The 144,179-nt window shown below is 46.7% G+C and overlaps 3 protein-coding genes across 11 annotated transcripts in view; 1 reads left to right on the top strand and 2 right to left on the bottom strand.

Annotated features, from left to right (window-relative positions):
* wdr17 (WD repeat domain 17) overlaps positions 1 to 2,211 on the top strand; it is a 233,209-nt gene extending 230,998 nt beyond the window's left edge. For all 5 annotated transcript variants that reach the window (XM_038805765.1, XM_038805764.1, XM_038805766.1 and 2 more), the window contains one exon: positions 1,283 to 2,211. In XM_038805765.1, the coding sequence (XP_038661693.1) occupies positions 1,283 to 1,402 (120 nt within the window). In that variant the 3' untranslated portion in view covers positions 1,403 to 2,211. The remainder of the gene's footprint in view (positions 1 to 1,282) is intronic.
* A 26,616-nt stretch (positions 2,212 to 28,827) lies between these two features.
* Positions 28,828 to 41,821, bottom strand: spata4 (spermatogenesis associated 4). 2 transcript variants are annotated; one of them, XM_038805760.1, is made up of 6 exons: positions 41,275 to 41,786; positions 38,395 to 38,524; positions 33,897 to 34,015; positions 32,931 to 33,151; positions 30,719 to 30,832; positions 28,828 to 29,193 (listed from the first exon to the last, which is right to left on the bottom strand). In XM_038805760.1, exons 1-6 carry the CDS (start codon positions 41,655 to 41,657, stop codon positions 29,069 to 29,071), a joined length of 1,092 nt encoding a protein of 363 aa, XP_038661688.1. In that variant the 5' UTR covers positions 41,658 to 41,786; the 3' UTR covers positions 28,828 to 29,068. The 2 variants fall into 2 exon arrangements, with proteins under 2 accessions (XP_038661688.1, XP_038661690.1); XM_038805762.1 differs by lacking the exon at positions 30,719 to 30,832 and having other exon boundaries at positions 41,275 to 41,821.
* Positions 41,822 to 54,487: 12,666 nt separating this feature from the next.
* On the bottom strand, positions 54,488 to 132,850 carry asb5b (ankyrin repeat and SOCS box containing 5b). Of its 4 annotated transcripts, none has more exons than XM_038805757.1 (7): positions 132,591 to 132,850; positions 92,329 to 92,408; positions 81,614 to 81,721; positions 79,144 to 79,294; positions 71,547 to 71,681; positions 63,367 to 63,558; positions 54,488 to 54,584 (listed from the first exon to the last, which is right to left on the bottom strand). In XM_038805757.1, exons 1-7 carry the CDS (start codon positions 132,781 to 132,783, stop codon positions 54,511 to 54,513), a joined length of 933 nt encoding a protein of 310 aa, XP_038661685.1. In that variant the 5' UTR covers positions 132,784 to 132,850; the 3' UTR covers positions 54,488 to 54,510. The 4 variants fall into 4 exon arrangements, with proteins under 4 accessions (XP_038661685.1, XP_038661684.1, XP_038661686.1 ...); XM_038805756.1 differs by lacking the exon at positions 54,488 to 54,584 and adding an exon at positions 56,915 to 59,130; XM_038805758.1 differs by lacking the exons at positions 54,488 to 54,584; positions 132,591 to 132,850 and adding exons at positions 56,915 to 59,130; positions 120,020 to 120,594.
* Positions 132,851 to 144,179: the final 11,329 nt, after the last annotated feature.

Here is a 144,179-nt window from a genome sequence, read left to right as displayed (position 1 = left end):
ATGGCGTTTTGGCTCCAAGTACGGTCCTTGTATCCTGGACTCATTGGCTCTGACATGCAATTCGCAGCATCTGCGAGATCGGATTTTCAACGCACGTGGGGCTGAAAACAAAGAGGCGGAAATGGTGGAACATGGAGCCTGGCATGAGACTGAAGCTCTCCAGCTTGGAACCAGACATCACCTCGTCAAAAGCAGCTCCATTCATCCCGTTACCTCTGAGGAAGTAACGGACGGGGGTAGCACGAGTAGCCTTTTGTCCCACCTAAGGGATCCACCGCCAAAAAATATTTGAGAACCACTGCCCCAATGCAGCTGGTTAAGGAATTTTGTGGCAACACATGGAAGTGTATAGAAAAACTCCACACCAGAAATTCACTACATTAGGCCTGGAATTCTCCGGCTGTTGGGATTCTCTTTTCCCGTTGGCCGTGCACCCCCGCCCGTGGGGTTCCCGGCCGCGTGGCTGCCTTCAAAGAGAGCTCCCATTGAGAAGCGGGAAGAGAGAATCCTGTCACCCAGTGAACGGCGTGCTGGCGAGAAATACTCGGCATGGGGACCGGAGAATCCAGCCCTAAACAACTATTGTACAGCCAGAATAATTAATCACTTTTGTACAGTTCAGCTTCTTGCATTTAACATTCATTTAAAATGGCATACGGTTGGGTACGGTCAATACAATGGGGGTGTCCTCTGTAAACTATCTCACTGGACTGCCGTTGAGGGTTAAGAATTCATCCGATAAGTATGGTCATGATGTACGTGACGTGCCCCACATCACAACAGACAAAATCCAGACTTTGCACTGAGTTAATTTTACCGTGACGTGCAATTTTGATGCCTCAAAAGATACCTTCATTCGCCTAAGGGAATTGATCCAATTCTGAAAGCGTTTGCAAATGATTTATCATCGGGAGTCAGCTACATAAAAGATGCATGGTGATTGCTGCCACCAAGCCCAGAAAGCCAACCAGAGAAGCCGTAAGACTCACTTGCAAATACAATATTCAATAGTTTAATCAGGCATTAACGGTCAATATGTGAACATTGCTAACAGCTGTTGGTCAGCCGGTCAATGTTTAATGCTAAAACAATATCATTCAGATTTTATAAGGTAAATTTTGAAAGGTTATAATCATGTCCTACTTGGCAATATGCTACAAAATGAGAAAGACAGATTTATTCATATAGTAGACCATTCAAGCCTATGGGCATTGTAAAATGAAGCAGGATTGCTGAATTATGGTTCGTCTTTTAATCATTTTTATTTTGATTATGCTTTCAGGGACCCGTGTATTTCCTGGAGGATGGAAAGTCAGTGATCTCTCTGAACGATGCATTAATGTGGGCAAAGGTCAACCCATTTTCCCCCTTAGGAACAGGAATACGCCTGAATCCGTTCTGATAGGAACTTTATTACAAAGAACATTACGTTTTTTAGTACTTTTATATTGGTGGCTGTTGCTGAGGTTGGTGGTGTGCTGACTTTCGAGCATCAAGACTGGGGTATGGCATCACACGATTACACTGTACGTTCTTCAGTGCATTAGATACAATTGCACAATGATGAGGAATACTTTCCCCTCCCCCGGCACACACACACACACACCGCTTGACCGGTTTTCCGAAGTTCAGTGTTAGATACTGTACACGTAGGCCTGCTGGCAGAATAAATTCTCCCTGACGCCAGGAAAGGATATTTCTTTTAGATACCAAAGCGGAGAGGGGTTGTGGTCCCCATAGTAATGAGGAGCTCGACGTGCCTCATCTCACAGCCAGCAGTCGCTAGGTTTAGCACTTTGTACGTTTTATCACCTCTGGCAATTTTGACGCCTCGGAATGTTTCTTCCCCTGCCCAAGGGAATGATCCGATGCAGAAATAAAAATGTTTGCAAATAATTTATCATCCAGCATAAATAAATTATGCATGGTGATTGCTGACAAAAGTTCACAAAGTAACCCAGAGAAACACTTAAGACTCACTTGCAGATACGCTATCTGGTAGTAATCTCAGCTATTACCATGGATGCTAGTTACAGCTACTGGCCGGTCAGTCAATGATAGAAGCTAAAATGGTAGAATAATTGTATCACTTAGATTTTGAAAGATTATTTATGATCATGTGTTACTTAGCACTACACCGCATGCATCAAAATGAAAAAAAACTTTATTAATATAATGGACTTTTTAAAAAGTATGAGCGTTGTAAATGTTGTTCGAATTATGGCAAATGAATTAAACTACAGAAAGTGGAACACATTTTTATTTAAAATACCAGATCAGCCCATTGCCAAATACCTCTTTAATCTTTAAGTTTACATCTGTAGATTTATTTTTTTAAAGCCACTGCAAAGGGCAGGTAATGCAGGGGAAGTAACTGCACAGCTGCCTCGAGGTGAAGTACAGTGATTTTGGAGTTCTATCACAGTGATTCTCTTTATGAAGACCTGAACTGACTGTGTCTCCTGGTAGGATATTGTTTGTCTTTTAACAGTTAGTTAAGTGCATTATGGAAGCTGTGCCTTAATGTAGGTGAGATACAACCAATTCCTTCCTTTAAATTTCAGGGTTTTGTTCCCCGCAGGGTTGCATTTGCTCTTCCCTCCAATTCTGTGTAAATGTTACTGACATAAGACCTCAAAATTGAATGGCACCCTAATTGATGAATGATTGAAGGAAATGCAGTGCACTTTTTTCATGCAAGGGGTATTCCATGATGTTCCAGACATGCATGCCCATCATCCTCTTCTATTGAAAGGAAGTAAGGGATGGAAATTCACAAGCACCTCCCTTTTGAGCACCACTTCACTGGGAGTGCTGGATCACGGAGTCACCTCGTTGGTTCACTCTCATTTTGTCTACAAATCAGCTGGGAAATTACGCTGTGGGTACTGATACATTGCTGAAAAGTGAGGTACGTTATGAAACTTTCCAACTTGCATTCATCAGGACAAATTCAAGAATGCCAAACTTCAAACGCTCACAACAATTCAAACTAACAGGACAGAAGAGGTGATGATTGGTTGACAAGTTGACTCTGATTGCCTGAGGCATTGCCATGACAAAAGCAATGGGAAACTATAGCCTTCACAGGCTTCTGGGCAATTCCAAAAATGCAGAAGGTTTGCACATATTCCTTATGTTGGCAAAAAAATGGGTCACGGCGTGTGAATGTATGTTGTTTCTAGCAAGCATGAATGAGCCATGTTACAAGCTCGACTGATTATCTTGAATTAGTTGTTAGTGTAGCTATTAGCTCATTCGGGATTGTTCAACAAGTGCTGCCCAATTCCAGAATCACATCTAGCAGACACATTTAGTTTTAGGTTTTGCATGCACAGCCTGGTTGAGCGCCGTCTGTACTATGCCTATTAGGAATAACCCTGAGTGTGCTAATAGCTACCCTAACAACCAATTTAATAAATTCACTTGAGCTCATAATGAGACCACGGATGCTAGAAATGCAAAACATTGCCTCTCTTTTCAGCAATATTTAAGTGACTTTTTGGGTACTAATATGTACGCATGTTTATGGCACTCATCTAAAATTACTCTCCCACTGTTACTTATCCAGCATTTTGATTTTCCGTTTTTTTTTTCCCCTTTGGGGAATAATTGGAAGGATTGGCAGGCTGATTATCAACCTGTTTCAAACTGCATCACATGTGATCCTTTTGTGGTCAACACGTCCTGGAGTGGGACTTGAACCCAGCGTTTCGGCCTAGAAACAGGGGCCCTACCTACAGGACCGCATGACCTCCTCTCTCCGCAGTGGGCTAGACCGCTGGTTTGTGATGCAGAACAAGGCCAGCAGCGTGGGTTCAATTCCCGTACCAGCTGAGAATTCTGAATTCTCCCTCAGTGTACCCGAACAGGCACTGGAATGTGGCAACTAGGCGCTTTTCACAGTAACTTCATTGCGGCGTGAATGTAAGTCTACTTGTGACAATAAAAAGATGATTATTATTTATTTATTAATGAGATAGAGGCCCAAAGGGGCCGAGGGGGACACGTTTGCAAACCATTAAAAGTAGCAACCTACGGGCAGCACGGTGGCGCAGTGGTAGGACTGCAGTCTCACGAAGTCTCAGGTTCAATCCCGGCTCTGGGTCACTGACCGTGTGGAGTTTGCACATTCTCCCCGTGTTTGCGTGGGTTTCGCCCCCTCAACCCAAAGATGTGCAGGGTAGGTGGATTAAAGACGCTAAATTGCCCCTTAATTGGAAAAAATGAATTGGGCACTCTAGATTTTTTTTTAAAGGAGCAATCTAAGCAACCAAGCCCCCATAAAAAAATGCAAACAAAGCACTGAGATTAATTTCTGGAGGAACAGAATTGTGAAAAGCAGCGAACTCATGTCAAACTTCTACACTTGCTTAACTTGCATCGAGAGCACTGAGTCCATTTCTCGTCTCCATTTAACAAAAGGGAATGTAAAGTATTTCTGGTATGAGATTGAAGACGGGTTACAGGACTGAGACCAGAACTAAGAGACTACTAAAAGGAAAGATTCTGCAGACAGGTGCTCTTTACTACAGAAATGGCTGCGGGAGGACCAAATAGAGGTCTTTAAAATCATGAAAGAGGTTGGATAGGAAAGACATATGTTCCTACTCGTGGGAAGTCCATTTGCCATCACATGGAGTCATTGAAGCAAATAGCATAGATGTCTTTCGGGGAAAGCTAGATTGATATATGAGGGACGAAGGGTAGAAGAATATTCTCATGGGGTTAGATGAAATATGGTGGTAGGAGGCTTAAGCAGTGGTTCAGACAGGGAGGCGGAGTGGTATTGTCACTGGACTAGTGATCCAGAGACCCAGAGTAATGATCTGGGGACCCAGGTTCAAATCCCACCATGGCACCTGGAATTGAAAGTCTAATGATAACCATGCTTGTCAATGGTTGTAAAAACACACCCAGTTCAGGAAACCTGCTGCCTTGTCTGGCCTACATGTGGCTCCAGACCCACATAAATGTGGTTGACTCTTAAATGGCCTAGCAAGCCACTCAGTTGTATCTTCCTCATCCTGCAAAATGAATTATAAAAGAACCAGTTGGGTCTGTTTCTGTGCTGTAAACACACAGTGGAATTGTAACCAGTTCAAAATTACTGCCCCAGTAACATATTAGGTAGAGGAATTTCAAGCAAAAAGATTCAGCAATCATCCACCAGTATCCCGTCTTGTTATTGCAGTAGCATGATTCGTTTAAACCTATGAGCAATTGATGAATTACACTTTTCATTCAAAGTGACAAATCAAACATTTTCCAGTGTTTCAGTCTAATTTGTGCAGCATGGTAGCCCAGTGGTTGGCACTGTTGCTTCACAGCTCCAGGGTACCAGGTTCGATTCCCGGCTTGGGTCACTGTCTGTGTGGAGTCTGCACGTTCTCCCCGTGTCTGCGTGGGTTTCTTCCGGGTGCTCCGGTTTCCTCCCACAATTCCCGAAAGATGTGCTTGTTAGGTGAATTGGACATTCGAATTCTCCCTCCGTGTACCCGAACAGACGCCGGAATGTGGCGACTAGGTGATTTTCACAGTAACTTCATTGCAGTGGAATGTAAACCTACTTGTGACACTAATAAGGATAATAATTATTATTATTGGAAGGTGGAGGGGGGTACATGTATAGAACAAGCAGGGAAGCTTTATATATTTTTTAACATCTCACATCAAGTGCAATATAAAGTCAGACGCCCAGACTAAAAGGTTTCTGAAATGTTCCCCCATCCCACCCCCTTTATATTTTTCCTTCATAGCGCAGAAATAAGGAGGGCAATGATCATTGGAGCGCCCCCTGTAGTCTGGTAGGGCCTGATTCTTAGAACCGCTGAGTTTCTTTACAGGAACACTCGATCTAGGTGACTCAAGATCAGATCGGGCACAGTTAACCAGCAGAGTTTTTAATTGACCGAGGTGACCTTTGAATGGGTTGACCAGAAAGAACCAAACATTCAGGAATCAGCGACGACCACACATATGGCCTTTAAAAGCCAAAAGTCTATAAATTGCGGGCTTTTGGTGTGAAGCAGAAATACTTCCAGTGAGATGATTTTTTAAAATTCATTCATGGAATGTGGGCATCACTGGTTAGGCCAGGATTTATTGCCCATCCCTAATTGCCCTTGTACTGAGTGGTGTGCGAGGCCATTCAGAGCACATTTAAGAACCAACTACACTGCTGTGGGTCTGGAGTCATCTGTCAGCCATACCAGGTAAGGACTGCAGATTTCCCTCCCGAAAGGACTTCAGTGAACCAAATGGGTTTTTATGACAATTGTCAGTGGTTTCATGGTTATCATTAAACTTTTAATTCCAGATTTTTATTGAATGCAAATGTCACTGCCTGCCATGGTGGGATTAGAACCCAGGTCCCCAGAGCATTACCCTGAGTCTTGACAATACCACTGTGTGGGAAATGCTCATCCTGCGTCCAGTCTCCTCCTCATTCTCTGCTAGTTATACAGATACTGCTGGAAACAGGGCTCCTTCATTTTAACTGGCCAGAGGAGAATCTTGTAGCCCCTTGGTTTACCGAGGATGCCTTTTCTTTTTTTAATTACTTTATCTGAGTTACAAAGCCAGGGCTCAGAGTGTGGACAGAGGCGAACCCCTAATCCAGTTCCTTGCCTGCTCCAAAAACCAATTCAAATTGAATCCAATTCATGGTCCCCATAAAGGAGACATACCAGATCTGAGCCAAAAGGCTCAATCTACACTTGATCTTAGCCAAAAGGCTGAGAAGCGATGAGGATGCCTTTTCTGTCCACATTAAAAAATTACCAATATCCAGGCCTGGCTTAAGAGGCCATGTTGAACAAAGAGACCATTGGGTTGGTCTAATAATGCGCCAAACCGGTTTCTTTTCTTCAATTCTTAGATTTTACTTCAAAAAGAAAGTACCTTAACCTTCAGTAAATAAATGCCAGTTGCTCCTGAACAAATGCATCACAGAATAGAATCCCTACAATTCCGAAGGAGGCCCAATTCCCCTTCCTATCCCTGTAAATCCCACCCAGGGACAATTTAGCATATCCAGTCCACCTAACTTGCACATCTTTGGACTGTAAGAGGTAACCGGAACATGAGGAATGTGCAAACTCCACACAGACAGTCACACGAGATCGGACTTGAACCCAGGTCCCTGGCGCTAGGAGGCAGCAGTGCTAACCACTGTGCCACCTTGTCGGCCCCAGTTACTTGAGTTTAGAAGAGTAATAGGCGACTAGATCAAAACTTTTACGATCCTGAGGGATACAAGGTGGCTGTGGAGAGGATGTTTCCTCTTGTCAGAGAATCTAGAACTAGGGAGCATTGAGGTCACTCATTTAAGATATTTTCTTAATAGTAGAGTAGAATTTTCTTCTCTAATAATAATATAATAATCGCTTATTGACACAAGTAGGCTTCAATGAAGTTACTGTGAAAAGCCACTCAGAGGATCATGAGGTTTTCATCAAAAGGTAGTGGAAACAGAGTCTTTGACTATTATTAAGGCAGAACTGGATAGGTTCTTCATTGAGAAGGGAGTGAAAGGTTATTGGGGCAGGCAGGAATATGGGGTTGAATTTACAGTCAAATCAGCCTGATCTTCTTGAATGGGGAGCAGGCTCAATGGGCCGAGGGGCCAGCTCCTGCTCCTAATTCATTGTACATTTATGTGATGGTGAATTTACTAATCTTAATGGAATATGTTTTGCAATTTTGGGTATGCTAACTTTGAAAGCTCATAGAAGCAACGGAGACAGATCAGAGAGGTTTGGCAAAAAGATGAGTCCAGGCGATAGGATTGCGATTTACAAGAGATGCTAACAATTTAAGTCGGAGACGTGAGGAGTGAGGGGGGAAATACCCATGTTATAAAATCCAAGAGGAAGATGTAGATGCACATACCTTGACATGGAGAACTGTGGAGGAAATGAGTAGGGTATAAAATAATTGTGGTCAATAGACTGTCATCTATATTAACACCTTTAGTAAAGAGCTGAAAGGAACATATGGGACTGGGAGTCATATGGTAAATGCAAATGGGGATGATCACATGCCTTTTAGAACATGGCTGGAAATATCACATATCACAGCAAGAAAGACAATCAATCAGAAATAGCAAATCAGGTTAGATTGATACTTCGGTGAGTTTTTTGTATCTATTTTTGAAAACCTTTCTCACGGTGGGGGGCTTAATCGATTAGATAGTGCCCACAATGAGGTGGATTGTATAGGCTTTGTGAAAGGAAAGTGGCTGGAAGCCACATGGGAGTTCTCATTCCCACTTCTTATCTCCTGTTATCGCATGAGCTCACACAGGACGAATGAGGAGAAGGTTAGGAGAGAAAAGCATCATCAGTCTTAACCAACGCCAAGTATGTCTCCGGCAGGATGATTCTTGCAGTAAGGGAAAAGAATATTGTAAGCAATCACACAAGGTTTTGAACTGAAAACAAGAAATTAAAAGACATTTATTATCTTTTGTCACCCTTTGCAGACGACCTGTCTCATCAACATGAATAATCTTATTCCTCCCATTTCATCATGCGTTGATGATTACTGGTCTAATTCTTCTCCAAGACAGTCTCTCACGTTACTTGTATGTGCAGACCTCTGCTTTGATAACAACACTGAGACTAAAGCTAAATCTGCTTGAAAGTATCCATATTTGTTTTTGCAAGTGTTGACAATCCCTTTTGAAATGAACAATCATCGTGTTGAAATGTCATTGTGTTAAGTTAATGTTACAGGATCGTGTTTTACTCCAAACTATGTAATGTCACACCAAATTGGTCTACTAAGTCCCAGTGATTGTTCCTCGAGTCTAAATGTCTTTGTATTAATGTGGTACTGTGCAGATAACCATTTGTGTTCTACCCGTTCCATTGAACAATGTATTTTATTCGGATTGTGTTGTATAATAAACTCATTTAAAACATCTCAACTGATTCATTAAATGGAAGAAATTCTCTCAAAAGAAATATATATATGATTTTTTAAAAAATCAATAAATTGAGAGGAAAAACCATAGCCGTAACATAAGCAGACTTACAAGAATGCATTGTGAATATTGAAGGCCAACGGTTTTAACGCATCTGCAAGACATTCTTTTGCTGTTGATGTTAACCTATTTAGTCCCCCAAGTATTTTTCTCCAGAGTAACATATCTTAGTTTGGGAGGACAATAGCTTTGGATTCCACTCAAAGCTCCAATGGGTCAGGCATACTACCTAATGGATAAATGGACCGGAATTTTACGGCCCCTCCCAACCGGTGGGATATTACGGTCCTGCCGCCGTAAAAGGTCATTCAAATGAGCCGCCGCATACATGGGGGGGGGCTGGACCAAAAGATGTAGGAGCAGAAGTAGGCCGTTTGGCCCATCCAGTCTGCTCTGTCATTCAATGAGATCATGACTAATCTGATGTGATAATCCACTACTCCACTTTCCCGCCTTATCCTCATACCGATTGATTTCCTTACTGATTATAAATTTATCTTAGCCTTGAACACGTTTTCCAACCCAGCATCCACAGCGCTCTGTGGTAAAAAATTCCACAGATTCTCTAGACTCTGAGGAAAAGAATTCCTCCTCATCTCAGTCTTAAATGGGTGACCCTTTACTTGGAGATTAATAATAATAATAATCGCTTATTGTCACAAGTAGGCTTCAATGAAGTTACTGTGAGAAGCCCCTCGTTCCCACATTCTTGCGCCCGTTCGGGGAAGCCGGTACGGGAAATGAACCCGCGCTGTTGGCCTTATTCTGCATGACAAGCCAGCTGTTTAGCCCACTGTGCTAAACCAGCCCCTGGTCTTAGCCCTCTGATCCCAGACTCGCCCAGAAGGGGGAAAAAACCTCTCGGCATCTAACCTGTCAGGCCCCCCCGAGAATCCTGTCTTTTTTTTAAAATAATTTTTATTCAAGTTTTCACAATTTTTTACCAACAAGAACAGAGAGAAATAAGAACAGTAACCACCCACCCCCCCCCCCCCCCCCCCCCCTCGTACACAAATAATAAGTTAACAGAAATAATTAACATGAAAGCAAACATACACGCCCAATAATGAAAAACAAACAAACCATCGCCCGCCCACAAACCCCAAACCCCCCCCCCCCCCCCGGGTTGCTGTTGCTGACCATCACCTAACGCTCCGCCAGGAAGTCTAGAAACGGTTGCCACTGCCGGAACAACCCTTGCACCGACCCCCTTAAGGCAAATTTGACCCTCTCCAGTTTGATACATCCAGCCTTATCGTTGACCCAGGATTCTACGCCCTTGGGCCTCGCATCCTTCCACTGTAGAAGAATCCTGCGCCGGGCTACCAGGGACGCAAAGACCAGAATGCCGGCCTCTTTCGCCTCCTGCACTCCCGGCTCCACTGCTACCCCAAATATTGCGAGCCCCCAGCCCGGCTCAACATTTGAACCAACCACCCTTGACAGCGTCTCCGCGACGCCCCTCCAAAAGCCCTCCAGCGCAGGACACGCCCAGAACATGTGGGTGTGGTTTGCTGGGCTCCCTGAACACTTGACACACCTGTGGTCTCTCCCAAAGAACCGGCTCAGCCTTGCCCCAGTCATGTGCACCCTATGCAGCACCTTAAATTGAATTAAGCTGAGCCTTGCGCAAGAGGAGCAGGAATTCACCCTCCCCAGGGCATCCGCCCACGTCCCCTCTTCGATCTCTCCTAACTCCTCCTCCCACTTACCGTTCAGCTCTTCCACCGAGGCCTCCTCCCCCTCCTGCATCGCTTGATAGGTTGCCGAAATCCTACCCTCTCCAACCCACGTCCCTGAGAGCACCCTGTCCTGAACCCTTCTTGACAGCAACAGTGGGAACACCGCCACCTGCCGCTTGACAAACGTCCTTACCTGCATGTATCTGAAGGTGTTCCCCGGGGGAGGCCAAACCTCCCCTCCAGCTCCCCCACGGTCGCAAACGTCCCATCTACAAATAGGTCCCCCATTCACCGAATACCTGCCCTGTGCCAGCTCAGAAACCCTCCATCCATTCTCCCTGGGACAAACAGGTGGTTCCCCCGTATCGGGGACCACACTGAAGCCCTCACCTCCCCACTATGCCACCTCCATTGCCCCCAAAGTTTGAGGGTGGCCGCCACCACTGGGCTCGTAATATACCTCGTTGGGGGAAGCGGTAGCAGCACTGTCACCAGCGCCTCCAGATTCGTGCCAACACAGGACGCCATCTCCAACCTCTTCCATGCTGCCCCCTCCCCCTCCATTACCCACCCACGTATCATCGCCACGTTGGCGGCCCAGTAGTACCCACAGAGGTTAGGCATTGCCAACCCCCCCCCCCCCCCCCCATCCCTGCCCCGCTCCTGGAACACCCTTCTCACCCTCGGGGTCTTCTGCGCCCACACAAACCCCATAACGCTCCTATTGACCCGCCTGGAAAAAGCCTTACGAATCAGGATAGGGAGGCACTGGAACAAGAACAAAAACCTCGGGAGCACCGTCATTTTGACTGACTGGACACTGCCCGCTAGGGAGAGTGGCAGCAAATCCCACCTCTTAAACTCCTCCTCCATCTGCTCCACCAGCCTCGTGAAGTTAAGCCTATGTAAGGCCCCCCAGCTCCTAGCTACCTGTACCCCCAGATGCCTAAAACTCCTCTCTGCCCTCTTCAGCGGGAGCTCACCAGTCCCCCTCTCCTGGTCCCCTGGGTGCACTACGAACAGCTCACTCTTCCCCACATTGAGCTTATACCCGGAAAATCCCCAAACTCCCTAAGGATCCTCATCACCTCTGGCATTCCCCCCACAGGGTCCGCCATGTACAACAGTAGGTCATCCGCATATAATGACAGCCCCCCCCCCCCCCCCCCCCCGCACTATCCCCCGCCAGTTCCTCGACTCCCTCAGTACCATGGCCAGGGGTTCAATCGCCAGTGCAAAGAGCAGGGGAGACAGGGGGCACCCCTGCCTCATCTCCTGGTGCAGTCGGAAATACTCTGACCTCCTTCCGTTCGTAGCCACACTCGCCACCGGGGCCTCGTATAGCAGCCTTACCCACCTAACGAACCCATCTCCAAACCCGAACCTTTTCAACACCTCCCGTAGGTATCCCCATTCCACGTTATCAAAGGCCTTCTCTGCATCCATCGCCGCCACTATCTCCACCTCCCTTCCGCTGTCGGCATCATTATAACATTTAAGAGCCTCCGTACATCTGCATTCAACTGTCTCCCTTTCACAAAACCCGTTTGATCCTCGTGTATGACCTGTGGCACGGTGTCCTCAATCCTCATGGCCAATATCTTTGCCAGCAACTTTGCATCTACATTTAGGAGTGAAATTGGCCTACATGACCCACACAGTAGGGGATCCTTATCCCGCTTCAGGATCAGGAAGATCAGCTCCCCAGACATCGTCGGGGGCAGAGCCCCCCCTTTCCTTGCCTCGTTGAAGGTCCTAACTAGCAGCAGGCCCAGCGGGTCTGAATACTTTTTGTAGAATTCAACCGGGAACCCGTCTGGCCCCGGTGCCTTCCCCGTCTGCATGTTCCCTATCGCTTTGACCAGTCCAACTGGTGCCCCCAACCCCTCCACCTGCTCCTCCTCCACTCTCGGAAACCTCAGTTTGTCTAGGAAGCGATCCATCCCTCCCTCCTTAACTGGGGGCTCTGACTGGTACGGTTCCTCGTAGAAGCTCCTAAAGACCCCGTTGATGCCCGCCGCGCTTCGTACCGTGCTCCCTCTTCCGTCCCTAACTCCCCCGATCTCCCTAGCTGCCTCCCGCTTCCGAAGCTGATGCGCCAGCATCCGACTCGCCTTTTCTCCATATTCATATACCACCCCCTGCGCCCTCCTCCACTGCGCCTCAGCTTTCCTGGTGGTCAATAAATCAAACTCAGCTTGGAGGCTACATCGCTTCCTCAGCAATCCCTCCTCCGGGGCCTCCGCGCACCTCCTGTCTACCCTCACCATCTCCCCCACCAACCTCTCCCTCTCTCTCCTCTACCCCTCCTTGTGTGCCCTAATGGAGATCAGCTCCCCTCTAACCACCACCTTCAGCGCCTCCCAGACCAACCCTACTTGCACCTCCCAATTATTATTAGTCTCCAGGTACCTCTCTATACACCTCCGGACCCGCCTGCTCGCCTCCTCATCAGCCAGCAACCCCACCTCTAGACGCTACATCGGACGTTGGTCCCTCTCCTCCCCCAACTCAAGGTCCACCCAATGTGGAGCGTGATCTGAAATGGCTATCGCCGAGTATTCCGTGTCCTCCACCCTCGGAATCAGCACCCTGCCCAAGACAAAAAAGTCAATCCAGGAGTAGGCTTTGTGGATATGGGAGGAGAACGAGAATTCCCTAACCCCCGGCCTCATAAATCTCCAGGGGTCCACCCCTCCCATCTGGTCCATGAACACCCTCAACACCTTGGCCGCCGCCGGCCTCCTACCCATCCTGGACCTGGAGCGATCAGGTGCAGGGTCCAGCACCGTATTGAAATCCCCTCATTATTAGACCCCCTGTCTCAAGATCTGGAATCCGGCCCAACATACGCCGCATGAAGCCCGCATCATCCCAATTTGGGGCGTATACATTGACCAGCACCACCCGCTCCCCTTGCAGCTTGCCACTTACCATCACATACCTGCCGCCACGGTCCGCCACCACGCTCGACGCCATGGACGATACTCTCTTCCCCACCAAAATCGCCACCCCCCCCCCCCCCCCCCCCCCCCCCGGTTTTTCGCATCTAAGACCGAATGGAACACTTGTCCTCCCCACCCCTTTCTCAACCTTACCTGATCCACCACCCTTAGGAGCGTCTCCTGGAGCATGGCCACATCCGCCCTCAGCCCCTTCAGATGCGCGAATACCCCGGGCCCGTTTGACCAGCCGGCCCATTCAGTCCCCTTACATTCCAGGTTATCAGCCGGATCGGGGGCTGTTCACCTGTTCACCTCCCCCCCCCCCCCCCCCTGCCGATCAGACGTAGCCCTTCCTAGACCAGCCATGTGCCCACGTCCCCCGCACGGCCTGTTACCCACAGCGGCAGCTCCCCATCTCAACCCCCTCTGTCAACTCCAGCTCCCATCTGGCCCTTTCAGCGGCAACCTGATACCCCCCCCCTTCTCCCCCCCCCACCATTCGCCCCTAGCTGCGTTGCTCCCCCCATTGTACTCCCGTGAGTCAGCTGACTACTGCTGACCTCGGCCACTCCCGCCACACCAATGACCCCCTCCCCCAGTGTAACACTGCCCCTCCCCTCCCTGCCCCCGAACAGGCTCACCTCCTTCCCCTTCCGGTCCCAACGCGGGAAAAAGCCCGCGTTTCCCACTCGGCCGGCCCCGCCTCCTCTGGCGCAGCTCCCTTTTCAGGCCCAATCTCACTAGTCCCATCCCAGGCCACCCTCCCCCCCCATGAGGCCCCATCAACCCCTACCGACCATCAACCCCCCAGGCTAAATGCCTACCCCCCCCCCTTCAAGCTCGCTGGGCTTGGGCTTCCTCGCCAGCACTCGGTGGCCCCCCTCCAGCTCCAAGGGCCCTTGGAAGGACCCCGCTCCCATCAGCAAATTCAACATGGTGACCACATAGGCCCCCATGTCCGATCCCTCCAGCCCCTCCGGGAGGCACAGGATCCGCAGATTCTTCCGCCTCGACCGGTTCTCTATCTCCTCGAACCTCGCTTGCCACTTCTTCCGGAGCTCCTCGTGCGCCTCCACCTTCACCGCCAGCCCTAGGATCTCATCCTCGTTCTCTGAGACCTTTTGCCGGACCTCCCGGATCGCCGCCCCTTGGGCCATCTGGGTCTCCAGGAGCTTGTCAAATGAGGAATTTAGCGGTTCCAGCAGCTCTGCCTTAAGCTCCCTCAAGCAGCGTTGGAGCAGCTCCTGCTGCTCCTGCTCCCACTGCGTCCACGCTGCCTGGTCCCCGCCTGCCGCCATCTTGGTCTTCCTCCCTCGCGCCTTTCTCTGCTCCAATGCTGCTTTTTTAATCGCCCCGCTCCTGGTCCAATCCATACACCAGCAGGGAAATGGTGCTGTTCCCTTTCCACACCGGGAAAAGTCAAACAAGCGCCGTAGCGGGCCCTAAAAAGAGCCCAAAAGTCATATGCTAGAGGCGGCTGCCGAACGTGCAACTTAGCTCCGCATAGCCGCAACAGAATCCTATGTGTCTTAATAAGGTCGCCTCTCATTCTTCTAAACTCCAATGACTACAGGCCCAATCTACTCAACTTCTCATAAGAAAGTCCTTCTGTACTGGGATCAGCCTAGTGAACCTTCTCTGAATTTTCTCCAATGTTAATATATATTTCTTTAGGTAAGAGGACAAAAGCTGTTCACAGTTTTTCAGCTGTGGTATAACTAGTGCCTTGTATAGTTTTAGCAAAACTTCCTTATTTTTATACTCCACTCCTTTGAAGTAAAGGCCAACATTCCATTTCTTTCCCAATTGCCTGCTGAACTTGGATGCTAGCTTTTTGTGATTTATGCACGCAGACCCCCAAATCTCTTTCTGCTGCAGCTTTCTGTGGCCTTTCTCCATTTAAATAATATTCAGCTCCTTTATTCTTCCTACCAAAGTGTATTACTTCACATTTACCTACATTATTTTCCATCTGTCACCGTTTGGCCCACTCACCTAACCTGTCTATATCCCTCTGTAGACTCTTTGCGTCATCCTCGCAACTTGCATCATCCCACAAATTTGACAATAATACATTTACTACCCGCATCTAAGTCATTAATACATATTTTGGCCCCAGCACTGATCTCTGTGGCACTCTAGAGGTTGCAGTGTTGCCATCCTGAAAATGCCCCTCTTATTCTAATGCTCTGTCTTCAATTATCATAGAATTTACAGTGCAGAAGGAGGCCATTCGGCCCACCGAGTCTGCACTGGCTCTTGGAAAGAGCACCCTACCCAAGGTCAACACCTCCACCCTATCCCCATAACCCAGTAACCCCACCCAACACTAAGGGCAATTTTGGACACTAAGGGCAATTTTATCATGGCCAATCTACTTAACCTGCACATCTTTGGACTGTGGGAGGAAACCGGAGCACCCGGAGGAAACCCACGCACACATGGGGAGGATGTGCAGACTCCGCACAGACAGTGACCCAAGCCGGAATCGAACCTGGGACCCTGGAGCTGTGAAGCAATTAGTTAGCCAATCATCTATCCATGCTAATATTCCATTGCCAACACCATGGGCTCTTATTGTTCTGACACCCTGGGCTAGGGCGTGGTCAATTCCAGCCCATCTTGACTCGGAGTTGCAACACAATTGAATTAACTAATAATTCTTAGAAAAAATACCTGAAATCTTTAGCCTTTGGCTGCCCAATAATTAGTCACCAGATTTGTAAATTTCAACACAAGTATTTTTTATTTATAACAAGAACTGTAATGAAATATTCAACAAATACAACTGGTTAACTATTATCTAATTCCTAATTTCCCCACTTTAACCTGCTGCCCACCATCTACACATAGACACAAGACAAACAAATGGAGGGGAAGAGAGGGGTGAATAATAATTAAAATGGAAAAAAAGAGCTCTTCAGATAGTTGTCTTTAGGACACTGTCCTTCAAACCAGGCTTTCAGGACACGATTTATGCTTTCCAGTATGTAATAGCTTTCACTGTAGATTCAGTCAGCTCTCTGCAGTTTCAGAAATACAACAACTCACAGCCTTTCTGAAGAGAGAGAGTTCTCCAGGTCTGAACTCTCCTTTCCTTAGGTCTCTGGAAATCATCTCACTCAGGCAGGATCCAATCGGCACCTGTTACCGAACAGAATACGACCTTTTGGCCATTTCATTGGCCGCCAACCAACCAATCGAACCGAGTCCCATCCCATCTCTCGAGTGCAGAGAAGTCTATGTTTTGTTGTCCGAAGCTAGGAGAATGTACTATGCTGTAATTTTTTTTGAATCCCTCATTCTCTCTGCAGCCTGATCTAAAGATACATGTTTCTTAAGCACCCATGGATGAAAAATGATAACAGTAAAAATAAAGAGAGGGTAAATAAGGAAATCAACAGGAAGGACCCCTACATTATTAAGTAGCTTTTTCTGTGGAACCTTATCAAACACTTTTGCAAATCCAAGTATATTACACTTACCAGTTCCCCTTTATCTATCCTGTTTGTTACCACCTCAAAGAGTAATAATAAATTTGTCACGCTTAATTCCCCCTTCATACAGCCATGCTGATTCTCCTTGATTATATTATGTATTTCTAAATGCTCTGCTATTACAACCTTTATAATGGACTCTAACATTTTCCCAATGATAGATGTCAAACTAACTATTTTTTGTTTCCCTCCCTTTTTAGAGTCAGCAGTTTGCAATCCTCTGGGACATTTCCCGAATTTAACGACTCTTGGATGATTATTACCAGTGCATCCACTATCTCTGTAGCTACTTCTTTTAATAACCTAGGTTGCAATCCATCGGGTCCAGGAGACTTATTGACCTTTGGCCTCATTAGTTTCCTTCGTACTTTTTCTCCAGTAAGAGTTATTTTATTTATTTCCTCCCGTTCCTTTTCCCCTTCATTATTTAGTATTTTTGGAATGCTATTCATGCCTTCTATCGTGAGGGCAGACGCAAAGTATTTATTAAGCTCCTCTGCCATTTCCTGGCTTCCCACTATTATATCCCTACTCTCATTCTCTAAGGGGCATCTGTTCACTTTGGCCTCTCTTCCTTTTTATATATCCAAAGAATCTCTTACTGTCCATTTTTATATCACTGACTAAGTTACCCTCACAGTTTATCTTTTTCTTTGGTCATTTTTTGGGGTTTTAAACACTTTCCCAATGCTCTGGCTTACCACTTACCTGTGTCACGTTATATGATTTTCCTTTCAGTTTGACACCATCATTAACTTTCATGGTTAACCATGGTTGATTTATCCTCTTCCTAGAATCCTTCTTCTTGAGAGTCCTGAACTATTTTCGTAAATGTCTGTCATTCTTGATCAACTGTCTTTTCTGCTAACCTTCTTTTCTAGTCCACTCCAGCCAGCACCGTATTCATTCCTTTGTAATTACCCTAATTGAAAAATGAAAATCGCTTATTGTCACGAGTGGGCTTCAAATGAAGTTACTGTGAAAAGCCAGCTAGTCGCCACATTCCAGCGCCTGTTCGGGTAGGCTGTTACGGGAATTTAATTTTTGTTTAGCACAGTTGTTTCTGACTCAGGTTTCTCACTCTCGAACTGAATGCTAAATTCTATCATGTTATGGTCACTGTTTCCTCAGGGATCTTTTATTCTGTGATTGTTTATAAAACCTGCCTCATTCAGCAGAGGGCAGCAGAGCAGAGCTACTGATCAGCTATTCTGGGGAAATTTGCATACGTGCAGTGCGGTCAGCCTAATTTGAAGGTGGTTTGTGGAGGGGCTGTTGTCAAGTGACAGTTGGGAAACGGGACCAGGGGCCTGTCGTGAAGGTGAGTGAGTGCCTTTAAATTTGCTTACCTTTCAGCAGGGTTTGAGGGAATATCAGGTAAGCTCTTCCTTTCTTTTTCTTTTTCTTGTTTTTTTTAAATCTAGAGGTGATGTCAGGGAAGGCAGTACAATGCTCCTCCTGCAGAATGTTTGAGGTGAGGGACGCCGTCAGTGTCCCTGCTGATTTCATCTGTGGGAAGTGCACCCAACTCCAGCTCCTCAAAAACCGTGTTAGGGACCTGGAGCTTGAGCTGGATGAACTTCGGATCATTCGGGAGGCAGAGGGGGTCATAGATAGGAGCTTCAGGGAAGTAGTTACACCAAAGACTGGAGATAGATGGGTAACTGTAAGAGGGACTGGGAAGAAGCAGTCAGTGCAGGGACCCCCTGCGGTCGTTCCCCTGAGTAACAAGTATACCGTTTTGGATACTTGTGGGGGGGGGACTTACCAGGGGTAAGCCATGGGGTACGGGCCTCTGGCACGGAGTCTATCCCTGTTGCTCATAAGGGAAGGGGGGAAAGGAGTAGAACATTAGTAATTGGGGACTCAATAGTCAGGGGCACAGATAGGAGATTTTGTGGGAGCGAGAGAGACTCACGTTTGGTATGTTGCCTCCCAGGTGCAAGGGTACGTGATGTTTCGGATCATGTTTTCCGGGTTCTTAAGGGGGAGGGGGAGCAGCCCCAAGTCGTAGTCCACATTGGCACTAACGACATAGGTAGGAAAGGGGACAAGGATGTCAGGCAGGCCTTTAGGGAGCTAGGATGGAAGCTCAGAGCGAGAACAAACAGAGTTGTTATCTCTGGGTTGTTGCCCGTGCCACGTGATAGTGAGATGAGGAATAGGGAGAGAGAGCAATTAAACACGTGGCTACAGGGATGGTGCAGGCGGGAGGGATTCAGATTTCTGGATAACTGGGGCTCTTTCTGGGGAAGGTGGGACCTCTATAGACAGGATGGTCTACATCTGAACCTGAGGGGCACCAATGTCCTGGGGGGGAGATTTGTTAGTGCTCTTTGGGGGGGTTTAAACTAATTCAGCAGGGGCATGGGAACCTGGATTGTAGTTTTGGGGTACAGGAGATTCAGAGTATAGAGGTCAGGAGCACAGATTTGACTTCGCAGGAGGGTGCCAGTGTTCAGGTAGGTGGTTTGAAGTGTGTCTACTTCAATGCCAGGAGTATACGAAATAAGGTAGGGGAACTGGCAGCATGGGTTGGTACCTGGGACTTCGACGTTGTGGCCATTTCAGAGACATGGATAGAGCAGGGACAGGAATGGTTGTTGCAGGTTCCGGGGTTTAGGTGTTTTAGTAAGCTCAGAGAAGGGGGCAAAAGAGGGGGAGGTGTGGCGCTGCTAGTCAAGGACAGTATTACGGTGGCGGAAAGGATGCTAGATGGGGACTCTTCTTCCGAGGTTGTATGGGCTGAGGTTAGAAACAGGAAAGGAGAGGTCACCCTGTTGGGAGTTTTCTATAGGCCACCTAATAGTTCTAGGGATGTAGAGGAAAGGATGGCGAAGATGATTCTGGAAAAGAGCGAAAGTAACAGGGTAGTTGTTATGGGAGACTAACTTTCCAAATATTGACTGGAAAAGATATAGTTCGAGTACATTAGATGGGTCGTTCTTTGTACAATGTGTGCAGGAGGGTTTCCTGACACAATATGTTGACAGGCCAACAAGAGGCGAGGCCACATTGGATTTGGTTTTGGGTAATGAACCAGGCCAGGTGTTAGATCTGGAGGTAGGTGAGCACTTTGGAAACAGTGACCACAATTCGGTGACCTTTACGTTAGTGATGGAAAGGGGTAAGTATACCCCGCAGGGCAAGAGTTATAGCTGGGGCAAGGGAAATTATGATGCCATTAGACATGACTTAGGATGTGTAGGTTGGAGAAGTAGGCTGCAAGGGTTGGGCACACTGGATATGTGGAGCTTGTTCAAGGAACAGCTATTGCATGTTCTTGATAAGTACGTACCAGTCAGGCAGGGAGGAAGGGGTCGAGCGAGGGAACCGTGGTTTACCAAAGAAGTGGAATCTCTTGTTAAGAGGAAGAAGGAGGCCTATGTGAAGATGAGGCGTGAAGTTTCAGTTGGGGCGCTTGATAGTTACAAAGAAGCGAGGAAGGATCTAAAGAGAGAGCTAAGACAAGCAAGGAGGGGACATGAGAAGTCTTTGGCAGGTAGGATCAAGGAAAACCCAAAAGCTTTCTATAGGTATGTCAGGAATAAAAGGATGACTAGGGTAAGAGTAGGGCCAGTCAAGGACAGTGGTGGTAAGTTGTGTGTGGAGGCTGAGGAGATAAGCGAGATACTAAATGAATACTTTTCGTCAGTATTCACTCAGGAAAAAGATAATGTTGTGGAGGAGAATGCTGAGACCCAGGCTATTAGAATAGATGGCATTGAGGTGCGTAGGGAAGAAGTGTTGGCAATTCTGGACAAGGTGAAAATAGATAAGTCCCCGGGGCCTGATGGGATTTATCCTAGGATTCTCTGGGAAGCCAGGGAAGAGATTGCTGAGCCTTTGGCTTTGATTTTTATGTCATCATTGGCTACAGGAATAGTGCCAGAGGACTGGAGGATCGCAAATGTGGTCCCTTTGTTCAAGAAGGGGAGTAGAGATAACCCTGGTAACTATAGGCCGGTGAGCCTCACGTCTGTTGTGGGTAAAGTCTTGGAGAGGATTATAAGAGACATGATTTATAATCATCTAGATAGGAATAATATGATTAGGGATAGTCAGCATGGTTTTGTGAAGGGTAGGTCATGCCTCACAAACCTTATCGAGTTCTTTGAGAAGGTGACTGAACAGGTAGACGAGGGTAGAGCAGTTGATGTGGTGTATATGGATTTCAGTAAAGCGTTTGATAAGGTTCCCCACGGTCGTCTATTGCAGAAAATACGGAGGCTGGGGATTGAGGGTGATTTAGAGATGTGGATCAGAAATTGGCTAGTTGAAAGAAGTCAGAGGGTGGTGGTTGATGGCAAATGTTCAGAATGGAGTTCAGTTACGAGTGGCGTACCACAAGGATCTGTTCTGGGGCCGTTGCTGTTTGTCATTTTTATAAATGACCTAGAGGAGGGCACAGAAGGTTGGGTGAGTAAATTTGCAGATGACACTAAAGTCAGTGGAGTTGTAGACAGTGTGGAAGGATGTTGCAGGTTACAGAGGGACATAGATAAGCTGCAGAGCTGGGCTGAGAGGTGGCAAATGGAGTTTAATGTAGAGAAGTGTGAGGTGATTCACTTTGGAAAGAATAACAGGAATGCAGAATATTTGGCTAATGGTAAAATTCTTAGCAGTGTGGATGAGCAGTGGGATCTCGGTGTCCATGTACATAGATCCCTGAAAGTTGCCACCCAGGTTGATAGGGTTGTGAAGAAGGCCTATGGTGTGTTGGCCTTTATTGGTAGAGGGATTGAGTTCCGGAGCCATGAGGTCATGTTGCAGCTGTACAAAACTCTGGGTCGGCCGCATTTGGAGTATTACGTACAGTTCTGGTCGCCTCATTATAGGAAGGACGTGGAAGCTTTGGAACGGGTGCAGAGGAGATTTACCAGGATGTTGCCTGGTATGGAGGGAAAATCTTATGAGGAAAGGCTGATGGACTTGAGGTTGTTTTCGTTAGAGAGAAGAAGGTTAAGAGGTGACTTAATAGAGGCATACAAAATGATCAGAGGGTTAGATAGGGTTGACAGTGAGAGCCTTCTCCCGAGGATGGAGGTGGCTAGCACGAGGGGACATAGCCATAAATTGAGGGGTAATAGATATAGGACAGACGTCAGAGGTAGGTTTTTTACGCAAAGAGTGGTGAGGCCGTGGAATGCCCTACCTGCAACAGTAATGAACTCGCCAACATTGAGGGCATTTAAAATTTTATTGGATAAGTATATGGATGATAATGGCATAGTGTAGGTTAGATGGCCTTTAGTTTTTGACTTCCCATGTCGGTGCAACATCGTGGGCCGAAGGGCCTGTACTGCGCTGTATCGTTCTATGTTCTATGTTCTATTCCACATCAACAGGTCGAAAATAGCTTAATCCCTGGTTGGATCCACAACATATTGTTCTAGGAAACTGTCCCGAATACATTCTATGAATTCTTTCTCATGGCTACCTCTGCCAATTTGATTTTCCCAATCCACATGAAGATTAAAGTCACCCATGATTAATATACTGCCTTTTTACATCCCCTCATCTCCTGATTTATTCTCCACCCTACAATATAGCTACTTTTAGGGTGCCTATTAGTTAGTCCGACCAACGTCTTCTTCCCCTTGGATATGGATTCTATATCTTCCAATCCAAAATCATTTCCTGCTATGGTACTTATTCCATCTTGTAACAAGAAAGCTACCCCATCACCCTTTCCTTCCTGTCTATCCTTATGAAGAGTCACATGCCCCTGAATATTTAGTTCCCAGATTTGACCTCCTTGTAACCACATCTCTGTAATGGCAATAAGATGATGCCTATTAACCTCAAGTGTATGCCGTTAATTCATTTATTTTTGTGCAGAATATTACGTGCATTTAAGTACAGAGCCATTTGTTTTGTAGTTTTCTCATTTTGTCCCCTTTAACCTTATTTGCTGTTTTTTTTTTAGATTTGTACACTCTCTCCCTTTCTGCCACACTCTATGTATCATTACCTCAATAGTTGCCTTGCAATGCCACCATATCCTTTTGCTCTACCAGCCTACAAATCCCGTCAACAGAACTGGCCATCCTTTTATTTAGTTTAAAGCCCTCTCTACTTCCCTAGTTATGAGGTTTGCAAGAACACTGGTCCCAGCACAGTTCAGATGTAAGTCGCCTCAAGGGCACAGTCCCAACTTTCCCCAGTACTGATACTAGTGCCCCATGAACCAAAACACATTTCTCCCACACCACTCTTTGAACAATCATAGAATTTACAGTGCAGAAGGAGGCCATTCGACCCATTGAGTCTGCACCGGCCATGTATTAAGCTCTCTAATTGTATGTACCCTATGCCAATTTGCATGTGGCTCAGAGATTATAATCTTGGAGGTTCTATTGTTTAATGTGCAGAGTGGCACGGTAACACAGTGGTTAGCACTGATGCTTCTCAGAGGCAGGGACCTGGGCTCAATATCCGGCTTGGGTCACTGCCTGTGCGGAGTCCGCATGTTCTCCCCATGTCTGCATGGATTTCCCCCAGTTCGGTTTCCTCCTACAAGTCCTAAAAGACGTGCTTGTTAAGAGAATTGGACATTCTGAATTTTCCCTCAGTGTACCCAAACAGGTGCCGGAGTGTGGCGACTAGGGGATTTTCGCAGTAACCTCATTGCAGTGTTAATGTGAGCCTAATAAAGACTTATTATTATGTATTGCCTCGCTCCTCATATTCGCTATGCAGAACGTCTTGCCTGGTTTTACTGATGTCGCCGGTATGTACATGGACCATGACAATGGTATCACCCCCTCTCACTGCAATTTCCTCTCCAACTCAGAGCACATTTCCCTAGCCTGGCACCGGCCAAGCAACCCAGTCATCGGAACTCTCGCTCTTTGTCTCAGATAGCAGTGTCAATCCCCCTCACTATACTGTCCCCTACTACCACTACATTCTTATGTGTTCCCCACACTTGAATGTCTTCCTGTACATACGGTGCCATGGCCAGTTATCTCATCCACCCTGCAGCCCCTACTCTCATCCAATGAGGTTGAAAGAACCTCAAACCTGTTGGTCTATTACAGAGGCTAACACTCCTGCCAGCTTGGCCTCCTTACCTGCCTCAGCTGCAGTCTTACCCTCCCATCCCTGATCACTTTCCAGACCAGAAGCTTCTATCCTAAGAGGTGTGACCGCTTCCTGGAACAGAGGAACCAGGTAACTCTCACCTTCCCTCACGTGTTTCCGTGTCCACAACTCTGCCTCCAGCTCAGTGACTTTGGGTCAAACCTCAAGCCATATATACTGCAGACGTGCTTGCCCTGGATAACACCAGTATCCATGAGCTCCCAATACATAACGTTTCTTTAAAATTTAGGGTACCCAATTATTTTTTTCCAATTAAGGGGCAATTTAGTGTGGCCAATCCACCTACCCTGCACATCTTTTGGGTTGTGGGGGTGATACCTACGCAGACACGGAGAGAACATGCAAACTCCACATGGACAGTGACCCGGGGCCGTAATTCGAACCCGGGTCCTCAGCGCCGTAGGCAGCAATGCTAACCACTGTGCCACCGTGCTGCCCACCTTGACACATAACTGTGCTGCTGTACGTATGAGCTTTAATTAATCACTTAATTATTTGAATGATTTATTTTCTTTTGGATATTTATTAATCTTATCACAAACTCCAATACTATTTTAAGACTTTTGAAAATGGACCTCCACCATTTACCAGATACTCACAACTTAATTGCTACTTCATATAGATAATTAACATTCACTTTTCAACAAATGTACCAACTAAATAGAATTTGCATCTATTAACATAGTATTAAGAATTAAGAAAAATTAAGGTTAAGAAAAAACAAAATAAAACATGGAGTTGATTAGAGGCAGATGTCTGGGGATATGATGAGGTGCATGCCAGAGTTCTACAAATTGCAACTGGCCTTCCCGAAAAGAGGCAACACGAAGGTCTCGTCAATCTCACTGGCTCACGGTGGCACAGTGGTTAGCATTGCTGCCTCACAGCTCCAGGGTCCCTGGTTCAATTCCAGCCTCGGGTGATTGTGTGGAGTTTGCACTTTTTGCCCATGTCCACGTGGTTTTCCTCCGGGTGCTCCAGTTTCCTCCAACAGTCCAGAGATGTGCAGGTTAGGTGGACTAGCGATGCTAAATTATCCCTGGGTGTCCAAAAAATGTTAGGTGGGGTTACTGGGTTATGGGGATAGGGTCGGGCCGTGGGCTCAAGTAAGGTGCTCGCTTCAAATGCCAGTGCAGACGCGATGGAACGAATGGCCTCCTTCTGCACTGTAAATTCTATGATTGTCACAAGCTTCCACCCCTAGTTTCTGCGTACCCTGGGCTAGATTCTCCACCGTCGGGATGCTCCGTTTTGCCGGCAGCCCGGGGGTTTCCTGACGACATGGGGTTCCCCCACAATAGGAAAGCCCATTGACCAGCTGGTGAAAGGGGGCATCCCACCGGCATGCTGAACCTGAAATCTGTCACGGTGGGACAGAGAATACCCCTTTCTCTACGCATGTTTGAAGAGTGGAGGAATAAGAAAACTCTCCTCAATGACACCATAAATATTCAGTGCAGTTCCAGACTCGGAGTAGGAGAGAGATTCCTGAGTTTGAGATGGGGTTCTGAATTTATTTTATGGAAACACTGTTTTTCTCTTTTCTCTGATAGTTTTAAGTATTTCAGGTTCTAAGGGTAACTCTGGATTTGCCATTTTTGTTGAAAACCAAGGCAGTTTGCCCAAAATTCTTCCCGGAGCAGTCAAAGTTGGAGGCGCTTATAAAAGTTTTTTTTAAAGCATTTCTAAGTTTTTAAAAGTCTTCACACCAGGATTGCTCTCGCTGCTCCTGCCATCAGTGGGTGATGCTGCAGCCAATGAACTCAGTACATTCACATCTCTTGGTGCAGTCAGCAGCAAGCACCACCACATTTTGCTTACTGCAAAATACAAGCCCAAGTCGCTCGAGATCTGATGCATAAAAACACACACCCAGTGAAAATAGGCATGGGTCTAGAGTAAATATTGTAATGAAACCAAAAGGGTTCCTCATATTTGTTTCTTTTTCACTCACCAGCTGAGAAATGGCAATTAAGATAGGTCATACCACACACGGCAGCGAGGAGAAAGGGCAACCAAGTGGCAAATGGGATTTAATACAGAGAAATGCAAGGTGATACATTTTGGCAGAAGGGATCGGGAGAGACAATGACGGACTTGGGTAGATCCCACGAGTCGCGATCACTGCCCGGAGGCCTGCGGGGAGTTTCACCCAGGATCCACCGATCACGTTGTGCTCTCACTCGATCGCAACGTGGCCACTGAATCGCGCCCAACATAAACTTAATGGGAATGTTCGAAAGAGTGTGCAGGGACCTGGGGAGTGCATGTGCATTGATTTGTGAAGGTGGCAAGACATACCGAGAAAGGGAAATAAAAGCAAAATATAGCAGATGCTGAAAATCTAAAGTAGAAGCTTCGGAGAGCTCTGCCGCCAGACCTGTTTTTTTTTCCCCAGCACTTTCTGTTTTTATACTGAGAAAGTAGTTAGCAAAGTATATGGGATTTTGGGCGACGTAGAGGCTTTGAGTGCACAAGCAGGGAAGTTATGCTGAGTTTTTCTAAAACACTGGCAAGGCCACAACTGGGTTATCAGAGCAAGGTGAAGGTTGTTTTGGGCAAAAATTATATTCTTATTCTAAGGACTCTGTTCCTCCTATGCATACACCACACACCCATTGGTTGGCTCCCCAGACACCCATTAGTTGCTTCTAAAGTACAATATTCATATGACTCCCTGTCACTATCCTGTGACCTTACTGGGATGCGTGCTGAATTGGATATGTCGATATTTTTCAAATTAATTTACAGTATGTGGGCGTCGCTGGTTCGGCCAGCATTTATTGCCCATCCCTAGTTTCCCTTCAGAAGGTAGTGGCGAGTTGCCTTCTTGAACTTCTGCAGCCCCTGAGGTGTAGGTACATCCATTGTGCTGTTAGGGAGGGAGTTCCAGGATTTTGCCCCAGCGACAGTGAAGGAACGCCGATACAGTTCCAAGTCAGGCTGGTGAGTCATTTGGAGGGGAACATCCAGACCAGGACAATATCCAGGCTTGAGCAGGCAAGTGGCAAGTTACATTCACATTCTGCATGGGCCCTTGGAAAGAGCACCCTACCCAAGCCCACACTTCCACACTATCCTCCTACCTTTTTTGGACACTAAGGCCAATTTAGCATAGCCAATCCACCTAACCTGCACATCTTTGAACTGGGAGGAAACTGGAGCACCCAGAGGAAATCCACGCAGACATGAGAACGTGCAGACTCCGCACAGACGTTACCTAAGCTGGGAATCAAACTTGGAACCCTGGAGCTGTGAAGCAACTGTGCTAACCACTGTTACCGTACTGCCTCAAGACTTTTCTCCGATTCCTACTGATTCTAGTTTAGCTAGGGCTCCTTGATGCCATACTCAGTCAAATGCTGTCTTGATGTCAAGGGCAGTCTCTTGCCCATCACCTCTGGCATTTAGCTCTTTTGTCCACGTTTGAACGATGGCAGTAATGAGGTCAGCTGAGTCACCCTGGTGGAACCCAAACTGAGCGCCCATGAGTAAGTTATTGCTAAGTGCCGCTTATTAGAACAATTATTTATTCCTTCCATCACTTTGCTGATGGAGGAGAGTCAACTAATAGGACTGTAATTGTCTGGGTTGCATGTGTCCTGTTTCTTGTGTACAGGGCACAGCTGGGCAGTTTTCCACATTGCTGGGTAGATCCCAATGGAACAGCTGCGCTAGGGGTGTGGCTCATTCTGGAGCTCAAGGCTTCAGTACTATTGTTGGAATATTGTCAGGGCCCCCAGCTTTTGCAGTATCCAGTGCCTTCAGCCGTTTCTTGATACCACATGGAGTTAATCGTACTGGCTGAAGACTGACATTTGTGATGCTGGACCTCCAGTAGAGACGGAGATGGATCATCCACTCAGTACTTCCGGCTGAAGATTGTTGCAAAAGCCTCAGCCTTGTCTTTTGCATATTTGTGCTGGGCTCCTCCATCATTGAGGATGGGGATATTTGTGACGCCTCCTCCTCCAGTGAGTTGTTCAATTGTCCACCACCATTCATGGCTGGATGTGGCAGGACTGCAGAATGCGTTTGTTGTGGAATTGCTTAGCTCTGTCTGTCAATTGCTGCTTATGCTATTTTACATACAAGTAGTCCTGTGTTGTAGCTTCACCAGGTTGACATCTCATTTTTCGGTATGCCTGGTGTTACTCCTGGCAAGCTCTCCTGCATTCTTCATTGAACCAGGGTTGGTCCCCTGACTTGGTGGTAAGGGTAGAGTGGAGGATATGTCAGGTCATGATGTTGCAGATTGTAGTTGAATACAATTCTACTGCTGCTGATGGTGCACAGCACCTCAGGGATGCCCAGTCTGGAGTTGCTAGATCTGTTTGAAGACTATCTCATTTCACGCAGTAGTAGTGCCACACAACACGATGGAGGGTATCCTCAATGTGAAGGTATTGGACGAGGATAGGATCGCGCTCCTATGTTCAAGTGGATGATTGATATACAATGTCTGCGTTCAAACATGAAAGTTGTCTTCTTGGATGGGGTACTGAAGGTGGATGGTGTATTGGCAGAGTACACAATCAAAACCCCAGCTGTTCAGTAGAGAGCAAAAGAACTTAAAAACATTTTTTAAAAGACTGTCAGACACCAGATGCTGTAAAGAGTTTTATTTATTCAAAAATAATAGTAAAAATCTAGCTTTAGCAAGCACTGAAATCACAGTAACATTGCCATGTCAGGCTTAGGTAAATTGGTGACATAATTTAATTGAGTAAAGTATAGTTAATGGTATTCCAGAGTAATATGCTCAACATAAATCTTTATTAAAAAACTGCAGTTTATTTTTATTACTGAACTGAACATTACCATCATTAACTCTATTTCAGACCCTCTTTACTGTCCAGAGTTGCACCTTTGATGGTTTGCAGATAATGAATGTGAATCTCTAACCACCTGTTTTACATTGATCTCCTTGAAGTGCACATTGCTCTTACTCCTGATTTCTGAGGCGGTGGATTCTGAAACAGGAGGGAATAAAATAAATAATCTTTTTTACAATCTTAATTATTGTCACAAGTAGGCTTACACCGCAGTGAAGTTACTGTGAAAATCCCCTAATTGCCACACTCCGGCGCCTGTTTGGGTACACTGAGGGAGAATTCAGAATGTCCAATTCACCTAACAGCACGTCTTTCGGGACATGTGGGAGGAAACCGGAGCACCCGGAGGAAACCAACGCAGAGAACGTGCAGACTCCACACAGACAGTGACCCAAGCGGGAATCGAACCTGGGACCCTGGCACTGTGAAGCTACGGTGCTAACCACTGTGCTACCATGCCACCACAGAAAGAGAATAGAAAAAATAATGGGGCACCCCCAAATAATAACACACCCGTTACTAAATAGCTGTAGTTGGATTTAAAGGTTAAGAATATAGATCACGGGCAGCACGGTGGCGCAGTGGGTTAGCCCTGCTGCCTCACAGCGCCGAGGTCCCAGGTTCGATCCCGGCTCTGGGTCACTGTCCGTGTGGAGTTTGTGCATTCTCCCCGTGTTTCCGTGGGTTTCACCCCCACAACCCAAAGATGTGCAGGCTACGTGGATTGAAGATGCTAAATTGCCCCTTAATTGGAAAAAATTAATTGGGTACACTAAATTTTTTTAAAAAAAATTATTACAAAAAAATATAGATCACTAACTCTTAATGCTAAGAGGGCAAGCACACACGTTTAACACTTTGGCAGGAAATACATTTTAAACTACAGGGGATAGATTTCCTTCATTGAGGCAGAGTTATAAGAAATGTGTCCAATTGAAAATCACATACAAACATTCTGTTTTATGCCAAGTTGCAGAATCTTCTCTAAACCTCAAGGGTATAACTTTGCCTGATTCAGAATTCCCTTCAATAAAACAGTACTAGCCTGAAGAAAGTCTGGAAGGAGGTGATGAGTGAAACAAAGGAAAGATGAATCAGAGGTGTTCAGAGAGTAACAGGGCACAAATACCATAGCGATGATACATATATCACTGATTCCAGCCAAGAAACCATACCTTAATAGGTGCCAGAATAAACCTACGGAATATTCTGCAAATTGGTACCTGACGTAACAGGTAAATCAATGGGAAGGCAGAAACTGTTAGGATTGCTTTGAATGGCCCTCTAAAGTCAAACAGGCTGCCAACGCCAACACTCTCAGTTCACTCGGGAATAATAGAAATACCAGGGAGCGGAGCCTGGTGGCTCACTGCCTGTGTGGAGTCTGCACGTTCTCCCCGTGTCTGCGTGGGTTTCCTCTGGGTGCTCCGGTTTCCTCCCACAGTCCAAAGATGTGCAGGTTAGGTGGATTGGACATGATAAATTGCCCTTAGCCCAGCTAAAGACCATGGCTTCAGAACAAACAGGGAAAAAAATTGAGGGAATCAAGGGGTCTATTTAAAATAACGCAAAATACCAAAAGAATGAGGGAAAAGGTTTTAGTGTCGTAAGAAAGCATTGAAAGATTTTGTGAGATTGAAACAGAAGGAGAGTTTGACCTTACTTGATTCAGTTGACTCTGTTCTTTTACTGTCAGGGTACAAGCACTCGTACTGGTATTGAGGGAGTGGAAGTCTTGTTGCTCGCTCTCCCAGGGTGGGTTTCAAATTATAACGCTCTTTTTAAAAAATAGGTGATACTTCCAATCAATAAAGCTTTATACTAAACATTTGTAAACCGCGTTATCAAACATTGAGAAATACTACTTAAAATCTTTGCCATTTTTGGGAGAAAAACCTCAAACAAAAGGAATTTAAGGTAACGTTCTCCAAAAGAAATCTTGGCTGAATTAACCATCTGTTCTTCCAAATCAAAAATCAAGCGACGCTTTTTAAATTCGGTAGGGTTTGTTTAGTGTAAAGTAGCATGTGTTTAGAAAAAGAGAAAAATAATCTCAACATTCCTCCGGAGCCTGGATTCTATGACATTGACACATAGGAATGTGCAGGACGAGAACTAATAAAAACTGCAGGTCATCTGTCAGGTTGCAGGATGGAGAAAATGATTACTGTTGTGACATCTCAAGTGTGTAGCTGATGATACTGTTTGAAAATGAGATCCAGTGAAACATCTACAATGCAGTAAAGTAACTGTGCTGTATATATTAGGGTATGTATGGCAAGGCCCTATACTACAGGTACGGGGGTAATCCCTGCCTGCTGGCTCCGCCCAGTAGGCGGAGTATAAATATGTGGGCTCCTCGTACAGCAGCCATTTCGCCAGCTGCTGTAGGAGGCCACACATCTTAGTGTAATAAAGCCTCAGTTGTATTCAACTCTCGTCTTTGTGCAATTGATCGTGCATCAATAACCAGTGTACTGACCCACTGGGTCACAATGACCAACTTATCAGTATGTCAGCACACAGGAAACCTCGATGTTCTCACATTGGCCCTGATTTTAACAAGAGATGGGATCAGACCATGTGAGGAGCCTGTGCAAGGAACTCAGTGATGTGTCAAGGCTTGGAAAGGTTTAAAGTCCTGGGTTTAACCTCCGAATCTTGACCAAACCAGGACAGACTTTATGAAAAAATATTTGCCGATTTATTTTATCATTAAAAACCATCCATAAGTGGCATTAAACTAAATCACTTGCGTTTGACATCATTGTTCAAGCATAAAAAGACAGCCTACAATTTTTACTTAACGCAGTATGCTTCAAACAGGGTCAGAACCCATACTGAGCATTTGCATTCTTCAAAGATTAGAACTCTACCGTCTGCTAGTGATTAATTAATTGGCGTTGATCCAGTAATTCTAAATGAGTAAATTCTCTGCTAAAGTAGCATTCAAAGCAATTGCATGTGATTGTTATAAACATTCTTCTGCTAATGTAAGGTTTCTAAAGCTTGCATTTTTGGCACTTACATATTTAATTGCAAACCATATCTTCCTATCTTGGTTTTAATGATGGACATGTTGGTAGTAAGAGATAAACAATATACAAGTTAGCAACTTGACCTGTGACTTCATTTTGACTGAACGTAATTAAATCAGTTTGACATACAGAAGATTGCAAAATAACTTCAGTCGAGATCAATTACTGAATTAAGATAGAAAGAGTTGGAAATGTTGGTAATATGAGCAGGTTTCTAAATTTCCAAGGGATCATACTCTGAAAATTTCTCCCTAAACCTAACCATCACTCTCTCCTCCTTTAAGCTGCTCCTCAGAACCAAACTGTGATATCTCCTTTTTTGGCTCTACATCTATTTTTGTTTGGTAATGCTCCTGCAATTGCATTTTTGGACATTTCATGACTTTAAAGGCGCTATATAAATGCAAGTTTTCATTGTTACGTATCAGGAAAGAGGCTCGGTTCTGTCTACGGGTGTCTGCCAAAAATGTTAACGTTTCTTTTCCCCTTTGAGGTGATGAGCTGACTGGCCTCCTGCACCATACACCTTTCCACATTTTAACACTGGTGCACCGATTTATTTTGAATACTTTCTGCGCTAACTAATAACTTCTCACTGGCAACTTAGGGCAAACTGAACGATGCATCGTAGGCAATCTAAACCAAATCAAGATTAACTCATGTTGTATTGCAATATTTTAAACAAGTTAGAATAGATACTGATAGGATAGAAAGCTATTAAGATGTAAACTCTATGGAAATTACATTCTGTTATTTATTAATTATTACATATTGGACTACTTTCCACTTAAAATATTTTGAATTAATTTAATCGGATATATTTGGGTGTTTACTCACTTGGATGTTCCAGTCTTGCGAGTTGCCTTTGTCGCACATGCATGTTGATGATAGCCAGAGCTTTCTGGTTGATTGTATAGATATCAGGATCTTCCAACAGCTCAGTTAATCTCAGGTTGGTTCGAATAGCATTGGTGGCAGTTGCCCTGGCAATCAAAGGCAACTTTAACTGGTAACCATCGTCCATAAAGTTCATTTCATCATCAAGGATGAGTTTTGCTCTAAACGTAAATGGAATTATGTCGTTAGGACATGGTGAGATAACAGGAAAGTGAAGAAGTGTTTTTTTGGGCCTTTTCATAGCCTTACCCTTATCAATCAATGTTGGAAGTAGGAAAATTACATTTTCCTCATAAGCACGATTTTAAATTCAAACTCACCTTCTGTTCCTCTTTCACCATTTGGGATAGGTGTGAAAAGTATTCTGAGGATTGGCCATGCTAAATTGTACTTGGTGTCCTAAAAGGTTAGGTGGGGTCACTGGGTTACGAAGCTAGGGTAGAGGTGTGGGTTTAAGTAGGGTGTTCTTCACAAGGGCCGGTGCAGACTCGATGGACCGAATGGCCTCCTTCTGCACTGTAAATTCTATGATTCTATGATCGCTGCAACTGCGTCAAACATGTACAACATCAAGTCAGTCACTGGAAAGGGGCAAGAGTAAAAACCCTGCATAACTCTCTCTCTCTACTAGCCCAATTTTCTCAGCAGAGAATAGAGATTGAGCCTGAGCCCTCCTGTTCCCATTTTCACAACAAGCTAGCTATACTTACCCAATATACCCCAAATATTACCCAACCTGCACTTTAATGAATAACAATGCACTCCAGCCTGCAGACATTTTGCATTCAGCCAGTGCTATCACGGGCTGAGTAATTAGCAACAACATTTCTCACACTCGAGCATCCCCAGTGAAATGCCAGCATGCCTTTAGTACGTTATAATATCATATAGAATGAAAATACTTACTGCCTATTTGTCAGCAAGGTGTATATGTGTTGTATCAGATACTCTGCCCCCCCAGGCTTGGAATGCATTGTAGCATAAATTAATTCCTTGGGAATATTCACCTTTCTCCTGAAAAAAAACTTGGAAGAAAAAGTACAGTGAAACTAATTAATTGTCAAGAACATGTGCTGCCAAAAGCCACACAACGGTTGAGGTTTGATCCGGACAAATGTGAGGTAATGCATTTTTAAAGGTTCGTCTCTTCAATCTAAGGTTGTGCCTTCTGGTTCTAGTTTTTCCTACAAGTGGAATCATCCTCCCCACGTCCACGCTATCCAGGCCTCGCAGTATCCTGTAAGTTTCAATAAGATCCCCCTTCATCCTTCTAAACTCCAATGAGTACAGAGACAGAGTCCTCAACTGCTCCTGATATGACAAGCTCTTCATTCTAGGGATCATTCTTGTGAACCTCCTCTGGACCCTTTCCAAGACCAGCACATCCTTCCTTAGATACGGGGCCCAAAACTGCTCACAATACTACAAATGGGGTCTGACCAGAGCCTTATACAGCCTCAGAAGTACATCCCTGCCCTCTCGACATGAATGTTAACATTTTATATGCCTTTATAACTGCTGACTGAACCTGGACATTAAGGTTAAGAGAATCTTGAACTAGGTCTCCCAAGTCCCTTTGTGCTTCTGATTTCCTGAGCCTTTTCCCATTTAGAAAATAGTCTATGCCTCCATTCTTCCTACCAAAGTGCATAACCTCACACTATTCCACATTGTATTCCATCTATCACTTATTTGCCCATTCTCCAAATGGTATTTCTGCAGCCCCCCTGCTACCTGTCCCTCTACATATTTTTGTATCATCTGCAAACTTAGCAACAGTGCCTTCAGTTCCTTCTTCCAAATCATTAATGTATATTGTGAAAAGTTGTGGCCCCAGCACGGACGCCTGAGGCACACCACTAGTCACCGGCTGCCATTCTGAAAAAGACCCCTTTATCCCCCCTCTTACCTTCTACTAGTCAGCCAATCCTCTATCCTTGCCACGATCTCACCCTTAATACCATGGGCTCTTAACTTATGTCACAGCCTCTTAAAGCGGCACCTTGTCAAAGACCTTTTGAAATCGAAATAAATCAAGTCCATTGTTCTCCTCTGTCTAACTTCCTTGTTACCTCCTCAAAGAAATCTTAACAGATTTGTCAGACATGTCCTCCCCTTGACAAAGCCATGCTGACTCAGTCATATTTTATCATGCACTTCCAAGTACTCAGCAATCTCATCTTTAATAATGGACTGTAAAATCTTAATGGACTAATGACTGAAGTCAGGCTAACAGGCTTATAATTCCCCGCCTTCTGCCTCCCTTCATTCTTAAACATTAGCCATTTTCCAGTCCTCTGGGATCCTCCCTGCCTTCAGTGATATAGAGATGTGCAAGGCAAAACCCACAGAGGATAGTGGGTGCCTGGAACTTGCTGCCGGAGGTAGTGGAAGCAGGTACGATAGTGATGTCTAAGGAGCGTCTTGACAAATACATGAATAGGCTGGGAATAAAGGGATACGGATCTCAGAGGCGTAGAAGGTTTTAAGTTAGACAGGCAGCATGGTCGGCGCAGGCTTGGAGGGCCAAAGGGCCTGTTCCTGTGCTGTACTTTTCTTTGTTCTTTGTTCCAGGTGTCTAAGAGGCTGAGGTCTAAGGAGTCAATTACATTGTGATCTGTAATACTTAATTAATGCTGTTCCCCTATGAAAAGAGTTTTTCTTTGGAATTGAGGAACAGCTGTAGGGATGCATCATTATTTTGTCACCTATGATATGCTTGTGATTCCTTCAAGTGCTCATCCAATTTCCTTTTGAAATCATTGATTGTTTCCTCTTCCACTACGTTTGTGGGTAGCAGGTTCCAGGTCATTATCACTCGCTAAGTAAAACAATTCTTCTTCACATTCCCCCTCATCTTCCCCCAATATCTTCACTCCATGCCCCCTAGTCCTTGTACGATGTGCAAATGAAAATAGTTTTTCCTTGGCTACCTTATTCAAACTTGTCATAATCTTGGCTACTTCTATCAAATCTACCCTCATTTTCTGATCCTCCAAGGAGAATGAGCCCAATGTCTCCAGCCTAACCTTGTAACTAAAATCTACCATTCCTGGAACCATTCTGGTAAATCTCTTTTGTACTGACTTAAGGACTCCCAAGTTCTTCCGAAGGTGTGGTGACCAGAATTGGATGTAATACTCTAGTTGGGGCCTAAAAAGAGGTTTATATAGGTTCAGCATAACTTTTGTACTCAGTGCTTCGAGGTCCAAGATCACATATGCTTTACGAACTACTTTCTCAATATGTCTGGCCATAACATTGACTGCACACACACCGTCTGGTCCCTCTGCTCCTGCACATTGTTTAAAACGACATCATTGTGTTTATATTGCTCTCCCCATCATTTCTGTCAAAATTCATGACCTCACACTTGTCTGTATTAAATTCCGCCTACCCATTCTGCTCGCCCACCCATGTCCTTTTGCTCAAAATATGTATAATTCTCGCTATTTGTCAGTCCTCCAGATTTGGTATAATTAGCAAATTTTGAAATTTGACTCCTTACTTCAAGATCCAAATTGTTTCCGAATAACAAAAAAAGCAGTTGTCCTCACACTGATCCTTGGGGAACACCGCTCTCCAGCCTGAGAAATAACCATCTGCTACCATGCTCTCTGTCCTTTAGCCATTTTTCAATCCAAATGTACACTCGCCGCTTATTCCACGAGCCACAATTTTATTAACTATCTTTTTAAGTGGAACCTAATCAAGTGCTTTCTTAAAAGTCCACATGGACAACATCCAACACGTTCCCTTTATCAACCTTCTGTTTACTTCATTAAAAAATTCAGTTATGTTAGTCGAGAAATGAATTTTAACAATAATCTTTATTATTGTCACAAGTAGGCTTACATTAACACTGCAATGAAGTTACTGTGAAAATCTCCTCGTTGCCACACTTCAACACCTGTTGAGGGAGAATTCAGAATGTCCAAATTATCTAACAAGCTCGTCTTTCGGGACTTTGTGGGAGGAAACAGAGCACCCGGCCGAAACCCATGTAGACACGGGGAGAACGTGCAGACTCTGACCCGTTTGCCGGCTGCCGTTGGAATGCTCCTGCTGTCTTGCCTCAGTAGTATGGCCTCATTCTATCAGAGTAGCGTGCTTTCTCCAAACACTTTATACATATATTACTCTTAACGTTTGGATGTAAAAGGATCTATTTTTGCAGACATGTCTAAATTATGTTATTTCAAAGTAAAAACTGCCTGTCACTGCATTTCTGTAGTAAATACAGGATAAAACAGCCTCGCTGCTTGGAGGTTACATTCATAAAAGATTAACAAAGGCTGTTTACGGACAAAGAACAAGCCTGTTAAAAAAAAGGTCCTGCTTAAAGGGTCTGGACTTTAAAACTGTAAAGATTTCACTTGCAGGTGTCTCTAAATAATGAACACTGATTGTAGCCTGCACCTGAAAAAATCTTTTGTATTAAGTGGTTCTTTTTATTTATTTATTATTTTATGGGATATAGGCGTCGACTGCTAGGCCAGCATTTATTGCCCATCCCTAACTGTCCTTGAAACGATTGGTTTGCGAGGCCATTTCAGAGGTCATTTAAGAGTCAACTACATTTCTGTGGGTCCGGAGTAACATGCAGGCCAGAGCAAATAAGAATGGCAGATTTCCTACCCAAAAGGGACATTAATGAACCGGGTGGGTGTTTATGACAATCAGCAATGGTTTCCTGGTCATCATTAGGCTTTTCATTCTAGATTTTTATTGTACAGTCATAGAGTTTTACAGAAAATTTCACCACCTTCCATGAGAAATGACCCCGGGTCTCCAGGTGACTAGTCCAGTGACAATTCAGAGTTCCTGACGGCGTGGGACACGTGTGGTCTCATCCGTCAGAAACTCGGCCTGTCGGCTGCAGACTGAATCCAGCGCCGCCAGTCAGGGGAAGGCCGATCCGCAGGCTGGGGAGTGGACTATTTCGCCGCCCCGATCCACGAGCGGTCTCCGCCATGTAGCACGGTGCGCGACCGCTGTCTTGTGCATGTGCGGCCACTGACCCAGCAGTTCTCTTGGAGCGTATCGGCAGCTAGCAGGTCCTCTATGCTGCCGTCCTGCTAGCCCCAAGCAAAACCGGGAATCGGTGGCCATTTTGTGCCAGCTTTTCTGGTGTAAAACACCACCATTCCCACACCGGTGTGGGGACATAGCCCCAGAATCAGAAGATTACAGGCCCAGTTCTCTGTATCTCAACTCAGACGCAACTGTTGTTGCTGTGACCAGGTTTATGGGGTTGATCCAAGTGCTAACCAGAGTAGATAGTGCAAATATATTACACACCCCCTGCATTAACTCTACAAAAGGAATTCAATGTACACACAGGCGGCATTGCTTAACTTGATGCAAAGTCACTCAAAACAATCTCTCTAGAGCGTGTACTCACGTGCTCGAGTTGTGACCAGTTCTTCAGCTTGGAAGGGAATGAGCCTCCATTATTGAAAACTTTAATGTCAACATCTTGAGGATAGTACCAGGAGAAGATTTCAGCCACAAGATAACCATTACAAAAGGCTCTGTGAAATACAACAGACAAGACAATTTCTGGCAGAGCAATGAAGAACATTATTTTCTTACATGTTCCCTATTCCATATTTATAACAGGCTCTCAGTTGCTGTGCTTATCAGCATGTGCCTTTCTGCGCATTCGCCTGTTGGACAGACAACTCCAGAGTGCAGGTGCGGAATATTCCAGCCTCTATGCATTGGAGCCATGACAAACAACAAAAATATATTCACTGAATGAAATGTTTTATAAAGTTGTCAGTGTTGATTCCATACATGAAGAAGATGACAAGATCTATACCCTCCAGTAATTCAGTCTAACTCCTGTGTGCATGGCCACTATACAAATGTGGATCCAAGGAAGGGTCAGTTATAATGTCGCGACAAAAGTTGAATCCAAAACAAGGACTTTGTCATGGAAAAAGCTTGGTAGTTAGAAAGCAGTTAGGGAAATGATAGATGCTAAAATTAGAACCGACAGATTTCAAGGAAATGGTGTGTTAATTCATTGAATAATATTGAGTCCATCAGGTGTAAACTTGCCTTTCAACTCCAGAAGCAATAGTATGACTATAAAAAAGTCACAAAGCCAGACTCTTGTAAATTTGTATATACACTCCCAGGTCTGCTTTTACGCAATTTTTCTCTAGAGTGAAAAGTTGTCAGGCAGTAACCAGTGGGGTACCACAGGGGTCGGTGCTGGGACCCCAGCTATTCACAACATATATTAATGATTTGGATGAGGGAACAAAATGTAACATCTCAAAGTTTGCAGATGATACAAAATTAGGTGGGAAGATGAATTATGACGAGGATGCAGGGATCCTACAGCAAGACCTGGACAGGTTGGGCGAGTGGGCAAACCAATGGCAGATGCAGTATAATTTGGATAAGTGTGAGGTTTTTCATTTTGGAAGCAAAAACAGGAAGGCAGATTACTACCTGAATGGTTGTAAATTGGGAGAGGGGAGTATGCAGCGGGATCTTGGTGCCCTTGTGCACCATTCGCTGAAGGTAAGCATGCAGGTGCAACCGGTGGTAAAGAAGGCTAATGGTATGTTGGCCTTCATTGCAAGAGGTTGCAAGTATAGAAGCAGGGATGTGTTGCTGCAATTGTACAGGGCCTTGGTGAGGCCACACTTGGAGTATTGTGTGCAGTTTTGGTCTCCTTATCTGAGGAAGGATGTTCTTGCTCTCGAGGGAGTGCACGAAAGTTTACCAGACTGATTACAGGGATGGCGGGACTGTCATATGAGGAGAGATTGACTAGGTTGGGATTGTTCTCTCGGGAGTTCAGAAGAATGAGGGGGGATCTCATAGAGAGTTATCAAATTCTAACAGGACTAGACAGGGTAGATGCAGGGAAGATGTTACCAATGATAGGTGTGTCCAGAACCAGGGGTCACAATCTGAGGATTCAGGTTAAACCATTACCACAGGAGGTAGTTGATGCTAAAACTTTGAATATATTCAAAAGGCGGCTGGATATAGCACTTGGGGAGAATGGGATCAAAGGCTATGGGGAGAAAATAGGATTAGGCTATTGAGTTGGATGATCAGCCATGATTGTCATAAATGGTGGAGCAGGCTCGAAGAGCCAAAAGGCCTCCTCCTGCTCCTATCTTCTATGTATTTATATATCTATGAAAAGTTTAATTATGTTCAAGTTTTTGGTGACAGAACAACTGGAATTTTGGTACTTAAAGAAATCATGTCGCCATAAAGATATTCATTTGACTGTAAATATTTATCAAGTTATATTAAAGTACTGAGTAGGAAAAAAAATAGTTCCCAATAGTTCACACTCTAGCCCGACACAATCTCTGATAAAAATCACTTTGAAAAGTGTCAACATTTACCTGGAGTACCTGGTATATCTAAGGGTAGTGTTGTGACTGATAGTTAAACAATAAATATGTCACGGTAACATCTATCCCCTGTACATTTACAACATTCTCCTAAATCTCGTAATGACATGCTCCCCCTCGATAGTTACCCCATTCTTTCCCCTCCATAGTTACCTCTCTTGTTACCTCCTATAGTTGTCCAACTTTCTTTCCTCTATAGTTACGCCCTTTTCCCCCTCCATAGCTACCCCTCACACACACCAGCCGGTGCAGACTTGAGGGCCAAATGGCTTCCTTCTGCACTGTAAATTCTGTGATCTATGACCCCTCCATAGCTACCCCTCACACCCCTCCACAGATTCCCTGGCACTCTCTTCCAACTTCTTCCATCGGGCAGGAGATACAAAAGTCTGAGAACACGCACGAACAGACTCAAAAACAGCTTCTTCCCCGCTGTTACCAGACTCCTAAACAACCCTCTTATGGACTGACCTCCTCAGCACCACACCCCTGTCTGCTTCACCTGATGCCAGCGTTTACATAGTTACATTGTGTACCTTGTGTTACCTTTTATGTATGTTACTTTTATTTTAACGTACTTAATGATCTGTTGAGCTGCTCGCAGAAAAATACTTTTGACTATCTCGGTAAACATGACAATAAACAAAATCCAATTATCCCTCTCTGTAGTTACCCTCCTCTAAAGTTATGCCCCTCTCAACCCCATTAGCTACCCTTCTCCGCTCTATTGTTATCTCCTTTCTCCCCTTCTATAGTTACCCCCTCTCGCCCTCTGTAGTTACCCCTCTCCCACTTTCCTTTGCCTCCCTCTATAGTTACCCCCTCTTTCCCCATCTCTGTTCCCTATTCACTACCAACCCCCTCCTCCCCCAGCCTCTCTGACCCGCACTCACGTCTTGACATTTTTGAAGGGGAACCTCAGGTCCAGGCTCTGCAGCCACTTGATGACCTCCCGGGCGAGTCCGGCTCTGGCCGGGACGGGGGAGAAGGCGGTGTGTCTTTCGGCGGCGGGCCGGGGTGCGGGGGCCCGGGTGGGGGGCCTGGATCCGCCCGGCGGCGGAAGAATCCAGCACCGAGATTCACCGGGGGAGAGTGGGGGAACACGCAGCATCTCCAGACGGGAGAGCAGGGCGCCCGAGTTGGCAATCTCCATGGTGACAGGGGTGGGAGGAGGGGCCTGGCCAGCCCGGGGGTGGGAGGCTGGCGTCTTCGGGACCACCGGAGGAAGGGGCCTCGTCTCCCCTTGGAGACAGGGGGCGGGGTCTAATGTCCCCATGGCGACAGGGGGCGGTTCCCGAGGTCTCCGGGGCGGGTGGCGGCTCCTTGGGACAAAGGGTGGCCTTGTGTCTCCATGGCAACAGGGGGCGGGACCTGATGTCTCCTGGGGCAGTGGGCGGAGCCTTATGTCACCTTGGCGACAGGGGGCGGGCCATGGTGTCTCCTCAGATCAGAGGGCGGAGCCATCTGTCACCATAGCGACAGGGGGCTAACCATGGGGGTCTCCCCAGGACAGAGGGTGGAGCCTTGCATCACCATGGCGACGGGGGGCGGGTCCTGGTGTCATCTCGGGACAGAGGGCGGAGCCTTGCGTCTCCGTGACGACAGGGGACGGGTCGTGGTGTCTCCTTGGGACAGAGGGCGGAGCCTTGCGGCGATGACGTCAGTGTCTTTTGATTGACAGTTGTGGGTATCAAAGGGGGAAGTCACTGAGGGGTGGGAAGCCCATTGAATTTTACAGCGCAGAAAGAGTCCCTGCAGCCCATTCTGTCTGTGTCGGCCATCAAACACCTATCCTAATCCCATTTCCTAGCACTTGGTTCATAGCCTTGTATTCCATGGTGTTTCAAGTGCTTATCTGAATGCTTAATAACTGTGAGGGTTCCCGCCTCTACCACCCTTTCACGAAGTGAGTTCCAGATTCCCACCACCCTCGGTGAAAAATCTGTGACTCAAATCCCTTCTAAATCTCATGCCCCATTAACTTAAATCTATTCCCCCTGGTTATCGACCCCTCTATTAGGGGAAAAATGTCTTCCTATCTGCTCTTATCTACGTCCTTCATAATTTTGTACACCTCAACTGGGTCCCCCCTCAGCCTTCTCTGTTCTAAGGAGCACAACCCCAGCTTAAGTCTAGGCGACATCCTGGTGAATCTCCTATGCCCACTCTCTAGTGCAATCACATCCCTACTATATTGTGGTAACCAAAACTGCACACAGTACTCTAGCTGTGGCCTAACATGTGTTTTGTACAACTCCATCATAACCTCTCTGCTCTTAAACTCTATACCTTGTCTAATAAAGGATCATTCCAGGATTTAAGTAGGGACCTGTGTGGCAACTGGCAGTCGTCAGCTCACAGCTGCATTCGGAAGATGGCAGATGCTCTGTATGCCTGGGCACCCGACTACATCATCTTCCACCTGGGCCAGTCCCAGCAAGATGCCCGAGCTACAGAATTCACCGTCATCGCCGGGATACCGCAGGTCGACGGGGGGGACATTGATTGCACACATGGTGCCCTGTGAACATCGGGGCATATCAGGTCGCCACCCTAGCTGTGATAGCCTGGGTGCCATGCAATACCAGCCCCATCTCTTGCACCTGAAGATAATTCAGGATGTGGTGTCTGAAAGGCTGATTGGAGTCCTCCAATCAGCCTTTCAGACACCACATCCTGAATTTCATATCTCTGACTTATCATCTCCAGCAGCTCTGGGAGTTCCTGCCTCCACCTGATGTGCATCAACAGCTGCATGGCAGTCATCGGATAGTGACCCAGAGGCCCATCCTCTAATGTCGCCCAATGAGTTGGGTGTCTCTGCGCTGGTGGAACGTGCGGGTGATAGCTGTGACGCATCGCCCGTGTTCTCCTTGGAGCTCTCTTCTGAGGTGGGCTCCTGGGTGGTGGTTGAGTGGGGGGCGGGGGGGGGGGGGGGGGAGCAGTAACCCAGGATGGTCCAGCCTCATCAGATGGTGATCTTGTACTGCAGTGGATTGTATGGGGTCAGTGAAAGGGAAGAATAATTGGCTGGGACATCAACAACTTAATTGAGACAGGTCATCTGGATGAAGGTGCATCTCCACTCCTCTGGCGCAGGCCAACCTCGCTGTCAGTCACTGCTCGCTCCTTGGGCAACCCCGTGATCTCCAGAAACTTTTCCTCATCGAGGGTGAGGACTCGCAACTCTGGAATTCTGCCCCCCTCGCCCATCTTTTCCTCTCCTTATTATTTTATTTATTTTATGAATTTAGACTACCCAGTTCTTTTTTCTCCAATTAAGGGGCAATTTAGAACATATAGAACATAGAACATAGAACAGTACAGCACAGAACAGGCCCTTCGGCCCCCAATGTTGTGCTGAGCCATGATCACCCTACTCAAACCCACGTATCCACCCTATACCCGTAACCCAACAACCCCCCCCCCCCCCTTAACCTTACTTTTTATTAGGACACTACGGGCAATTTAACATGGCCAATCCACCTAACCCGCACATCTTTGGACTGTGGGAGGAAACCGGAGCAGCCGGAGGAAACCCACGCACACAGGGGGAGGACGTGCAGACTCCACACAGACAGAGACCCAGCTGGGAATCGAACCTGGGACCCTGGAGCTGTGAAGCATTTATGCTAACCACCATGCTACCCTGCTGCCCCCATTTAGCATGGCCAATCCACCTAACTTGCAAGCCTTTGGGTTGTGGGGGTGAGAGCCATGCAGACCAGGGAGAATGTGCAAACTCCACACGGACTCCTGTCCTTCTATGGGTTATCTTCTCCTGCAGGGACTAAGGGAGAACATTGTGAGCCGCACGCTTGATGGGTCGGGGGGCACAGCAGGTGGCTTGTGTGGGCACTGTGCCGAGACACTAAGGGTAATGGTGGTTACCAGGGGAGTTCTGAGCAACAAGCTTGGAGGTTGGATGTTGGGAGGGTGTGAGGTGCCAGCCAGTGGATTGGATGGGGGGGGGGGGGGGGGGGCAAGGGAGTAGTGGGGGGGAGGGGGTTGAGAATTGAAGGGACTGACACCAGGAGGAGAGAGGTGGCAACTTGCCCTTGCAGCTCTGTCAAGGTCGTTTGCCTTTTTCCTACATTGGGCGCCTGTCCTCCTGGTCATGCTGCCCGCACTCACTGATGTTGCCACCGCCTCCCAGGCGGCACTTGTCACTGTGCTGCTGGGTCTCTTACATTCCTGTTGGTACAAAGTGCTCCGACTCTCCTCTGTGGCATCCAGAAGCATGGCCAGGTCGACATCCACAAATTGAGGAGCAGATCTCCGTGCTGCCATTATCCCGGATAGTGCAGAGGGACCATTTAAATGATACTCGCCCGTGGTAGCTGCGAACAGCTGAGCTCCGAGTTGGGCGAATCAAACACCTTGGGATTCAGGCATGGCGGGTTTCACATGGGGGCTCATTTTTTGCATTAAGTATGGGTGAACTGCGATCTTGTCCCCACGATTACAGCTGCCTCAAATCACCCTGCGAAACTCATCCAAAATGGCACTTAAGTCATTGGTCAGGTGACTCGCGCCCTATGCTTTGAGCTTGGGGTTTATGCTGTTGAAAAAGGAGGGGTGGGCATTTGGAGCAAATAGTGAAGGTCGGGGATGGATTGGAGGACGGGGAGATGAAATTTCAAAATTGTCATGGAGGAAAAGAGAGAGTGAGAATGGTAGTCGTGAAGGAACAAAGCATGGGTCCAGAGTGGGTGTTACCCAACAGGTAACTCAATTACATGTTCCTTTCAAGTAACAGTTTGGGCATCTTATCAAAGGACAAAATCGTAAGTGCAGCAGAGTCCTTTCGAAACAGAGCTCCTAAACATGTTGGCATTCGCCAAGGAGAGGTGCCTGCTGACTTGGGCGCATTCACAGGAATGGAAGGCAGATGTATCCATAAAGAGTTTCTGTAAGCTGGGGTAGTCACCAACCAGCAGGATGCCCAAAACCCTGCTTCAAAGGTGCTTGTAAGTGTGATGTGGAGATGCCGGCGTTGGACTGGGGTGAGCACAGTAAGAAGTCTTACAACACCAGGTTAAAGTCCAACAGGTTTGTTTCAAACACGAGCTTTCGGAGCACGGCTCCTTCTTCAGGTGAATGAATTCACCTGAAGAAGGAGCCGTGCTCCGAAAGCTCGTGTTTGAAACAAACCTGTTGGACTTTAACCTGGTGTTGTAAGACTTCTTACTGTGCTTGTAAGTGTGACATGAAGGCCTGAAACATTGATTCCCACCTCGGAGACACTAACCAGCGACAGAGGAAAATGGACATCGCCTGTGGGCCGCATGTGCTGCCATGACGATCACTTGTTACAGTTGCTTGGCAACCAAAAATCAAGAACGGAAGCTACAAAACACCAAAGCGATTGTCAACCAAGGACATAGCTGGAAACCTGAACTGAACAGGGGTTTAATCAGCTGACTAGGCCAATTGTCAAGAGTAATCTGCAAAATCGGGAACAAAGCTGGTATGCTAAATGCTGTTAATCTGCAGAGACCTTGAAGCTGCATGCTGCATTTTGATCTGTACAGCAATGATCATTGGTTGACTGACCATTTTGTAAATTAATTTACAGGATGTGGCGTCGCTGGTTAGGCCAGCATTTATTGCCCATCCCTAGTTACCCTGCAGAAGGTGGTGGTGAGCTGCCTTCTTGAACCGCTGCAATCCGTGAGCTGTAAGTACACCCATTGTGCTATTAGGGAGGGAGTGCCAGGATGTTGCCCCAGCGACAGTGAAGGAACAGCGATATATTTCCAAGTCAAGGTGGTGAGTGACTTGGAGGGGGAACTCTGGGTGGTGGGCTTCCCAGGTATCTGCTGCTCTTGTCCTTCTAGATGGTATCTAGATGGGTTTGGAAGGTGTTATCTAAGGAACCTTGGTGAGTTACTGCACTGCATCTTGCAGATGGTACACATGGCTGCCACTGTTCGTCGGTGGTGGAGGGTTTGAATATTTGTGGAAGGGGGAGCATCAACCAGGCTGCTTTGCCCTGGATGGTGTCGAGCGTCTTGAGTGTTGTAGGAGCTGCACTCATCCAGGCAGCTCTGGGTATTTGTGTCACTCACAATGACCACCACATTGTTAATCTGAAATAATACGTAATAATTGTACTTAATTCCTCCTGCAACTAAACAGAAAGAGCATTAACAAGAAGAATCAGCCAAGATAGGGCTTTATTGCCTCATTTTAGTTGGCTTTATGTTAAATTGAGATTACTGGAGGGAATAAGTAATGATTAAAAATAAAAAATCTGCATTAATAATGCTCATTTCACACAGTAAAATAACACTGTAAATAACACTTTGCAGTGGAGTCATACCTTGAATGTCAAAGATATAGTTCGCTGAATATATTAACTGCTGAAATAGACAAATCTTCGGGGCCAGATTTTCTTGCCTCTGTCTGTATCGGACTGGGGCAGAGCTATAAACATGGTCAATGGGACCTGATTCTAGAATTCTCATCGCTGTTGTGTGGGATTTATATGGCCCTGGTGTTGAAATCTACCATGCGGTTTAAGTGTGGTCTCGTATACACTTTGAACTCAGTCGCAATTTAAGTTACACGTCTCTGATCATCTGATCTGATCATATTTTTCAAGTTTAGATTTTGCATCTCGTAATTCTTCAACAACTGCCGCTAGTTGATCTTTAGTGGACTGAAGGTCATGACCGTGTTTAGTTTTCACGATCGTCTCTTACTGTCTACGGAGCTGTGCCATTACTGCAAAAGACCTTTTCATGCGTTTCCTTCTAGTTTTTTCCCCCAAGCCCTTTTGACGTCGTCACTGGACCACTGTCCTTTGAGGATATCATATCTTGATTCAATTTTCGTAGATACTTTAGACAATCCAAAATGTCTATAAATTAAAGATCTAAGATCTCCCAATATATCATCGATAGAAACTTCCGGTACACCCCGGCCTCCCTTAGAAGTTGTGGGAAGTAGTTATCTACCATTTGAAGGAACTAGATCTACTTTGGATTTTCAGCCGCCATAAATCCAGGCTTAAAACCCAATTTTTTGGTCACAAGCAGTTTGGTAATTTGAAGATTACACGACCACAACTATTCAGTCGCATTTTATTCAGTTGTACGGCCTTCACCCGATTGAATAACTTTCTTAAATAGGTCCTTTCTAAAGGGGTCGAAGCACTACCTGGTGCGGCTTTAAGACTTTTAATGGGTGAAAAAAGAGATTTTCTTACCCCAGTCTAGCCGTTTTTCGGATATATGTCTTTGGGTCTTCCGTCCTTCTGGGCTTCCGTTAACGGTACGATCTTCGGTCTTCCGATGTCCTCCGAATCTTTCCGATCGTTTCTGACTCGTTCCGATCTTTTCCGACTCTCTCCGATCTTCAATTCAGCGCTCCACCCCTTTTGCCGTACTCCGCCAATTGTTGAAATCTAGCATGCGGTTTAAGTGTAGTCTCGTATACACTTTGAACTCAGTAGAAATTTAAGTTACACGTCTCGGGTGCGAAATGAAATCTTGTATTATGTCTAGTGATTATAATTGAGAGTTTGAGATCTTCTTGTGGTTACAAATCAAATGTTCTCAATAAAGCCCTTGCCAGAAGAAGACTTTAAGAGATATAATCGAGTTAGTAGTTTACAAACAGATTTAACTTTCAAAATACAATAATGGTTTCTTGCTCAAAGCAAAAATAGCTGGCACAGATTTTAAGAGTTAGAATGGAAATATGAAAATACGAAATAATGTTAGCAAGTAGTTAGGTAAATAGTATAGAGTGATCCCGGAATGGAAAATGGCTGCCCGGATCTCTATGTTGAAGGAAAATTTTAACAGTCTGACTCCATCTGTCGATACTTCTGTAATGTGCTAATTGGCTTGGATGAATCTCAAATGCATTTGGTTGGATGGTCAGTTGTCAATCATCAATATGCAACATAGCTGTAGACATGTTGCTTTTTAGATGATTGTCATGTGACTTATACTTTTAATCAGCTCTGGTTTCTACTGGTTTTTCTGCTGACTGCGATACTATTCATACTCTGAACAATGGTGGATTCATGTTGTCATTGTGCTTATTTTGACCTTGATCAGATTGTGGTACAATTTAATACTTTTAATGAAACTTAATTTGAACTTCTGTAATTTTGTTCATTGGAACAATGGACAGTTTATAATGTCAATTTAACTTTTTAGTAGAAATGTTGCATTTGTTTCTAGCTAGCCTGTGAATGTTTCAAACTCTGTGCTTTTGTTACTGCAAGCTGTGTTTTTGTAATCTAAGGTTATGTTTGAAGTCTTATATTGAAATCCATTTTAAAATGGATTTTAAACTGAGCTTTAGTATTTACAACAAAATGGCTAAAGCAATGACCCTTTTACCTATCAGAAATAGCTGCTTCCAGGGCAGCACGGTGGCACAATGGTTAGCATTGCTGCCTACGGCGCTGAGGACCCGGGTTCGAATCCCGGCCCTGGGTCACTGTCCGTGTGGAGTTTGCACATTCTCCCCGTGTCTGCGTGGGTTTCACCCCCACAACCCAAAGATGTGCAGGGTAGGTGGATTGGCTATGCTAAATTGCCATCTTAATTGGAAAAAATAATTGGGTACTCTAAATTTATAAAAAAAAAAGAAATAGCTGCTTCCCTTCACCTTGGATAGGGGTGCAGGTTGCAAGCCAGCGCAAGCAATCCTGACATTGTCTACTCGATTGGGGCATGTGGGAATTTCTGACCACCCCCCCCCACCACCACCCTACAGCCTAATTTTCAATGAGTCAGTACATTTTGGTCGGAGGTATGGTTCACAGCACATCAGAGAAGTCGTGAAACATGGGGAAAGCCTAGTCATGAGTTGGGAACCTTTGAACTAGTATGTTCAAATGGTGATGACAACAACACCATGCCATAATGTAATGGTGTATGATAAATTAAATATATTTTCAATAAAATGATTAATGATAGAGCTTGGCTTAGAAAAGGTAAAGGACCATTAAACTGACCAGCATTCTTAACGTGTTCAGTTGGCTAGAACACTTTATCCAATGGGTAAAGTGTTCTTCTGAATTCAACAGTATTAAGATACAACTTTTACTATGTCAATTTTCTTTTCCTTCATTGACAGTCCAGCCATATTTCCAGCCGTTTAAGCAATACAAAGAATGTCACCTGTTCTAAAGGGACTTCAAAAGACTCTTATGTATTTATCACGAGAGGCTTTTTTGACTAGCTGTGCACTAGAATTTTAACAGGCATACTTGGCTGAGCGCCAAACAGCCATTAATGGATTCAGCTCAATAGGAGTTGTTGATAAAGCTGTCAAGAGGACTGTCAGCTTTGTTTTAATTGACAGTTTAATGAGCAGTTATTAAAATTATGATTTTAAAAATGGTTTTTGAATTGATATTCATTTATGTTGACAGGTTCAGGAGCATCTTAAACACTTCCTCACGTTATTATGGGTCACATATTTTCTGTCCATAGTGGATACTGGATGGGGCATGGGAGTATTGAGTGGGCATGGAGTGTCTGAGAAGGTAGAGGATATAGAAGGAACATGTGTCTTAAGCAGGTGGATTGGGGAGTATGGAATTAGGGGGGGTGAAGGATAGGATGCCAAGCACTCATGTACAGAATTGGACTGATGTCCCAGTAAGAACAGAAGTGAGCCTCCTAACCTGCGGGCCTTGGCATCTGTCCACCTCCATTTCTACCCGAGGTCTACTTCTCAAGGCAGTGGCCCAACTCCAGCATGTACCCACCACCCAGCCATTAAAATAATGTGGGAAGGCACAGCTGGGCAGGAGGGAGAATCTCACCATTTGAAAATTGGCTAATTTGCAATTCCTGCCTCAAGGATGAAAATTTTAGCTTTCGTATCTCAAGGGAATCAAGTGATATGGGGAATCAGGTGGGAAAGTTGTAGCCACCTGAGTTGGCCACTTCCCCACACAAAATGGAGAAACACAAAGACAGCAGGGAAAATTGGACAATACTAGAGAAACAAGCAGTTTTGCAGAGTTCCTGTGTATTCTGCCTGCAAAGAAAGCAGACAGCACCAAAACCAGCCGTTTGCATATTAATGAGCGATCCCCGGGAACAATGGATACAATGATTAGCTACATTTGGGGCACTCTATAGCAGGTCAGACTTCTCGGCGCCAACGGGAGTCTGAAACAAAGGAGACAAACAAGCCAGGGCGAACTGCCCAGTGATCGAGAAACGGCCCCAGTATTGGGGAATTCAAACCAATCGATTGGTATGGGATCCAATCGATTGAAAGTACGCTCGGGGTCCGCCCAAAAGGGCGCGAAGCCCCTGGGACCTATAAAAGACAGGTCCCAAGTTCAGTTCACTCTCTCAGCCGGCCCTCCCAGCAGAACACCTTAGCAGCTCTCGAAGAACTTGACCGTAAGAAGGAAAGGCCTGGCCGATTGCTGCACCACCAAGTGAGTGTCATACAATGCAAGCTATATGATAGACACTCTTGACCCCTTAGTCCATACCAGCTGGAAGCCTGCAGATCCAGTACAGAGCAAGAGGCCATTGTTCCCTGATCCGGCGGGTTCCCTTATCCAGATAAGTATTGGCCTATTAGTAGTAGGAATAGTTTAGTCTATTAGTATTATATGCATGAGTAGCGAATAACTGTATTAATAAACATGTCTTGTTTTGAACCTTACTAATTGGTGTATTGAATCATTGATCTGAACTTGAACTTGAACCTCGTGGTGGTATCATAAGGATACCTGGTGACTCTAGAGCTAAGTAATAAAACAGAGCCAATTGAGTGTAAAGCACACTCACCAGAATGAGCAACATTTAGTGGCGACTCCGCCGGGACTCGACTAGAAGTGGCACCCCCACTCCGAGAGAACCCAGCAATTTGAAATTAGAAATCCGATTGGGAAAAGAAACAATCACAAGTGTTCAAGCAGTTCTGATCAATCCTCATAATTCGGAAGTGTGTTTTTGCATGCGTAACTAACAGGGTTATAAGGTAAAACCGAGAGATTTTGTTGCGAAAAACTGTCGGGAGTTTATACTTCGGAAATTAGCGAAAGCCGTACCCGTATTTATAGCACCGCCTTTGTACCCCTCGTTCTAAATTTTAGAGAGACCATTAAGATAGGAGAGATGGCCATGCAGGCAATGGAATGCCTCATGCACCCCCAGGAATTCGTGGTCGCAGCGACCAGCAGCAGAGTAGGACAGTGTCCCATTTGGGAAGTCGAGATCAGAAAGTACCTCAAAGGGAAGGGATGGCCCATTTGGAGCGAATTCTGTTCAAATCAGGAAACAGGTCCCGGGAGTATAAGACATACTTGGTGGGAGAACCTGAGCGAAATGCACAAGAAGAGTTTAGGAAAAGCTCGTAAGCCGATGGCAATTGTGTCCTGTTTGGCACAATTGTGAGGCACAGAGGAGGTCGTTCGGACGCTCCGCGCAGATTTAGAGGAAAGAAATAGGATGAGTAAGGTTGACGTCAGCGATGTAGAGAGAGAGAATATCGAGTTGAGACGGAGGCTTGCAGAAAAAGATGTAGAGGTGGATGATGCCAAGAGGGCACACCAGTCTTGACCCACCAAAGCCTGTCCACCATCTACAAGGCACAAGTCACACGTGTGACGTAATATTCTCCACTTGCCTGGATGAGTGCAGCTCTAACAAGAAGCTTTACAACAATGATATGGTCTTCATTCCAGATTTTGTATGGAATTCCACCTCTACTATGGTGTGATTTGAACCTGGGTCCTCAGAATATTGCCCTGGGTCTCTAGTCCAGTGACAATACCAATACGCCACTGCCATCGGGAAGCTTTACACCATCCAGGACAAAGCAGCCCGCTTGATTGGTACCCCTTCCACAAATATTCCACAAACATCATGGCAGCCGTGCGTACCATATACAAGATGTACAGCAGGAACTCACCAAGGTTTCTTAGGCAGTACCTTCCAAACCACTACCATCTAGAAGGACAAGAGCAACTGATACCTGGGAACCCCACCACACCACATGGAAGTTCCCCTCCAAGTCATCCAACAGATTTGGAAAAATATTGGCGTTCCTTCACTGTCGCTGGGTGTTAAAGGCAGAAACCCTCAACTCATTTAAAAGGAGTATGGATGCTTACCGTAAATTCGGTAACCTGCAGCGCTACGGAACAAATGCTGGAAAATGGGATTAGGCTGGGTGGCTTGTTTATCGGCCGAAACAGACATGATGGGCCAAATGGCCTCTTTCTGTGCCATAAATTTTCCATGCTTCTGAGTGTGAATATTCCTGCATATTTTTTCAAAGACTAGCAGTACCTGATATCCTCAATTCGCTGGGGCAATTCTGGACAGTAGTACGGTTCACTGTTTAAAATTATTACAGGAGACATCCGACAGCCCTTATGTTTAAATATGGTTTTTGACTGTCCAACGGGTGTCAGTTATTGCAATTTTGCGGGAACATATTTCTCCTCATTTTGTATCCATACAGAGATAGGAAATTGGCTCAAGTCTACATTCATCACAGACTCACCCTTACTTCCATGACGAGAATGTGCACGGACAAGAACATGCACGCTGAAAGTGAGGAATGTTCAGAAGATCCATCAAAGATCGGAACTAATATGCAGCCTTTGAAGCAATAGAAGAAGCAAGGAAAAATGTACAGTGGGAAGATGCCTAGGTGCCAATGAGACAATTCAGCCAACAGGAGAGGCACCTCAAAAATTCTGTTGCCGAACCTGCCAATCAACAACACCCCCCCTGCCCCAAGCTCCCGACTATGCCCCTCCCCTACCACCCAACTATGCCCTTTACATTTATTCATATTTAGAAAGCAGCAAGGTGCTTAGGAAAGTAACCATATGAAGTACAATTCAGTTAGGCAAAGACGTAATTGAAACCAGGGAGTGGGGTGATGTGGGTGAGTGGTGGTGGGGGCATGTGACTGGACTCATCATGTGATCCTGCTGTGTGTCAAAGTAATTAACATTCTATAATGAGTCATACCCAAGACCACAAGATTGAAATGGAAATGGATGAAAAAAGTCATCCAGCTCGTGATAAATCTCAGCAAAGGGAAATTTGGGGCAGATATTTATGATTCCCCCTCAGTGGCAGATGGGATGTGGGAGGGGGCCTATCAAATTCTCCAGGTGGACTTCCACCTGCCTACCCACCCACCCCAAGTAGTTAGTACATGGGGCCCTCTCCAAGGTTTGCTACCCAACCCCTCACCCCAAGGTGTTCACCCCCAAGGTGTCCACCCCTTCCCTGGACCCTAACTCAAGACCCACCGTCCCCGCCCCGCCACCTCCCATGGCCTCCCCGCTATCCAAGCCATGAGAACTTCCCCCACGCCCCTCCCCCACCAGACATTTCCAGTGGCAGAGGGGAAACCCCACCATCTGAAAATTCTCGTTATAGTCTCCCTCTACAACATTCGGATGTTTCTTACAGGGTTTATATTTCCAACACCCTCCCCAGGAGCCCATCCCATGTGCTGATCATTCATTGTTTTGAAGAACCACTGTCCTAAATTCCCAAAATTCTTAAATTCTGCCCCTCAGTGTCACCTCTTTGCAGACCGAGATATCCATGTTGAGCTGTCTTTCTTTATGACTTAACCTGCTGTGATATCAGGGGTCAATTTTAAGCTAACCCACCTATTGAGAAACTGACGAGACTGTGGCCAATCCCACCCGATATTATTATTCATCAATATTGTGGTATTCTTTGTGTTTCTTATACTCAGGATGGATGTTGTAGTGTTCACAAAGGCTACACAAGCTAAGTTCATTAACAAAGCTAACATGTATTACACTACTTAACATACAGCTCGACCACTTACTCCTATAGCAAGCAATAATCTATTAAATTACAATCTGCACTATATTAATACTTGTCTCATGCACTCTGTCTTAAACTGTACTCTGCTCTCTCCTACACTCTATCACTCTCTCCTAGACTCTCCCAGAAGCCTGAGAGTCAGTTCTTTTTATAAATCTGTTCCCAGCTCCATCTAGTGGTCAATCATGATACTACATTAACCCTTTTTATACTAGACATTCTACATAATATCACAAATATATCAGTGGATGGTAATATTATGTTTCTGCCAATCACCTTAGAATAGAATTAGCCACTTGTTCTTGTTCAATTTTGTTCTTCTTCCTTGCTTGTCTCCAGGCCTTTGATGTCTCTCTCATGTCTCAGTAACGTTCCATATACTTTTTGTAAATGTCAAATGAAGAATCGTATCAGCTCCATCTTTTAAACTTTTTTTAATTCAAATGCATTGTGCCAAAACAATAATACAGAAGTCATTCTGAGCGGTAAATGCACATGAACCCGATATATAGATTCCAAAATTGATGACCTTCAAAATGAAAGCCTTTTCACAGGATAGGATATTCAAACTGAGTGCCCAATTGCTTCAATCCTTTACCAATATAACTCAGCCTTAATATATTACATTTCTTTTGCATTTATCTTACTGTTGATCTTTGACCTTCGATTTGTGCGTATATATATCGTGGATCTGTGCAGTCAGTATTCAGGTGGAGTTTGTCGGTTCTGATATTCTTAAACAATGATGATAGTATGGGGAGTTATCCTGGCCTGAGAGCGGGATAGCGGAGCATGGGTGGGGTGCTGTTTCGGAAGGTTGGTGCAGACTCGATGGGCCAAATGGCCTCCATCTGCACTGTAGGAATTCTGTGGATCCTATGATTCTCATTGGGCACAAGGCCCCGCTGGGGTTGGGGGGGGGGGGGGGGGGGTGTATTTCTGTGGCTCTTTAGGCCTTGATTACTGACCTGAAACCACAAACGTGCTTGAGTTTAGGCCATGTCGGAGCCAGATCAGGCACTCCACAATTGTGTTCCTTTTGTGCCTTGCTCAGGGATTTGATTCAGTAAAACCATCCCGATGACTCAGCTGTGGCAATAAGGAAGAAACATTTGCATTTCTAAAGTAACTTTTAACCTCAGGACTTCCAAAAACATTTTACACTCAATTATGCATTTATATTGAAGTGCAGTCGCTGTTGTAATGTAGAATACAGCAGCTAATTTAGCAAATATGCAAGGCTCCAGCAAAGCAATGTGATAATGACCACATAAAGTTTATTTTTAGTGATGATGGTCAAGGGAGAAATATTGGCCAGGGCACCGAGAACTCCCCTGCCTTTCTTTGAAACAGGGCCATGGTATTTTTCACATACAGCCGAAAAGGCAGGCAGGGTCAGGGCCTAATGTCTACGACCAGCAGAACTCCCTCAGTATTGCACTGGAGTGTGAGTGTAGATTCTGTGCTCAAGTCTCCAGAATGGGTGTTAAGCGTACAACCTTCTGACTCAAAAGCAAGACTGCTACCAACTGCAGGCCATAACTGATGCTGCTAAACAGACTATGGGAGAAAAGTTATCCTCATAGCCATCAGAGTTTAGACAGTAACCACAATAATGGAGGCATTGTTTTTCTTTCTTTCATGGGATGGGGCTGTCGTGCAAGGCCCGCATTTGTTGCCCATCTCTAATTGCCCTTGAACTGGGTAACTTGCAAGGCCATTTCAGAGGGCAGTTAAGAGCCCATAGGATCCCAACAGTGCAGAAAAATGCCATTCAGCCCATTGAGTCTGCACCGACCCTCTGAAAGAGCACTCTGCCCAGGCCCACTTTCCCACCCTATACCCCCAGCCCTTTGGACACTTTAGGGGCAATTGATCATGGCCAGTCCACCTAATATGCACATCTTTGGACTGTGGAAGGAAACCGGAGCACCGGGGAAAACCCACACAGACACGGAGAGAATGTGCCGACTCCACACAGACAGTCAACCAAGGCCAGAATCAAACCCAGGTCCCTAGCGTGGTGAGGCAGCAGTGCTAACCACTGCACCACCCAGTCCAACCACATTACTGTGGATCTGGAGCCAAATGAAGGCAGGACCAGGTAAGGATGCCAGATTGCCTTCTGCAAGTGACTTTAGTGAAAGAGATAGGTTTTAAGAACAATTGATGATAGTTTCACGATCACCATTGCTGAGGCGAATTTTCAATTCCAGATTTTATTAATTGAATTCAAATTCCACCAGCTGCCAGGGTGGGGTTTGCACCCCTGTTCCCAGAGCATTAACCTGGGCTTCTGGATTTATAGTCTATCTACATTATCACCACACCAGCATCTTCTCTAGTGTATATCAGAAAACAGAACCCGAAATACTCAGCAGTGCAGGCAGCGTTTGTGGAGACAGAAGTCAGTCTGTCGGAGCTTTCTTGGGCCTGATGGTTATTGCAGATGTACATAATCGAAAAAGTAATCTAGCAAGGGGAAGGGAATCAGAGCAGTACACCGTGAAATGTTTGGGTAGGGATCTGCGGATGACTGGACAGTTAGAACAGGAGACAAAAGAAACCGTATTAGATAGATTTTTTTTTCGCCTAAAATTTAGACTGCCCAATTATTTTTTTCCAATTAAGGGGCAATTTAGCGTGGCCAATCCACCTGTCCTGCACATCTTTTGGGTTGCGGGGGCGAAACCCACACAGACACGGGGAGAATGTGCAAACTCCACACGGATAGTGACCCAGGACCGGGATTCAAACCCGGGTCCTCAGCGCCGTAGGCAACAATGCTAACCACTGTGTCACCGTGCTGCCCCCGTATTAGATAGATTATTGATCTACAAGACGGTAGGGGTTTTGGAGGCCGGCAGGAAATTGGAGTCAAGGCCGCGACTGGATCAGCCATGATCTCACTGACTAGTGCTGCCGACTCGAGGGGGCCAAATGGCCTACATCTACTGTTATCTCTTATGTTCCTATTTTCAAATAACTCAAAAGAAATAAGACGTGTTGGAGGCAAATTGTTTTTCTTTCCCTCTCCCTGAGGGAAAACTGCAAAGGTTTCCACCAAGCAAACTCTGTGAGGTTTGAAGAGACAATTCATCTGAGACATTCAGATTGGGGCAACTGAACACCCCGAGAGGTAATTGAGCAGAGGAGCAATCATCTTGTCAAACAGGGGCAATTATCCCAGGGTTTCCAATAGTGGGGGGATCGGTTAGTATTCAATATCGTATTTTGCAGCCTATGTTTAATGGGTTCTTTTGGGTCTTACTGTAATCATTTTGTCTGCAACAGTCAAGCCGTTTGAATTAAAAACAAATTTGCTTGAAAATATTTTTCTGTGAAACCTACTCAAAGATGCAGCCACTTATAGTACGATAGCATCATGACTCGTGGGATATATGTTCACACATCTTATGTGTCAGCAAAGTGAAGGCACCAAGTGGATTAATTTGAATTTCGATTAAAATTAAGATATAATGTGCTTCAGGGCACATTTATAACTATTGTTAACTAACTGAAGAGCAATATTGGTGGAGGTATGAGAGTAAGTAACATCTCAGTGCGGGATTAATAGGTTATAAAAAGGGTCTCGAAAGAATGTGCACATTTTTTTAAAATATAGAAAAAAATTCCAATATTTCCAGTGTTTTGATGGTTGCCATTGCTTTGAATGTAATTATAATCAAATGGCAAGTCAATGCAAATGCAGTCATGGGAATTCCAATTGTTCACATGACAGAGGCAATTTTCACCCAGCACCCAGGCATCCCACGGGATAGCACCCCTTAACTTAAATTTGTTCTCCAATGACTCACCAGTGATGATCATGGAGCATGTGCCGTCCCACCTGGGCTGTGGGTAACATCAGCGTGTTTGGGCGAGGTGGTTCAAGGCGGTAAAGAAGATCTGGACTGAAGTTATGTCGCGAAGGAAACGAGGTGGTATAAAACCGTGACCAAAATGGTTAAAGCACGGGGAAAGGAATAGCCACACGTGGGGAAGAAATTGTTTTCAAACCAGAGGCCAGCACGAGGCGGGCTGCGCATCTTGAATCTATTCTCGATGAAGCTCGCCAAATTCAGACCTTTCCCTGCTCGGCCGAGGGGATGGACATGAATGGCTGGGGGTGAGGAGCTGTTGTGGTCATAGGCCGGTAACAGCATTGCTGTGTAAGCAGGAGGAGCAGGTCTGCCCCTCCTGGGTCCTCATCAAGATAAGTGAGAGAAAAAAAAAACAGCGGAATTTTAAGGACTGTTGGTTCGGCCTTGGTCAGCCTGAAGAAGCCAGTGTAGCGTGCCTAGGGCCCACTAAATTTGTAGCAGTTTGGGATGAATTTGGCATTGGTGCCCTAAGTTATTTGGCCCCAGATTAGCATAGTCGAGGGGCCTAATTAACTTTCAAATAAGATGGAGTCTCGAACCAGGCACTTAGAATCTCTGGAGCAGGGATCAGATTCAGGAGATTGTGCCCAGCAATTGGTATCACCCATGGCATTGAACATGAATTTGTGACCAAGGAAGGGGACCGATTCCTCCCCACTCCCAACCCATCCCCACTCATGTGATAGAGAGGGGAAAATTCACTGCTGTCCCTGTGTGGAGCCAAATGATTTCATAGTGCAGAATTACACTTTCTTTTACCCAGGCTGGGAAAACGGTCTACAAACAGGCAATACAACAATTTGCCATCACACTACATTGCAACAGTTTTTAAACAACGCTATTTACAGAAAAGAGCAGAGGCGAGACCTGAAATCGGCTTCGCATTCATATTGCCGGAATACAAGGGAAGCAGGTTATTTATGCTGCAAAAAGTCCTTGAGCAGTTTGGGTAATTCCAGCTGTGGAATGAGCTGCAGGCGGGCTCTCCCGAGGCAACCTCTAACACACAGGCGGCACAGCTGGCAGAGAGAGCTTGGCGTTGCTGTAATTAAAACATGCTAAGGTTAAGTAGCAGCCAGAAAATGATGGGACACACATTTCTTAAAATTCGCCCACACAATGCTGGAAGACGGACAGTGCTACTCAGAAATCCATGGGACTGTAAAATGTGCCTCCCCGACAGTCATCGCTCCACCATTAATGGATATGCCTTCAGTTGTCTGGACCATGAACTCTGGAATTCCAAGAATCCTTACAGTGCAGGAGGAGACCATTCGGCCCGTCGGGTCTGCACTGACCCTCTGATCGAGCACCCTACCCATGTCCAGTCCTTGTCCAACCCACCCTATCCTCATAAAGTGGCAAAGAGTGCTGGGAGATTAGAGGACTGGGAAATCTTTAGGGGGCAACAGAAAGCTACTAAAAAAGCTATAAAGAAGAGTAAGATAGAGTATGAGAGTAAACTTGCTCAGAATATAAAAACAGACAGTAAAAGTTTTTACAAATATATAAGACAAAAAAGAGTGGCTAAGGTAAATATTGGTCCTTTAGAGGATGAGAAGGGAGTTTTAATAATGGGAAATGAGGAAATGGCTGAGGAACTGAACAGGTTTTTTGGGTCGGTCTTCACAGTGGAAGACACAAATAACATGCCAGCGACTGATAGAAATGAGGCTATGACAGGTGAGGACCTTGAGAGGATTGTTATCACTAAGGAGGGAGTGATGGGCAAGCTAATGGGGCTAAAGGTAGACAAGTCTCCTGGCCCTGATGGAATGCATCCCAGAGTGCTAAAAGAGATGGCTAGGGAAATTGCAGATGCACTAGTGATAATTTACCGAAATTCATTAGACTCTGGGGTGGTCCCGGTGGATTGGAAATTAGCAAACGTGACGCCACTGTTTAAAAAAGGAGGTAGGCAGAAAGCAGGAAATTATAGGCCAGTGAGTTTAACTTCGGTAATAGGGAAGATGCTGGAATCTATCATCAAGGAAGAAATTGCGAGGCATCTGGATAGAAATTGTCCCATTGGGCAGACGCAGCATGGGTTCGTTAAAGGCAGGTCATGCCTAACTAATTTAGTGGAATTTTTTGAGGACATTACCAGTGCAGTAGATAACGGGGAGCCGATGGATGTGGTATATCTGGATTTTCAGAAAGCCTTTGACAAGGTGCCACACAAAAGGTTGCTGCATAAGATAAAGATGCATGACATTAAGGGTAAAGTAGTAGCATGGATAGAGGATTGGTTAATTAATAGAAAGCAAAGAGTTGGGATAAATGGGTGTTTCTCTGGTTGGCAATCAGTAGCTAGTGGTGTCCCTCAGGGATCCGTGTTGGGCCCACAATTGTTCACAATTTACATTGATGATTTGGAGTTGGGGACCAAGGGCAATGTGTCCAAGTTTGCAGATGACACTAAGATGAGTGGTAAAGCGAAAAGTGCAGAGGATACTGGAAGTCTGCAGAGGGATTTGGATAGGTTAAGTGAATGGGCTCGGGTCTGGCAGATGGAATACAATGTTGACAAATGTGAGGTTATCCATTTTGGTAGGAATAACAGCAAACGGGATTATTATTTAAACGATAAAATATTAAAGCATGCCGCTGTTCAGAGAGACTTGGGTGTGCTAGTGCATGAGTCACAGAAGGTTGGTTTACAAGTGCAACAGGTGATTAAGAAGGCAAATGGAATTTTGTCCTTCATTGCTAGAGGGATGGAGTTTAAGACTAGGGAGGTTATGTTGCAATTGTATAAGGTGTTAGTGCGGCCACACCTGGAGTATTGTGTTCAGTTTTGGTCTCCTTACTTGAGAAAGGACGTACTGGCACTGGAGGGTGTGCAGAGGAGATTCACTAGGTTAATCCCAGAGCTGAAGGGGTTGGATTATGAGGAGAGGTTGAGTAGACTGGGACTGTACTCGTTGGAATTTAGAAGGATGAGGGGGGATCTTATAGAAACATTTAAAATTATGAAGGGAATAGATAGGATAGATGCGGGCAGGTTGTTTCCACTGGCGGGTGACAGCAGAACTAGGGGGCATAGCCTCTAAATAAGGGGATGTAGATTTAGAACTGAGTTTAGGAGGAACTTCTTCACCCAAAGGGTTGTGAATCTATGGAATTCCTTGCCCATTGAAGCAGTTGAGGCTCCTTCATTACATGTTTTTAAGGTAAAGATAGATAGTTTTTTGAAGAATAAAGGGATTAAGGGTTATGGTGTTCGGGCCGGAAAGTGGAGCTGAGTCCACAAAAGATCAGCCATGATCTAATTGAATGGCGGAGCAGGCTCGAGGGGCCAGATGGCCTACTCCTGCTCCTAGTTCTTATGTTCTTATAACCAAACCTGTACATCTTTGGACACTAAGGGACAATTTTAGCATGACCAGTCCACCCAATCCACACATCTTTGGACTGTGGGAGGAAACCAGAGCACCCGGAGGAAACCCAGGCAGACATGAGGAGAAGGTGCAAACTCCACACCGCCCACCCAAGGCCGGAATTGAACCCGGGTCCCCAGCGCTGTGAGGCATCAGTGCTAACCACTGTGCCACCATGCTGCCAATAAATTCTCTCCCTAAGTTTCTCTGCCTGTCTCTATCTCTCTCTTCTCATTTAAGATTCTTCTTAAAACCCAAACGTTTGACAAAGATTTTTGATCATCTGTCTTAAACGTACAAGTCTTCAGTATCAAATTTTGCTTGGTAATACTCTTTTTTGAAGCCCCATGTGATGTTCAACTAGGTTAAAAGCATTATATAAAAGCTAGATCAATTGTTAATTTTAAATCGGTGATTGATTTTTATTAACCAAATGTATTAAGGTATAAATGTGGGTGTATGGTCGCGGTTCAGGCCCGACCTCACTGATTGGCAGGGTCGGTTCAAGGGGACAAATAGACAATCCCTGTTCCTATGTTCCTCTAAATACAAGTTGTTGTGTGTTGTGGAATGGTCATTTACAGAAACCTGATCACTGCAGTAACCGCATGCCTAACATGTGGGGCGGGATTCTTCGTTCATTCTCGCTGGCGGGACTTTGCGTTCCCGCTGCAGGTGATGGAATTTTGGCTGAGTGCCAGATTCTCCGTCCTTGCTGGCAGCGGGAGAGGGAGCGAACCCGGAGCGGAGGATCCTGGCCGTGAACTTTAGCTCCTCACACCAAGTTGCAAACTAATATCTTCAAGGTAAAGATGGTTAGCTCACTGGGCTAAATCGCTGGCTTTTAAAGCAGATCAAGCAGGCCAGCAGCACGATTCGATTCCCGTACCAGCCTTCCCGGACAGGCGCCGGAATGTGGCGACTAGCGGCTTTTCACAGTAACTTCATTGAAGCCTACTTGTGACAATAAGTGATTTTCATTTCATTTCATTTTTCATTTTTAAAGGGATTAACGGTTATGGTGTTCGGGCGGGAAAGTGGAGCTGAGTCCACAAAAGATCAGCCATGATCTCACTGAATGGCGGAGCAGGCTCGAAAGGCTAGATGGCCTACTCCTCCTCCTAGTTCTTGGCCAGGATTCTCCGGCCCTGCGCTGGGTCGGAGAATCCCCGGGGGGAGTCGTGAATCCCGCCCTGCCGCTGGCTTACCTATTCTCCAGCGCCGTTTTTCGAACGCCGACGGGATTCCTGTCACGCCGGTCGGGGGCTGTTGACAGTGGCCCCCCTGGCAATTCTCCAGGCCCCGATGGGCCGAGTGGCCGACAGGTTTTGCCCAGTCCCGCCGGCATGAATTACTCACCTCACACACGCCGGACCCTGGCAGGTAAGTGTGCTGGGGCCGTCCTGGAAGGGGGGGTGGATCCACGGGGCCCCCCACGGTGGCCTGGCCCGTGATCGGGGCCTACCAATCGCCGGGCAGGCTGTTTCCATGGGGGCATTCTTTCCTCCGCGCTGGGCCCCTGTCGGGCTCCGCCATATTGCGCGTTCGCGGAAATACGCCGCCTGTTCCGCGCATGCGCAAACTCACACCAGCCTTCCGACGCTGGCTGGAGCTGCAGGAACCACTCCTGCGTCAACCTAGCCCCCTAGAAGTGGAACTGAAGTCCGATCATTTTACAAAATATCACCTGCATAAACACCCTCTCTTTTCCCATCTAACTTTCCATTTGCAAATGTAATAGCAGCACTGTGGGTGTACTTACACCACATGGACTGCAGCAGTTCAAGAAGGCAGCTCACCACCATCTTGTCATGTGCAGTTAGGGATGGGCAATAAATGCTGGCCTAGCCATCGAAGCCCATATCCCTGATTTTAAAAAAAATATATAAGCACTTTACCTTCATAATGCAGAAGCAACCTATCCACTGGACCACTGGAGACAGCGACATCGATAGGCCTCTCAGCCTCTGCATTTCTGGCACTAATGTCTGCTCCAAAGTCGAGAAGCATCTTAACAATATCTGGATTGGATTGTCGGGCAGCAGCGTGTAATGGGGTCTCCAGATGTTTGCCTTTCTGGACATTGGCTCCTGCAGTTGGAATAAAAAGCAACACATGACCCAACAATTGAGCACGGTAAAGAAAAACAACATTTGTATCTATTAGCACTTTCTCAAAACTTCAGGACATCCCAAGGTGCTTCATAGCCAATGAGGTACTTTTGAAGTGTAGCCATTGTCATAAAGTAGGAAAGGGGGCAGCCAATCTGCTCACAGCAAGCTCACAAACATAGCAATGTGATCATTGTAGTGTGTGCTTTAATGATACAAAGTCACCCATCACGCATAAGGGATTGTGTAAAGAGGTTGCTGGTTCATTTATTAATTCTAGGCACATGTGAACAAGGGCAAAAAGCTTGAAGACATCAGAGCTGCGGAGCTGTGTGCTGTGTCCTGCTCCAGGCCGAAATGAAACTAAGGCTGGATTACATGACAGACTTCCCTTAAAATGATACTATGCTGAAGGGGGGGGGGGGGGGGGGGGGGGGGGGTCCAGCGATGAGACCTCTTAAACTGAATAGCTAGGATGCCACTAGAGTAGTTTTACACAAATTATATTATTAAGGATTGATATTAATTATAGAAAGTGTACTGGGTAATCATTATTAACCATTAAACCTGTATTTTAGGACATAGCAGTGGCCGCAATGCATGATGGGATTTAGGCTAGCTAACTTGCCCATGTTTTGAGACACAGGAGATGTGTGATCAGCATATTACATAGTAAGCAAGTTTTTATCAGTGGCTCCCGATATCCTCTGGAAGCGAAAAGAAGTCACTTCTGATATCCTGTCCCTCTGAAACAATCCATGGAGTAAAGAAGTTGCCAGTTTTACCATCCTGTTCCTCATGAACAGGATGAGCAGGATGCTAAGATGGGGGAAAACAATTTAGGATTATTAGGATTGACGTCAAGCCTTTTGTATACACAGCTAACAGGATGAGGCTCAATGATGGGTTGATCGCAATTTTATTGGATAAAGTCTAAACATGACAGCTTCAGGGATTGGATCAAGTCCAACTGGGGTGGGCTATATTTTTGGAAATTGTATAATTGATGTATTTTTATCAGTGTTTAGTAGATAGATCTTGGCAAGCATCCAGATCTCATCTCTCGTGTACACGAACTCAAGCTTGAGAAAATAAAACCGTCTTATCCAGATTATTGATGTGTCCACTGCCCTCTGTACTGAGTTGAGCCACAGGGAAAAACCCCACGTGAAAGCTGACTCAATACACAGATCTTGAAAACGCTCCGACACATGCTGCCATCCCTTAAAGGCATATTACAACAATAATGGCAGATCATCTGTTTCACTGATGTTGGTTGAGTAATAAACACTGAGCTGTGCACCAGTGCACCATTGCTTTTCTTCAACTACTTTGATAGGTTCTCATACAGCCATCTGCAAGGGCAAGCGGGACCTCAATTTAAAATCTCAATCAAATGATTGTACCTCTGACAACGCAGCATTCCCTCAGTATTACAATGAAGGATCATCCTAGAACTTGTACTCAGGTGTCTGTAGTGGGAATTTCACTTTCTGACTTGCTGCAGCCCATGCTAAATAGATTAAGCTGCTCTGATCACCGGGGCACTTCCCTGTCACTGATATTGGCTCGGCTTTCCCTAAGAACTGCCCCTGCTTTGCTGAAGTGCACCAGGAACCCTGCTCATGCATATAACTGGAGTTTCCACGGGCATCATTCCCCATATGATAATTCAACCAAGAGGGGATGCCTAAGCACAACACCTGAGCCTGATCTGAATCTGACTTTCCAGCTAGAATCACAGATAGTGATCAGGAATGGGAACTGTGGCTGATCCATTTCCCCTGCTGAATCCAGGGAAACTACGAACTATCGCCTGGCTGTGATCAAATGGGTTTTAAAAGGGGATCTGAGCCTTTAAATATCATATTCGGCACATCAAAGACTCTGGCAACAGGAAGATCTTTGTTTTTGTACATTTTCATCATTCGATTTCCACAGGAGAAACATTACAAAGTGAATGTTTGCACTTCCTGGGCAGAATCTCAACAGCTGCGAAACGTTTCAACCCTCGGGACCCCTGATGGTATCTGCTGGTCACATGGTTCTGCAATCTGATAGGGTGCAGTCAATTAAGGGTGGCAGGTGGGCCTCTGAGGCAGAGAGGCCCAGTTGAACTGGTGAAGGTGGCACTGCTCAGGAAGGTAGAGGACAATGAGGCTGCCTCAAAGTGGAGGCTCTCTCTGAAAACTGAAGGCCGTCCTTGTTGACGGGGTGGAGGGTGGGGTTGAGGGGAGTGAGGGAACCCACCACAGAAGGTCCACAAGCTGTGGCTCTTTGATCCTGATGACTAGGGGAGGGGCATTAAAGGAGGTATCGCTGGGCCCTTCTGCTGGAATTCACTCCCTGAACGGGGTGAGGGGGGGAGGGGGGGGGGGGGGGGGCGGGGGGGGCAGTGTTGGGGGAGGGAGCAGTGTGATGTTGGGACCATGACTGAATCTTGTCCCCAGATATTCCTTCAAGTGGCCCTGGTCTGGGAGGTAACCAGATATGGGAGGTAAGCAGATTTTGCTCCAAGTCCTGCCTCTGTCTTATTTACCACAAGGCGTAGTTGCGTAGAATAGCATAGATACATTTAATGGGCAGCTAGATAAGCAGATGAAAGAGAAAAGATTGGATTAGATGAAAATGGTAGGAGGGATGTTGCTAGTGGGGGGGAGGGGGGGGTGTTATTCTGCTGACGTGGGAGGGATCTGAAGTAGGTAATGGAAAGGAGGTCGGGGGTGGAGGCGGCCAAGAGGTGGGCCAAGAGTGGCACGGCGCATGGGCCGGGGGCGGGCCCGAGAAAAGTTATGGCTGACCGGCGTGGGTGGGTTGTGCCCCCCAACCAGGCTGATCACCTGGAATGTCAGGGGACTAAATGGGCCAGTTAAAAGGGCACGTGTGTTCGTGCATTTGCGGGCTCTGAAGGCGGACGTAATTACGTTGCAGGAGACACATCTAAAAGTGTCTGACCAGACTAGGCTAAGGAAGGGCTGGATTAGCCAGGTCTTCCACTCGGACTTGGATTCTAAGTCCAGGGGGGTAGCAATTATGATCAATAAGCAGGATAAATTTGAGGCGGAAGGCGTAGCCGCAGACAGGGGGGGAAGATTCCTGATGGTAAGGGGCAAACTGGAGGGGAGAAGAGTGGCGCTGGTGAACATATATGCTCTGAACTGAGACGACGTGGACTTTATCAAAAGAGTTCTGGGGAAGATCCTGGACCTGGACTCAAGTAGATTGATAATGGGGGGGGGGACTTTAATATGGTCCTGGACCCGGGTCTGGATCGGTCGTGTCCCAGAACGGGTAGACTCCCAGCAATGGCAAGGGAGCTGAAAGGGTTTATGGAGCAAATGGGGGCAGTGGACCCCTGGAGAGATAGACAGCCGACAGGAAGGGGCTACTCGTTTTACTCACATGTTCATAAAGTATATTCTAGGATTGATTTCTTTATCTTGAGCAGGGACTCTGTAGGGGAGGTAAAGAATACGGAATATTCGGCAATCACTATCTCGGACCATGCCCCACATTGGGTGGACCTGCAGGTCAGGGGGGCGAATTACCAACGCCCGCAATGGAGGTTAGACGTAGGTGTTGTCGGAGGAGGGGATATGTGAGAGACTTCGGAAGTGTATGCAAAACTACTTGCAGGTGAACGATACAGGGGAGTTTTTCAGCAGCGACCCTGTGGGAGGCGCTGAAGGCAGTACTGAGGGGGGTGCTGATCTTCATTCGGGCTCACAGGGTCAGGGCGGACAGAGCAGAAATGGACAGATTGGTTAGGGAAATGTATTGGATAGATGAGGAGCATGCGGGGTCCCCGGGCGAGGACCTACTCAGGGAGAGACGGAAATTACAGGCGGAACTGGGGGTGCTATCCACAAGTAGGGCCGTGGAACAACTTAGGAAGGCGATGGGAGTGGTGTATGAGCATGGGGAGAAGGCCAGCAGATTGCTAGCACAGCAACTCAGGAAGAGGGAGGCGGCCAGGGAAATAAGTAGAGTGGTTGATGGGGAGGGGAGCAGAGTGGAGGACCCGGCAGGACTGAATAAGGTATTCCGGGACTTCTATAGTAGGCTGTATACTTCAGAACCCCCGGAAGAGCCAGAGGAGATGAAAAGGTTCCTGGACGGGCTAACATTCCCAAAAGTAGGCGGGGGACTAGTGGACGGGCTGGGGGCCCCGATTAGAATGGAAGAGGTATTGAGGGGCCTAAAGTCCATGCAGTCGGGGAAAGCCCCAGGGCCGGATGGATACCCAGTAGAGTTTTACAAGAAGTTCTCGGAGTTAGTGGGACCGGTCTTGACTAGGGTATTTAATGAGGCAAGGGACAGAGGGACCCTGCCGCCGCCGATGTCGCAAGCCACCATCTCGCTGATACTGAAGCAGGACAAGGACCCGAAATCCTGCGGGTCATACAGGCCAATCTCCCTGATCAATGTGGATGCCAAGCTCCTGGCAAAGGTCCTGGCAATTAGAATTGAGGACTGCATACCGGAGGTGATTGGGGACGATCAGACAGGGTTTGTGAAAGGCAGGCAGCTGACAGCTAACTTGAGAAGATTGCTTATTGTGATCATGATGCCCCCGACGGGCAAGCAGGTGGAGGTAGTGGTGGCAATGGACGCTGAGAAGGCCTTCGATCGGGTGGAGTGGGGCTATCTATGGGAGGTGCTCGGACGGTTTGTGTTCGGGGCGGGACTGGTGAATTGGGTCAGACTACTGTACCAGGTCCCAAAAGCTTGTGTTCGGACGAACAGGGTATACCGCGGAACCAGACAGGGATGCCCACTCTCCCCGTTGCTGTTTGCGCTGGCCATAGAGCCGTTGGCGATTGCGCTGAGAGCTGCAAAGGGATGGAAGGGAATGACCAGGGGCGGGTGGAACATAGGGTCTCTCTCTATGTGGACGATCTGCTCCTGTACGTGTCGGACCCACTGGCTGGGATGGAAAATATACTGGAAACACTGAGGAAGTTCGGCCGGTTTTCAGGGTACAAATTAAATATGGCCACGAGTGAGATGTTTGTGGTGCAGGCAAGGGGCCAGGAGAATAGACTGAAGGAGCTGCCATTTAGGCTGGTTGAGGAAAGTTTCCGGTACTTGGGGATACAGGTGGCACGAGACTGGGGCAGGTTGCACAAGTTAAATTTGACCAGGGTGGTGGAACAAATGAAGAGGGAGTTCGGAGATGGGATGCACTCCCGCTGTCACTGGTGGGGAGGGTACAGACTGTAAAGATGACAATCCTCCCTAGATTCCTGTTCATCTTCCAGTGCCTCCCGATCTTTATCCCACAGTCCTTCTTCAAAAGGACTGGAAAAACCATCATGAGCTTTGTCTGGGCGGGAAAATCCCCGCGGGTGAAGAAGGCGACGCTTGAGAGGAGCCGCAGCGAGGGAGGGCTGGCATTGCCGAGTCTGATCAACTACTACTGGGCGGCTAACATAGCCATGATAAGGAAGTGGATGGTGGGTACGGGGTCTATCCGGGAGCGGGTGGAGGCGGCTTCGTGCAGGGGCACCAGTTTGGCAGCCCTGGTCACGGCTCCCCTACCGCTGTCGCCGGCCAGGTACTCCACCAGCCCGGTAGTGGGGGCGGCCCTGCGGATATGGGGCATGTAGGGGAGGTGGGTGCATCTGTCTGGGCTCCAATATGTGATAACCATCAATTTGCCCCTGGGAACATGGATGGGGGGTTTCGAACATGGCGGCGGGCGTGGGTGGGGAGGGTGGGCGATATGTTCCTGGAGGGGAACTTTGCGGGTTTGAGGGGCTTGGAGGAGAAATTTGGTCTGGTAAGGGGAAATGACTTCAGGTACTTACAGATGCGGGACTTTGTCCGCAGACAGGTCCCATCCTTCCCACGCCTCCCGCCAATAGGGATCCAAGACAGAATAGTCTCTAGAGGAGAAGGAGGAGAGGGTAGAGTCTCAGATATTTAAAAGGTGCTCATGAAGGGGGAAGAGTCCCAGACGGAGGAACTGAAACTCAAATGGGTGGAGGAGCTTGGCGGGGGGATGGAGGACGGGCTGTGGGCAGAAGCCCTGAGTAGGGTAAACTCAACCGCAACATGTGCCAGGCTCGGCCTGATTCAATTTAAGGTCGTTCACCGGGCCCACATGACGGTAGCTCGGATGAGCAAATTCTTTGGGGTAGAGGATAAGTGCGCTAGATGCGGGGGAGGACCAGCAAACCACGTTCACATGTTTTGGGCATGTCCTAAGCTTAGGGGGTACTGGGAGGGGTTTGCGGGGATCAAGTCCCGGGTGCTAAAAACAAGGGTGGTGATTAATCCAGGGGTGGCAATTTTTGGGGTTACGGAAGACCCGGGAGTCCAGGGCGAGAAAGAGGCTGATGTTCTGGCCTTTGCTTCCCTAATAGCCCGGCCGTGAATACTGCTGGCATGGAGGGACTCGAAACCCCCGATGACCGAGCTATGGCTTTCGGACATGTCAAGTTTTCTGGGTATGGAAAAAATTAAGTTCGCCTTGAGGGAATCTGTACTGGGGTTCGACCGAAGGTGGCAACCATTCATCGACTTCTTCGTGGGAGAGTGAACGTCAGCGGGGGGGGGGGGGGGGGGGGGAGAGATTAGAGTAGAGTAGGAGGGATAAATAGGCGGGTAGTGTCGATGGGAGAGGACTTGTGCAGTATGGTTCGATTGAAGTATTGATTTGACGTTGATGTTTGCACATTTTTGCCTTTTTTGTTTTTTATTGTTGTTATCTGTAACTGTTTACAATGCCGAAAAATACCTCAATAAAATTGTTTGATAAGAAAATGGTAGGAGGAAGCTGATGTGGGATATAAATGTGAGCACAGATCAGTTACTGTATCATTTCATGTGTTGGAAGAATAGACCATACACCAAAATTACAAATAGCTAATTATTTGTAACCCCTTGTTATAGCAGTGCCATTTAATCTTAATTTTAAAAAATAATAATAATTCATGGGATGTGGATGTCTACACCTGAGCCAGCATTTATTGCCCATCCCTGATATCCCTTGAAAACTGAGCAGCTTGTTCGGCTATTTCAGAGGACACTTTAAGAGTCAACCATATTGCTGTGGACCTGGAGCCAAATGCAGGCCAGACCAAGTAAGGACGGCAGATTTTATTCCCTGAAGGACATGAAGGAACTAGATGTATTTTTACGACATAAGAACAGAAAATGCTGGACCATCTCAGCAGGTCTGACAGCATCTGTGGTGAGAAAACAGAGCTAATATTTTGAGTCTGGGTGACCCTTTATCAGCCTCTTTGTTTCAGATTCCAGCATCCACAGTAATTTTCTTTTATCTTCGGGTTTTTACAACAAACATTCCAGATTTGTTTTTTTCGAACTGAATTCAAATTTCAGCATCCTTGGAGCATTACCCTGCGTCTCCGGATTACTAGTTGAATGAAAATACCACTGCATCACCACCTTAAAGCCCCACATATTACTGGGGCAATTGCGCCAAGAGCTGAAGAACTGAATGGCCCTTTGGAAGGTGTGACATTAAGTGAAATGCTCAGAATACAAAGGGTTAATGTCATATCATAATTAACCACTAGATGGAGCTGGAGGTAGAACTATATAAAGCACTGACTCACAGGCTTCTGGGAGAGGGCTGGAGAGAGTGGAGAGGAGAGGTCTAGAGAGTGTAGAGTACAGTTATAGATCGCGTGCAGAGACCAGTGTTGGTGGAATGTAGATTGTAGATTCCTAGATTATTGTTTACTGTGGAAGTAAGTGGTCGAGCTTTAATAAGTAGTGTAAATAAATGTTAGCTCTGTTCATGAACTTAGCTTCTGTGGTTTTTGTGAACACTACAACATCCATCCTGAGAACAAGAATCACAAAGAACACCACAGAAGGTGCTCTTCAGTAAGTCAATTCAGCCATCACTATTATCAATAGGGACATAAAAGCCCTGAATAATAAATGTGTGTCAATTAAATCCAAACTACCATGGTAACTATAAAAGGTCTCACCTGCATGGAGAAGCTTCTTAATGCAAAAAAACTGCTGATGGACACAAGCTACATAAAGAGGCGTTCCCTGATGAGCACTGTCCAGGTCAATGTCCACACCCCAGGAGATCAACACTTGCAAACATTCGCTGCGACCTAGTCACAATGTCAGAGATTTAGCAATTTACTGAGACAGCAATATATAATGTTCATTTTTATGATGTACAAGCAGCAATTATTAATTGCTTCCATTGCCATAGGTCAGGAACACCTTATCCAAAGTTGTGTTTGAACTTTCCAAAGTTCAGTACATCAGGTGCATTACCGACATGAGTCACACTAACTTCTGGTCACACTGAACTGTGGTCAGACCGACTTTAGAATGTGAAGTGGCAGATTAAATGCAATGTTGAAAAGTGTGAGATTATGCACTTTGGAAGGAGGAATTTAGGCATAGACTATTTTCTAAATGGGGAAATCAGAAGCACAAAGCGACTTGGGAGCCCTTATTTACAATTCTCTTAACGTTAATTTGCAGGTTCAGTTGGCAGTTAGGAAGGCAAATGCAATGTTTGCATTCATGTCAAGAGGGCTAGAATACAAGACCAAGGATGTATTTCTGAGGCTGTATAAGGCTCTGGTCAGATCCCATTTGAGATTCGAGAACAGTTTTGGGCCCCGTATCTAAGGATGGATGTGCTGGCCTTGGAAAGGGTCCAGAGGAGGTTCACAAGAATGATCCCTGGAATGAACAGCTTGTCGTATGAGGAGCGGTTGAGGCCTCTGGGTCTGTACTCGTTGGGGTTTGGTAAGATGAGGGGGGATCTTATTGAAACTTACAGGATACTGCGAGGCCTGGATAGAGCGAATGTGGAGAGGCTGTTTCCACTTGTCGGAAAAACTAGAACCAGAGGACACCATCTCAGACTAAAGGGACGATCCTTTAAAACAGAGATAAGGAGGAATTTCTTCAGCCAGAGGATGGTGAATCTGTGGAACTCTGCCACAGAAAGGAGGCCAAATCACTGAGTGTCTTTAAGACAGAGATAGATAGGTTCTTGATTAATAAGGCAATCAGGGCTTATGGGGAGAATGCAGGAGAATGGGGATGAGAAAAATATCAGCCATGATTGAATGGCGGAGCATACTCGATGGGCCGAGTGGCCTAATTCTGCTCCTGTTTTATGGTCTTATGGTCTACAATTGTATGGGGCTTTGGTAAGACAGTGACTAGAAAACTGCATGCAGTTTTGATCTCCATGTTTAAAGAAGTGTATACTTGCATTGTTGAAAGTACAGTAAAGGTTCCCCAGATTGGCCCAGAGGATGAGAGGATTCTCCAGTGATGAGAGGTCGGGTCTCTATCCTTTGGAGTTAGAAGAATGAGTGGTGATCTCATCTCATTGAGACATTCAGGATTTTAAAGGGCTTGACAGGGTAGAAACTGATTCCCCTGATGATGAATCTAGAACAAGGGGCCATAGTTTCAGGATTAGGACTGAGATGAGCAGAGATGTCTTTACTCAAAGGGTTGCGAATCTTTGCAATTCGGAATACCCCAGAAGGACCACTGAATACATTTAAGGTTAAGAGAGGAAGATTTTTGGTCTATCGGGGAATCAAGGGATATGCAAGGTGCATGGAAAGTGGATTTGAAGCCCAAGATCAGTAATGATTGTATTAAATGGTGGAGCAGGCTGGGCAGGACATAAGGCCTATTCCTGCTCCTCTTTCTTATTTTCTTAATTACACAGCCATCTGTCACATATCAACGAACATGGTTTGTGTGCCACACTTTTAAAAACAAAGTCTAAAGAAACAAAGGCAGTTATTTGTATTCATATTTGTAATGGACAGAATCAGAATATACCTGAGCTACATGACTGATAATACAACATTAACCATGTCACTAACTGAAAATGAAATGAAAATCGCTTATTGTCACAAACAGACTTCAAACGAAGTTACTGTGAAAAACCCCTCTGATGCTCGATCAATGACTCCAGAAGCGAGATTGGACAATTGAAGGCTTTATTGTACTAGATGTTTCCCCCAGCAGCGCAGGTACAGAATGCAGCTGCTGGGGAGACACAGGCTCTTATACTCCACCTTACTGGGTGGAACCAGCAAGCAGGCTTCACCAATGATATAGCAGTCTCAGGTACCTCCCACACCAATGGTCTTACAGCATTGTCCAGGGTACCGTATTACCCCTAATACCGACTACCACATTCAACCCTTGTTAAAAAAACAAGTCCGGCGGGGTGGTGGTCTCGCGTTATACAGTGGTAGAGGTTGAGGTTATGGTGGTACCCGGTATACATTAGCACAGTGTTTTGCCTCGTTACATGTCGCAACTATTTACAGTATTTATTTAAGTCAGAATGAAGCAATTAGTCGATCGGGGGCCCTGGTCGTCCTCTGCGATCGTCATAGCTTCGGCGGTGATGCAGGCGCCGGCTCGGGCATCCGTGACACCGGGTGCATGGCTTTGGCTTCTTCGGCAGCTTCATCATCCCTGGATGGGACCGGTGGGAGGACCGATCCACCTGGGAAGGGGGCGGCTGTGGGGTGCGTCAGTGGGAGGGAGGGGGGTGGTGGTGGGGGTGTGGGTGGGGATCCAGTGGGCGCCAGGACCCGAAGGGAGACCGTATCCTGATGGCCGTCGGGATACGCCACATAGACGTATTGAGGGTTAGCGTGAAGGAGGTGGACCCTCTCGACCAAGACTCGTGTGCCCGCACATTATTTGCAGAGCAGGATGGGTCCAGGAGCTGCCAGCCAGGTTGGGAGCGAGGTCCCGGAGGAGGACTTTCTAGAGAAGACAAGGAGATGTTCGTGAGGTGTTTGGTTGGTCACGGTACACAGCAGAGATCGGATAGAGTGGAGAGCATCATGAAGGACCTACTACCAGCGGGAGACTGGGAGATTCCTGGACCGTAGGGCCAGTAGGACGGTCTTCCAGGCTGTTCCGTTCTCCCTCTCTATCTGTCCGTTTCCCCGGGGGTTGTAACTGGTCATCCTGCTTGAGGCAATGGCCTTGCTGAGCAGGAATTGACGCAGTTCGTCGCTCATAAAGGAGGACCCTCTATCGCTGTGTATGTAGGCGGGGAAACCGAACAGTGTAAAGATACTGTGGAGGGCTTTTATGATGGTGGCTGTGGTAATGTCGGGACAGGGGATGGCGAATGGGAACTCGTCAATCACATTCAGGAAATACGTGTTGCGGTCGGTGGAGGGGAGGGGCCCTTTGAAGTCCATACTGAGGTGTTCAAAGGGACGGGAAGCCTTTATCAGGTGCGTTTTCTCTGGCCTGTAGAAGTGCGGCTTGCACTCCGCGCAGATTTGGCAGTTCCTGGTGGCGGTCCTGACCTCCTCGATGGAGTAGGGCAGGTTGCGGGTCTTGATGAAATAGAAGAATCGAGTGACCCCCGGGTGGCAGAGGTCGAGTGGAGGGCCCGGAGTCGGTCCACTTGTGCGTTGGCACATGTGCCGCAGGATAGGGCATCAGGAGGCGTGTTTAGCTTCCCAGGACGATACAAGATCTCAAAGTTGTAGGTGGAGAGCTCCATTCTCCACCATAAGATCTTATCGTTCTTTATCTTGCCCCGCTGTGCATCATCGAACATGAAAGCAACCGACCGTTGGTCAGTGAGGAGAGTGAATCTCCTGCCGGCCAGGTAATGCCTCCAATGCCGCACAGCTTCTGCTATGGCCTGGTCCTCCATTTCAACTGAGGAATGGCGGATTTCTGAAGCATGGAGGGTGCGTGAGAAGAAGGCCATGGGTCTGCCCGCTTGGTTAAGGGTGGCCGCCAGAGCTACGTTGGACGCGTCGCTCTCGACTTGGAAAGGAAGGGATTTATCAATTGCATGCATCGTGGCCTTTGCAATGTCCGCTTTGATGTGGCTGAAGGCCTGGCGGGCCTCTGCCGACAGGGGACAAACCGTGGACTGGATTAGTGGGCGGGCCTCGTCCGCATAGTTAGGGACCCACTGGGCATAATATGAAAAAAAATCCCAGGCAGCGTTTCAGGGACTTGGAACAGAGTGGGAGGGGAAATTCAATGAGGGGGCGCATGCGTTCGGGATCTGGACCTATAACTCCATCGTGCACTACGTAGCCGAGGATGGCTAGACGGTCGGTGCCGAACACGCATTTGTCCTTGTTGTAGGTTAGATTAAGGATTTTTCTGGTATGAAGGAATTTTCGGAGGTTGATGTCGTGGTCCTGCTGGTCGTGGCCGCAGATGATGACGTTATCGAGATATGGAAACGTGGCCCGCAAGCCGTATCGGTCAACCATTCGGTCCATCTCACGTTGGAAGACCGAGACTCCATTTGTGACACCGAAGGGAACCCTTAGGAAGTGGTAGAGCCGCCCATCTGCTTCGAATGCAGTGTATTTGCGGTTGCTCGGGCGGATGGGGAGCTGATGGTAGGCAGATTTCAGATCCATTGTGGGAAAGACCTTGTATTGTGCAATCTGATTGACCAAATCAGATATGTGGGGGAGAGGGTACGCGTCGAGCTGCGTATACCTGTTGATGGTCTGACTATAATCGATGACCATACTATGCTTCTCCCCGGTCTTTACAACCACTACTTGAGCTCTCCAGGGACTGTATGTATGATAATGCCTTCCTTCAGTAACCGCTGTACTTCCGACCTAATGAAGGTCCTGTCCTGGGCACTGTACCGTCTGTTCCTGGTGGCGACGGGTTTGCAATCCGAGGTGAGGTTCGCAAAAAGGGAAGGCGGCTTGACCTTGAGGGTCACGAGGCTACAGACAGTGAGGGGGGTATAGGGCTGCCGAATTTAAAAGTTAAACTTTGGAGGTTACATTGGAAATCTAACCCTAGGAGCGTGGCAGTGCAGAGGTGAGGGAGGATGTAGAGGCGAAAGATTTTAAATTCCCTTCCCAGGACTATGAGGTTCACTACACAGAACCCTTTGATCTCTACAGAGTGAGACCCAGAGGCTAGGGAGATTCTTTGATTAATTGGGTGGATGGGAAGAGAACAGCGCCTTACCAGGTTGGGGTGAATGAAGCTCTCTGTGCTCCTGGAGTCGAGCAGGCAGGATGATTTATGGCCATTGATGAGCACGGTCGTCGTCGCGGTCAAGAGTGTTCGGGGCCAAGACTGGTCCAGGGTCACAGAGGCAAGTCGTGGCAAAAGCTGGAAGTTTTCTTCGGGCGATGTGTGGCCATCCGAATCGGGGTCCTGAGACTCCAGCCAAGATGACTGGTCGCACATGGCTGGGGGTGTGCAAGATGGCGGCGCCTATCCGTCACACGTGGTCCTTGGGGAGCAAGATGGCGGCGCCTGGGGTCCGCACGTGGCTCTGGGAAAGGAAGATGGTTGCGCCCGCTGGCCGCAGGTAGCTCGTGGAGAAGGTTGGGGTGGCGGTCCCGGTTTGCCCCCGGAGACCGCGGGTGACCGCCCGGGCCTGGCATACCGCCACGAAATGGCCCTTTTTGCCGCACCCTTTGCAGGTGGAGGAGCGGGCCGGGCAGAGCCGGTGCTTGGCATGCCCGCAAAAATAGCAGCGGGGCCCCCCGGGGTTGCCTGGTAGTTGTGCAGCACAAGCTTGTGGGGGGGATGGGGGATGCACGGAGTCGGCCAAGGGGGGGTTCCACGCTGCCCATGGGGCTGCCGTGCGGTCGGGTACGTATGCGCGGGCGTTTCGGGAGGCCACATCCATGGAGCTAGCAAGGGCCCGTGCTTCCTTGAGGCCTAGTGTCTCTTTTTCTAGCAGCCACTGGCGGATTTGGGGAGGACAGCATACCTGCAACGAATGCGTCCCGGATTAAACGTTCTGTGTGGTCGCTGGCTGAAACTTGTGGGCAGTCACAGTTCCTACCTAACACCAGGAGCGCGCGGTAGAATTCCTCCAGTGATTCCACAGGGATTTGCCGCCTCATCGCTAGCAGATGTAGACCTGATTCACTGGGCGAATATGGTGTCCTTTCAACACGGCCATCGCGGCCTCAAAATTGTTCACACCTCGATGAGGGTGTAGATCTCTGGGCTCACCCTCGAGTGAAGAACTTGCATCTTCTGGTCCTCCGTGGGTGTAGCTGTGGCTGTCCTGATGTACCCGTTGAAGGTCGGCAGCCAGTGTTTGAAGGTTGCCACTGCGTTTGCCGCATGGGGGCAGAGTTGCAGACACTCTGGCTTGACTCGGAGCTCCATTCTTTAAAATCTAGTACAATAAATTGATGTTCGATCAATGACTCCAGAAGCGAGATTGGACGACAATTGAAGGCTTTATTGTACTCGATGTTTCCCCCAGCAGCGCAGGTACAGAATGCAGCTGCTGGGGAGACACAGGCTCTTATACTCCGCCTTACTGGAACCAACAGGCAAGCTTCACCAATGATATAGCAGTCTCAGGTACCTCCTACACCAATGGTCTTACAGCATTGTCCAGGGTACCGTAATACCCCTAATACCGACTACCACACCCTCGTTGCCACATTCCGATGCCAGTGCAGGGAGGCTGGTACGGGAATTGAACCGTGCTGCTGGCCTGCCTTGGTCTGCTTTAAAAGCCAGCGATTTAGCCCTGTGCTAAACCAGCCCCTGTTCTTCTTCTTCGACGATCACTCGCTAACGTGTATGATTATCCACCGAAGAAACTTCAACTTACTGGTCATGGGTCCTGTGGGTCCTTGTGTGGCTGATGAGCATGATCCTGGAGATGCATCTTCAACAGCACACTTGGCAGGTGTTTCCGGGAGGTCGGATCGATCGTTGGACACTAGGTCGCTGGTATTCCTTTCTCAGGCTCCTTTTTGCCATCAGGTGTTCTCGAAGAATTGTGTCCCTTTAATCAGGAGGTTCCTCCGAGTAGGTCTCTTCCAAGCAAGGGCCTCCCAGACATTGACGTCTATGTTACATTTCTTGAGGTAAGCCTTCAGGGTGCCTTTGAAGTGCTTCCTTTGTCGTCCTCTTCTTCGGAAGCCTTTCTTGAGCTGGGAAAAGAAGATTTACTTTGACCGTCGGGACACTGACAACGTAAGCAAATGGCCGGCCCAGCAGAGTTGGCTTTGGATGATCAAACCATACTACCAGTACCAAAGAACAAGGTAGCCTGCCTCAACAATTACCGACCGGTGGCCCTGACGTCTGTTATCATGAAATGCTTCAAGCTGCTAGTCATGAGTCAGATCACTGCCAGCCTCCCAGACGGTCTTGATCCATTGCTGTTCGCCCATCGTCGCAACCGGTCCAGAGCAGATGCTATCTCCCTGGCTCTACAATCAACACTCGAACACCTCGACAACAAGGACACCTACGTGAGACTGCTGTTCATAGACCACAGCTCCACCTTCAACACCATTATCCCGACGGGACTTATAACCAAACTCTGCAATCTTCGACTTGACCCCTCCCCATGTAGCTGGATCCTTGACTTCCTAGCTTGAAATGTAAATAAAGAAATAACAAAAAAGTGAAAATGGAAAATGCTGTGCTGATCAAACGTTAACTCTGTTTGCCTTGCCGCTGAGTGTTTTCCCAGCCTTTCCGATTTTCGTTTTGAATTTCCAGCATCCGCAGTATTTTGCTTTTGTCTTAGCAAAGAGAAGGTGCTCTTGTGAATTGAAGGCTCACCTGTGCTTGATGCCTCGTGAACGGAGGAAGCCCAACAGTCCTGCCCTTGTAGTTTGGCACCATTCTGCAACACGAGCTCTGCACAACTCGCGCTGCCACTGGAACAGGCATTGAACAGGGGAGTGACCCCATCAATAGTCGTGGCATTGACCTATTAACAAATACACATCACAAAAACATTAGCTAAGTTGAGCATATCGGGGAGATATACCGCGTGAATGCAGAGGCTTGAATAAAATGCAATTAGGATGAATTTTACGGGGCCCTGGATCATAGAATCCCGACAGTGCAGAAGGAGGCCATTCACGAGGACTGGGTCAGGTCAGCTTCCTGACCCGGGACTTTGACATCGACATTTTACCCACAGTGGGGCCAGAAGCAGGCGGACTGCCTTCCCAAGAATGCAGGCAGAAAGTTTATATATGTCGAAAGATGTGCAGGTTAGGTGGATTGGCCATGCTAAATTTCTCCTTAGTGTCCAAAGATTAGGTGGGGTTATGGGGATAGGGTGGGGCATTGGGCCTGGGTGCGGTGCCCTTTTGGAGGGTCGGTGCAAACCTGATGGGCCGAATGAACTCCTTTAGAACTGAAGGAATTCTATGATATGTATAGGCCCTATTAAGGCTTACGATACCATGCCGCTGCCATTTTGCTGACGTGGGATGACTTCCCACCATTTATGAAGGCCACAGGAAGCAGAATCCCAGTGGCTGCCCAGGGGGAGGGAGGCTTCACGGGCCAAAGAAGGAGCCACAGGCTCCGGCCCTTGGCCCCGTGGATTATTTTTATATATATTTCTTCACCTATTTCCTGTGTGCCTGAGGTCCCTTGCAATCTTCAGCAATGTGAACCTCTCTCGGTGGCTCCATTGAGGCTTCACAGCTGCCATCCACTGTGATTGGACTGGCAGCAGCAGGAACCTGCCCGACGTGCAGCCATTTAGGAAGTCGCCAAAGGCCAAACAGGGCCTGCTGCCAGTATGACTTCCGGATCTGCTTTTCACCCTAACATCAGTGTTCCCACTCGGCTGATAACATTCAACTAATCTTTCAATTGGCTGGCCGGCGGTGTTCATAAAGTAAATCCACCACCGTCAAAATTGCTTCCCAAGCCGATTGATCCCACTCCTAGGGCCATTGGAGCATAGTGGCATCAGGTAGAACTCGGTGGCGCAGTGGTTAGCACTGCTGCCTCACAACACGAGGGACCCGGATCCAATTCCAGCCTTGGGTGACTGTCTGTGTGGAGTCTGCACGTTCTCCCCATCTCTGCGTGGGTTTCCTCCGGGTGCTCCAATTTCCTCCCAGAATCCAAAGATGCGCAGGTTAGGTGAAATGGCCAACACAAATTGACCCTTATTGCCCAGGGATGTGCAGGTTAGGTGGGGTTACGGTGTTACGGGGATGGAGTGGGTAGGATGCTCTTTGAGAGGATTGGTGCAGACTCGATGGGCCGAATGGCCTCCTTCTGCACTGCAGTGATTCTATGATTCTAACTGCAGTCCTAACTCAGAGGCATGCAGGAGAGCTATTCCCTTTACCTGTAGCGGGCAAAGTGTTGACCTGGTGCTGATTGATTGATTGATTGATGGATTGACTGATTTGATTTGTTGTCACATGTACTGAAATACAGTGAAAAGTATTTTTCTGAGGCCAGGAGAACGCACACGGTATATACATAGCAGACAAAAAGAATAATCGGCAGGGTACATTGACAAATAGTACATTGATAAATGGTGATTGATTACAGTGCCGAAAAAGGGCTAAACAAAGCAAATACTTGAGCAAGAGCAGCATAGGGCGTCATGAATAGTGTTCTTACAGGGAACAGATCAGTCCGAGGGAGAGGTGTTGAGGAGTCTAGTAGCTGTGGAAAGAAGCTGTTCCTATGTCTGGATGTGCGGGTCTTCAGACTTCTGCGTCTGCTGCCTGATGGAAGGGTCTGGAAGAGGGCAACACCTGGGTGGGAGGGGTCACTGATAATGCTGTCTGTCTTCCTGAGGCAGCGGGAGGTGTAGACAGTAACGCTCATTAGAATATTGTGGGACTGTACTGTGAGTAACTTGCTTGATCAAACCGGGGTCAAAAGGCAGGTTATCCAGCACAATGTATGTTCTTAAAGGGCTGGGGGTCACTCTGAAAACTGTCCTCCCTCTTAAAAGGATGTTAAATGTCAGAGGCAAGACTTTCGTTGGGACAGTTTCAGCCAAAGAAGCAGCCATTGAACAGCTGCCGGCAATATTTCGATAAAGTGGGGCAGGGAGGTCACCCTCCAGTGTAGACCAGTGCCAAAGGGGAATGGACAGAGTTGGCCAAGGAGCCTGTGCTGTCTCACCTGCACGTCACACCTGACCTAACAAAAATCTATTTCCAAATCTAAAACCCCACTTTGCCCTAAAAGGCACAATCCTCTGAGGGAGAAATTTTGATGATAATGATATCGGTCGTGCCCATCCCGTCAAGATACTCACATTGCCACCGGCTTCTATTAGGGCCTTCGCACAGGCTACATGGTTTCCCAGACAGGCGTCATGGAGTGGAGAAACATGATCTATCGTCAGTGTGTTGGCACTGTGACCCTGGAGTGCGACAAAAGTTACAACAGTGTGATCAAAACGTTAAAGTAAATCGCAATATAAAAATTGTAAACATTGGCGCAGCTTTAATTTTGTAATTCTGTTCCTCTTCACCAACCACCCCCCCTGCCCCGCCACCCCGCCCATATCTTATCCAGCCCCAAATCAGCGGATCGGCATCTATCTCAGCAGATCTCTCTTTCTGAAAGATGCTTTCTCCACGTGTCCACTGAGAACAGGCACTCAGGTTTAATTCTCACTGGCAGACCCAGAGGTTGTCGGGGCTCTGGCTGGCGTGGGTCTGCGGTGGTTGGCAGAACCCGATTACTTGGCGACAAGACCATGAATGTGGGCGACAAGAGTGGTGGCCAGGGGCGGCTCTGACAGCGAGAAGCCTACATCATTGGAAGGCCGTGCTGGATCCAATGTCGTTTTTCCTCAAGGGCAGCCAGCCCCCTGTTAAGAGTTGGAAGTCGCCTTGCAGGCCTTTTTTAAGAAAGCTCGGTGTTTTAAACCTCCAGCATCAGAACTTCTGTTGTTCCAGAGCAAATAAGATTCCCCAGAATCCAGTGAGGGGTTCTCTCCACCGCCACAGAAGATCATTCACTGGCATCAGCAGGTTCTGAAGAGGCCTGAGGTTCACAGTCCAGTGCTCGAGAATGAAGAAGTTCACCATAGATGATCCCTGTGCTTCCACTAAGGAGCCTTCAAGAACAAGAAACATGGCAGGAGGCAAAATTTTAGTTTCTCAAGGGCAGATTGAGGTGGAAAGATGAAGTCAGCGACATAGCAGTGGTGGATTGAGCCTCATGCTGTCCCATGAGGGGTTCTACTTGTAATACATTTGCATTCCTTAAATATTCATTACGTTAAAACTTTCTGTAATTGAGTACTACCTTCAAGGTTAAGTTAGTTGCGCAAGGAAACTCTTGCAACTGCTTCACCCTCACTGAAAGATGGCATGCGTCAGCTTTGGACAGTTGTGTCTGAGGTTAGCAGTTTTCTTTGTTGAACTCTGCGGCATAAGAACGGCAACTTGCCTGGAGACTCAGGAGCAGCAAGGGCGAGTCAGCAGTGTGCGACAGGGGTGCGTGGAGTGGGGTCAGGGGCATGGACAAGTAGAAGAGGGATCCGAGAGAGGACAGAGAGTGGGGTCGGGGGAATAGCGGAGTGAAGTGGGAAGGGCCTGGTGGCCTGGGTGTGGGGGAGGGTTGGGTGGAGGTGTTGATTGGCGAATGACGGTAAATAAGGTAGAGAGTGACGACGGGAGATGTTCGAATGGGGTGAGGGGAGATCACAATCTGTTGAACCAAGGAAAAAATGATTTTGAGACATTGGATTTTGGCCCTGATTCAGAGGCTCCTTATTTGTCCTGGAGGTGCCACCATTGGAGCCAGGAAACTAGAGGAACTAAAAGTAATGGGAGTAATTGAAGGGAAAGCCATGGCAGGGAAGCTCAGAAGTGCCCCCCTTGTGTGATGGTGGAAGTCAGGAACATCCGGTGTCCGAGGTAACCATTTGTGCAGCAAGTGTCTCCAGCTGCAGGGACCTGAAATCTGCATTTCAGAGCTGGAACTGTGACTTGAGTCACTGTGGAGCATTTTTCTGGATGAGATCTTCGTGGGTAGCACATACTGAGGCAGTAACAGCGCAGGTAAAGAGTGCACAGGAGGAAAAGGGAATGGACAACTACCAGACACAGTATAAGCTCTTGGCAAGTATAGTCCCCTACATCTGTTTCTCTCTCTAACAGATATTCCATTTTAGATGTCTCTTGGGAGATGTTTTCTCAGGGGAATGCAGCAAGCTCCAGATCGGTTGCACCATGAGTGGCTCAGGTGCACGGGTGGGGGGGGGGGGGGGGGGGGGGGGGGGGGGGGGAGATAAATAGTGATAGGGAATTCTATCATAAGGGGAACAGATGGACATTTCTGCAGCCGCAGATGTGACACCAGGATGATACATTGCCTCCCTGATGTCCGAGCCAAGGGTGTCACTGAGCGGCTGCAGGACATTCTGAAGGGTAGAGTGAACAGCCAGAGGTTGTGGTCCACATCGGTTCGAACAACATAGGTAAGAAGAAGGATGAGATCCTGAAAGCTGAATATAGGGAGCGAGGAAATAAATGAAAAAGCAACAGTTCAATGGTAGCAATCTCAGGATTACTTCTAGTGCCATGTGCTGGAGGGATCAGAAATCAGAGACTAGACCAGATGAATGTGTGGCTGGGAAGGTGGCGTAGGAGGGAGGGATTTGGATTCCTGAGGCATTGGGGCCGATTCTGGGGAAGGTGGACCTGTACAAGCTGGGCAGGTTGCACCCCAGCAGGACTGGGACCAATATCCTTGCAGAGCTATTTTCTAGCGCTGCTGAGGTGGGCTTAAATTAGAGTGACAGGGGGATGGGAATGGGGAGACACAAGAGAGGGAAATAAAGATAGAAATGAATGCCAGAAAGGTAGAACGCCAGGCATAAGGCAGAAGAAACAAGGGCTAGCAGCAAAAAGGGCCATAATACAAACAAAATGTGTAAAAATGTTAAAAGGACAAGTGTGATCATAGAATTTACAGTGCAGAAGGAGGCCATTCGGCCCATCGAGTCTGCCCCGGCTCCTGGAAAGAGCACCCTACCCAAGGTCAACACCTCCACCCTATCCCCATAACCCAGTAACCCCACCCAACACTAAGGGCAATTTTGGACACTAAGGGCAATTTATGTATTTTTATGTTTGTAATTGATAAAAATTCTTGCTGTTTGGTTTTATATAAATGTTAACTAAGTTCTTAGAATAAAGCTTATTTTGATTAGTGTCTAGGAAGACTGTTGAATCACACCTCAAGTGAAGGCTCTTGTGCTTGTTGTGTTATGCTTCTTCATGTAGCATAAGTTGCTTCCTTCATGTATGCTCTGACAAAGGAAGGTTCAGATTTGGAGATAGGTTTAACACATTTATTGAACAGGTAACAATTCTCCTGCTTGAGTTCGACTCTCCTGCTAATCTTGCTATAGTAACTCAGTCTAACTAACCAGTCTGCTCCAAGCCATGCGTTGGGTGTGATGCTTCTGATCCCTGTCCTTCCCTCTAAGTGTCGCCTGTGGAAAGAGAAAGAGCATGTGTGCCCTGTCCTTTTGTGTAATGCCCCTTTGTGGTAGTGTCACCTTTGGGTGTCTCGATTGCCCATTGATCGTGTTCTATTCTGTGTGTTCATTAGCTGTATGTCTGCATGTCATAACATCTTCGGTGCTCTTTCTAGTGTTTACTTAGTTGTAGTGTATTTACTTTAACCCCTTGTGTATTTACAGTGATGCATATCACCACAGTGCTCATCCTAGCCAAATTCAACAAAAAGTTATAGGTCAGGTGAACTCCATAATACACTTTGGAGTTTTTAAACCCTGGCCCATAACACAAGTAACTCAACTCCTGACTCCCCAAAGCCTGTCCACTATCTACAAGGCTCAAGTCAGGAGTGTAATGGAATTCTCTCCACTTGCATGGATAAGTGCAGCTCCAAAAACACTCAAGAAGCTTAACACAGTTCCAGGACAAAGCAGCCCACTTGATTGCTACCCCTTCCACAAAGATTCAATCCTTCCACCATCAATGAACTGTGGCAGCCGTGTATACCATTTACAAGATGCACTGCAGGAACTTACCAAGGTTTCTTAGACAGCACCTTCCAAACTAACGAACACTACCATTTAGAAGGAGAAGAGCAGCAGATACCTGGAGACAGCACCACCTGGTGGTTCCCCTCCAAGTCATTCAGCATCTTGACTTAGAAATATATCGTCATTCCTTCACTGTTGCTGGATCAAAATCCTGAAATGTCCTCCCTAGCAGCACAGTGGGTGTACCTATACCTCAGGGACTGTAGTGGTTTAAGGAGGCAGCTCACCACCACCTTCTGAAGGGCAACTAGGGATGGGCAACAAATGCTGACCTAACCAACAATGCCCACACCCCGCAAAGTGAATTTAAAAGAAGAACATGCTATCCCAGATTTGGCATCATACAATGAGAAGGGATTCATTAATAATCTTGTTGTGCGGGGTCCTTTAGGGAACAGTGACCATAACAGGAGAGAATTCTTTATTTGGATGGAAGAAGTGCAATCTGGAACTTGGGTCCTAAATGTGAACAAAGGAAACTCTGACTATGAGGTGTGAGTTGGCGCCAATAAATTGGGGAACTTAATTAAAAGGCACGATGGTGGACAGGCAATTGCTAATATTCAATGAATGAATGTATGCATTGCATTACAGTCACACATTCCTTTCTGGTGCAAAACACAGCAAGAAATGCGGCCCAACCATGGCTTACAAAAGAAATTAAGCATAGTTGGATAGATCAAAAGAGAAGTCATATAAAGTTTCTAGAAAAAAAGAAGCAAGCCCGAGGATTGGGAACTGTAAAAGCTTCGATATGTATATAAAAAGACAAAAATGTAATAAAGACGAATGAAGGTGCCTTGCAGTCTGAAACAAGAGAATTTATAAGAGAGAGCAAGGAACTAGCAGAGCAATTAAACAACAACGTTAGTTCTGCCTTCGCAGGGGCAGACACAAATCATTTTGCGGAAATGCGAAGGAATCAAGGGTCTAGTGAGAAGGAGGAAGTGAAGGAAATTGGTATTACTAACAAAATAGCGCTGAAGAAAGTAATGGGAAATTTACCAATAAATCCTCAGGGCCTGATAAATACGTCCCAGCATAATATAGGAAGTGGCTGTGGAAATAGTAGATGCGTTGGTTGTCATCATCCAAAATTCGGTAGATATTGGAATGGTCCTGGCAAATGTAACCCCACTCTTTAAAAAAATATCAGGAGGGTATTACAGACCAGTTAGCCCAACATCAGAAGCAGAGAAAATGTTAGAGCGTACAATCAAGGATGCGATTACGGGACATTTAGAAAATATCAACAGGATTAGTCAAAATCAATATGGATTTATGACACGGAAATCATAAAATGCTGACAGAGCTGAACAGATTGGATGCAGGGATGTTGCATCCTTTGGCTGGAGGGTCCAGAACAAGGGGTCATAGTCTCAGGATAGGACTCAAAAGCTATCTAATTTCTTAAGTATAGATAGGACTAAGATGAGGAGAGATTTCTTCACTCAGGGAGTGACAAAACTGTGGAATTCTCCACCACAGAAGGTTGAGGGGACCAAGTCACTGAATATACTTAAGGAATTAGATAGATTTTGAGTCGTAAATGTGTCAAGGGGTTTATGGAGAAGCGGGAGCATGACGTTGAGATAGAGGATCGGCCATGATCATATTGAATGGCAGAGCAGTCCAAAGGGCCAAATGGTCTACTCCTGCTCCTATTTTCTATGTTTCCATGGGTCCTGACACAAGAACGGATGTGCCACCCACTTCCTCACAAACAGCACTGATCGGCTCTGAATTTCCTGCCTGAGGCTCTGCCCCTCAAATTGTCCGCTCAGTAAGTGTTTGCGCAAGGAACACCTCTCTAAGATCAACCCAGTGCCCTGCGTCTCAGTCCCTTGGAAGTCCAAAGGCCTCTCGCAATGAGTCGAGGAAGCCACATACAAGTCAGCAGCTTTCACTGGGCAGGTTACTGAAGGTACGTGAAGTTCACAGAATCGGGGAAGCAGGATTAAATTGTATTGAATTGCGTTTAAATTATAAGCAAGTGGGCAATCAAGTATATCAATGTGCTTCCTGTGCTAACGGGCAAGTCTTTCATCTTGTTACCATCCCGCTCCTATCTTAATTGTTTACTCTCACCACTTGGAGTCGAATGCCTGGCCCCCTGTGCAATTCTCCGAGCACGTCTGCCATTGTGCCTACTCAAGAGGTCTCCACAAAATCCAGCCCAGCTTGTGCGATGATACTGGGGTTGAGACAGATCTTTGGTTGAGATTTCAAGGCCTGAACTTCACGTTCACCAACCCCGCACCGCTGCCCCCCTCCCTCCCCGCCTCTCCCTTCCCTCGCCACCCCAGCAGGTTTTGAGGCAGGAGGGGTATGCAAAATTGCATGCACGGGATTCACTCCGAGATTCTGCCTGATCCTGAAGCAATTTTACGGTGGGGCAGGCAGGGCCTCGGGGGACAGGCATTGCCCGCTCTTACCCCAGTTAAGGCGCATAAGTGGCCACAGGCTAAATATTCATGCCCAAGACTTTACTTTGCAGCAACTGCTGTAGCCCAACACTTTTCCTGGTATTGTATTAAAAACAGTTCACATGTACAGAAGTCAGGCTACAGCCAGACTATAATGAATGGGAGACTGAGCAGCCCGGTGGCACAGTGGTTAGCATTGTTGCCTACGGCGCTGAGGACCCGGGTTCGAATCCCGGCCCTGGGTCACTGTCCGTGTGGAGTTTGCACATTCTCCCCGTGTTTGCATGGGTTTCGCCCCCACAACCCAAAAGATGTGCAGGATAGGTGGATTGGCCACACTAAATTGCCCCTTAATTGGAAAAAATAATTGGGTACGCTAAATTTTTTTTAAAAAGAAAAAAAAATGAATGGGAGACTGTCCCGAACACAGCATAGAGTATAGTCACTAGATGCAGTGATTTAAAAGTTTTTTTAAAATTTAGAGTACCCAATTATTTTTTTCCAATTAAGGGGCAATTTAGCGTGGCCAATCCACCTAACCTGGACATCTTTGGGTTGTGGGGGTGACACCCATGCAGACACGGGGAGAATGTGCAATCTCCACACGGACAGTGACCCAAGGTTGGGATTGGTCCCGGGTCCTTGGTGCCGTGAGGCAACAGTGTTCACCAGTGCGCCACCGTGCTGCCCCTAAAAAGTTGACCGTCTTACATATTTCATTTAATTTCAAAGCAAGCATTGACAAAAGGAAGATTCAATAGAGGAATACAAATCATTATGAGGACCCAAAGCACTTTGCAACCAATGAAATATTTTTGAAGGGTGGTCATTGCTATCGGGTGGGAAATGTGGCAGACAATTTTCACACAACATGGTCCCACAACTACCAATGAGATAATGGCCATATATTCTGTTTTAGTTGGTTGAGGGACACAATTTGTCCAGGCGAATTTGGAGAATGTCCTGTTCTTCTTTGGGTTCGTTTTTTTTTAAAGTATATTTTATTACAAACATGTATCAAAAAGGTTCCAGCAAATAAACATCCTGTGAATCATCTTCGGATTAGTGCCGACGGGATATTGTATGTCCACCCGACTGGGCAGTTGACGACTCAAGAGGGCGATGAGCAGATTTCAGAAAACATAAGAATTTCAAAGTAAAAAGTTGATGCAGAAGGAGCGAAACAACTTGCTGAGGAAAAATAAAGCAGTTAATAAAAAGGACCATTGGGCGGCAGGGTGGCGCAGTGGGTTAGCACTGCTGCCTCACGGCACCGAGGTCCCAGGTTCGATCCCGGCTCTGGGTCACCGTCCGTGTGGAGTTTGCACGTTCTCCCCGTCTTTGCGTGGGTTTCGCCCCCACAACCCAAAGATGTGCAGGGTAGGTGGATTGACCACGCTAAATTGCCCCTTAATTGAAACAAGATGAATTGGGTATTCAAAATTTATTTTTAATAAATGACCATTAGACCTTAAGAGGGTGAGAGTCTGTAGGCGAAATTCTCCCAAAACGGGAGAAATCGTCAAACTGCCGTAAAACCCGGGCGGGTTTTACGGCATCGCGCCCCTTCCCGACGGGGGACCGATTCTGGTCCCCCGTCGGGGCTAGCAGCCCGACGTCGGAGGCCCCGACAAGTCGGGCTTAACGAAAATCGTTAAGCCCGCTTGTCGGACTTAGCGCCGGCTGACGCGTCATATGACGTCAGCCGCGCATGCGCAGGTGGGAAGACTCCACCCGCGCATGCGCGGGTGACGTCATCGCGTTTTTGCGCGAAACCCGCGCATGCGCGGTCCGGGTTGCCCCTCAGCCGCCCCGCGTATTGATACTGCGGGGCGGCGGAAGGACAAATAGTGCGCGGGCATCGGGCCCGCTGCCCGCGATCGGTGGGCACCGATCGCGGGCCCATGGCACCCTTGGCACGGCCGTGGTACTGCCGTGCCAATCGGTGCCATGGTTATTTTTTTCCAGGTGGTCACGACGTTTTTACGAATGGCAGGACCAGGTGTGTTTGCCATTCGTAAAAAGGTCGTAAAGGGCTGGGACTTCGGCCCTTCTAACAGCTGTGAATCGCTGCCGGCCGTAAAAAAACGGCGGCAGCGATTCGTGTCGGGATTTCGGCGGGGGGGGGGAGAATAGCGGGAGGGCGTCAAAAAAGTCGGGAAGGCCCTCCCGCTATTCTCCCACCCGTCGTGGGGGGGGGAGAATTTCGCCCTGTGTGTCCAGCTCACTCCGTCTCAGGGTGTTTCTCACTCACCCTTGCTCACAGAACATAGAACAGTACAGCACAGAACAGGCCCTTCGGCCCTCGATGTTGTGCCGAGCCATGATCACCCTACTCAAACCCGTAACCCCCCCCTAACCTTACTTTTTAGGACACTACGGGCAATTTAGCATGGCCAATCCACCTAACCCGCACATCTTTGGACTGTGGGAGGAAACCAGAGCACCCGGAGGAAACCCACGCACACACGGGGAGGACGTGCAGACTCCGCACAGACAGTGACCCAGCCGGGAATCGAACCTGGGACCCTGGAGCTGAGAAGCATTTATGCTAACCACCATGCTACCGTGCTGCCCACTAATGCTACCGTGCTGCCCACTGCCCCGTCCTGCTCACTGTGAGAGTGTGTGAGAATATGTGTTGGTGTGTGGGGGGGTGAGTTTGACTGAGAATCTGGAGACTGGGGAGTGAGCCAGACACACACACACACACACACACACACATGCATGCATACTCACTCACTCACTGTCCGCCACATATACCCTTTCTCTCTCCCCCCATCCCACACATACTTCGCCCCCACACATGGCTCTCCCCCCATACACAAACATAATTTCTCCCACCCCGCCACACAAACACACCCTCTGCCTCTCTCAAATATGCAGAATCACACTCTCCATCTCTGACACTTTCCCCCCTCACACCGACTCTCACACAGATATTCCTTCCCTCTCTCTCACACACACACTCACACTCTCTCTCAAACACTCACACTCTTCCTCTCTCACACAGTCTCACTCTCTCCCTCTCTCTCACAGTCACACTCGCTCCCTCTCCCAAACACACTCTTTCCCTCTCTCACACTCTCTCCCTATCTCACACATTCTGTCCCTCTCTCACATACTGTTTCCCCACCCCAGATTTGCTTCCTGGCCCCAAACCATGCCACACCTTCACTTTCCGGGTCTGGCAGCATATTCACTGCTGCCACTGTTCACTCCTCCTCCAGTCAGAGGGTCTTTCTCTCCCTCGTTTGCTGCTGATAGGCTCATGAATGGGAAAGGATGGGAAATGTGATTGGAGGAGCAACCACTGGCAAAATCCTGAATTGTATTTGCCTGTCTCACTGGTACTGTGAATATTGGCTCTCGGGGCCACATAGCGGGACTTCACAGGTCACAATGTGGCCTACAGGCCACCGGTTGGGCAAGCCTGTTTTAGAGAAAATGTTATGACTAAATCATAGTTAACACTGAAAAGGAGAAGGAGAGGGAAGGCCGCTTTCCACATTGCTTTCTACTGATGAATAAAGGGTACAATTCAAAGGGACAGAAATCAAGTTCAATTTTGGGCGCGTTGAGTGGGGTGTTTCACAGCGCCTGCAGCGCTGATAACGACCCCACTATTTAACGGCACTTTGCCGTTTATTTTGCCCTTGGCGAGGAACACCCCAAACACTGAAAAGCTCAGCTCGCCAGCGAGAGAAGAGCCTACACGGCTTTTGCCGCCATTTTTAGATGCTGCGCCGATCTTTTGGCCCCCCCCTCAGCCAACCCACTGTGGCCTCCGGAACAGCTCCCCTCCCACTGCAGGGTCCTCAGGCCCTCCCTCACCTCCGGGCCTGATCCCTGGCATGGCAACCTGGCACCTTGGCACTGCCAGCCTAGCATCCTGGCAGTTCTCCTGCCAGCCTGGGAGTGCCACCAGGGAGCCCAGGTGGCAGTGCCAAGGTGCCAGGCTGGTGGAGCTAAGGTGCTCAGGTGCCAGGGTACGGCCAGTCCAGAGCCCGACCACTCGGGGGTCTCAATTATTTGGGAGACCCCCTCCCGAACTGCTGTTACGCCTGGTCCACATTTGTGTGGACCAGTACTAGATTACACCCTGGCGAGGTCTCCCAGGCAAGGGCGTTAGTTCCCGGGCTCTGGGAGAATACGGAGTAGGCATATTTAAATAAGCCATTATGCTCATTTAAATATGTATATCTGGATCTCGCCCAGCGAGGGCAAGATCCAGATCGCGACAGCTCGCCAGGTTCTGTTGCATCTCGCGGGCATTTTGTGAGTCGCAAATCTCATGAGAGGCCTCCTGCGAGATTTAATGACCTCGTCGCGTTACCGAGTCTTGGGCGACGAGGCCATTAAATCGGGCCCAAGATGATTTTCGACACTCAAAAATTCCCCAAATTATACATAAGTAGGGGCACTTCCCAGACATGAAACAAACGTAAAAGACTAATGATCAAAGGTTTGTACTGTAAAATATATAACTCACCATAATGTACAATCACCTACCTGTGCAAGCAAGGTTTTGAGGGACAGAAGGCGCCCCTGACTGGCTGCCTCATGTAGAGGCGAACGATCAGCCCAGGAACCTTTTCAAGAAGAAAATAAAATGATAAATAAAGAAGGTATTCGGAGCGGTTAAAGGTTCTGGTGACGGGAGTGTCTATTACATACCATTTGCAGTGTCAAAACACAACTCATCCAATAAGAGGGAAAAATAAATATGACAACACTCATTGCACATCAAGATGGTTTCGCAAGTGAATGAAACAAGTAAACACTCTGTGGCAACACCAAACTTTCAATTTTTTTCCTACAACCTTATGTTGAGATACACCAAACAGGATCACATTTATTGGCCGTATCAATAAAATTTAAAACAAACTATATATTTACTGGAAGGTGTAGTCGGAGCCCTCAAATGGTTTACTGGATGGATTTTGTGTCTCTTAATGGGCTGAGGGAGGGGGAATGGAAAAGTGGTCCCCTCGCTCCCACTACTGCCCTCTCAGCTCATCCAATCAAGCATCGATGATCAATTATTGTCCATCGGGTGGGAAGGGGGAGATGGGACGGGGAGCCTTCCTGCCCAATCGGCATTGTAGGACAGGACGTCATGTGGCGGCGAAAAGGAAGTCAGTCGTGGCTAGAACTGTAAAGACCCCTGTTCTCTGGTTCAACCATTATTTTGCATTCGAGGCTCCGAAAATGTCACAGGAAATCACGCAAACACTGCCACCTTCAGCAGTATGTTCAACCATGGTCCTGTTGGCAGGTCTTTACTCCTGCCCTTGTGCCACCTCTTTATACCGGCATTAAAAACACTCCCAAACACCTTCAATGCAGTAGAAAATGAAAGATTGCGGATGATTGGGTTGTTAACAAGCTTAACAGTTTGTTCGTTAGTAAATTCAAAATGGCGGCCAGGGTTGGTGATTCTGTGGCGGTTTGCCCTGAAAGATTTGGGAGACTGGAGTCATACGGCCGACCCGACATCATCTATCTTACCGAAGCGTCTCGGGCTTGGGTAGCCAGGCCGATTCGCGATCGTAAAATCCAGCCCGTTATTTCTGTCACATGACTGATTTTAAAATCTCCCCCGCTGCAGTGATTGCCTCCATGGTGAAATAAATTATTTAATTTGAACAGGAGCTAAATCAAAACAAGTAGACTGAAGGCAATAACCCCGTACTGTATCATAGTTGTTGCTGCATTCACCAGCTAAGAGGCCATTCAACTGTATGGTCACTGTGAATACAGTTACACTGAAGGTCACTTAAGTGAATATATTTGACTTTTATTTCTTTGCCGGTAAAAGAAAGTTATTGCTATCACTGGGGATATTAAAGTGATAAGTCACTGCAAAGAGGCATTTGGTAAGTTCTTATCAGTTTGATCTCTAGAAATTATTGTCTGAGCAATAATGAATTCTGCCGCTCATGCGTCAGAAAGCAAAGATTTGAGAATTATAGGCTTCATTCCTCATTCCCGCACTTTTAGTGGAGGGGAGCATCCCGCACAGGATGTGCAGTTGGTTGTTGGGCTAAAATATTATAACCCTGATTCTCCAACCTCTGAATGGCGCTCTGTACTGGGAGCGTAGCCTCAAGGAATTATGTCTTTGGTTTTTATCTGATGTCGAAATAGAGGTTGATGCAACAAAACAATTTCTGTGCTTCCTCATTAGAGAGGCAGCACAGAGCTCATCCCAATCCCCAGTTTTCGTCCTGGAGTGTTGTTCTGCTATCTACTGACACACTTCTGATATTTACCTGTGCAACGATCCTTCATGTTGTATGCCTACCCAGTGAATACTAATGGACAACTTGATCATCAAAGCTGAGGCCCATTCCCTCCTTACCCAACATCGCTGTTCCAACAGTGATTACTGGAAATGGACACAGAAGCTGTGGACCAGTTCCCATGACTCTAATTCAGGTAAATTGAAGTTAACTGAGCGTTGCCTACTGTGGTTGTCTGCGAGGGGTTAAGTGTATGTGGAGGAGCAAATCAGACCGAGGGTTCTTTCAACCTCCATGGGTCAGCAAGACATCATGCAATAAACCTCAGAGATCTACATTGTTCTGCTTTGTGCAATTGAAGGAGATGAAAAGAGACAGGAACAACGTAGGAACAGGAGCAAGCCCTTGAGTCTGTTCCACTTTTCAATTCAATCATGACTGGTTTGTACCTCAACTTCACTTTGCTGCTTTCTCCATCTCTCGAAGTCTTTATCAAATAAATTATCAAGCTCAGTTTTGAAATTGTTAATTGGCTGAGCTCAATAGTCGATGGGGGGGAAAGCATTCCATTTTTCCACCACATCTTGTGTGAAAAACGTGCTTCCTGACAACACAATGTTGTAAGGTGTCCATTCAGGTGATCTAAAGCATGTTTAATCTTAAACATTTGTCTGAAATTAGTTCTAAGTCACTGTAAATTTGGGATGTTTCAATGACAGCCTCAATTCTTTTTTTACAGGATAGGAAAGTGGGGATAAGACCAACAAAGCTACAGAATTAGCATCTGACTGTCCCCTCGACACCCTGCACTCGATACACTCTTCGCCTGTGGTACTTGTGTTTTCATTCATGAACCAGGAAACAAAACAAATAACTGAACACACAAAACAAACCTGAATCAATATCCAAGACAACCCCTGCTGCATTCCACACCATAGCATGATCCATCTCTAGTTGATGCATCTATGGGATTGTTCACAAAGGAATATGTTAAGATTTCGGAATTCCTAAACACTGTAACTTTGGCCCCATGATTTGATGTTTTAGCAAAATTGAATATCGGCAAACCTCACACTTTAAAAAATGAAATAATCTACTGTCTAGATTTGAGGGTCCTGATATTCCATGTTCTGATCATATCCAAGCGTAATGATTATGTTCCACCCCTGCCATTTGCACTACATTTGCGAATTAATATCTGGTTGACAAATGTCCTTTGGGGGAAGGAAATCTGCCATCCACAGCTGGTCTGGCCTAAATGTGACTCCAGACCCACAGCAATGTAATCATCATAGAATTTACTGTGCAGAAGGAGGCCATACGGCCCATCGAATCCGCAGCGACCCCTGGAACGAGCACCCCACTTAAGCCCCACCTCCACCCTATCCCAGCAACCCCACCCAATCTTTTTGGACAATAATGGCAATTTATCATGGCCACTCCACCTAACCTGCACATCTTTGGACTGTGGGAGGAAACCGGAGCACCTGGAGGAAACCCACGCAGACACGAGGAGGACGCACAGACTCCGCAGAGACAGTGGGTCTGGAGTCACAGTGACCCAAGCCGGGAATCAATCCCGGGACCCTGGAGCTGTGAAGCAACTGTGCTAACCACTGTGCTACCTTGCTGCTTATTAATAAAAATAATTGACTCTTAGCTGCCCTCAATTGTCTAGCAAGCCACTCAGTTCAGGGCAACTGAGGATGGGCAACAAATGTTGGCCGTGCTAGTAATTCCATATCTCATGAAGGAGTTTTAAAAAAAAAATCTGGCCTCTTGAAAGCATATCTTAGAAGGTGGAGGAAATTTGAAACATTGGCACAAGAGGCTTTTTTGTCTGTATGGAACTCACTTGTATTTCCGATGCTCCTTTTGTAACCTCCTGATGTCCCAATTGCTTAATAGCTAATTAAATACTTTTGATATGTCGTCACTGTTACAGCCAATTTGCGCACAGCAAGCCCCCACAGACAGCAATGTGACAATGACCGAATAATCATTTGATTGAGCAACAAATATTGCTCAGGAGCCCTGGAGAACACTCCTGCTCTTCTTTGAAATGTGTCGTGGGATCTTTTACACCCATCCTGAGAGCAGACAAGACCTCGTTTTAACATCTCATCTGTCAGACAGCACTTCCGCTTGTGCAGCACCATCTCAGTACTGCACTGGGGTGCCAGACTATATTTCTGAGCTTAAATCTCTACAGTGGGAATGACAACCTTCCAACTCACAGTGCGAAAGTGTGATCAACCAACCCACGACAAGAGAACCACTTGTCGGACCAATCAGGAGCAGTATTTGCCAAATCTATAATTCAATATTTTTGAAATATTCCTCATGGCACCATAATAATAATAATCATTATTAGTGTCACAAGTGGGTTTACATTAACACTGCAATGAAGTTACTGTGAAAAGCCCCTGGTCGTCTGTTCGGGGACACAGAATGTCCAAATTACCTAACAGCATGTCTTTCGGGACTTGTGGGAGGAAACCAGAGCACCCGGAGGAAACCCATACAGATTAGGGGAGAACGTGTAGACTCCGCACAGACAGTGACCCAAGCGGGAATCGAACCTGGGACCCTGGAGCTGTGAGGCAACAGTGCTAACCACTGTGCTACCCTGCCAGACACTTAATGAACGTTATTTAGTGATAGTACCGAGGATGAATTCTGCAACAAACCAGACATCTAAATTATGGCGTGCCAGCGTACGTTGGCGCTCCACTGGGTTTCGGCACCAGGCGGTGTTGTGTTGGCTTAAGTGGAGTTTATCACCACCTGCCAGTTGAAGATATCAAAACAGGAGGCTGATCACGTCCAAAAGAGCAAAGGAAGCATTGGATAACAAGGTTGTCCCTGTGGGCATTCTTGGATAACCCCCAGAAAGTGTTCCATAGCAACATTGGCAGATGCCTGGGTACAGATTCCCCATTTCCCTTCCATTTTAAGCAGATTAACTAGCAGGAGAACCAAAAGTACAAACCTTCATTTCTTAAAGGGAGGGGAGCGATACTTCGAAACTCCAAAGATAGCTGCAGATTCCTTCATTCAGGGCAGAATGGAAGGAATTCAAGAAAACTAACTCAGAATGACAGACACAAAAATTGAAATGAATTTAAAGAGGAAAGCTGAAAATTTTAGGAACAGAAATGAAATGCTATAAATGCACAGCGGCTGATGAAACACCTGGAAGAGAAAGGTAGGTCAATGAACTGAGTATGGTATGTCATATTCTGTTTTTAGTTTGAAAATATACATCCTCTCACAGCAAGGTTTCCCAATCACTTTTATATCAATGACACGTTTTAGCCCACTCCCTAAGCCCCCACCCCCACCTGCCCACCTCCATGAATCCCCTCCCAAACCCTGCCACCCATAAATCTCCTGCCAAAGCCCCTCTAAAAATCACCTCCCAAAGCCCCCCCTCTGAATTGCTTCTCAAAGCCCCTCCATGTATTTCCTCCCAAAGCCCACTCTATGAATGCCCTCTCGAAGCTCCTCCATGAATTCCCTGCCAACGTGACCCTCATGAATCCCCACCTGAAGGCCCCATGAATCCTCTCCCAAAGCCCCCCTAAAAGTCCCCTGTCAAAGCCCCCCCATGAATCCCCTCTCAAAGTCCACCCTATGAACCCCTTGCCAAAGCCCCCTACCCCATGAATCCCCTCCCAAAGCACTCCATGAATGCCCTGCCAAAAACCCATCACCTTCACATGAATGTCCACCTAAAGCCCCCGACATCGCATTTATTTGCCGGGATTTACATTTTTTAACAATTTGTTCTCGGAATGTGGTTGACACTGCCAGGCTAACAATTTCTCTTCCTCAGTAGGGGGGGCTTAGCTCCGTCGCAGCTGCCGCTCCTTTGCACATAGTTCGCTGCTCCGCTCTCAGCCGCCTTTCTGTCCAACAACAGTAAGGGAACAAGAAATCAAATTGGCCAACCAGAGGCCTGCCTCCATGAGCATTGCCTACTGTCAGCGCTCAGAGAGGGTGGGTTCAGTTTTGGTCAATGTTATTTATTTTTTGTTTTGTGGCAGTTGCTCTTTCCCAAATCTGCTTCTTCGGCTGATTTTTGTGTGCATTTTAGTTTGCGTACAATTTTGTCGGGTTTAAAAAAAATACTGGGCTTGATTCTCCGGTTCCCCAGCTGCGTGTTTCTCGGCGGCGCGCCGTTAGACCATAAGACCATAAGACATAGGAGCGGAAGTAAGGCCATTCGGCCCATCGAGTCCACTCCACCATTCAATCATGGTTGATTTCAACTCCATTTACCCGCTCTCTCCCCATAGCCCTTAATTCCTCGAGAAATCAAGAATTTATCAATTTCTGTCTTAAAGACACTCAACGTCCCGGCCTCCACCGCCCTCTGTGGCAATGAATTCCACAGACCTATCACTCTCTGGCTGAAGAAATTTCTCCTCATCTCTGTTCTAAAGTGACTCCCTTTTATTCTAAGGCTGTGCCCCCGCGTCCTAGTCTCCCCTGCTAATGGAAACAACTTCCCTACATCCATCCTATCCAAGCCATTCATTATCTTGTAAGTTTCTATTAGATCTCCCCTCAACCTCCTAAACTCCAATGAATATAATCCCATGATCCTCAGACGTTCATCGTATGTTAGGCCTACCATTCCTGGGGTCATCCGTGTGAATCTCCGCTGGACCCGCTCCAGTGCCAGTATGTCCTTCCTGAGGTGTGGGGCCCAAAATTGCTCACAGTATTCTAAATGGGGCCTAACTAATGCTTTATAAAGCACCGTTCACTGACAGCGGGATTCTATCTTCCTGCCGCTTGTCAAGGGGATTTCCCATTGTAACCACCCCACGCTGCCGGGAAACCCCTGGGGGAGGGAGGCACTGTGGGCGGGAAAAATGAATCCCGATGGTGGAAAATTCCGGCCAGTGCATTTTGGAACTGGCTGCTGGAACTTCTGCAGACCCTCCCTGGAGACCCCTCACGGAACGAGGTTCCGTGGACCCCAGTATGGGAATCTCTGTCCCACAGAAACCGAATGGAATACAGTGAAATGGAAGTTAGGGAACTAGGTTTTATTTAGCTATGCTGGTCTTATGGCCTAACCCATACTGAGAAGGAGGTTTCCCCCTTATCATGAGTAACTCTGGTCTGACTCAGGTAGGTTAATTCAAAACGACTTGATCCACACCATGTACACTGTGTATGTGATAAGCTACAAGGCACATCTCTCTTGGTTGCAGGCTATTCCATCTGTTCCCCAGAGCACAGGACCCCTGTTAATTGATACCGTAACTATTAATCCGTTATATTAAAGGCTTGACTGACAGAGGCCCAAATGGCTCTGAAGGGCACGTTGCTGCCAAAATAATTGGATCCTGCTGCACAATGTTCCCTTGTGTTCAGTGAAAACAATTCCAGCAGAAGCCTCGTCCCATGACTCCAGCGCAGTCCGAAACATTAATATTAATAGCATCAATGGGACCACGTCGTCACTGGAATTAAAAGCTAGCCACGTTAAAATTGACTTATGAGTAAACGTTATTCACCCAGAGGTGACAGCCTGGCTCATTTTGAGGCCTGAACTTCATTCTAGTTATTACCCAGATTTAAAGCAGTGTGAATTTGGACAAGACTTACTACTAAAATCGAACAAGCATAATTCTTCCCTCAGACAATGCGCCTGACCACTTTTGGAGTTCAAATAAAAGTAAGGTTCTGATAAGATGACAAAAAAGTTTAAAGATATATCAAATATACACCCTCAATCTAGTCAAACATACATGGGAAATGCAGTAAAGAACATTTTATATGCTGAATGCCGTCAGTCAGGAACTTTCAACAGTCTAGTCACATTGCTTTTGCAAAATAAGCATTTTGTGTTGATTTTCTTTTTTAGATGTGCTTTAAATCATTAAGGAAGCAATGCCAAAAATGTTCCCGCTTCTTACTAGTCCAGGCACGACATTAGCAGTCTAGAACCATGCCTCGAATCATCCCCCAGGCCTGTCACAAACTGCTTTTTGTGGTGCCAGGCAAGACGTCAACTGTACACAGTGGCTGCAGGCCGCTGTTGCTACCGGGCCTTTTGGCTGACGTGTCAGCTGCTTGTGCTATATTTAGATGCTGAGCTCACGTAACTTCAGCTGACAGATCACTTTCACGGCTTTTGGTGACAAGCACAGAAGCCACTGCATTTTGTAAATTGTGATTATATAAAATACACTGCGCAGTAAGGAAGGAGTACAGTTAGCTCAACATGTGATAGCCATGCTACTTTCCCCGAGATCTGTACATACTACCTAGATCTCCATCTCCCCAAGGCACTTCAGACCAGGAGTAAGTTTGCCAGGTGGGATTCATATCCACGCCTCATCTCCCACGGTACCAATAGACTCCGCCCCCTTTCCATCACAGCCAGATTGTCATCTGCGTTCTCCATTTCATGCGAACTTTGATCCTTCACAACCATAGTTACGAAACCATGCTGCCATCACTTGGCAAGTTACTATCTCAAAATCCAAATAAAGCCCAGCGGACGGGCATCTTCAAAACAAAAATGAAGTGTGAACAATTAACCATTTCAGGGCTGGCAAGTCTGAGGGCCACTTTCAAAATACTGGAGCCGGAATTCTCCGGTCGTTGCGATTCATACCTCGCGCCACCAATCACCCCGCCAGCGCATTTTACGTCCGCATAGCGTGATTACCATGGGAAATCCCATTGGCACTCGGCAGGAAGATAGAATTCCGTCGCCAACCAACGAAAAACATGCGGCTGGCGGAGGGGAGAATCCCGCCCTGTGTCTTACACTTGATATTGTATTCGGGTCTGGATAAGGTCACCACCACGGTGTTCGGCAGTACTTTCCCATCTCTGAGTCAGAATTGCTGGTTTCAAGCCCCACACCAGTCTGTCGTGGCAAGCAGAGGCTCTGCCATCCAGAGGCAGTACTTGAGTCCATTTGATGGCTCTCTTGCCGCCGCCCCCCCCCCCCCCCCCCCCACCCCACCCACCTCCCCACCCCATCCCCACTCCACACATAAGGCAATGGCAATTTACCCCAGCTACTCCGGCTTGGTAAATGGCTCAAAACAGGACATCATGGGCGGGATTGTCTGCACAACACACCGCAAGTTTTTTGGCAATGGAGGCAACCTGCCAGTGGGATCTTCTGGTCCCGCCGTTGTCAACATGATTTCCCTATAAGTGCACCCTCATTGCCGCGAAACCCGAGGCGGGGGTGCACCGTTAATGGGTCTGGGGCTGGTAAATTCTGGCCCAGATGTACTGTAATAACTTTGCTGAAGTATTTGTTGTAATGTTCTTTGATTGGGCTGATGTGGAATCTCCATATTGCTGTGTGAACTAGGGGCTTTTCACAGTAACTTCATTGAAGCCTACTTGTGACAATAAGCCATTTTCATTTTCATTTCATTTCACATGCAGATGATGATGAACTACTCATATTATAATGTGGAGATGCCGGCGTTGGACAGGGGTGAGGTCACCTGAGGAAGGAGCAGTGCTCCGAAAGCTCGTGTTTGAAACAAACCTGTCGGACTTTAACCTGGTGTTGTAAGACTTCTTACTGTACTCATATTATATACAGATGATAGTCTATCTATCATCACATTGGTGAGCATCTAAAACTAGGTTGTAAAATGTATGAGAATAAGAGGTACCTGGTGCTATTAATGCACAAGATTGTTGTTCACTTTATTCCCTGCACTTTGAAATTCCCTCCCCAAACCCAGCTACTTTACCATGTCACCACCCACCCTTGAAAGTCTCCTCGAAACCTCTCTACCTCTCTTTGCAACATTCTCAATGACATAAGAACATAAGAACTAGGAGCAGGAGTAGGCCATCTGGCCCCTCGAGCCTGCTCCGCCATTCAATTAGATCATGGCTGATCTTTTGTGGACTCAGCTCCACTTTCCGGCCCGAACACCATAACCCTTAATCCCTTTATTCTTCAAAAACTATCTATCTTTACCTTAAAAACATGTAATGAAGGAGCCTCAACTGCTTCACTGGGCAAGGAATTCCATAGATTCACAACCGTTTGGGTGAAGAAGTTCCTCCTAAACTCAGTCCTAAATCTACTTCCCCTTATTTTGAGGCTATGTCCCCTAGTTCTGCTGTCATCCGCCAGTGGAAACAACCTGCCCGCATCTAGAACATAGAACATAGAACAGTACAGCACAGAACAGGCCCTTCGGCCCTCAATGTTGTGCCGAGCCATGATCACCCTACTCAAACCCACGTATCCACCCTATACCCGTAACCCAACAACCCCACCCCCCTTAACCTTACTTTTTTGGACACTACGGGCAATTTAGCATGGCCAATCCACCTAACCCGCACATCTTTGGACTGTGGGAGGAAACTGGAGTACCTGGAGGAAACCCACGCACACACGGGGAGGACGTGCAGACTCCGCACAGACAGTGACCCAGCTGGGAATCGAACCTGGGACCCTGGAGCTGTGAAGCATTTATGCTAACCACCATGCTACCGTGCTGCCCCTTTGCCTCTATCCTATCTATACCCTTCATAATTTTAAATGTTTCTATAAGATCCCCCCTCATCCTTCTAAATTCCAACGAGTACAGTCCCAGTCTACTCAACCGCTCCTCATAATCCAACCCCTTCAGCTCTGGGATTAACCTAGTGAATCTCCTCTGCACACCCTCCAGCGCCAGTACGTCCTTTCTCAAGTAAGGAGACCAAAACTGAACACAATACTCCAGGTGTGGCCGCACTAACACCGTATACAATTGCAACATAACTTCCCTAGTCTTAAACTCCATCCCTCTAGCAATGAAGGACAAAATTCCATTTGCCTTCTTAATCGCCTGTTGCACTTGTAAACCAACCTTCTGTGACTCATGCACGAGCACACCCAAGTCTCCCTGAACAGCGGCATGCTTTAATATTTTATCGTTTAAATAATAATCCCGTTTGCTGTTATTCCTACCAAAATGGATAACCTCACATTTGTCAACATTGTATTCCATCTGCCAGACCCTAGCCCATTCACTTAACCTATCCAAATCCCTCTGCAGACTTCCAGTATCCTCTGCACTTTTCGCTTTACCACTCATCTTAGTGTCATCTGCAAACTTGGACATATTGCCCTTGGTCCCCAACTCCAAATCATCTATGTAAATTGTGAACAATTGTGGGCCCAACACGGATCCCTGAGGGACACCACTAGCTACTAATTGCCAACCAGAGAAACACCCATTTATCCCAACTCTTTGCTTTCTATTAATTAACCAATCCTATATCCATGCTACTACTTTACCCTTAATGCCATGCATCTTTATCTTATGCAGCAACCTTTTGTGTGGCACCTTGTCAAAGGCTTTCTGGAAATCCAGATATACCACATCCATCGGCTCCCCGTTATCTACTGCACTGGTAATGTCCTCAAAAAATTCCACTAAATTAGTTAGGCATGACCTGCCCTTTACGAACCCATGCTGCATCTGCCCAATAGGACAATTTCTATCCAGATGCCTCGCAATTTCTTCCTTGATGATAGATTCCAGCATCTTCCCTACTACCGAAGTTAAGCTCACTGGCCTATAATATCCTGCTTTCTGCCTACCTCCTTTTTTAAACAGTGGCGTCACGTTTTCTAATTTCCAATCCACCGGGACCACTCCAGAGTCTAGTGAATTTCGGTAAATTATCACTAGTGCATCTGCAATTTCCCTAGCCATCTCTTTTAGCACTCTGGGATGCATTCCATCAGGGCCAGGAGACTTGTCTACCTTTAGCCCCATTAGCTTGCCCATCACTCCCTCCTTAGTGATAACAATCCTCTCAAGGTCCTCACCTGTCATAGCCTCATTTCTATCAGTCGCTGGCATGTTATTTGTGTCTTCCACTGTGAAGACCGACCCAAAAAGCTTGTTCAGTTCCTCAGCCATTTCCTCATTTCCCATTATTAAAACTCCCTTCTCATCCTCTAAAGGACCAATATTTACCTTAGCCACTCTTTTTTGTCTTCTACATTTGTAAAAACTTTTACTGTCTGTTTTTATATTCTGAGCAAGTTTACCCTCATACTCTATCTTACTCTTCTTTATAGCTTTTTTAGTAGCTTTCTGTTGCCCCCTAAAGATTTCCCAGCAATGGGCAACCTAGGCTAGTGTAGTGGGTGGACCACATGAGTGGCCCTCCTTCAATTCAGTGGGTCACAAGGTTGAAATCAGGCTTATTCTCTAACCACGGCCATATGAGTAAGATTAAATACATTCAACACACGCCGAATATTTCATAACGAGTTATGGAAAGTTCCTAATAATTTATATATCGCTCGAACTATCATCAAATTCAAATGGTTAAAAACAAAATAAATATTTGCACTTTGGCCACTGAGGGAATGCACGGCTCTCACACTCAATGTCGTGAACAATCAGCACGCACCTCACTCCACTTGCCCTTGCTTTGCATGCTTATCACTTCAGTCATACTGGTTGGAGTAAAGCTACGTGGATGGAAATTAGCGGAATGTGGCAACCCTGCCTGTGGGAAACAGTCAACAAAATGTCTTGTGGGCTGCACTCAGGACTCATACGGGCCTCAAGCTGCTCCCAGGCCGCAGGTTGCCCATCACTGCTTCAACATGTGCCCCAGTTCTTGCTCAATGTCAGATCATATCTCCTCAAGCAGTGTGAAGATTTTGAGGAGTTTGCTGAAGGTGAGAGGAGAATAACAATGCGTAAAAAATACAAGCAAATTACTGCGGATGCTGGAATCTGAAACGAAAAAGAAAATGCTGGAAAATCTCAGCAGGTCTGGCAGCATCTGTAGGGAGAGAAAAGAGCCCATGTTTCGAGTCCGATAACTCTTTGACAAAGCTAACAGACAGAGAAAATGGGAAATATTTATACTGTGGAGTGAGAATGAAAGATGAGCCACAGCCAAAGAAACCCAGGGAAACCGGGGGCTAAAGGCCACAGAAACCAAGGGGAAAGAGTGTTAATGGCAGTCCCCAGAGAGAAAAAATATGTGAAAGGCCAAACAGCAGAGAAACTAACATCAGAGGGTGAACTGCAGATGTGGAGGGGGGTGGTGGTGGTGGGGGGGGGGGGGGGGGGAGAGTAAGGAAAGGTGGATAAGATGGGGGGGGGGGTAAACATATATTAAGAAAGACAAGAAAGAAAGAATTGGTAAAAGACAGTTAAAATGAAATGGGATGAAAACAAATGGGTCGAGGTGGGTAGAGCTAATCATCTGAAGTTGTTGAATTCGATGGTGAGACCGGAAGGCTGTAGCGTGCCTAACCGGAAGATGAGATGTTGTTCCTCCAGTTTGCATTGAGCTTCATTGGAATATTGCAGCAGGCCAAGGACAGACATGTGGACATGGGAGTAGGGCCTTTTGTTAAAATGGCAAGCAACGGGAAGGTCAGGGACCTGAATGCGCACAGACCGAAGATGCTCAGCAAAGTGATCACCCAGTCTGCATTTGGTCTCTCCGATATATAGACCACATTGGGAGCAGCGAATACAATAGACCAAATTGGAAGAGGTGCAAGTAAAATGCTGCTTAACCTGAAATGAGTGTTTTGGGCCTGGGATGTTAAGCATGGAAGAGGTAAAGGGGCATGCGTTAGACCTTCTGCAATTGCATGGGAAGGTGCCATGGGTGATGGGAGAGGTACTGGGTATGGTGGAGGAGTGGACTAGATTGTCTCGGAAGGGAACGGTCTCTGCGGAATGCTGATAGAGGGAATGAAGGGAAGATGTGTTTGGTTGTGGCATCATGCTGGAGTTGGCGAAAATGGCGGAGGATACAGAGGCTGGTGGGATGAAATGTTCTGGGAGGGAGGGGAGGGGGTGAGGGTAGTGGCGCGGGAAATGGACCGTACACTATTGGGGGCCCTGCCAACAACTGTAGGTGGGAAATCACGGTTAAGGAAGAATAACAATGTGGATGGGTTTGGGAAGGAAATTCCAGAATGCAGACAATAATGGCAAGAACCGTCTTGATTGTTGGTGGCATCGGGAAATTGCCATAAGGCCAGAAAACCTCCCACAGCACTTCTCGTGACCTCAGTGGTCCCAAAGCACTTTTTATCCAATAAAATATTTCTGAAATGTGGGGAGTGGGGTATTTTATGCATCCTGCAAGAGTGGGGAATGTGGCATCCGCAGTGACTTAATTAGGTAGGACGTGAAATTTTGATTTCCCGATGGTAGCTTGAGGTGTAGAGATAAATTTAACGGCATGTTTGCAGCATGTCAAGCAATATGCCAGCCTGTGGCGGGTTCATACTTGTTACACGCTTAGATTCTATGAATATTTATTAGCATGAAACAGGTTTTAATAAACTCCTAGCCTTGGAATAAAGTCAGTGGCACACAACAATTTGGTGGCACCCGGTTCACAGTAGTTAAAGGTGGCAAGCACTTTTGCGCATTTTTGTGTCAGTTCAGTGGTTTTCCTTGTTTAACTCTACAGCAAAACGCAGGTGATTAGGAGAATTGCACCTTGCATGCAGGCGATGGACTGGTGTGGGTAAGTCAGTGCTGGGGGGGGGGTTGGAGGAGGTGGTTGTGAAGTGGAGTCAGGGGCATGGAGGGGAGGAAGAAAGATCCAAAGGGAGACAGGGGGTGTGGTCAGGGGTATGGAGGAGTGAGGTGGCATCTTCGTTTAGTGGGGGGAGGGGTGCAGGGAACAGTCAGCCAACTAAAGAAAATGAGGTTCTTAAAGGGTGGTGCCACCTCTGCCCACGTGTGTGCCCATCTTTGGATGTTGGCTGGCAGAGTCCTTACAGGGCATTGAGAGCACCTGCAACATTTCACTTATTGCCACTGACAACACTTTCGACAATGTCCTTTACAACGTGATGTATGTGCCTGCAGATCATTGTAATGTAAATGTGCTCGGCTGAGCAAGGTAAAATGTGGGAGGGGCGGCAAGCGGCGCATTGGTTAGCACTGGGACTGCGGCGCTAAGGACACAGATTCAAATCCCAGCCCTGGGTCACTGTCCGTGTGGAGTTTGCACATTCTCCCCGTGTCTGCGTGGGTTTCACCCCCACAACCCAAACATGTGCAGGTTAGGTGGATTGGCCACACTAATTTGCCCCTTAATTGGGTAAAAAAAATAATTGGGTACTCTGAATTTATTTTTTTAAATGTGGGACTGGCAAATAGCACTGTCCATGGTATGATGTATAAAGTCACATGAAAATCGCTTATTGTCACGAGTAGGCTTCTCTGAAGTTACTGTGAAAAGCCCCTAGTCGCCACATTCCGGCGCCTGTTCAGGGAGGCTGGTACGGGAATTGAACCGTGCTGCTGGCCTGCCTTGGTCTGCTTTAAAAGCCAGCGATTTAGCCCAGTGTGCTAAACCAGCCCCTAGAAGGAACCTGCATGGGAGGAAAAGTATGCATGGTAACAACTGAGATATGTAAATAGTTAAGGTTTATCAATAAATGGTATGTGTTTAAACATGTAAGTCTCAAGATCTCATCAATGAGAGACCAAATAAATCCATAACATAATGTATAGAGATAGGGCCAGGTGAGCCTGCAAGTTCCACCACATCCTACAAAGTGCAGTGTACAACATTGTACACTAACGTGGACATTCATTTTTTTTAAGCGTGTCTTCACACACATTTTTTTCCTTTGGGGAATAGTAGAGAAGTGGTGGAAGGATTCCCGAGCTAATTATCAGTCTTTTAAACCACATTATAAACGCTCCCTCTCTGCCAACAAGTCCTGCCACAGGACTTGAACCTGGAACTTAGAGGCCAGAGATAGCCATGCTACCACTGTGCCTCAAGACATTCTCGGCCATTCAATGATGAGTGAAAAAAACACAACATTGTTTCTTCCACAATCAAGGAAAAGTCCTTAACTCCCCCAAGACTACTAATATGTGCCAACATTTAAGTGATCCGGTACATTTAGCTCACTGAATAAGCGAGCCTCAACAAATAACAAGGATGCACACATGAATAAAGTTAAACTATTGTAATGTGAAATATTTACAAATGAAATTTAATTTTGAAAAGTTCCTGTGCCACCTATGGGCACTCAGGTTTTATGCTACTGGACAATTGAGTTGGGTAAGAAGTTTGTGGCTGTGCTACAGAGCCTCCCTGTTTGATCAGGTAGCTCTTTTATAGCTTACCTGAAGCTGCAGTATTGTCAGCTGATGGTGGGTATCACCACAGAAACGCTCCCCCGCCACGTGATTGCACATGTTTCCCCTGCACACTGCTGCCACTTAAATTGTAATCGTGTGGAAAATGGGAAAAAGAGAGAGGGCGTATAACTGGTATACACTTCTGGGTACAATGGCACGCTGTTGGCAAAATTACAGCTGCAGTCACTGTTGCAAACGGCGAGATCCCAGACAGACACAGTACTACCATAATGGCTAAGTCATTTGTATTTCAATGGTGTTGCTTGAGGGACTTAGATAATGGTTACCCTCGGGGTCTGAAGATCATTGCACATCTCAAAATATATATCCACAGTTGGTACAAGGGGCACAAGATCAAAAACAGCCAACACAGTAAGAAAAAAACATGATTTACTGTAAAGAGAAGTGAAACCAGCTCCAGGAGAACATAGACATGTGCGTGGACGGCACCTCAATATTCACAATTCTGTGTGGACGGCACCTCAATATTCACAATTCTGTCCAAGTGCAGTAAAAACATTGGTAAGACCTGCCCTGAAGCAATTTGAGCAGTGAAACAGTCAAGTCATGCTCTTGTATTTCCCTATTGTCTCCTAATATTCTGTAGAGAAATTTCCTGAAGGCTTATCTGTTCAAAGCGGTTTACATCGGTTTTAGATTCGATCTTGCAGTATGTGAATGCAAATGAGCTTCCCTGGATACTGCTCCATAAATCCCAAATATAAACAAACCTTGTACTTATTTTTCTTTAAAAGGGACAACTGCAGTGTGAATCACAGCAAGGTCATTGAGGGCTGTGGGCTGAGAAATTCAATTCAATAAAAGCTTGGCCTGTTTCTCAGATGCCAAATAGGTGTGCGGCTAAATGTGGCAAGGCAGGTATCACATGCTCATTATGTGGCAGGTATCACATGCTCATTAGGAGCTGGGACGAAAAACCATTCACTATATTGGTCGAGAAATCAAAAGAGGTATCCAGGGCAACCAGGCTGCACCCCTTCAGGAAATCCAGGTTTTCGTGGGCCTAACCTTAAGTGAACCCTTGCAGGGGGAGTATGATTTCACAGATCATTTCCAGTACCCAGTCAACTTCCTCCTAATGACCATTCTTCCCTTTTAAACACTTACCTGCCCTGTAACTCGGTCAAAATGCACTGGCCGAAAATTGCAAGCCTTTTTGCTGGTGAGCTCCCTTGGAGACATCCAACAGGTGTCCCCATCTTTTTGGTTCTGTGCAAGTCAGGCCCAAAGCTCAGGCAAGTTGGGCCTATCTGTTCAGGCACAGGCATCAGCTCCTGTATTCAGTTACCATTGATAAATGGTTTGTCTCATCATTAGGGCAATATAGCTTTGCCCTGAATTTCTTCAGGGCGGTTACCGCACCCTCCACCCCTCCCCTCCTCCTCCCCCCACCCCTCTCCCCTCCAACAGAAGCAGAATCTGTGGTTCTGGCTCCACTGCAGCATCGAAGGTCAAAGTTGGGTCAGCTATGTAAAGTATTCATTTCCACCCCCCCACCCACCGTCAAAATCAATATGGGTGCATATTTGGTGAAGTGGAGCAACACGTGGTCGGTAGAGTACCTTCCAAATTGCAATCCCAAGGCTGAGTCCCACCAGATGTTACTTACAATGCAGACAATCAGCATTCCGTTGCTGACACAAAATAAAACATGTGGAGAATGAATAATTGTATCGTCCAGACCAGGACCCCCGCTTGGAGACTCACAGCCCCACTGGTATCTCTAAAAGGACTTTATGCAAAGTTAGGAAGCCTTTCCAGCAACTCCTGGTCCTTATGTCACAGATATTATTTGTGCCTTGGAAATAGGCAAAGACGACAACAGTTTCTATCAAAACTGGAGTTTTAACTCGTGTTTTTAAAATGCCTTTTCAGCTTGGTTTCTGTTTCTAAGTAACCATGCCCAAGCTTGACTAACAATGCAGAGAACAGCCAGAGGGCACACAGTTTAAATGGTTCAATTTAAATGGCTTAATACCCTGTCCAAATCACAGAAATGGGAGTAAGAGACAAGGCTGCAGAGCATTCTCACCAGCAATGCTGTGAAATGCAATGTTAGGAACTTTACTCTTCTCGAGACTTTACCCTGCCTTGAATAGACTTAAGATGGAAGACAGTCACCATGTAATCAAATAGGGGGAGCTTTTTTTCCCCTCAGGGAGCGATGAGAATGTGGATTTCACTATTGTGGTGAATGTGATTCACACTATATATAGTTGCCAATATCACTCCATGTATATATGTTCGTTATCTACCCATTGTAAGTGCAGTTGTACTATCCGACCACCAGGGGGAGTCGCTCTGGGAGTACGCAAGAGTTTGTACTGGGCTCCTCCCTTGGCTCCGCCCAGGACTTCTCCCCCTGGGACCGATGTATAAAGACCAGTGCCTTAGAGCCAGCCTGCCAGATCACCTGAAGTTCAACGACGAATAGGCTGGTTCTATTGTAAGTGTATTAAAGCCTCTGTTCAGATCCAACTGCACGTGTTCGCTGAATTGATGGTTCCATCAACTATCACTGTGGGTAGATGAGGTGAGTCGCTTAGCTGCATTACAGGGGATGCCAGACATGAGAGAGGGAAAAGTCTGGACGGTAATGCTAATATAGTCAGATGAGGAAGGGCGGAGGTTTGAGCATAACATGAATTCATAAATACTGACATGCTTTGGCCAAATGGCTTCTTTCTATTTCCCTACAACCTGTGAAATCCAGTATGTTAAAACAAATCTCTGGCCCTTAAACTGTGATTGTGGGATCCTAGCATGCAAATGCTTCATAGCCGTATTCCTAATTCCTACATTTGAAATTTCGGCACTGACATTAGCCTTTGAGCAATGTGGTGCATTGTTAAAATAACAAGTGAGGAATTTCAGAATAAAGTGTATGCACGCTGAGGATTGATGTTGGGGGAGAACAAGGGGAAGCTAATAAGAACATAAGAACTAGGAGCAGGAGTAGGCCATCTGGCCCCTCGAGCCTGCTCTGCCATTCAATGAGATCATGGCTGATCTTTTGTGGACTCAGCTCCACTTTCCGGCCCTAACACCATAATCCTTAATCCCTTTATTCTTCAAAAAACTATCTATCTTTACCTTAAAAACATCTAATGAAGGAGCCTCAACTGCTTCACTGGGCAAGGAATTCCATAGATTTACAACCCTTTGGGTGAAGAAGTTCCTCCTGAACTCAGTCCTAAATCTACATCCTCTTATTTTGAGGCTATGCCCCCTAGTTCTGCTTTCACCCGCCAGTGGAAACAACCTGCCCACATCTATCCTATCTATTCCCTTCATAATTTTATATGTTTCTATAAGATCCCCCGTCATCCTTCTAAATTCCAACGAGTACAGTCCCAGTCTACTCAACCTCTCCTCGTAATCATAGAATTTACAGTGCCAGAAGGAGGCCATTCGGCCCATTGAGTCTGCACCAGCTCTTGGAAAGAACACCCGACCCAAGGTCCACACCTCCACCCTATCCCCATAACCCAGTAACCCTACCCAACACTAAGGGCAATTTTGAACACTAAGGGCAATTTAGCATGGCCAATCCACCTAACCTGCACATCTTTGGACTGTGGGAGGAAACCGGAGCACCCGGAGGAAACACACGCACACGGGGAGAATGTGCAGACTCCGCACAGACAGTGACCCAAGCCGGGAATCGAACCTGGGACCCTGGAGCTGTGAAGCAATTGTGCTATCCACAATGCTACCGTGCTGCCCACTTCCAACCCCTTCAGCTCTGGGATTAACGTAGTGAATCTTCTCTGCACACCCTCCAGTGCCAGTACGTCCTTTCTCAAGTAAGGAGACCAAAACTGAACACAATACTCCAGGTGTGGCCTCACTAACACCTTATACAATTGCAGCATAACCTCCCTAGTCTTAAACTCCATCCCTCTAGCAATGAAGGACAAAATTCCATTTGCCTTCTTAATCACCTGTTGCACCTGTAAACCAACTTTCTGTGACTCATGCACTAGCACACCCAGGTCTCTCTGCACAGCGGCATGCTTTAATATTTTATCGTTTAAATAATAATCCCGTTTGCTGTTATTCCTACCAAAATGGATAACCTCACATTTGTCAACATTGTATTCCATCTGCCAGACCCTAGCCCATTCACTTAACCTATCCAAATCCCTCTGCAGTCTTCCAGTATCCTCTGCCCTTTTTGCTTTACCACTCATCTTAGTGTCATCTGCAAACTTGGACACATTGCCCTTGGTCCCCAACTCCAAATCATCTACGTAAATTGTGAACAATTGTGGGCCCAACACGGATCCCTGAGGGACACCACTAGCTACTGATTGCCAACCAGAGAAACACCCATTTATCCCAACTCTTTGCTTTCTATTAATTAACCAATCCTCTATCCATGCTACTACTTTACCCTTAATGCCATGCATCTTTATCTGATGCAATAATTGGTAAATGATAAAAGAGGCAATGAAGGGAAGAACTGTAGGTTTAAGATTAATATTTTAAACTTGAAATATTTTGAAAAATCTATTTATGGGATGTGGACTTGGCTGGTGAGGCCAGCAATTCTTGCCCATCCCTAATTGTCCTTCAGAAAGTGGTGGTGAGCTGCCTTCTTGAACTGCTGTAGTCTCTGTGGTGTAGGTACACCCACAGTGCTGTTGGGGAGGGAGTTTCAGGATTTTGACCCAGCGACAGGGTGGTGAGTAGCTTAGAGGGGAACCTCCAGGCGGCTATGTCCCCATATGTCTGCTGCCCTTGCCCATCTAGAGCAGGCTTGCATGGCCCAAATCATTATACAGTCATCACAAATTAAGTCGCTCTGGTGGTCTTCTTCTTCTCGCCGATTGTCTCAATGGAATGATCAAGGTGTTGGATTGCTCTGTCTCATCTTCTTGCTGTGTCTGCACTAAGTGAGTATCTGGAAAAGCAATGTCCTTGAACATGTTATCACGTGGTACAACATTTGAAAGCTGAGTTTGAGCCTTATGCTTGACAGGCAGCAATGCTTGTCTGTTTCTCCTGAACAGCGATTCTTGTTCTGTTTTTACTAAGCGCTACTTTCTTCAGAACTTTTGCAACTGGGTGTCATCCTCCTTATGGATTCTGAATTCTCACAAAGTCACCTTCTCGAAGTTCAGACACAGGTTTGGTTTGTCTATTGTTGACGTCTTGTTGCTTCTTTTTTTTTGCCATGATTCGTTCACGTATCTCTTTATTATCAATTTCAGGACTGGTGATCTCTGGTAAAGTGGTTCTTAGTCGTCTACCCATCAACATTTGACCAGGTGATAGACCAGTTGATAACAGTGTTGCTCGGTGTGTCTTGATATGTGACGATATGTCTTGACCATCTTCACTCGCTTTGCGGAATAACCTCTTAATTATCCCTACTCCTTTCTCTGCTTTCCCATTAGACTGAGGATAACATGGGCTCGAAGTAACATGATTGAAATTATATTGCTCTGCAAACTGTGCCCACTTCCAACTCGAGAAACATGGACCATTGTCAGAGACAACGTTAAGGGGTAACCCATGGCGTGCAAAAATCAATTTTGTTGCCTTTATCACTGATCTGTCAGTCGAATCTTTCAGCATCATCCCCTCTGGAAAGTTGGAGTAATAGTCTATGACTATCAAGAAGTCATGACTCTGGGAATTGAATAAATTCATGCCCACTTTGTTCCATGGACTGGTAATGATTTCCATCTGCTGAATGGTTTCTTTGCTCTGTGCAGGCTGATGCATCGGACAAATAGCACATGCTTGATATCTCTGTTTATTCCCAATCGATATGCCGACTGTCTGGCTCTCCTACGACACTTTTTGATGCCTTGATGACCCTCGTGAAACTGCTGCAGAATCCCTAAACGTAAAGTTACAGGAATCACTATACTATCTCCCTTGAGCAGGACATCATCTATTGTAGAAAGATCATCTCTCATATCTTGAGAGGCAGATCGACATCCAGCAGGCCATCCTTCTTTTAGGTATTGTTTCACCTTCTGGAGCTTCAAGTCCTTTTCAGTTTCGACTTTTATGGTCTGTAGTTTACGGTCATACACTGGTAGTATCTCGCTAAATAGACGAGCTTGAGATTCCACTCTTTGGACTATCTCAGGTACTGATGTTTCATCAGCTTTGGAGAAGTCGTTCACAACACATACGTCTTCTCTCAACTCTTCGTCTTCGTCAGCTGAAGTACTGGTTGAGTGAATCCTTTTAACTACCTCCAATCTTTCACAAGCAGCCACTCCAATTAATGATGATTTCTCACCCTCCACCACCTCGGAGTCGATGGGTATCTCGATGTTCCCATTCTTAACAACAAGACAGCAGGACTCTTTTGTGACTATTTTGGTACCATTGTAATCTTCGAGCCTACAAGTGGATTGCTTTATTAGTGATTTTTCAATGGCTTGCTTTAAAGATCGGTAGGTGATAATATTTGTGTGCGCTCCTGTGTCAATTTTAAATGGGATTAATTCTCCATTTATTTCTAATGAGACAGTCCACTCCTTAATTATCTTCAAAAGTGCTTTTACTGGGCTTTCCTTTCAATCCAGTAAATCAATCCCAGTGATAGCTTCAATCATGAAGGTATCCGAAAGTGAATATGGTGAGCAATCCTCCCTATCCGCTGCGATGTTGGATTTTTTTCTCTGCACTCTGTACATTTTGGATCCGTCTGAAATCACTGTAGGACTTTTTAAATGTGGTTATTGGAAGAGTTGTTGATAAATGACACTGTGCTGCAAAGTGGTTTAGTTTGCCACAATTGGAACGTTGGTTGCCTTTCGTTGGCCAATTTTATTTGACTGTGGGCATGTTCACAGCGTCTGCACGTCCTCACACTCGTGATGTCATTTTCAAAATGGCCACCGGCCATTGTGCGCCGTTTTCTTTGCTGCGACACAGCATTAATGGCGTCAGCCGTGTTTCCCGATTTTGCACTCTTTACCTTTGCCACAAATTCGGCTTATTCGCTCAATGCCTGTTCGCTGGCCTTGCACATATTGACAGCTTCTTTAGAACATAGAACATAGAACAGTACAACACAGAACAGGCCCTTCGGCCCTCGATGTCGTGCCGAGCCATGATCACCCTACTCAAACCCACGTATCCACCCTATACCCGTAACCCAACAACTCCCCCCCCCCCCCAACCTTACTTTTTAGGACACTACGGGCAATTTAGCATGGCCAATCCACCTAACCCGCACATCTTTGGACTGTGGGAGGAAACCGGAGCACCCGGAGGAAACCCACGCACACACGGGGAGGACGTGCAGACTCCGCACAGACAGTGACCCAGCCGGGAATCGAACCTGGGACCCTGGAGCTGTGAAGCATTTATGCTAACCACCATGCTACCGTGTTGCCCCTAATCGATAAAACCGGTCTTCTTTGCGTTTTCTCGTGCAAATGTTCATCATTTATCCCAAGCACAACGTGATCGCGCAACATAGATTTGGAGGCGGAGGAAAAATTGCTGGACTGCGTTCGCAACTTTAGAGTTGTGATGGAGGAATCTACTGACTCTCCCCTTAACTGCAGTTTTTTCCAAAACATGTAGTAATCATAGGTCTCATTCACCTGTTCCTTATGAACTTTTGAAGCACCATGCTATATTTATTTTTAACCTCATCTGCACTGAATTCGAATGAATTAAAGAGTTCTAATGCTTGCAAACCAGCCAAATTTAACAGGAGTGCTGTTTTCCGTTAGTCTGAGGCATTTTCAAGCACGGAGGCAGAAATAAAAATTTCAAACTGCTGCTTCAAGAAAGCCCAGTTCTGGTATAGTCTAGCATGTGCCGTGAAGTGGTCAGGCTTTTTGAGACCTTCCATCTTCTGATCAGTCTTTGTCGTAGAATTTTTCTGAATTGTAGCTTCTGGATTGCTTCTTCAATCTCCAATGCTATTCTAACCTAATCTTTCTTATAAGAAATAGATTCCTGGTACTATGTGGTGTTCTTTGTGTTGCTTATTTCAAGGTGGTTGGCTAGTGTACACTAAGACCACAAAATAGCTTTAACTTAAACAAAGCTATGATTTTATTTACAGTACTAACGTAGTCCTTAAGAATACACAATTCACCAATAATATCTAACTATACTCATCTATTGTTAATCTCACTACTGGTTTGAACTGTAATCTAACCTTACTTGCACAATCTGCTCTTCTGACCTTCACTATATAACTCCTGCATACACTCCTCCCCAAAGGACTAGCACACTGCCTTATATAGTTGTAACTGTAGCTCCCTCTAGTGGATGCTCTCGACACTACATTGACCCTTGCCAAGCTGATAGTTATGATAATACCACATTCTACTTCCTTTGTAAAGGAAAATTATAACATTGGTTGTGATATTTTCTTTAACCCTGACCTTACAGATGTAATTTTGACTATTAGCTCGTAACTATCATCAACTCACTAGAATACAGTACATTAATTCGTAATAACTGTTACATCACTTAGATGAGCAAGAACATCATTATACAGTCATTACAAATTAAGTCACTCTGGTTGGTGGTCTTCTTCTTCTGACCTTCACTAGCTAAGGGTGGGCCTTCTGTGAGCCCCATTGCGCCCCGCCAGAGTGACAGCAGAAACCCCGCCCCCAGATTCTCTGTCTGTCAGAGAATCTGGAGAGAAAACCCGGTTGTGCAGCTGGAGAGTTACAATCCTGTTTTCGTGTTGAAACTGACACTCTGACAAATTATGGGAAGATTCCACCCTGTGTTTAGCGCTTTGCAAGCACGGGCTGGTTGGGGTGTGGTCTGTACCTTGCCCATTGCAAACAGCGGCTGTGACATGCTGTTTGATATGATCCGCCAGTCTTTGGGATGTATAAGGCTGGATTCTCCGTCCCGCCGTGCCAGATTTCTGGTTCAGCACGCCGGCGGGATGCTCCGTTTCGCCAGCTGGTCAATGGGGTTTCCCATTGTGGGGCAGCCTCACGCCGTCGGGATGCTCGGTTTTGCTGGCAGCCCGGGGATTCCCGACGGCGGAGAATCCAGCCCATAGTCTACATAACTAGCATCTGTTACAACACCCTGGACTAGGGCGCGGTCAATTCCAGGCCCCTTGACCGCGAGTCACAATTTAATTGAACTAACCAATAATTCTTAGAAAAATACCCAATGTCTTTGGGTCTTTGCTGCCCAATAATTACAGTCACCAGGTTTGTAAGATTAAACACAATTACTTTTTATTAATAACAAGAACCATAATGAAATATTCAGCAAATACAACTGATTTACTGTTATCCAATTCTTAAAACCCCATGTTAACTTGCCCCCACCCTTTACCCCCTAACACACACATGACAAACAAACACAGAGAGGAGGAGAGGGGTGAAAAATAATAAATAAAAGGACAACAAGCCTTTGTTTCAGATGATTTTTTTCTGCATAATTTCCTTCAAACCAAGCTGTCAGGTTGAGATCTCCTTTTTCCAGTCTGCAATGTTTTTCACATAGGTTAACGCAGGTTTCTGAAGTTTCAGAAATACAGCAACTTTCCTGGAGAAAACATTAGCGAGAGCAGGTCCTCCCCCCCCCCCCCCCCCCCTCCCCCGTGTGTCCAGGATTCAAACTGAGCTCCTTTTGTCTCTGAAAATCATTCCACCTGAGTAGGACCCAATCGCCACCTGTTACCAGGCAGTATAAGGCCTTTTTGGTGAAATCATCGGTCACCAGCCAATCAATTGAACCGAGTCCTATCTCTTCTCTTGGGTGCCACAATGTCTGAGTTCTCCTGTTCGAACACTCGCACCAACTATTATGTTGCAACTTCTTGAATTCCTCAATCTCCCTGCTCCTTGACTTAGAGATACATGGCCATTAAGCATCCATGGATCAAAAATAATAATGGCAAAAATAAAGAAAGGAGAAATGAGGGAATCCACAGGAAGGATCCTTACACATCACACTGGCACTGAAATTCATAGACCACATTACTCAATTGTGTGATAGGCAGAACGCCTTGTTGGTTTGACGGGGACATCCTGTTAGTGATGAATACCATTCGTGTTGCTGCTGTATAGTAGCAGCATGAAAGAGCTAGCTTCACCTGTTGCACACATATTTTTAATTCCCTGCCCTTCCAGGGTAATCCGAGGTAGACTGGGCATGTTTCAGCCCCAAAAGGGATGGTCTTAGAACAAAGAGCAAAGAGAATAAAGAACAAAGAAAATTACAGCACAGGAACAGGACCTTCGGGCCTCCCAGCCTGCGCCGATCCATCATGAGTTTGCGCGATGCGATCGATGATTTGACCAGGGTCACCAATATCCTGCGGGATGTCTTGATGTGCCCTGTTTCAGCATCAAGCTGAATGGTAAGCAAATGGCTCCTATTTACAAGGTTGCTGATAAGACCAATCTTCTGGCATGTGGAACTGTTATAATCGTGAGGTGTACATTTTCCTTTTTTTTTATAAATTAAAAAATTTATAAACCCAATTATTTTTTTTTTCCAATTAAGGGCCAATTTAGCATAGCCAATCCACCTAACCTGCACATCTTTTTGGGTTGTGGGGGTGAAACCCTCGCAGACATGAGGCGAATGTGCAAACTCCACACGGAGAGTGACCCAGGGCCGGGATTCGAACCTGGGTCCTCAGCGCCGTAGTCCCAGTACTAACTACTGCGCCACTGTGCTGCCCCCCTCGTGAGGTGTATGTTGACCAGTGAAGATTGGCTTGCGGCGTATCTTGGTAGAGAACCCCCTGGCAGATTTATCAACTATTATGCCATTGCTCTTACCAGCAAGCGTTTCTTTAGCTTACCTTTGAGCAAGTCATGTTGAGGGTGGGTCCAATGGATACAAATTTGGAGCAGTCATTAAGAATGGCATGGATTTGGTTGACATAGTTACACTCGTTAACACTGACTATTTAACTGAAGCCTTGCCATTAGGATTGGGAGCAGCTTCGCATCCCCAGCCTTTCTGGGTCCGATTGCACCCTTCCTGTTCATGGCTGGGTCATGTTTTCACTATGTGGTATTCCCAGACTACTGCTGGTGCTTTCTTAGGACAGAACTATAGAATCCCCACAGTGCAGAAGGAGGCCACTCGGCCCATCGAGTCTGCACCCACACTCCAAAAGAACACTTCATGCAAGCTCACTCCCCCGCTCTAGCCCACCGACCCCTTAATCCAATCCACACATCTTTTTGGGCACTAAGGGACAATACAGCATGGCCAATATACCTCGCCTGTACATCTTTGGACGGTGGGAGGAAACCGGAGCACCCAGAGGAGCCCAACACAGACACGGGGAAAACGTGCAAATTCCACGTAGATAGTCGCCTGAGGCCGGAATTGAACCAGGGTGCCTGGCGCTGTGAGGCAGCAGTGCCAAACACTGTGCCACCGTGCCGCGCTGGGAATCACAATCCATGATGTTCTCCCTAAAATCTAAACAACAGTGGCCTTGCTAAACTGGTTACAGTGTATAGCAGTCCCAAGGACTTGAAATCTGGCCCAGGGCCAAAGCATGAAGTACACACTCACATCACTATGGGGGTTATTGTGTGGAAGGGGGAGGGGTATTCTATGCATTGACACAGCTCTATCATTATCTTGAGTGTTTTTTCACTAGCGACTTCTCATCTCACTATACGGTTCTGCAGGTATACATTAGAATAGGTCAGGTTGTTTCCCCAAGGTATAGTGAGGGAGATATTTACCTGACGTTGTACTATTCCCACACAAGACCAGTGATTCAGCAGCACAGTCACGTTAAGTAGTTTCCCTTCACGTGGAGTTTGTACTGACCTTGGCTGGTGAGGATTCCCCAGACTGCCTTTCTTTTTCTGGTAGATTCCTCGGGAATTTCTAAAGGCCTCTTGTTTACAGACTGATCAGTGCAATGGCTCTGAGCTGAGGTGTTCTTGGACATGTTTACATTAGCTGTCCCTGCAGCAACCCTAGACAGCAGTGAGCTGCTGGTGTGAGTGTGTGTCTGTGTGGGGAGGGTGTGGTTTACACTGTTTCTCAACTCTGATTGGGTGCTGGGGTATTTTTATCCCAGGGTAGTTAAAGGGAGCATTTGTTTTTGGGCTGAGACTAACAGCACAGTCAGTCCATTCAAACCCACTTGACGTGCGGGAGTAACCGAGCTGTGTGACACAGAAAGGGGTGTGCAATCCCTGACTTCAGCAGAGCCCCAGACATACCAAACAGAAAAGAGCCACCGGTGGCTTTTCAAATCCAAGATCCTGTATTTTGTTAATGCTTGCAGACCAGGATAAAGCCCAAAGTACTTGTATTCTTCAATAAACTGCTCGGTGGAGTTCTTGAACACTCGACACAGTAAAAGCTTGAAGGGAATAATCAAAGGGGCCGCTGGCTCAAAAACTAGAGCAGATTAAATTGCACGGAAATAAAAGAGGGGCAAGGTTGTGTTAATCCACAAAAAACAACGTATGCTTCAAAACAAGCTCTGCGGATGTAGTGAGGCGTGTGTGAGTGTGCAGTTCTGAGGCTTCAAGGCGGATTATATTCAGTTTACCCACAACCCCATTTTACACTCCCACTGAGACTGAGATCAACATTGAAGGAGAGGGTAATTGGTTTGGGTGGTGAAAGAAGCAAGTACACCCCCCGCTGCTCTTACTCAAATCTCCTGATGTCGATTGAAAGGAATCTCTGTTTAAAGTATGTGCTTCCATGCTGCTTCCAATCAAGAGATGGGGAAAGGTGTGTGTGTGTGTGTATGGGGGGGGGGGGGGGGGGGGGGGGGGGGTCAGTGGAGATTGCGGAGATTCCCACTTGTTTCCATGTGCTAATGAAGCACATCTCGGAACACTTTTCTCTGCTGAGTGTTTCTTGTGAAATCACAGCCAAATTCTTTTTAAGCATATTTACAGTTTTGGGTCAAATGTCGAACAGCGTTCAATGTTGCTTGGACAGAGTGACCAGAGGGCGGCACGGTGGCGCAGTGGCTAGCACGGCTGCCTCACGGCGCCAAGGACCCGAGTTCGATCCCGGCCCCGGGTCACTGTCCGTGTTGAGTTTGCACATTCTCCCCGTGTCTGCGTGGGTTTCACCCCCACAGCCCAAAGATGCGCAGGTGAGGTGGATTGGCCACACTAAATTGCCCCTCAGTTGGGAAATGGGCACTTTAAATTTTAAAAAAAAGAGAGCTACCAGAGGAAAGCTGTTCCAATGGATATTAGGGCAATCTTCTACGATCTTGATTTTAAAAGATGTTGGGGGGGAATGGGGGACATGTGTGTGGGACCCCCAAAACACCGGGATGTATAGGCCCAGTCAACCTTAAAAAAAGATCTCGGAGGCGCACCAGGCACTCACTCATCTTTTCTCTCCGCCTAGTGGGTGAAAGCGGGAATCTGAGGACCAACTTTGCAATCCCTGGCAGTCAGTAAAAGCAGAAGCTCGAGGGGATCAGGAGGCGGGTATGGTGAGTGGGGAGGAGGTTTCCACAGCAATCGTGGAGGAGGCCTCAAGGCCCACACAGGAGGTTTGAGAGATGTAACCTCTAATGATCTACTGTGGCCTCTTTTGGCCAGGCAGTGTGAATTTTCAGATGGTGCAGGACTGCCCCTGATTAAAAGGGCGCGATTTGACGGCCGTGTCACGCCGGGCCTGAATTTAAGCCAGCCGGTTAGATCGTGAGAGAGTCCGAAATTGGTAACTGCGCCAGGCGCCGGGCGCCTATCGGTTTACGGTCTAACCAGTGCCCGCTCCCGTTGGTGAGATCCGGATCCTGACACCCGGGGGCACTGGGGCTGCTGTGAAGTGCTCGGGGAGAGGGGTGTGGAAGCAAGATCGGGGGTGGCGACTGCCATATGTAGGGGGTCACCCCTAGCCGGGGGAGGGGGGGGGGAGGAGCTCAGCACCCTCAGGTCCGTTATATTACCCGCGTATACCCACACCGGGGGCAACTTTGGTGTTTGTCCGTCTGTCCCACAGAACACCTCCAGGACAGACCCTCGTCCGTGGTAAAGTGGTGAAAGTCACCTTAACCCCACCCGACCGTGCTGGCCTCTGGCTGACAGCTGATGGCTATCTTTAATAGGGATTTGGCATCGTCAGTAATGTGAGCACAGCTCTCAAGTGAATTTCCCTGGGTGGACCTGCCATGTTGCCGGAGGGTCTTACTGCCTAGCATCCCAATAAGACTGTGAGGCCTCGACACTGGAAACTGCACAGCCACAGGGGGGCAGCAGCCAACATCCAAGAGTGAGGCCGCACAAGCGGCTCGTTGCATGGCACCCTGAGAGATGACGGGGGGATGGCCATACCCGGGACCACCGTGCCCAGGGAGCAGGGGCTGGGGGAGGCAGGAGGACAAATTGGGAAGTGTGTTGCAGGCCAGCCAGAATCTGATAGATGTTTCACATGTCTCAGTTGTTTCAATGGTGCACAATACAATCGTGGCCCTAACTGTCCCTAGTTATTGATGGTGTCGTTCCCCCCTCCCCCTCAGTGCCCTCTCAGTGATCTTCAATCTTCTTAGCTTTCTTCGCTCTGACAATATGTCTATGTGTGTCCCCAGGATGCACATCAGGGTGGAGGCAGCCTGCTGTTTACCGCACCCCGTAGCCTTTTCTGCCCCTGGTGAGCATCTTCTGGAAGGCCTGGAACCGTAGGTCCCTGGAGGTCACCTTGGGACAGAGGAGCAGCTGGATTGGACTCCAGAGGCCCCTGCAGCGTCTGGCTGCGCCAGCTCTGGCGACTCCCCATTGTCTGCACCATGATGCTGATGCCCTCAGTGATGCCTCTCTGTGAAGGGGCTATGCGCTGCAGTGCCTCGCTGATGTCCACATGCCCCTGGGACATGCGTCGCAATGCCACAGCAATGCCCACCTGAGACTTGGACATGCGCCGCAGTGCCACAGCAATGCCCACCTGCCACTGGGACATGCGTCGCAGTGCCACGGCAATGCCGACCTGAGACTTGGACATGCTCCGCAGTGCCGTGGCAATGCCCACCTGAGACTTGGACATGCTCCGCAGTGCCGTGGCAATGCCCACCTGAGACTTGGACATGCTCCGCAGTGCCGTGGCAATGCCCACCTGAGACTTGGACATGCACCGCAGTGCTGCGGCAATGCCCACCTGAGACTTGGACATGCGCCGCAGTGCCACAGCAATGCCGACCTGAGACTTGGACATGCTCCGCAGTGCCGTGGCAATGCCCACCTGAGACTGGGACATGCTCCGCAGTGCCGCGGCAATGCCCACCTGAGACTTGGGCATGCACCGCAGTGCTGCGGCAATGCCCACCTGAGACTGGGACATGCTCCGCAGTGCCACAGCAATGCCCACCTGAAACTTGGACATGCTCCGCAGTGCCACGGCAATGCCCACCTGAGACTGGGACATGCTCCGCAGTGCCATGGCAATGCCCACCTGCCCCTGGGACATGCTCCGCAGTGCCATGGCAATGCCCACCTGCCCCTGGGACATGCGTCGCACTGCCATGGCAATGCCCACCTGCCCCTGGGACATGCGTCGCAGTGCCACGGCAATGCCCACCTGAGACTGCGACATGCGTCGCAGTGCCACGGCAATGCCCACCTGAGACTGGGACATGCTCCGCAGTGCCATGGCAATGCCCACCTGCCACTGGGACATGCGTCGCAGTGCCACGGCAATGCTCACCTTAGACTGGGGCATGCGCCGCAGCGCCTTTGCAAGCTCCACCAGTGTCAAAGACATGTTCACCAGCAACCGGGACATGCTGTCGAGGTGCTCAGCCTGGCCATCACTGACAGAACAACGCCTTGCACACCGCCACTCATGCTGCTGACGTAATGCTGCAGGCTTTCCACTGCGGTCGCCACCCTAGCAGTGTCAGCCTCAGTGACATGCATTGCCGGTGCCATCTCCTTCACCCCTAGCCTTTGGGCCTCCTGCAATCGGCTGTGGACCCACTGGAGTGTCTCTGACATCCCACTCTGAATATCACAGGCACACCATAGCGTCTCCATGAGCTCCGGGTAAACCTGGTCCAGAGGCTCGGCATCTGTTTGGGACCCAGCTGGGTCCTGGGGTCAAGCAGACATCCGACTGCTGTCCCCCCTGGATGTTGTTGTCCTCACCTGATGTGCATCAGTAACTGTGTGGTGCTCACCAGATTGTGTCCCAGAAACCTATGCACTACTTTCGGCCACAGAGGTGCGTGTGTCTCTGTGCTGGTGGAGGATGGGAATGACAGCTGTGATGCCTCAGGCAGTGACATCCTCGGAGCTCTCCTCCGAGGTGTTCAATTTGGGGGGGGGGGGGGTGGAAGCTGGGCGCCCTGGATGCGCCAGCATCATCAGATGGACATCCTGTGGGAGAATGGACATGTGGTCAGTGTGCTGGAAGGATCATTATGTCTGGAATGAACAACTCACATGTGGCAGGTCATCTGGGTGGGTCGGTGGATACTCACCTCTGCGGCAGAGGCCACCAGAGAGAGGGCATTGTGAGCCGCATGCTTCATGCATTGCGGAGTTGGGGGGGGGGGGGGTGGGGGGGGCTGCTATGGCAGGGGTCAGATGTGGGGAACCGTCCCTGGGCATGGGTGCGTAGGTGGGTTCCAGGGTAGACTAGGGGTGGGGGGGGGGGGTTGGGGGGGGGGGAAACTGCCGTCGGGTGGGGGGGGGGAAGGATGGGGAACAGAGTGGTGCCAGGGAGCCAATGCCAACTTACCTGGGCAACCTGGTGGAGGTCATTGAGCTTCTTGTGGCACTGGGTGGCGGTCCTCCTGGTGACAGGGTACCCGTCTGGACTCCACCGCATCCAACAGTCTGGCCAGGTTAGCATCTCCGAATTGTGGGGCTGGTCTGCGCGGTGACATGGCTGTGTGCTGTCTGGGGTTTACTCTGCAGGATCTGTTTAAGAACTGCTCCTCCTCGTTAACGGAGAGCTGCCGAGCGCGGTCCAGGCGAATCAGCTGGCGGGACAGTTATTTCTGGCGTGAAGCCTGTGGGGCATCATTAAATATCCTAATTAACATTCGATATCGCCAATGGCCTCACCGTGTCGGCTGTTGGGAAACACCTGGCAGTTCCCACTCGCTGCCACGCTTAGAAACCTTTCCGCTAGATCGCGCCAAAAGTAAATCTTATTTTTTATGTTTTTATTTTTGAACAGAGCTGTATTATTCTGCCATTATCACTGACCGGACCAAAGCTTTGTTTCCTTAATACAATCATTACCACTCCCTTCAACCTTTGTGGCATGGCATCTTTGTCATTTAATTTCTCCCGCCCTCTTCCCTTCCCCAGACCTCCCGTTGTTCTTCCTCTCCCTCCACCCTTTCAATGGCATAAAACCCACGACATTTCTCCCTTTGTACATTGTTAAGTGTCTGCCTATACTTCTAGATTGTACATTGTAGATTGGTGAGTGTTTTGTTTCAAACCATATAAGTCACAAAGGTCCTCCCCATTTTATTGTTATTGTTCTCTTGGGAGAACCATTTAAGCCTTTTGAGAATCCAGGAACCAAATTAGTTTTGATAAATAACGTCAAATGTGGGCACACATTGATGAAAAAAACATCATTTCCTGCAAACAGTCAGAGAACCAAATACAAACTCCTGTTGCCCTGAACTACAGTGGCTGTTAGGTTAGAGCAATTTTAGAACAGCAGAATAGACATGAGTTTCGCTTTACTTACTCCAGAAAAAAGGGGATGGTAGCATAGTGGTAATGTTACTGGACTAGTAACCCAGAGGCCTCGGAGATATGAGTTCAAATCCCACTACGACAGCTGGGGGAAATTTAAATTCAATTAATTAATCAGGAATTAAACGCTAGCTTTTAGCACTGATTATGAAACTACCACATTGTTGTAAAAACACATTCAGCTCACTAATACTCGAGGAGTCTGTTATTGTTTCTTGCTGCGAAATCAGACCCGCAGCACTTAACTGCTGTCTAAAATGGCAGGTCAGCGGAAACAGAATAAAACTGAACAAATTAAAATCACAAAGGCACACCCTGCCCATTCTAACCTGCAGAGTCCTCCTCTTTAGCGCTACAGAGGAAAGCACTCTGGGTGTACCTACAGATGGATTCCTGCAGTTACAGAAGGCAACTAACGACCACTACATTCTCAAGCCAACCATCTATCGGCACCCTACCAGTTTAAGGGTGAATAGAGGCACTCACTGCCCAAGGTTTAAGAAAATAAGAAAACGGACAGGCAAATCTACTTGGATGGAATAGTTATTCAATGAGAAGACTATTTTATCAGCAGTAAACACAACAATGATGAATTATAATAGTTTCCATTAATATCACTGTAATAACTCAGAGGAAAGCTGTCATAAAGGAAGATGGATTTAATAACATATTTACAGTCGTCTGCATAATGCAGCATCTCACTCCCAGTGCAATCCTGGCTGGGCGGACATGTTTTGCCAGGCCCTGAGTTGGGCCTGCTTTTATACCTTTGCTCATTGCGAGTCCCAGGTGGTTGACCTCCGCCCCTTACTTGGGGAGCTCGTACTCTGCCCATTATCAAGCAGGAGCTTGCTGAGGGCAAATTGGCTGCTGCAAATCTAAAGTGCTTTGGGTCATCCTGGGGCTGTAAGAGGTACGGTTAAAGTGCGAGTCTTTCTTTTCTTTCCCCGCTGGAGCTGTGTAGTATCTTGACAGGAGAGAAGTAGGGAACTTGAAAGGGGCACTGGTGGAATATAATTAAACAATACAAAACGGGTGAACGTGATCCAAATAGAAGTATAGAAGAGCTTAGCATTCACCTATTTGTGACGTGAAACAGTTATGCTTCATACACATTTCCCTGATATTTTCTTCCCTTTGCCAGAGTTTTTCACAAAAATTACTCGGGAGAAAATAAATGGGTCCAGAAAAACGTAGATGAGAGAAAACTACATCTGAATATCGTCTCAACATTTTTGGAAATGTGTGGATAGCCTGCATACGAATGGTTATCTCTGTTGTCAGGATTGGGTGAAGGTACGTATGGGATTCAGGAGAATAAAATAACTCAAAGCCCAAAGGAGCCATTTTGTGGAGGACTTTGATTAGCCATCCAACTGGTGATCAAATAGCTGTGAGGTCATAAAAGTGCTCCGGCAAAGATTCTTTGGATTCCAGATGGCCTCTTTTGCTTCTTACCTGGAAAGGAGTCAAGTTCCCATTCACACTATTAATAGAATGATGATCTACTTGGAATGTGGAGCGATGGGAAAATATCTAGTGACAGTTAGAGCCTAGCAACTGCTCAGCCTGCATTGGGAAATAGAGTTCTGTGGTGACTGGCAATAAAAGTATTGCTAAGTTGCTTCTGACACATTGCACCACATGGTAGTTTATTCAGTCATAAAAAATTAAAGCACAGACATGGTATATGTTAGCAGGTGGCCCTGTGGTTAGCACTGCTGTCTCACAGCGCCAGGTTAGGTGAGGTCATGCGGATAGAGAGGGGGTGTGGGCCTAGGTAGGGTACTCTCTCATAGGGTTGGTACGACTCAATTGGCTGAATGGCCTCCTTCTGCACTTCGGGCCTCTATGATTCTGTACCAGGAGGCTACTTATAAGCCTACTTAATTCATTGCATCATATCAGTAAATTAATACGACCACATGCCCAAGAGAGGTTTAATGAATGACATTGAAAGACAAAAGGCTCGCATTTATATATAGCCTTGTAATATCTTTCAGAAGTGACATTTAGCACGACACATGCAACAAATTGCTTTGATATACTGTGCTTATGTCAGAAAACAAAGCACAGCTTTTGTGCACAAGGTCCTGCAAGTAACTGTGAGATAAATGTAGTGCCAATTATGTGAGCTAGTGCTTCCCGATAGCACACTTGAATTGTCTAGTTCTAATCTTAAAGTTATGCCCTCTTTTTCTGCAACCCTCCTTAGAATGACAATAAACAAGTTGACTTCACGATGACACAACTGATTAGCTGACACATTGTGAATGATGATAACCTGGACTGATTTGGCTTCTAATTTTCTCTTCCTTCATCCAGCAAATGGACTATCAATCCGAGACCATGAGCCCAATGGGTGGAGAACGTGTGTGGTGAATTCATACTGTATTGTAATTCACACTATTGTATTGCATAGTATTATGTCCTTGTGGGCTCTGTCTGTGAGCCGTTGCGCGGCTCTGCCCATAGGGGGAGATGAGGAGCTTGTACAGGGCTCCACTCCGCCCATGGCCCCTCCCACTACCGGAAGTATAAAGTGCTGCAGTCGTGTGAGCCTGCCCTCAGTTCTTCTGGTCGCAGGCAGGATCAATTGTAAGACTATTAAAACCACAGTTTACTTCCAATCGTGTTCCGGGTGAATAGATGGTCCCATCAATGCGTAAGCATCGACATGTGATTTTTGATGTTGCCACTACTACTATGAGTGTTTACATAACAAAAGCGGAACGCTGTGGGCACTGCAATCCTGAGCTAAACACAGAAAGTGCTAGAGAGGTTATCAAGGTGCATTAACTCTTTTTTTCCTCTCCACAGTTGCTGGATGTCCTGTTGAGTGTTTTGGGTGTTGAGCTCCATGCTAGGCTAATTCTACAGCTGTTTGGAGTACTTCTTCCAAAAATTGACTGGTCATGTGTGATCAGCACACCCTCCACCATTGACACCTAGTGGCAGCCGTGTGTACCGTCTACAAGAGGCACCCTAGCAACCCACCAAGCCTCCTTCAGCACCTTCCAAACCCGTGACCTCTACCACCCAGCAGGGCAAGGACAGCGGATGTATGGGAACACCACCACCTGCAGGTTCCCAACCAAACCGTGCATCTCCCCGATTTTGAACTGTATCAATGTCACTGCATCAAAATCCTGTAAGGGCGGCACGGTAGCAGTGATTAGCACTGAGGCTTCACAGGACCAGGGACCCAGGTGCAATTCCCAGCTTGGGTCACTGTCTGTGCGGAATCTGCACGTTTCTCCTCATGTCTACGTGGGTTTCCGCCGGGTGCTCCGATTTCCTCCCACAAGTCCCGAAAGACGTGCTTGGTGGGTGAATTGGACATTCTGAATTCTCCCTCCGTGAACCCGAACAGGTGCCGGAGTGTGGCGACTAGGGGATTTTCACAGTAACTTCATTGCAGTGCTAATGTATGCCTACTTGCGACTCTAATAAAGATTATTATTATGAACTCTCTTCCTAACAGCACCTTAGGTGTACCTACACCACCTTGATGCAGCGTTCTAAGAAGGCACTTCGCCACTGCCGTCTCAGGGGTAATTACTGATCAGCAATAAATGTTGGCCTTGCCACTGATGCCCATATCTCATGAATATGAAAATAAAATTTTGGATAGGTGCACTGAGCGTGAACTATGGGGAAATCATTAGCAAGGACTACTCCTCCGACGCATTCACACACATACTCACTTGCAATTGACTTGGTGCTGAATAGAAATCAGGCTCAGGAACCCTAAATTGACTTTTCTGATCTTCTTCCTCACCCAGGAGTACTGAGGTCAATTGTGTCATCTTTAATGACACCTGTTTCAGATTTTGAAAACTCAGCAAAGACAAAGAAGTCAAAGCTGTGTCTTTCCTGGTCTGGTCTAATTGTTTGAGTAAAACAGTCGACGAGGCCATTAGACCACCACGGGGAGCTCCATGTAACCTAATGTAAAGCAAACATTGTGGATGCTTCATATACAAGAGCAATTCCCCCCTCTCCCCCACAATGCCTCACACTGACCATCAGAAATAAATTTAGAAATAATAGTCCAGTAGAAAATTAATTGCCACTTGGACAAGAATGGACTAATAAAGGTGAACCATTTGTTCAGGGCAAATGGTTGAGTATTTTAATGAGGAAGCGGTGGATAAGGATAATGCAGTTGTGTTTGAGTATGCAGACTCTCAAAAGACACTTGATAAAGCACCACATATTAAGCACGTTAGAGAAATTGAAGGCCATGGGATAAAAGGGCATGGATACAAAATTGACTAAGAGCAAGAAAGCAATTAAATGTGGTCTGTTTTTTTCAGACTTAAGGGTCTGAAACAGTCAAGGTTACCAAGGTTCAGGACGAGGGCCACAGTGTTGATGTAGATTAATATGGAGAACAATTCTGAAATTTGGAGATGGCATGATGGGGCAAGCAAATGTCCCACATTTTAAGGGACGTTTCGAGCTTCTCACAAGCGCAGTACGCTCCCGCACATGCGTACTATGCTATGCTCTCCAGCCTCCAAATTGAACAACACCAGCAGCTCCCCTTTACTCTTTCAAGTGCACACCCCCCCCTCCCACCCCCAAGCCAAAGTGTCCTGTAAAGTATTCGCTGGGAGTTGGGCATCCTGCCTGGAAGCACAGTAGTAGACTTTAGGCAGACTTTGGTGGACCTGGCAAATACATGGCAGATAAAATACAACACAGTAAAATGTTTGGAGGAAAAATGAGGAGAGGCATTGTAAGCCAAATGATAACATTTTAAAGGTGTGGGGGGGGGGGGGTGGAGAAGCAGGACACTAGGGGTGGGGAGAGGGGGTTGGGTGGGTGGTATTTGCACACACGGCTTTAAAAATGGCAGAAGAGGTTAACAAATTAGTTGATAAAGAACGTGGGACCCTGGGCTCCAAAAATACAGATCTATAAAACCAGCCCTCCTATATGAGTGATTAGTCACCAGCTGAAGTACTTTGTTCAATTCTAAGCACCACACGTTATGAAGGAGGTGAAAGTTTTGAAGAGGATACAGAAGGCGTTTACTAGAATGGTTCTGACGATGAGTGATTACAGTTACGTGGTCAAAGTGGAGAGAGTTGTTCTCCTTCGAGCAGAGAAATGTTTCCAGTGCCTGAAGCACAGATAACCAGAGGACATAGATTTATGGTGATTGACAGCATAACCAAAGACAACATGACAAAAAATGCTTTTGCACAAGTGGCTCGGATTTAGAATCTGCCCTTGCAGATAATGTTATAGTGCAGATTCTGTAGTAGCCTTCTAAAGGGAAATAGTTCAATAATTGAAGGAGAAAATAATGATAATCTTTATTGTCACATGTAGGCTTACATTAACACTGCAATGAAGTTACTGTGAAAAGCCGCTAGTCGTCATATTCCGGCGCCTGTTCGGGTACACAGAGGGAGAATTCAGAATGTCCAATTCACCTAACAACACATCCTTCAGGACTTGTGGGAGGAAACCGGAGCACCCGGAAGAAACCCACGCAGACACAGGGAGAAAGTGCAGACTCCGCTGAGACAGTGACCCAAGCCGGGAATCGAACCTGGGACCCTGCCGCTGTGAGGCAACCGTGCTAACCACTGTGCTACCGTGCCACCCGAAAATAATGCAGGGATACTGGGAAAGAACGGGGGAATGGACAAACTCATTTGCTCTTTGAAAACCAGGTTGGTGGGACGAATGACCTTCTTTGCTGGAGTGTTATTCCATGATAAATCATTCTTTTTAATTGGACAGTCAAAATCTGGAAGAACTTGGATATTTTTTGTCGATCTTATGCCACACGCCTGAAACTGCCAAATCAACTATCAGCTATTTTATGTTAAGTTGAACATTTAAGCTTGGTATGAACTGGTCAGGACTTAAAGGTACACAAATGCTTTACACATTCACATGACGTTCCTGTCTGCTATTTTAACAAGAGGGGCTAATTTTAAGTTGGTCAAAGTTCCACTGGAGGAATGTCACATGAACACTCGGGTGTAATTTTAAACTTTATTTTCAGTTTGATTTAATGTTGTACGGTATGTTTACTATAAATGAACTACAGCAAGAAAACAACCCGCGTAGATTGTCGTTAACCATTGACTGTCAACATGTTTAATGCATTTAAATAAATACCTTGATGGCATTTAATGCACAATTCATACAGCAATGATGGCTCATGACGTTCAGAGTTTTAAATTTGATTCACTAAATGGAAGATAAGTGGACTTTTCCGATATATTTCATCACTAATTTTCACACTGGGAAAGAACAGGGGAGCGGACAAAATGATTTTGAGGACAGGGCAAACGGGTGAACATACACAAGGATAAAATACAGAAAGTAGCACATAATTTACAAAGAGGGAGGGGATGGCAACCATAATATCAAATCCAGACTGCTTGACAGTGGACGGCATGGCCAGCACTTGGCAGGCACTGCAGGAATTTTGACTGTCAGAAACAAATGTCAGACCTCAGTCAAAACTTTGAGCAAAGCGAGAGGGTTTGTTTTTGCATTGAAACCGGAGGAAAAGGTTTCGATGGGGTGACAGTGGAGGACGCCAAATGCCCGCAGCGCCATCGGGCAATGCACGATTGTTGACCTCCCTTTCCCAATATCTGGAATTAAAGACGGCAAAAGGATACCTAAAAAAAAAAAGGGTTCAGCAAGGCAGCCAAAACCGAACTTACTTTGCCCCTGGGTAGCTCCGTAAAACTCTGCTGCTATCCGCGCTGCTTCCTTGCGGTTCCCTTTGACGATGTAGAAGTGGCTCAGGATGGCGAGGCTGATTTTCACAAATAGCTTGAAGCAGAAAAGTGAGAATATTGTGAAGTAGACATGGGCTAAGTCCTGGGAAAAGCGATAGCTTTCCACACCAGTCATTGTTTCCAGTCGATCACTGTAACTGTTTACATGTGAACGCTAACTTGCTCCTGAAGCTCCCTTAACAGTTGGGTCCTGACAAATTAAGTATCAGGTGGTCATGGCAGTGCCTGCTTAAAATCTATTTCAGGTAGATTTGTCATGGAGAGTTTTCTTTTGGTCAATATACGGTACTAATCGTACTCATAGGCATTGGGTTACTCATCTGATAAAACAATTTATATTGCAGGCATGACTATTTTATTGCTCCCAGTGCACTATTCATAGTTGCAAAATCAAGAATGAACTGAGTCATCTTCATAAGTTAAGATCTCAGAATGGTGTTAACATTATCCAAACAAATGATTTATGTCATTGAGGCCTTCATAGAGTCACTGGCTTTGAAACTTGCAGGTGGAAGTAAGGAAAGTATTAACATCGGTGCAACATATGAGGAAACTGAGGCAATAAAAAAACTGTAGAAGCGTCTTTCAAAAGACTATTTGCATGAACGTGGAATCAGTGCATTTGCATACGAACAATAACTGTGCCTCAAAATTACAAACACATTGAGGCATTGCTGAAAGCTGTGACAAGGCACTGTTTACCTTGCTTTCATGTTGTGTTGACTCGCAAATATTTAAGCTTCACCAAGACTGAAGCAATATTTTCCTTTGCATTTGCCTGCGGTTTCTCCTCAATTATCGAACCAATTACCTATCCCTCAATCGGCACCCAAAAAAAATGCAGGGATAACAGCAAAACACTGCTGGTGCAGATAATTTGAAATAAAAAATATGAAATGTTGAGGAAAAAAACCCAGCAGGATCTGGCAGCATCTACAGAGAGAGAAACAGAGTTAACGTTTCGAGTCTAATATGGCTTCTTTTCAGACGCACATCTTCTTCTCTGAAGAAGTATCATACGGGCTCAAAACGTTAACTCTGGCTGGGATTTTTTGCCTCCCCCCCCCTCCCATGGCGTGTTTTCCGGCAGTGGAGACAACTCGCCGTCGGGCACCATCGGGATCTTCCTGCCCCGTCGAGGTCTATACCGTTTTTAATGGCTCGCCCACCTCCATCGTGGGATCATCTGGTCCAGAAGGGTCAGAAACACCCACCCTCCGCTTCTCTCGCTACAGCTGCTGCTAGACCTGAGGAGAGTTTCCAGCATTTTCTGCTCTTATACCTAAAACAGATTATTTGGTCGTGATCACTGTAATAATTCAAGGAGGCGTGGGCTGAAAGGCAAAACAGGTTAATTCTCGAACACAAGAAATCCTCAGCCGCGATTTACAAATCGCACGTCCCAGCCCGGGACTATTGGGAACTGCCAATCTGGGTCTAGGGCTGGTGTGCCCACATTGGGCGTTCCTCCGCTCACTCAACACGGGAACTCACATTCTATTAAGCTCACGGGGAGATCAATCAGCGATCCCCCATGGTCCTTGTGAGGGATATAACAATCACCTTGCATTTTCTGGGCTTCCAACATTACAGCAGTGAATACTCAATTGGCTGTAAAGAGCTTTGGGGTGCCCTGAGCTTCTGAAACGCACATTCTTCCTTCTTTTTTTCTGCAAGGTCCCACATAATAATAATATTTATTATTGTCACAAGTAGGCTTACATTAACACTGCAATGAAGTTTCTATGAAAAGCCCCTATTCGCCACACTCCGGCGTCTGTTCAGGTACACAGAGGGAGAATTCAGAATGTCCAATTCTCCTAACAAGAACGTCTTTCAGGACTTGTGGGGGGAAACCCGAGCACCCGGAGGAAACCCACGCAAACACGGGGAGAATGTACAGACTCCGCACAGTCAGTGACCCAAGGCAGGAATCAAACCTGGGTCTCTGGTGCTGTGAAGCATCAGTGCTACCCACTGCGCTACCGTGCTGCCCCAATATGGGAGACCTATAAAGAGGCAAATGCACATGGGATGGAGGGTAATTTGATAAGGTGGATTCAAAATTGGCTTAGCTGTAGGGAAAGGGGGTGATGACAGATGGCTGCTTTAGTGACTGGAAAGCAGTGTCCAGTGGCGTATCACCAGAGAGTCGTGTGCTGGGTCCTCTATTATTTGTCATTTATATAAATGACATGGATGATTACATCGGGGTAGGATCAGTAAGTTTGCAGATGACACAAAGATTGTTCGGGTCGTTAAAAGTGAGGTTGAGTGTCTTGGGTTACAGGAACATTTAGATGGAATAGTCAAATGGGCAGGAAATTGGCTGGTGGAACTTAACCCTGAAAAGCGTGATGTGAAAAGCTCCAGGGTACCAGGTTCGATTCCCCGCTAGGTCACTGTGTGTGCGGAGTGTGCACATTCTCCCCATGTCTGCGTGGGTTTCCTCCGGGTGCTCCGGTTTCCTCCCACAGTCCAAAGACTTGCAGGTTTGGTGGATTGGCCATGCTAAATTGCCCTTAGTGTCCAAAAAGGTTAGGATGGGTTATTGGGTTATGAGGCTAAGGTGGAAGTGAGGGCTTAAGTAGGTCGGTGCAGACTCAATCGGCCAAATGGCGTCCTTCTGCACTGTATGTACTATGTTCTATGATACACTTTGGAAGGAGTAATGTGACAAGGAAGTAGTCAATAAACTGCCTGACACTGGGAAGTTCTGAAGAACAAAGAGACCTTGGTGTGTTTGTTCATAGATCTCTAAAGACAGAAGGGCAGGTTAATAGGGTGGTGAAGAACGCATATGGGGCACTTGTCTTTATCAATCAAGGCACAGATTACAAAAGCAAGGAAGTCATGTTGGAGTTATATAGAACATTGGTGAGGCCACAGCTGGAGTTGTGTGTGCAGTTCCCGTCGCCACGTTATAAGAATGTGATTGCACTGGAGGGGGTGCCTTCCACCAGGATGTTGCCTGGAATTTAAAATTTTAGTTATGAAGAGATTGGATAGGTTTGGGTTGTTTTCTCTGGAGCAGAGAAGGCTGAGGAGCGACCTGATCGAGGTGTAAAAAATTATGAGGGACATGAACAGGGTGGACAGGGAGCAGCTGTTACCCTTTGTTGAAGGATCAGTTACGAGGGGAACACAAGTTCAAGGTGAGGGGCAGGAGGTTCAGGGGGAGGGTTTTGAGGGAAAATCTTTTTACCCAGAGGGTGGTGACGGTCTGGAATGCACTGCCTGGTAGGGGGTAGAGTCGGGTTGCCTCACATCCTTTAAAAAGTACCAGGATGAGCACTTGATACATCATAACATTCAAGACTATGGGCCAAGTTCTGGCAAATGGGATTAGGTAGGTAGGTCAGGTTTTTAAATCATGCATTGATGCAGACTCGATGGGCCAAAGGGCCTCTTCTGCACTGTATTATTCTGGGATTCTGTATGCAAATTGTCAACTGCTTGGAAAAGTGCAGATGCTGAAGATAATTATCCTTTTGACGTGTCCAGGAATGGACGCTCAAACGGTAAGCCTGGGATAAAGACTGTTGCCTGCACAATATGGGGATACCCTTGCTGGATCCCCTATTGCCCCCACCCTCCCCTTCCCCACAACCTTCTGAAGTGCTCTTCCCCCTCCTAATCCAATTAAAACAGCCAACACAATTCCTCTTCTGGCCACTTTTTTGCTGCAGCAAAATGGTATCTGGGAGCCATGTGATAGTAAGAAATAGACATGAAGCTATATTTTGGAATACAAAATAAAGTTATAAATTAGCTTTAAACAGCGTCAAACTATTAATGCAGCAATCAGAATGCCAATGAACAAATTAATTTGCCAGTCAAAACTTTAATTGTGATTGTGGTAGCTGGAGACCACAAAGGAAGTAGTCAAATGCCTTTCTTGAACTTCTTTATAGAAATGAGTAATGAGGTTTAATAGTAACTAACTCAACAGAAGAGTAATAACTATGAGAACAGGAGCTGTAATAAAACAGGTCTTGCTTGCAGGTTACCCCTTGCAGACTGAAAATTCCCACCCAAAGCTCGTACAAGCTCAGAAAATATGCCAGTAAAGCAATTACATAGGCTTATCATAACACTCTGTACTCAAAATGACAATTTGTAACAGTGATAAGCGCCTTCAAAGAGCCCACTCTGAGTGCATATGTACAGCCCTTTCCATTCTATTTTACCATCTGGTCATGTTCCTTTACTTATCTGTCTCTTGTTACATTTTTGATCATATTTTCTAAGCATGACCAATCCTGTTGTTCTGTTGGCTCCTAAAAATCTGACCACTGTGCATCGCTTCTCCACTGTAGGGGCAGGAATGTGGAGTGTTTCCCACCTTGGGGACCGACGGGAATTGGTACAATATCTTCTCGCCCACAGCCTGATTAATTGTGCTGTCGGGGTTTCCCAACGCATTGCGGCAATGGGGTCTTGGCCGCACATTCCCCGCTGAGGCCCCCTATCTAATCCGGGTGCCGTTTTATGTAGTTGTGCTTCTTGGTGGTGCAAGCGTCGGGAATCACGCGGCTAAACGCGCTCGCTCTGGGGCTTTGTTCCCATTTGGTTAAATCTCGCCCATCGTCCCAATTTGGGGCATGCACATTCACTTTGACCACCGACATCCCCTCTAATATATCGGCAACCATCACCTACCATCCCTCCTGATCAGCTATGACACACTCCACCCGGAACCAAACTCTTTTATTGATCGCCATCCCCTCGGCCCTACTATCAAAGCCCAAGTGAAACACGTGGCTCACCCAGGCTTTCCAGAGCCTAGTCTGGTCCCATACCCGCAAATAGGTGTCTTGTTAAAACACCATGTTGGTTCTCAGACTCTTTAAATGTGCAAAAACCATCACCCTCTTTACAGGCCCCTTACGTTCCAAGTGACTAACCTTCTCGGGTCCACTGACACCACCATTACCCTCGAGTCAGCCATTAGTACCGTGATTCATTATATATTGGTCATTCTAAATTCTCCCTCTATGTACCCGAACAGGCGCCGGAGTGTGGTGACTAGAGGCTTGTCACAGTAACTTCATTGCAGTATTAATGTAAGCCTACTTGTGACAATAAGGATTATTATTATCTTCACCACCAGTTCCTAGGCCCAGGACCACCAAAGATGGCCACCTGCCTCACCCATTGGGTGAGACAAAGAAAGAACACTGGTCACTGTGAGCCACCTCTCCCTCCCCCCGCCCGTGATTCCTCCTCACCCCAAGCTAGCAAACTGCCTGCCGCCTCAACTAACCCCCTCCCCCTCCCAAACAAACATTCTAGACTCATTGAGCCTCACCAAACTGGCGCAACAAGTCACAGCCCCTTTCCCACACCACTCCCATTCATTAGCCTACCCCTTAGCACTTCCAAGGTGTTTCCCTCCCCGCCCCTCCCCAGTTCCCACCTAAATATTGACCACAAATGACCTATACCATCCCCTTGGCCCATTCTCCCTACTCCCTTGTTCAAATCCCAGAGACCTTACCATGCTCCTCCATCCCTCCAATTACCATATATATCCACCTGCTATAGAATCCCCCAATACCCTGGCTTCAAGAAAAATTCCCCCACCGACCTCCATGAAAAAGAACAAAGACATAACACAATATATTGCAATATTTACAACCAACCCAACCCACCTTTCGCATATACAATCCCACCAGCCCTCTTCAAACCAGACCCAGTCCTTATCCTTGATGAAGGCCTCAGCCTGCTCCAGCATGTCAAAGTAGTGATCCTTCAAGTTCATTGTGACATTCTGGACACAGCGAACTGCACATCCTTGTCATGCAGCACTGCCTGCACCGTATTATAGGCCGCATGCCGCTACGCCAGGTCGGTACCAATATCCTGATAGATGTGCACTGTGTGCCCGTTCCAGTCAATGTGCAGATTCTTCTTGGACCACTCCAGAACCTGCTCCTTCCTCTGAAAACTGTGAAAGTGGATGATCATTGCCTGTGCTGACCTTCATGCCTTGACAAGGCCTCCTTGCAGGGCGGCACGGTAGCACAGTGGTTAGCACTGCTGCTTCACAGCTCAAGGGTCCCAGGTTCTATTCCTGGCTTGGGTCACTGTGTGCACCTTCTCCCTGCGTCTGCGTGGGTTTCCTCCGGGTGCTCCGGTTTCCTCCCACAGTCCAAAGATGTGCAGGCTAGGTGGATTGGCCATGCTAAATTGCCCTTAGTGTCCAAAAAGGTTATGTGGGGTTACGGGAATAGGGTGGAGGTTTGGTCTTAAGTAGTGTGCTCTTTCCAAGGGCTGGTGCAGACTCGATGGGCCGAATGGCCTCCTTCTGCACTGTAGATTCTATGAGAATTCTATGAGAACTCCTCCACACCCTTCCGCATCTCCCCTTGCTCCTTCACAGCTTTGGCCGTCTTGCCCAGCTGCTCTCGTATTTGGCCCCAACCCCGATGGTGGCCTTAAACGACTCTTTAATCTCCTTTCCTTACCGCTCAAATTTCCCATTTATCTGCCTTCCAAGCTCCTCCAACGCCTGAGCCATCACCCCTGCCAGCGTCTCTAACGTGGTGGATGCGGCCATCTCCACCTACTTTTCTCCGTCAAATTCCTTTGTCGGGCTACCAGCCGGGAGTTTCTTTCCTGTGGCATATTGAGTCAAGGTTTTTGACATTTCTCCGTTGACTATCCGTTATCCACATCAACCTGCTGAGCTGGAACCTAAAACCTCTCGGAAAACAGGGCAAAAGGAATCAAAACACAAGGACCCTGGCAGGAGCCACCTTTCCTGTGATTTGCTCTCACATGTCTTCATTGGAAGCTCTGACTGGTGTAAGCCTACTTGTGACACTTATAAATTATTACTATTACTATTATTATAATTGATACATTTTTATCATGCTTTCCAAGCGACGCCAATCCTAATAACTATTCAGTCAGTTCCCAACAATCTGGCTACTGTGCATCACTTCTTTCACAAATTTTCCTCTTGTGCTAATTCAAGCTCCTTTTAAGCAGTGGTTCTTGTGTCAGCTAGTTTTCCGCAAATTGTCGGCCGCTTTGATTCTTGCAATTGAACAAAAATTAAACAAATAAAGCCGCAAATTGCGAAAGATCCACCTTTGATTTATTTTGGCTTAGATGGCTGCTCAGACTGTCAGTGAGTTCTCTTCTCAGTGATCCACAAATTAAGTTCTTCACATGTTGAAAGCTGCGCAGCCTTTCCTGAATCCTCTTGGAGCTTACAAGGTACCTGTTGTAATTTATCACGCGTCTATTCTGGAATCGCAAACCTCAAAATTCAGGTGCATCGCAACGCGGATACATTCCCTGTATCAGATTGGTGAGGTGCAAGACTCCCAGTTATTGGGTCTCGGACCTCATTATAATGGAGCATGCTGGCATGCCAGCAAACAGTAAAGGAAACTTGGGCTGCTGTGCAATCCAATTTCTAGGTCATATAACTTGGGTACAGAATGCATACTATTTCAAATGATAAACTGCACCCATTTCGTTCAAACTGCTTTTCCATAACTAATTATTTTCATCCGGGTGGTCTAGACGACTGGGTTGTCAATTCTAGTGTCAAGATAGATAGTCACATAGTCGGAATCCAAAATAAATGAAAAATCGATGTAAAAGCTCTGTGGACTTGTGTTCAAATATTTTTCAGAGGCAAATATAGATGCACACTCAAGGGACCCCTCACACTAGATGAACATTCTAACAACATATTAATTTAAACTAAGCAAGCTTATTATCTGTACAACGATGGCAGTGTTGTAGGTGGAATCCCTCTTTAATTTTCCAATGCAATTAACAGATGTTAGCCAGCTTGCTTCATCAGAAATTCCTACATTGTAAATCTGTTCAAGATTCATTAATTAGAGAGACCAGAGAGCATCCCCCATGCCTCTTATAATATCTTCACTCTAGAATATTTAGCAATTTCAGCATTATACCTTTGAATATGAAAAGATCTTGCCCACATTTTACCCAAGTACTAATCGGGTGTTTTACAGTCGAAAGCTAACCTAGCAATAAAAGTATTATGATGTGTCAATAGGGATCAACTTCTCAGCACTTTGCTAATTGGTATGTGCTTTGGTCGTACATCAAACTTCAATCCATAATTTGCTTGTTGAAAGTCACAGTTAGAACAAAAATATATTTTCTATTCCAGTAATGATTCCAGTTGGGCAGGTTATTTTTTTATACATCATATTTGATTGTGCCTCTTTTTTTAAGCTTTCCTCTGGCTTTTCTTGACCCCAGGCAATGCAGCATGACTAGATGTGAACACGTTGGCATGTGACTTTATTTTAATAGCTTCTGATTTTACCTAAAATAATGCGCCCCAGTATCCATGTCTAGTCGCGAACAGTTGGAGGAAACATTATCCTGTCGCACCAAAGTTCATGAGCTTGCGGATACTGTTAAAATAAAGTCATATGACTCCACAAAACTGACCGGGATGTCTATACAGGGATAAGGCTGTGACTCACATCAGTCTACATGTCATACACATTCACGACAAAACATACAATGAAGAAATAGAAGTCGTATACTCATCACAGCACGGAAGGAAATTATCCAGCACATCGGATACATGCTCGCTTTCTTTAGAGCAATGTAGTCAAATCCATTCCCACATTATATCCTCGGAACCCCACAAGTTCATTTCCCTCAAAAAATGATGAGTTTTAAGTCATTACCACGCTGCCTATAGAAGTTGTTCCTCACATTCCCTCTGCATCTCATGCCCAGAATCATTAATTTGTCTCCCATAATCGTTGTACCATCAACTAATGGGAACAGTTATTATACCTCTGTGGTCTGGTGAATTATCAGACATTGCGACCAGTTTATTATTAAAACGTTTACCCAGGTGCCCTTACCTGAGACGAACAAAGGACAGAAGTATGTTTGCGGTTTAACACAATTTTATTCACAATGCTTCGATTCTTTTACTGTAACTCTATTTTAGTTGGGTATTACAACCTTCAACATTACTCACACAGAAGTGTGAGCAATGAACTATGAGAATATGACTCACAGTTGAGTTCTAGATATTACCCGCATTTAGGGTGGCCAGGCAACGATCACAAGAGCTGGATGTCTTCTTCTCGGGGCTCGGAGTTCAGGGCCTCTTCTTCTTGCAATGGTTGTGCCTGGGGGACGCACAGGTTGTCATAGCTGATGAGTTCCGATGATCCTTCTTTTATGTCGGTTTGGCTAGCACTGAGTCATAGGTAAATGTGCACACTTGATCTGAGTTCTATTGTCCCATCAAGACTTAAACTCATTAATAGGAATAAATAGGATACTCCTGTTCAGCCAGGATGATTCAATCAAGATCCATTGTCCTCTGAAACACTCTTGTCTGACTAGCTATTTGGCCCATTATGGACCCTCTTTATTTATCATTCGTTCTGCTGCAAAGTTGATCACTTCTGTCTGGAAGTTAGTGCCACATTAACAGTATGGTCTTGTTCCTTTGTGTAAAAGTGTTAAAGTGTTAACTACTGAGTGGGTAATCACAAAGTCCATATCACGGTAATGATGTTCTTTAATGACTCGAGTGCTCTTGCAGATGGCCAGTATCGATTTCAGCCAGGGCCATACCTGGCAATTTCTGCTTATGGCCTATGTGTGCATTTTCCCCCTTGTCAGCCTGTTCCCAGTACCACACCTCCCTCAAATCTCCCGTCACCGATCACTTTTTTCCCAAACATGTTCACTCCGAACCCCCCAAGCTCCCTAACCCACTGCTGGTTTCATTTGGTTCTCGTTCTCACGGATAGTCTTGAGCCTGCTTTCCTTCGTGCTTTATCATCCGGCAGACTTGTTCAGCTCTTACTCTCTCTGCTGCTTTCGGGCCTCCTCTGCTGCTGCTCATTACCGGTTCTACCCCCACTGACTTACACTGCTCATCAATACCTCAGGGGGGCAAATGCCCATATGGTGCGGCATTCAAATATATGATGATATTTTTGAATTAATAGTCCCAGTATACAGAAACCGCTGGACAATCAAATCCAGATTATTGTCGCAACTGTCCACACTCCCTGTACGCACTCCCGGAAGGAAAGGTTCTGCATCTGGAGCATGAATTCATAATGTTGTCCCCTAGGAGGACCCAAACAATCCCAGTTTCTGACCATTCCGACTTTTAATGCTCCAGCTGTAAATCAACAGAATTCCAATTCCGAGAGCAATATACCGGGAATTTAGTCAGGGCTTAAATATTTTTGTTTCTTAAATCGTTCTTTGGGACATCAAAATGGCAAAGTGTTTATAATAGCTCCATGTCAAATACTTGGGGCTGGATTCTCTGGTCTCCCAGCCGCGTGTTTCTCGGTGGTGGGACTCTCTGCTCCCGCTGCTGTCAATGGGATTTCTTATTGAATCCATCGGTGTGGGACCAGAGAATTCAGCCGCCAGTGAAAGGCCGGAAAATTCTGGCCTTCGTCTTGGAAAAGGGTCAAAATTGCAACCAGTTAAACATTGGGAAGACTGAAATGATCATCATTGATGACCCATTTGAACCTATGCTTCTGAAGAATTCCTTCACATCACAGGTGTTTATTGCCCATCCTGAATTGCCCCTGAGAATATGGTGGTGAACTGCCTTCTTGAACTGCTGCAGTCCGTGGGCTGGATTCTCCTCCCTGCCGCACCACATTTCTATTTCACCGCGCTGGCGGAATGCTCCATTACGCTGGCTGGTCAATGGGATTTCCCATTGTAGGGTAGCCCCATGTCGTCGGGAAACCCTTGGGCTGCCAGCAAAATGAAGCATCCCGCCAGCGGAGAATCCAGCCCCATGTGTTTAGCTACGCTTAGAGTGCTGTTAGGGAAGGAATGCCAAGATTTTGAACCAACGACAGTGAAGGGATAGCGATATATTTCCCAGTGAGGATGGTGTGCGGGGAACTTGATACTCTCTTGTAGGATAGATGATTATTATTGTAGGAGTAGATGGTTATTAATGTATACAACTGCTGTGGTCAGCAGCAGATGTTGTGGAACTAAGTTAAAGTATACGTGGAAAACAACACGAGTTCAGTTACTCAATGACCAACATCACCAAAAACAGAATAGGCTGTATGTGATTAAGACATAAACCCAATCAGTGGGGCATACACCCAATCAGTGGGAGATAAACACAATTAGTGAGAGATAAACCCAATCAGTGGGGGTAACACCCCACTGTGGCACATTACAACAAATCCATGTAAGGAACTGAGACTCTCACATCCCTGCCTCGAAAAGGATTTATAAAGGCTGAAGGCATGGTGGACAAAGAAGTGAAAACCGCATGTAACGTTGAAGACGGAATAAAGTTTTGTACGATTGTACCACAAGTCCGGCTCAGGTCTCGTGAATATAACACTCTATTCCAAAGTTCATCTACTTGGATGACTCCTCTCCTAGCCTATCTTCTGCTGAAACCCTGATCAATGCCGAGCTTATATCCTGACCGGGCTTTTCTAATGTTCTCCTGGGCAGTATCCCATTCTCTTGTATCAT

The sequence above is a fragment of the Scyliorhinus canicula genome, chromosome 8, assembly GCF_902713615.1.
Source record: "Scyliorhinus canicula chromosome 8, sScyCan1.1, whole genome shotgun sequence".
NCBI classification, from domain to species: domain Eukaryota; kingdom Metazoa; phylum Chordata; class Chondrichthyes; order Carcharhiniformes; family Scyliorhinidae; genus Scyliorhinus; species Scyliorhinus canicula.
Note: the sequence above shows the minus strand (reverse complement) of the source record. Positions and strands in the feature narration are given on the sequence as shown.

Coding starts and splice junctions, on each gene's coding strand:
- spata4 (XM_038805760.1), bottom strand. CDS start 41,657: ATGGGGACATTAGACCCCGCCCCCTGTCTCCAAGGGGAGACGAGGCCC. Junction 34,016..38,394: donor ACTGGTCACAACTCGAGCAC/GTGAGTACACGC, acceptor TTTTCTTCCAAG/TTTTTTTTCAGGAGAAAGGT. Junction 33,152..33,896: donor ACCTTGCTGACAAATAGGCA/GTAAGTATTTTC, acceptor ATTTACGTTTAG/AGCAAAACTCATCCTTGATG.
- asb5b (XM_038805756.1), bottom strand. CDS start 132,783: ATGACTGGTGTGGAAAGCTATCGCTTTTCCCAGGACTTAGCCCATGTC. Junction 71,682..79,143: donor TCACGAGGCATCAAGCACAG/GTGAGCCTTCAA, acceptor CATTGTGACTAG/GTCGCAGCGAATGTTTGCAA. Junction 63,559..71,546: donor TAAGAAGCTTCTCCATGCAG/GTGAGACCTTTT, acceptor TTCCAACTGCAG/GAGCCAATGTCCAGAAAGGC.